General features: G+C 35.2%; 6 protein-coding genes and 2 long non-coding RNA genes across 10 annotated transcripts in view; 6 read left to right on the forward strand and 2 right to left on the reverse strand.

Moving 5' to 3' along the window:
• Positions 1 to 9,012: 9,012 nt before the first annotated feature.
• On the forward strand, positions 9,013 to 13,828 carry LOC130049886 (scavenger receptor class F member 2-like). The gene is made up of 9 exons (XM_056148098.1): positions 9,013 to 9,291; positions 9,438 to 9,496; positions 9,615 to 9,740; positions 9,873 to 9,912; positions 10,108 to 10,166; positions 11,706 to 11,840; positions 12,185 to 12,293; positions 12,402 to 12,460; positions 12,593 to 13,828. Exons 1-9 carry the CDS (start codon positions 9,194 to 9,196, stop codon positions 12,658 to 12,660), a joined length of 753 nt encoding a protein of 250 aa, XP_056004073.1. The 5' UTR covers positions 9,013 to 9,193; the 3' UTR covers positions 12,661 to 13,828.
• A 9,741-nt stretch (positions 13,829 to 23,569) lies between these two features.
• Positions 23,570 to 72,731, forward strand: LOC125657571 (scavenger receptor class F member 2-like). Of its 3 annotated transcripts, none has more exons than XM_056148106.1 (9): positions 23,570 to 23,693; positions 23,840 to 23,898; positions 24,017 to 24,142; positions 24,271 to 24,310; positions 24,506 to 24,564; positions 26,066 to 26,200; positions 71,782 to 71,881; positions 71,988 to 72,046; positions 72,198 to 72,731. In XM_056148106.1, exons 1-9 carry the CDS (start codon positions 23,596 to 23,598, stop codon positions 72,491 to 72,493), a joined length of 972 nt encoding a protein of 323 aa, XP_056004081.1. In that variant the 5' UTR covers positions 23,570 to 23,595; the 3' UTR covers positions 72,494 to 72,731. The 3 variants fall into 3 exon arrangements, with proteins under 3 accessions (XP_056004081.1, XP_056004084.1, XP_056004074.1); XM_056148109.1 differs by lacking the exons at positions 71,782 to 71,881; positions 71,988 to 72,046; positions 72,198 to 72,731 and adding exons at positions 49,069 to 49,177; positions 49,286 to 49,344; positions 49,473 to 50,709; XM_056148099.1 differs by lacking the exons at positions 23,570 to 23,693; positions 23,840 to 23,898; positions 24,017 to 24,142; ... (1 more) ...; positions 24,506 to 24,564; positions 26,066 to 26,200 and adding exons at positions 67,999 to 69,231; positions 69,375 to 69,433; positions 69,534 to 69,662; ... (1 more) ...; positions 70,217 to 70,275; positions 71,431 to 71,565.
• Positions 39,701 to 41,381, forward strand: LOC125674115 (uncharacterized). The gene is made up of 2 exons (XR_008798247.1): positions 39,701 to 39,859; positions 40,779 to 41,381. It is a non-coding gene; the product is annotated as an uncharacterized LOC125674115 (long non-coding RNA).
• LOC130049896 (uncharacterized) lies at positions 40,473 to 43,267 on the reverse strand. Its single transcript, XR_008798250.1, has 2 exons — positions 42,925 to 43,267; positions 40,473 to 41,204 (listed from the first exon to the last, which is right to left on the reverse strand). It is a non-coding gene; the product is annotated as an uncharacterized LOC130049896 (long non-coding RNA).
• Positions 72,732 to 79,033: 6,302 nt separating the features above from the next.
• LOC125657516 (multiple epidermal growth factor-like domains protein 10) lies at positions 79,034 to 86,041 on the forward strand. The gene is made up of 9 exons (XM_048888124.2): positions 79,034 to 80,774; positions 80,920 to 80,978; positions 81,091 to 81,216; positions 81,300 to 81,339; positions 81,451 to 81,509; positions 82,859 to 82,993; positions 83,614 to 83,725; positions 83,819 to 83,874; positions 84,066 to 86,041. Exons 1-9 carry the CDS (start codon positions 80,674 to 80,676, stop codon positions 84,371 to 84,373), a joined length of 996 nt encoding a protein of 331 aa, XP_048744081.2. The 5' UTR covers positions 79,034 to 80,673; the 3' UTR covers positions 84,374 to 86,041.
• A 6,546-nt stretch (positions 86,042 to 92,587) lies between these two features.
• Positions 92,588 to 127,572, forward strand: LOC125658977 (platelet endothelial aggregation receptor 1-like). The gene is made up of 11 exons (XM_056143018.1): positions 92,588 to 92,612; positions 92,918 to 93,043; positions 93,491 to 93,616; positions 94,581 to 94,715; positions 97,194 to 97,328; positions 114,472 to 114,508; positions 114,627 to 114,685; positions 119,359 to 119,493; positions 125,757 to 125,868; positions 126,148 to 126,203; positions 126,293 to 127,572. The coding sequence occupies exons 1-11, from the start codon at positions 92,588 to 92,590 to the stop codon at positions 126,799 to 126,801; spliced, it is 1,455 nt and encodes a 484-aa protein (XP_055998993.1). The 3' UTR covers positions 126,802 to 127,572.
• Positions 127,573 to 134,844: 7,272 nt separating this feature from the next.
• Positions 134,845 to 137,241, reverse strand: LOC125657537 (uncharacterized). Its single transcript, XM_048888180.2, has 3 exons — positions 136,839 to 137,241; positions 136,050 to 136,119; positions 134,845 to 135,515 (listed from the first exon to the last, which is right to left on the reverse strand). Exons 1-3 carry the CDS (start codon positions 137,069 to 137,071, stop codon positions 134,973 to 134,975), a joined length of 846 nt encoding a protein of 281 aa, XP_048744137.2. The 5' UTR covers positions 137,072 to 137,241; the 3' UTR covers positions 134,845 to 134,972.
• A 3,222-nt stretch (positions 137,242 to 140,463) lies between these two features.
• The window catches only part of LOC125657391 (nucleolar protein 9-like), a 21,069-nt gene continuing 17,353 nt past the window's right edge, over positions 140,464 to 144,179 (forward strand). Inside the window, exons 1-2 of the mRNA XM_048887999.2 lie at positions 140,464 to 140,728; positions 143,319 to 143,711. Coding sequence (XP_048743956.1) covers positions 140,587 to 140,728; positions 143,319 to 143,711 — 535 coding nt within the window. The 5' untranslated portion in view covers positions 140,464 to 140,586. The remainder of the gene's footprint in view (positions 140,729 to 143,318; positions 143,712 to 144,179) is intronic.

The raw sequence follows: 144,179 nt of genomic DNA on the forward strand, positions 1-144,179 counted from the left end.
TCCAAATCAAACCTCCTCCCCTTAATGTACTACATGGTTTGGAGGAGAAAGCATGAGCAAGAACATAGACATAATGAACTCTGATAAGCCACATACATGTAGGAGAAGTGTTCACATGCTATTTTACATCCTCCACCCTCTTTAAGATCCACTATAACTTTTAGGAAAATAATTGGATCCTCCTGTCCCAACAATATGCACATCAACAAATGGCAATGAAGCATTGTTCAAAGTCCCAAATCTATTAGATAAGCCACATAGGAGAAGTGTTCACAAGTTATTTTACATCCTCCACCCCTTTTTGATCCACTGTAACTGTTTGGAAAATAATTGGATCCTCCTGTCCCACCAATATGGCAATGAAGCATTGTACAAAGTTCCAAATCTATCAGATAAACCATATAGGAGATGTGTTCACATGCTATTTTATATCCTCCACCCCTCTTTAAGATCCACTATAACTTTTAGGAAAATAATTGGATCCTCCTGTCTCAACAATATGCACATCAACAAATGGCAATGAAGCATTGTACAAAGTTTCAAATCTATCCGATAAGCCATACAGGAGGAGAAGCATTCACAAGATTTTGTAACAGACGGACAGACAGAAATACATGTATATCTCCTCCTGAAAAAGGGGAGACATAATAATTTCAGTTATATATACTGAACATAAATATCAGTTAAAATCAGAATCTGAGAAGAGACCTGTATCACCCTCATCATGACTGCTTGAGTGTGATGAAAATGTAGGATGCTCACTTTCATAATATGGATGTATTCCTTGTTTACAGTTTTCACAATCTTTCACTTGACATTTTTTTGCACACACATCACAAAACATATGCAAGTCTCTGTTAAGCTATGGCTTACTCTTGTAACAAGACAAAATGATTTCACGACGACAACTGGTTTCATTTTCAATGTACAATTTCATGTCACTGTCTATTAGTTTTACATCTCACTTTGTATAAATTAACATGAACACTGAATAACCACCATCTTTACCTGCCCTACCATACTGCTGTACAAATGAATCCATATCTGTGGGGCATCCATAATTTATTGTATATTGAACACCCTTAAAATTTACACCTATGCCAGCTGCACTAGTACCAATAAGAATTCTAATTATTCCTTTTTCATTTCCCATGTCATCTGTTACTAACTGCTTAACATCATCTGGAGTCTTTGAGTGATACATTTCAATATGATCAAGCAATTCAACATTTTCTTTGAACTTAATTCTGAATATTTTATACAATTTGCTGCAAGTACTAATAGCAGGACAAAAAATTAAATATTGTTCACAATGCTGTTGGTTTTTTTTTTCTTTCAGTAGTAACATTAAAAAATAAAATAAAAAGTATCTTCCACTGGGACGGTGTATTTGATACGCTGTAAAAATAACTCAATATTCTCCCTGTCTGGGTTTTGAACAATTTCTAAAGAGGCTGTCATACAAAATGTTTTTTGCAACTCCCTCTGCAGCCATATTTGCGTAACAGTCAACAAAATGATGGGGCAATCTACCAAGCTACGGACTTCACCCAACTTTTCATACCAATGACGGAATGGTTCAGCTCCATTTGTTGAGTTGCCCCTTAAAGGAAAGACATATATTCAAAGATTCACTTGGGAATTAAACTGCCTATGTAATGGACATCAATTAATGTAATATTTATGTCCCCTTCAAAGAAGAGGGGCATATTGCTTTGCACCTGTTGGAAGGTATGTCGGTCAGTCGGTAGACCAGATGTTTGCTCAATATCTTGAGAACCATTCACTTCATTCATCGCAGTGATATTTGATATGAGGGTTGGTTTCGAGTAGAAGAGAACACCTATTGATTTTCAGGTCAAAAGGTCAAGGGTCAATCTACTCTGAACTTAGAAAGACACTGTCTGCTCATTATCTTGAGAACCCTTTGCTTGATTGACATCAAACTTGGTACATGTACATCTTCAGGAGAAGATGACCCCTATTGATTATCAGGTCAAGGGTCAAACTGAACATAGGAATATACTGTCTGCTCAATATCTTGAAAATTCTTTGCTTGACAGACAACAAACTTGGTACATCTTATGAAGTAGATGACCCTAATGATTTTTGAGTCACCTGGTCAAAGGTCAAGGGTTAAACTGGACATAGGAATGTACTGTCTGCTCAATATCTTGAGAACCCTGCTTGACAGACATCAAACTAAGTACACTAGTACATTTTAAGGAGTAGATGGCCCCTATTGATTTTGAAGTCACCTGGTCAAAGGTCAAGGGTTAAACTTGACATAGTAATATATTGTTTCCTATATTTTAAGAATCATTTGCTTGATACCGCCACGGTGGTCGAGAGGTTAGAACGTTCGCCCCACATGCGGGAGGCCGGGGTTCGAATTTCGGCCGTGACAGACCGAAGTCGTTAAAACAGGTAGTGACAGTCCCATCGCCAAACGCTCGGCATCAGGTGTGAATGTCACTGGTCCTCAGAGATGACCTTAAAAACGGATTCCCCGTGTCACAGTAGGTGTGGCACGCTAAAGAACCCTCACTGCTCAATGGCCCTAAGTGCCGAGCATAGGCCTAAATTTGAAACCCTTCACCGGTCTTGGTGACGTCTCCGTATGAATGAAAAATTCTCGAGTGAGATGTTAAGCAAGATACAATCAATCAATCAATCATTTGCTTGATTGACACTAAATTTGGTACACTGGTACATTTTAAGGAGTAGATGACCCCTATTGATTTTTGAGTCACCTGGTCAAAGGTCAAGGGTTAAACTGGACATAGGGAATATACTGTTTGCTCAATACCTTGAGAACCCTGCTTGACAGACATCAAACTTAGTACACTGGTACATTTTAAGGAGTAGATGACCCCTATTGATTTTGAAGTCACCTGGTCAAAGGTCAAGGGTTAAACTTGACATAGTAATATATTGTCTCCTATATATTAAAAATCATTTGCTTAATTTACACCGAACTTGGTACTCTGGTACATTTTAAGGAGTAGATGACCTCTATTGATTGTTAGGTCATATGGTCAATCCACTCTGGACATAGGAAGATATTGTCTGCTCAATATTTTGAAATTTGTCAGGCACTACTATCATTTAAATGATGCATGTTTATGTCCCATACATGTTTTAAAGTCATTTCTTGTTTATATTTTAAATTCTGTGTATATATATATATATATATACAGTATGTATATATATATATATATATACATGTTTCCCTAACATTGGAAATAAGGGGCTTTTTTCATTGGAATATCGCAATAAGGAATGGTAAAGCGACCAATCGCATATAGAAGCCGAGACACACCTTCCAGCGAAAATATCGGCGTTGTGTCCCACGGGATGTAAACGTAGAGCGACCGACAGTGGGTTTCCGACGATGGGCATTTAGAAGCGATCACGGGTTTTTCGGATTTGACATTAAAAACGGAGGTGATCCCGTGTCGCGGCAGGTGTAGCACGTTAATGAACCTTGAATAGGACGTAAAACAAATAGCCGCGACAAACCAACTTTGAAAATTTCCACCCATCATATATTTTTCGGATCTCTTTTCTGCCAGACTTGCAAATATACATATATGATATTCAGCTGATTTGTTGTGTGCAGTTGCATATTGTAGAATTACAAATCAAGTTTGCTTCCACTTTCTGCAGATTGATGGGCTGTGGATTTCTGATAAGCAGATAAGGGATGAGTTGGGGATTCTAATTGACAATAACTTTCCACTTTCCACTTATTGTGTTTTTGTTTTTGGTTATCATTTTCGTTCCACAGCTCTAAAATATGAAACATCAAGATGTACATACCACGAAAAGTTACGAAGTCCATCATATTTGACTTTTTGAAACAAGATTGTATATGATCCACAGATTCAAACTTTGAACTTTGACAGAATAAAATGATTGCCATCGTTTCCGCGTTTCCTCCGGAATTGTACATCGTACTTTTGAACTTTTGTTAAGGATGTATGCTACACTAGGGAACTTTGATATGGATGAAAAGTGAAGGATATGTACAACGATATTTTGAAATCAAAATTGTCAAATTTACTTTATATAGTCAATAAATGCAGTTTTAGTAGAAAGCAATCTGAAAAAGAGTTTGAAACCTCTGCTGGACTGGAACCTGCGATCTACAGCACAGGCACCTGAAGTGTGGATAGTTTGTAAAGATCTTGTGTACATACATACGCCCCTCCCCCCGAATGAAATTATTTTATACAGAACCAAAAATGTATCCAAAAATATGTTATTTCCCCACCGATCACCTTCATAAGTCGTTCTGAATAGTCAGTTTGTATCTTAGTAAGCTTTAGAGATGACCACTTGTGAGATACTAATTTATGTATACATGTAATTTCATTCCGGGGGAGGGGGGGGGGGTACTTAAACAAGATCTACACAAGCTATTCACACTTCGGGTGCCTGTGATTTACAGCTCAGTAGTCGAAGTGTTTTATTTTTCTCTCTCTTATTAATTGTCGACGTGTTAATCTACTGAGCTACTCAGCTTGGCGCTGCTATTTTAATTGAATATTTATATATTTTCATCTGTTTTAAAGGGAAGTCGACCATTTTGACGATGTAGAGTACCTCCTTAAGGAGTACTCAACAATCGTCATAATAGTTGACTTTATTTTAAAACATGGATAAAAATACAAATACCAGCAATATTTGTCTATTCATTAAAAAAATATCGCCTAACTGAGTAGCACAGTACGTTAGCACGTGGACTCCTGAACTGTAGATCGTGGGTTGGAGTCCAGAAGGGGTTTTAAATTTTTTTCAGATTGCTTTCAACTAAAACTGCATTTTTTGACTAAATAAAGTAAATTTGAAAGTTTTCAATTTCAAAATATTGTTGTACATTTCTTCCACTTTTCATCCATATATCAAATTTCTCTGGTGTAGTATACCTCCTTTTAAAAGCGAGATTCTATCGTTCCAGTAACAGCGCGTGATCGAGCAGGCAAGTTTTACTCATTGCATTGGTTAGCCCTATGGTGTAATCAAAGTGAGTTTGGATGGCCACGCGAGGTCATTCTTTCAAAATGATTAGTCACTGAAAACAAAGGTAAAACTTGTTTCATTGAAATCTGAGAAACCTAGCCTCACAAATTTGCAGACACGATTAAGCGATTGGTTGTACATATTGTTTGACGTCTCACTGGAGAAGCGAAGTGACACGCTGTTATTGGACGATAGTACATGTACTTACTTTATATTTTAAACATAAAAATTCTATGACCAAAAGTAATGGTTACTTTCCCGAAACATCTTCGATTTCTGTGTAAAACCATAAAACATGCGAGGGAATAATCATGAGACCTTGGACCTACAGGGATGAGCTCCTTGACCTTGCTGGATGTCAGCCAATCGGAAAACACGGCATTATTCAATCACTTGATAAAAATTATCAATTGATATTTTAAGGAAGTTTTCAATATAACTCGACCTTTAATGTATACAATGAGGAAGTAAATTACCTATAAACAGGATATACTTAAATTTCAATCACTACAAATACTACATACAGACGTGAAATTGTAATATACTAACATTTTGAACAGCTGTCCTTTCGTTAAACTACATTTGATGCGTATCTGCCCTTCTCTTAATTCTGTATTCTTTACAGGACTTATGAGATTGATCACTGTTCGTAATCTTCATTCGTGCACGTGAAATACATGTTGCCGTGTTATTCTCGATTATCTTGCGTTACTTTTATTTTTCATATGATTCATAAAATACAGTATACTAAAATTTGTATTGCGCCCTAATCGATTTAAAAATAATATTTCACATTAAAAGGTAAAAAAGAAATGTCCTGCATTATTTAGTAGCATTGATAATCATTTGACGATCTGATTTCCTCAAATATAATAATTGTTAAAGTTTCAACTTTTAGTATGTAAAAATAGTAAACTACTACACTTTTGTCATGATGCCATTCCAATTCAAGCATCGCTCACACAGTATACCCGAATTATGGTTGTGTAATCTGTTTGTCAGAATTAGAAGTACTAGTTTACGAATGATTGATACATTTAAAGTTTTTGTGACAGACTGGAGTAATGATAATTTTGCCTTCATAATGTGTGTTCCACCGCAAGGAACAGCTATAGTCAAGATATGATTCCCAATATGAAATAAGTACTTTAGTACATGAAAAGGGTGACCAATTATAACTCTAAAGATGGATTCTCCTACCCCAAGACAAAAAGATTTAACCGCCCACCCCGTTCTCCTGGAGAAGGGCAATGCTAGTGCCCCCCTCCCACACACACACATTTCAGAAGAATACTGATCGTAACACAATCACTCTATGAAAGCAATGGTGAGTGGAATTGTGACTGATATTTATTTTAGAATTATTTGAGTGTTTACATGAAACCATTTTGTATCTTAACGATATGACAAATATGCGCTTCGGTATGACGTCATTATATGTTTGTTGTCAATAGATTACGAATTACTTTGATATAAAATGAAAAGTTATAACACTACCACAGGGTTTAAACATTGATCAAACTGGAGAAAATAACGGTATGTAAAACACCCAATGTTTATTAATCTTATCGCTGCCAGTAAGAAATGACTATTAAACACACGAAACCATCTCAGTCTTTGTTGTTGTTTTTTTTTTTTTGGGGGGGGGGTCTTTTTACACTTTACAAAGATTTACTGGAGTTTTCTTTGAATTTTCTTCATAACAGACAATTCACAATTTCTGCATACCTTGTTTATTAGTATCGGGAGGAGGAGGATGTAGGAGGTAGGGTTGTGTAGGAAGCAGCATATTATCAGAATAGTGTAGGTTTAGGTGCATGTAGCTAGTAGTGTAGGCAACAGGGTATTGTAGGAAGCAACACATTATCAGAATAGTGTAGGTTTAGGTGCATGTAGCTAGTAGTGTAGGCAACAGCGTATTGTAGGAAGCAACACATTATCAGAATAGTGTAGGTTTAGGTGAATGTAAGTAGTAGTGTAGGAAGCAGCATAATATTAGAATAGTGTAGGTTTAGGTGCATGTAGCTAGTAGTTTAGGAAGCAGCATAGTATCAGAATAGTGTAGGTTTAGGTGCATGTAGCTAGTAGTGTAGGTAACAGGATATTGTAGGAAGCAGTACAGTGTAGGAAGGAGGATAATATTAAGATAGTGTAGATACCAGAATTGTGTCAGTAGCAGGATAGCATCAGGAAGCAGGATATAGTATGAAAACAGTGTAGATAGCGAGATAAACGTTAATGGTAAATTATCGACAATCAGGATGACTTTAGCTTCTCCATCATCAACTTCCTATATCAACGTAGAAATATTCCATTATCACCTGCATGTGGTGTTTATGTCTCTCAGGTGATTCAATACGCAAGAGCATGTTCTGCGTATTATCAATTTGTGAAACTGAAGCAGGATACCGACAAGTAAATTGGTATCACAGGGGATTCAACAGTCTTGTTTGAAATCAGCATTTCTAAATACTATAGTAGTTTTAATCTTATTTGTGAACACAACCTTACATTAGGTAGAATGATGTTTCATACCAACTGTTTGGCTGTTCTCTACCTACTTATTTTGATTACGGATTACTCCATTTATCTGATCAAGATAGAGGGCTCACAAGGGGTGTGACTGGTTAACAGGGAATGTTTACCCCTTCTAGGCACCTGATACCATTTGTTATTTTCAAGTGTCAGCCTTTCCCCTGCTCTCAATTCTGTATTATTTATTGGATTTTTCATATTAATCACGGTTCCATCTCTTAACCTTTTGCAGAGCTTTTGTATCTGTCAACTGAGTGTCGTGAGTCTCCAAGCCGAACCACAACTTTTCTCAGCTACCTTTACCCCTACCACACATCTATTCGACTAGTACATGTACCATCACGGATGAACGTAGTGGTAGTAAGTAATTTCCAGCCTCAAAGTCAGTTTAAATGCATTTCCTCATAACTCTTTAACAGAGGGTCATCGTCGTCTGTTTTCTTTGTAAAAAGTACACAACAATATGCTGACCAGTAAGCCGATTCGCTTTGTAATGGGGGGGGGGGGGCGGGGGGGGGGGGGGGGCTGGTTCAGGGGTGTATCCCACTGGTGTGTGTATCCTAAGACTTTTAACGTAGGTAAGGACTATTTCTTTCATACGCGCCCGGAATTAGAAGTCTTTAGTATATGACATTAAAGAGGAGATCCCGTGACACAGTCGGCGTTGGCACTCAGAACCCTGACTACCACCAACTTGAGGAAAACATATGCTATTGTACTTGCTGCTTGTGGCATTGATGTGAGTGGATAATTTTAGAATGGGATACAAACACCTATAAATAAATAGACAACTTGTCCCAATGTTGTACATCAGTGAATAATGTGGTGTAATGTCAATATTATGGCCTTGGATATTTGTGTATATCCATTGTCGTAGTGGTTTCTGCAATATTTACCAGGACTCAATTTTCTTCCTGCGAATGTTTATCTAAAGTAGTGATGAAATTCTTAGGTCTATTAGATTCTCCTTTAAAATATTTCCTCGTTAGAGGAATTCTCGTGAAAAGAGTCTGAAATTGTTTAGCCAGGGTCACTTTCCTGTAATATGCACATGTGTGATGTAAGTTTCAAACAAAGTAAATTAGATATGAAGCAAAATCAAGATTTCATTAATTTTCAAGAAGTTTGGAATGAGGCACAACTTCTGACTAATTTACTGCCATTTTTTTATCCTTAAAATGATATATGACACAACTTATTCATTGAGTCAAGAGTTATGAAAATGGTATAGAAGATCAAAAATAATTTTGCATTTGAATGTAGCATATTAATTAACGTGTCGAATTGTAACCCAAAACAAAATTTAAGACCGTTTCATGAAAAGTGAAGATAATAAACAGTGATCAATCTCATAACGCAAAAAACGGACCCCTTGGTATACCAGAGGTGCGATCGGGTGCCTAGGAGGAGTAAGAATCCCCTGTCGATTTTTAAATTCAATTGTGTAGAAAGGTATTTCACACTTTTATAGTAAACTTTGTTTGAATATTCGATTTACATGAAATTACCCCGGTATGCCATAATATCATACAGGAAGTGTACTTTCATCTTTGTGATAGTACGAAGTTTACATCTTTCTATATGTTATATCGTACGCAAAGGGAATTTTAAACAAGTTACTTGACATTGGAGGATGATTCCAAAACACGTCATATTTTTATTGCTATATTCTTTACAAATGGCATATCCTCTTGTTGACACGAAGGACAGTGGAGAATGTGTTCGAAAACAGTAAGCTATATTCCTTCGTAATTTCTTCATAAACATTATTCTCAGTGCCCAGTATTTTGTATTGATAATCAGAGCATGATAACTGTAGTTTCCTTTGGTACGGAAACATCAGCTAATTTAATGAAAGTTACATTGAAACATTTCAGAAACACCACTAATTGCTGTGCGAACTATGCTTATAATGCATCAGTGAAGGATTGCGTCGGTTAGTTTATTTTCTTATCTCCAAAATATGCTGCACGAGTTTAGAAAATCAAATACCAATCCTTGAACATTTGTTCAGAAATTCCAGATGATCCAAATGTGTAACTCTTGTTTTGCAGAATGTGTAGGAAGCTTTGGTCATAATTGTTCAGAGGAGTGCCCAGGTGGATTTTACGGAAGATCATGTAACAGTAAATGCAGATGTTCTAATGACACTTGTAATAAAATATCGGGATGCTTGGAACGTAAGCCTCTCTCTCTCTCCCTCGCTCGCTCTCTCTCTCTCTCCCCCCCTCTCTCTCCGTGTCTTTCTCTTTCAGTATTCAATACAATTTACTGAAAATAATTCCACGTACCCTACTTAACATACTTTGTAGACAGACCGAGTGAGAAGGATGGAATCTGCTATGACAAAGAGTAAGTTTTGAATAGAAACAATTGTGCTTGCCCTATTCTCAATTTTGTATTTTGCAGGATTCATGAGGTTGATCACTTTTCGCTTCCTTTATGTTTGAATTATTGCCGTGACCTACACTCAAGGAAATGCTTAGAACACACGATTAACATAAACCTGCTATCACTGTGTGACTAACGATATTATTCTGTTTGCAGGAATGATACTTACTGTTGTGCAAACTACATGTACCTAAAGAATGAGCATAGATGTAAAGGTCAGTATAAAATAAAAAGACAGTGAACACTATCTAACGATTCCTTTTATCCTATACTTTGTCCAGTTAACAGCGGTGATGATGAAATCTTTTGTATTAATGAAGCATAAGCTATGGCCGAATTTGATATAGCGCTGGTTGTTTATATATATATATATATATATATATATATATATATATATATATAAAGCACAAACAAACAATTATAACACCCAACCTTACGTTTACCCCTAGGATCTAAACGATACATGTGAAAATCAATTAATTAATATATAAAGCACTAAATAATCACAACTAGGTACTGAAAATTTTCGCCCCAGCCCGGGGTCGAACCAGCGACGTACGGCACCCACCGCCTAGCAAGAGGGAAGTCGTTGTGGCCGAGTGGACTTACGCACTGGTTTGACAATCTAGGGAAGTCGTTGTGGCCGAGTGGACTTACGCACTGGTTTGACAATCTTGCTAGGCGGTGGGTGCCGTACGTCGCTGGTCTGGGGCGAAAATTTTCAGTACCTAGTTGTGATTATTTAGTGCTTTATATATATATATATATATATATATATATATATATATATATATATTGATCTGAATTCTACATATTTTTACAAATTAAATAAAACCTTTTTATATTGTTTTCCTTTTAAAATACTATTGAAAGACATTTTCAGGGACATGGCATTAATTGGCTCATTTTCTTTTCTATGGCTTATTTTCAATCTCAAATTGGCATGAATAATTCAAAATATCAATTTTGAAGAAAAATCAATTATCTACAGCCTTTAGTTTCGATATTATATTTAAATATGCTGAGGGTGCTAAAGTTGAATTTTAAAACTTCAGGTAGGACAACGAAATTTTCACATGGAAATACATGTATATATAAAATGAATATCAAATTCATAGATAAAGGAATTAGAAACCTGACTGTATTCTCTAGAAATTCCACGAACCATGTTATTTTTACAGAACATGAATTCTTAACAAATTTGTTGGTCTGTGAATTTCGCGAAATTAGTTGTCGTAGGAATAAAATCGGCTATATAATGTCTTCTAGTGCATCACAAAATTGATTCTCAAAATTCAAGTATACAAAATTAATCCATACATGTAGCATTTTGATCTAATTTCACAACAAAACCATCTTTGCAAATACATGTATATATATCAAAGTGATGTATCATGTGTTGAAATTATGTAATTGATTTCGTTTGCCGTGCGATAGTTTCAGGTACATGTGTATCCCTCCATCAGTCTGTTTCTCCGTCATTCAGTGCATCCCACTCCATCGAATACATGAACATCTTTGAAAGTTATTGGTTGAAGTTAAATGATGGATACATTTTTACCCCGCTTTCACTTTACTTTGTATCATTTTTTTTCTTATTGGACACTGGGCACACCTGTCTGCCGGGAGTGGAATAAGCCTGAAAGTAACCCTACTCTAATTTCTTTTTTGTAAAAATTGTATATATTGTGTAGCAATACTTTCACTAGACATGATAACGCGACAGTTGTTAGACTTGAAATATGTCTTATCAGAGTGTGTGGGAAGGTTTGGCATCAACTGCAGTCACAAATGTCTAGAAGGATACTACGGAAAACAATGCAGTGAGAAATGCACGTGCAATGCCAGTCAGTGTGACGAGATACTGGGTTGTCTGGAACCTTCCTCAGGTATTGTGACTTTCATCATCAACATTATCTTCAAAGTATATATGTCTAGTTTGCTTCTAAAAAAAAGGGGGGGGGGGGGGGTAAGCAAGTAGAAGAACATTTGCAAAATAGTGCAAGTCGAAATACCCCCCATTTACTCCCCCATATGACAATAGACATTTTCACCTTACATTTATAATTTGTGATAAAGCTCATATCATGTAAGTCTAAGGATACGTCATGCAGCCATTATCGAGAATGAAAACACTTTAGTACAGTACAAAAGCACGGGTAAAAGTAACATTTATGTCTATCAAGTTAAAATGTTGAGAAAGGCAATTTATATCAATCTCATTAAACTTCAGAATTCGGTAGAGACGGACAGTCAGTGTCGTTATCCACTAAAATCGTCCTACCTGCTTCATTAGCCGCTGGAACTCTGTTACTTTGCATTACTATAGGATGTCTGTGCAGGTACGTGGGTATCAAAGTAATAACATGTAAAAGGTCAACCTCTTCATTTGACGTATGTCCTAAATTGATGACACATGAAAATAATCAAAATACTATTCCATTAATCAGGTTTTTAAAGAAGAAGCACACTGCCGAAATTCAAACCAACCACGCTAACACAACAAATAGTAAACTATCTCTCTCTCTCTCTCTCTCTCTCTCTCTCGTTATATAAAAGTTTTAGGATTTAAAGTAATACTCACACTACAACTTCAGACAAGATAAGTTGATAAATGCCAATAATATTCTACTTTTTTAAGTGGGACAAGATGAAGATTCTGCTTGTATCTATGCTGCTGTGAATCGTCCAAAGAAAAAAAAGGGTTAATGGCATGTCACAACATGATACTACGTACGGCAACGCATCGATTTTAAAAGAATCACAACACGAAGGCACTGACGTAAGAATTGATATGTCCGTATCTCAAGAAAAACACATGGTGGAAGATTTGGATACGGAATACAGCATGTGTTTAGAGGTTGGGGAAATGTACGATGATACAGTTTGTATGACTCTCTCACAATCTGTTGAAAGAATACATTCATCTGAAATCGAGAGTTTTTCGATTTAAGTGATTTCCCAAGAGAAAGAGGAAGACAGGAGCTGTACATTTCCAAAAATCATTCGGAGAGACTGAGAGTCGAAATTCGCAACGTCTTGATGATAAGCGTCATTTTTGTTGTCAGAAAAAAATTAAATTACTTCAAAATTGAATGATTTAAAGACAAATTTTCAGGTGAAATAATGAGAAATGTGCAACATACACATTAGTTGATACTACATGTAGCACTTAGAAATATCCCATCATTATCACAAACATTTTACACAATAGATCTATTTTAAACATGCTGTATTAAAGATCAATCTGATGAAAACAAAATGCATTCTTTCAGACACTTTACCAGGAACATCTGATACTGTGGAAGACGTAAATGTATCAAAAGTAAAAGTGAAATGTTTAAGAATAGAGTTAGGAAATGATAGAATAGATCACTGTTTGTTATCTTCACATTTTCATGCCACTATTCTATAAGGAAGTCTTTTAAATTATCCAAATATGACGGAAATATTGACGACTCTGGTGCCTTTTATTTCGTGATCACTAAAGTATATCTGATCTGTAAATGAATGAAATGTGTATTTTCTATAAATGAACAAAGACAAGATATTGCAAGTTCCATTATTACAGAGAAAACTACGGAGTTTCAAGCACTCAGTAATGCGTACTGGAAATAAATTTATGTATGTAAAATAAAATTAATGGAAGACAAAAAATGAGCCGAATTTAATCACAAACGTTAGATACTATTTCATCTATCATTTTTCTGTAATTAAATGGAATGCACAAAGTCAGATAAGCAAACCTTGTTAAATTTGTTTTATTATTATTCTGTCAAGAAAAATACCATGAAATTGTGCAACGTTTTTGTTTTACTTCAAAAATGTATTGTTGAACTGATGAGATTGATGACAATAAAAATTCTCTCTTACATGATGACAAATCTTCCGTGATATCAAGCTTCAAATATTATAAAAATACAGCGTAAGACCGTTGTTAAATTTATTTCAAAACCCGACTTTATGGTTATGAATTGTCAATACTTTTGGACAAAACTCACTGAAGGGTGAGACAGTCCTCTAGGAGATTCATCCAAGGGGTACAGGAGATAGATTATAGATGTGAAAAGTATGCCTTTGGTTGAACGCGAGTGGTACATATGTAGTTTGTCAGATTGCGTCTCCATGACCACCACCGTTACTATTGAAATCACAGTATTATTAGTATTCTTTTAAGTATATTTATGCTTTTTATCACATTTACCCCCCTTTATCCAGTGGATATCACTCGTACGATATTCCGTTTGTATTCCACATTATGTATTCCTACACCGAGTGACGTAATGTGCATAGGAACTGGATCAGGGTGGCAAAATTCCCAATAAATCAATTTTAAAAATTGATGGAAGTTGCACAGGTGTCGTTAAAGTTTTCAAAATTTAAAAAAAATAAATTCATATGTGAAGTAATTTGCTAAGATCGAGGGAACAGACCTGACATTTTCAGTAATTGAAATAGTTTTTCTTCAAATTCAAAATGAGATTTTTCCTAATGAACGTCTCCATCCGACCCCTTTTCAGAACTGAATGACGTACTATATAACTCCTTTTGAGTGTTAGAAAACTCGATATTTCACATATTTTACATCCCGCCTCTGATATACCCAGGGGCCCGTGATTGCCCAACTCTATTTTGTATTGCTTATCAGAGTTATGAGATTGATCACTGTTCGTTAACTTCACCTTTCATTAGGAAGCGAACACTTATCACATATTTAACCTTTATTCAGTGGATATCAACTTTCCAACTCCATGCAGCACATTGCACAGAAAACGATTCCCTCACCTATACAGATTACGAAACACAAGAACATCCAACAATGAATGCTTCATGACCCTCCATGTCACAGGAAATATAAAAACTCTCTGAATGGCAATGTACATGGACAATTCATCGAAAACATTCACACATGCAACTGTAACAAATCAAAAAGAACGTGAGTTCATTTTCATGAATAATCACACAATTTCAATGTAAAACGTACTTAAATGTAATTGCTTTCTCATTGACAATGATCTTTTGTGAATCAAACATAGTGACAGTCAATGTTCATTTTTTTTATTCATATTTCCAACGAACTATTTGTAGCGGTGTAATGTTACCATTACGAATGTAGTTAAGGTTAAGGTAAACAAAACGGAATTTTTCAAATGCAAATTCAATAGGTTTAGTTTGTTAGGATAAAATATGTGATAAAAAGTATCTCCCATAGTTCTATCCCGAACTTTGGCTGGAAAACACAACAAAGTGGATAATAATCACACCCAACCACAAACCATGATATCTATATATCTATCTATCCAAATATAGAGCTTACTTTAGGTGTAACCGATCAACTTGAGATGATTACTCTTTCTAAACACCTGACCCCTTTTCCAGTGTGTGTAGGGTTCCGTGTTTATTTTATTTTTAATTTTGTATTCTTTATAGGAATTATGAGATTCACCATTATTCGTTATTTTTTCTTAATCCCTTGAGCATTTCCTAAGAACACTACTGGACAAAGCAATTTTAAACAACTGCTTAAAGGAAACAACGCATGTTTCCAAACTTTTTCATTTGCTCAGGAAAATTTATTCTTTTCATGCCTAAAACTACTTTAAATGTGTTTTAATGAAATAGTTTGCGTAGTTTTTAGTTTGAAAGCGATGAAATTCAAATCTTGGGATATGCATATTTACTTTTGCTATTTTACGCGTCATTGTGTGTGACATCGGGATTAAAAACATCTATTGGCCATTTCATAAACAGATTAGATTTAATCGACAAAAAACCCAATATTATCACGTTAACTGCTTGTAAATAACATTGTATTAAGGTGTTTTGTGTCGTTCAATGGTGTACTAGTTGTCTGTAGAAAGTAGTATTTTTCAATTTTTTGAAGGAAGATATGAGAAAAAAGACGTGGATAAGTTTTTGTTGGAGCAAGAACTTTACCTTAAACAACAACAACAACAAAAAACAAAACAAAACAACAAAAAACCAGGCACCTTTGCTCGTGCACTTTTTCAAAATCGGTTTCGACAGATCCAGACGCGTGCTCCCACTTCCCACTTCATAACGACGTGCTGATCACAATTCAATAATAATAATATCGCTTTATTAAAATAGAATATTGTAATTTCTTCTTTAAAGTTGATTATTTTTATTGATTTGTATTTTGTCCTTTCCGAAATTCACCCGTGAGAGTAGTTATAGGCCTAGTTGTCAACAATGTAACGTATGATAATTTGCCTATTCTAAAAGTAAATAATAACTGCACGGTTTATTTTAGAAAAAAGCGCCAATTACAGATGTATAAAAGAATACCATTACCAAACAGTTTGTAGACGGCAACCCATATAAACATTATTTACTTGCAATATTGCCGATTTCAAACTCACTTTCATCGCGATATTTGGGTATTTACATCGCTATTTGTATGCAAGGGTGGCTAAAACATTTAAGATCCAGGAAATATGTCAACATCGATTTAATTGCTGTCCATGGTGCATAAATTAGGCCCCTAAAAGCTGAATTTTTAAAAAATATCTCACACTACTTTCACAATCAGTTGATTGAAGAAGGGCGCATGGGACGTCATTATACCATGTGACTACCTGTCTAATTAACGAGACTTTTTTTAATCGGGGCTTAGATGTGAATCCGTATTGTGACTAATTATCGCAATATTTTGGTGAACTAACTATTAGAACTAATTACTATAAGCATAAGAAAGACAGAATGCATATAATTTTGTATACTTTGAAAACATACGATGTGTCCTAAAGGGATTGAGATTAAACTTATTAAAGGATGATACTATACCATTTGTAGATGTGCAGAACAAATCTCATTTCGTCAAAACATGTATGCATGTGCATGCACGTGCATTAGCCTAACTCATTTGTTTTACAATTAAATCATTGGAGACGTATATCGTAAATGAAAGGTGAAGATAACGAACATTGATTAATCTCTTAAATCCTATAAACAATACAAAATAGATAGTTGGGCAAACACGGACCCCTGGACACACCAGAGGTGGGATCAGGTGCCTAGGAAGAGTAAGCATCCCCTGTCGACCGGTCACATCAACCTTGATCCCTATATCGAAGAAGGGCGCATTAGACGTCATTATACCACGTCACCACATACATTGTATCTAATTAACGAGACTTTTTTAAATCAGGGCTTAGATTTAAATCTGTATTGTGACTAATTATCGCAATATTTCGATGAACTAACCATTAGAACTAATTACTATAAGCATAAGAAATACAAAATGCATATAATTTTGTATACTTTGAAAACATACGATGTGTCCTTTAAGGAATCAGATCGGAAATAGCATTCGATACAGAATAACAGTTTAGATAGAAAAATACCAATACTTACGCCGCAAGTATATATTACATATCGTAACTATAATTTGAATGTTCAAATGTGCCAAACTACATGCGCATGCACGTGTGCTTCATACTGATTGGATAATACTCAAACGTCTATAAATATCATACAAATGGTGGAAATGGGATGATTTTCACAGCATAGATGATATAATCAAAATGTCAGATGGGGTACACGTCATACACAATCTAAGGTTCATCGTGGGATCCAAAGACGGAAAAATATTTAACAATTCGTTCAGTTCTAACTTCCAATTTATCTATAGAATTACACGTTGTTGCTGCTGTGAATGCTGTATTGGACAGATCAGAAATAGCATTCGATACAGAATGACAGTTCAGAAACGAAAATACCAAATGCACTCCCGTGAACGGAAACAGAAGACTGCGAACAACATTTAATAAATTTCAGAATATTTCCATTCCACAGTTTTTTTGATTAAAAACAACCTAAATCAGGTTATTTGTAGTATATAAAACAGTAAGAACAAGTATTTTTAAAAAGGCAACAATGGCTAATAATTATTTTTTCAACATTTCTTCTAAAAGCATCCCGTAGGGAACCAGGTTAAAATAAGTCCTCAGTACCCCTTGCTTGTCGTAAGATGCGACTAAATGGGACGGTCCTTCGGATGAGACCGCAAAAATGTAGGCCCCGTATCATAGCAGGTGTGGCACGATAAAAGTCCCTCCCTTCTTAAAGGCCGTAAGCGCCGAGCATAGGCCTAAATTTTGCAGCCCTTCACCGGCAATGGTGACGTTTCCATATGAGTGAAATATTCAATCAATCAATCTAAAAGCAGGTAGAGAGTGCGATAATGTTGTAATCATTGAAAGATTATTCCATATATGTACGCCTGAATATTGAAAAGAGTTTATAAAAAGGATTGTTTGATGTTGTGGTAAACTAATATTATAATTTAAATCTGAACGCAGGGGATATGAATCATTTCCCCTATCTTTGGTCGTCACGAAAATATTTTAAACAGCTAACTGTGAAGGAGAAACTTCAAACGTACTGTGCTACAACATGTGCCAGACGTGGTATAAATCAAATGTGGATTCTAACAAACATCTAAAGAACCTTTAGCAAATTTGAAATCACTAAACTCTTCTCAAATCACACCATCAAAACGTATGGCTTTTCAACACCTTACACAATCATTCCTTACGATAAAGTAAAGAATAGACTTTTTGACATAATAGACAGTTGCTTTTTCAACAAAAATAGAAAAAGGAAATATTCATTTCTGGGTATCAGTCATTAAAAATACTTTAAAAAACCACTCTGATTCTACGCACAAGTACTCTGAAGTTGATGTTAAAAGATGCTGGAGTTCCTCATTGACAATATCTTCGACATCCTCACAAGTCAAGGGTTATTGATTCGTTACATCACACTAACCCTTGACACCAGTCGTTATATAAAAGATGGGCTCATTAGACCATTACGCAATCCACTATGAATAAAACATCTAATGAAATCACTGTATCTTGTTATCGTGTACATCGATACAAATGACGCGATATCCTACTGCTCTATTGATACACACGCACAATTGTAATATTTACACCACTGATTACGTTTATTGATAGTTGATCAAGTTTGGAAACTTATTTGCTTAAGACAATATTGCTTAAACGATTGAAATAGCCATAACTGTAGGTACATGTATCAATACACGTGTTTTTATTTGAATCTCTAAAACGAATCAATAACACTTGACGTGTGAAGATGTATCTTCGAAATCTTTGGTTGTTGGAATCGTGGTCCTGTGTTAGCTGGTTTTTTTTTTTATTCTTATGAGGAAGAATTTATTCAAACACTTCTACATGAGAGGAAAAGCTCTTTAGCTGTGGCCTTCAACTCGACATTTAGATATATCAATAACGTTCAACTCGACATTTAGATATATCAATAACGTTCAACTCGACATTTAGATATATCAATAACGTTCAACTCGACATTTAGATATATCAATAACGTTTATTGGCAATAATCATTTTCATTCATGTGTCGACTTAATATATCCCTGTGAACTCGAAATATGAGGCACTATAGAATATTTTACATTGGCGTTCTACTAAAATATTTTATTAGAATAGATGCATTACAATTGGTACCATATAAGTATTGCATGTTAAAGACAAACTAACAACTTAATTCTATGACAAACTGGATGATTTCACCTTCTCCATTGTCAACTTCCGATATTCATGTAGCAAAATTCCAATATCACTCGCATATGATGTTTATATATCTCAACTGATTCGATAGACGGGAGCTTGTTCTGTGTATGATCAATTTTAAAATATTGAGGTACGCTATTGACAAACAAGTTGATATTACAGGCGTTTCAACCATCAGCTTCAAAGTCAGCATTTTACAAATTCTATGGTCATTATAATTATCTAACTTGAGAATACAATCTGTCATTGGTTTAAATGCTGTCTGACGTGTGTAAGAGCAATTGTTAGGGCATTCTTTGCATACGAATTTTGACTACGGATTACTCCGTTTACTTGATCAAAATATAGGACTCATGGCGAGTGTAACCGGTCAACAGGGGATGCTTACTTCTCCTAGGCACCTGATCCTACTACTGTCAAACTAGACAGCTAAAGCTGAAGATAATTTAAAGTGAACAATCTTATAACCCCTATAAGGAATACAAAATAAAGAGTTGGACAAACACGAACACCTGGACACACCAAAGGTGGGATTAGGTTCCTAGGAGGAGTGAACATCCCCTGTCGACCGGTCACACCCACCGTGATACCTATAACTTGATCAGGTAAATGGAGTAAGAGAATGGCCTAACAATTGGTATATGAAACACATCAGGCAGCATATGATCCAACGACAGGTTGTATTAGCAAACTACATCGTTATACCGACCATAGAATTTGCGAAATGCTAACTTTAAACTTTTGAAACTCCTGTAACATTAACATGCAAGGTGAAGATAACGAACAGTGATCAATCTCATAACTGCTATAAGCAATACAAAATAGATAGTTGGGCAAACACGGACCCCTGGATATACCAGAGGTGGGATCAGGTGCATAGGAGGAGTAAGCACCCCCTGTTGACCGGTCACACCCGCCGTGAGTCCTATATCTCCTTAAGCGAGATTCTATCGTTCTAGTAACAGCGCGTGATAGAGCAGGCAAGTTTTACTCATTGCACGCGAGGTCATTCTTTCAAAATGATTAGTCACTGAAAACAAAGGTAAAACTTGTTTCATTGAAATCTGAGAAACCTAGCCCCACAAATTTGCAGACACGATTAAGCGATTGATTGTACATATTGTTTGACATCTCACTGGAGAAATTTTCTCTCAAAAACGAAGTGACACGCTGTTATTGGACGATAGTACATGTACCTACTTTATATTTTAAACATAAAAATTCTATGACCAAAAGTAATGGTTACTTTCCCGAAACATCTTCGATTTCTGTGTAAAACCATAAAACATGCGAGGGAATAATCATGTGACCTTGGACCTACAGGGATGAGCTCCTTGACCTTGCTGGATGTCAGCCAATCAGAAAACACGGCATTATTCAATCACTTGATAAAAATTATCAATTGATATCTTAAGGAAGTTTTCAATCTACCTCGACCTTTAATGTATACAATGAGGAAGTAAATTACTTATAAACAGGATATACTTAAATTTCAATCACTACAAATACCACATACAGACGTGAAATTGTAATATACTAACATTTTGAACAGCTGTCCTTTCGTTAAACTACATTTGATGCGTATCTGCCCTTCACTTAATTCTGTATTCTTTACAGGACTTATGAGATTGATCACTATTCGTAATCTTCATTCGTGCACGTGAAATACATGCTGCCGTGTTATTTTCGATTATCTTGCGTTACTTTTAGTTTTCATATGATTCATAAACTACAGTATACTAAAATTTGTATTCCGCCCTAATCAATTTAAAAATAATATTTCACATTAAAAGGTAAAAAAGAAATGTCCTGCATTAAAGTAGCATTGATAATCATTTGACGATCTGATTTCCTCAAATATAATAATTGTTGAAGTTTCAACTTTTAGTATGTAAAAATAGTAAACTACTACATTTTTTCATGATGCCATTCCAATTCAAGCATCGCTCACACAATATACCCGAATTATGGCTGTGTAAACTGTTTGTCAGAATTAGAAGTACTAGTTTACGAATGATTGATACATTTAAAGTTTTTGTGACAGACTGGAGTAATGATAATTTTGCTTTCATAATGTGTGCTCCACTGCAAGGAACAGCTATAGTCAAGATATGATTCCCAATATGAAATAAGTACTTTAGTACCTGAAAAAGGTGACCAATTCTAACTCCAAAGATGGATTCTCCTACCCCAAGACAAAAAGATTTAACCGCCCACCCCGTTCTCCTGGGGAAGGGCAATGCTAATGCCCCCCCCCCCTCCCCTACACACACATTTCAGAAGAATACTGATCGTAACATAATCACTCTATGAAAGCAATGATGAGTGGAATTGTGACTGATATTTATTTTAGAATTATTTGAGTGTTTACATGAAACCATTTTGTATCTTAACGATATGACAAATATGCGCTTCGGTATGACGTCATTATATGTTTGTTACCAATAGATTACGAATTACTTTGATATAAAATAAAAAGTTATAACACTGCCACAGGGTTTAAACATTGATCAAACTGGAGAAAATAGCGGTATGTAAAACACCCAATGTTTATTAATCCTACCGCTGGCAGTAAGAAATGACTCTTAAACACACGAAACCATCTCAGTCTTTGTTTTGTTTACTTTTGTTTGTTTTTTTTTTTCTTTTTACACTTTACAAAGATTTACTGGAGTTTTCTTTGAATTTTCTTCATAACAGACAATTCACAATTTCTGCATACGTTATTTATTAGTATCGTATCAGCTTCCTTTACCCCTACCACACATCTATTCGACTAGTACATGTACCATCACGGATGAACGTAGTGGTAGTAAGTAATTTCCAGCCTCAAAGTCAGTTTAAACGCATTTTCTCATAACTCTTTAACACAGGGTCATCGTCGTCTGTTTTCTTTCTAAAAAGTACACAACAATATGCTGACCAGTAAGCCGATTCGCTTTGTAATGGGGGGGGGGGGGGCTGGTTCAGGGGTGGATCCCACTGGCGTGTGTATCTAAGACTTTTAAGGTAGGTAAGGACTATTTCTTTCATACGCGCCCGGAATTAGAAGTCTTTAGTATATGACATTAAAGAGGAGATCCCGTGACACAGTCGGCGTTGGCACTCAGAACCCTCACTACCACCAACTTGAGGAAAACATATGCTATTGTACTTGCTGCTAGTGGCATTGATGTGAGTGGATAATTCTAGAATGGGATACAAACACCTATAAATAAATAGACAACTTGTCCCAATGTTGTACATCAGTGAATAATGTGGTGTAATGTCAATATTATGGCCTTGGATATTTGTGTATATCCATTGTCGTAGTGGTTTCTGCAATATTTACCAGGACTCAATTTTCTTCCTGAGAATGTTTATCTAAAGTAGTGATGAAATTCTTAGGTCTATTAGATTCTCCTTTAAAATATTTCCTCGTTAGAGGAATTCTCGTGAAAAGAGTCTGAAATTGTTTAGCCAGGGTCACTTTCCTGTAATATGCACATGTGTGATGTAAGTTTCAAACAAAGTAAATTATATATGAAGCAAAATCAAGATTTCATTAATTTTCAAGAAGTTTGGAATGAGGCACAACTTCTGACTAATTTACTGCCATTTTTTATCCTTAAAATGATATATGACACAACTTATTCATTGAGTCAAGAGTTATGAAAATGGTATAGAAGATCAAAAATAATTTTGCATTTGAATGTAGCATATTAATTAAAGTGTCGAATTGTAACCCAAAACAAAATTTAAGACCGTTTCATGAAAAGTGAAGATAATAAACAGTGATCAATCTCATAACGCAAAAAACGGACCCCTTGGTATACTAGAGGTGCGATCGGGTGCCAAGGAGGAGTAAGAATCCCCTGTCGATTTTTAAATTCAATTGTGTAGAAAGGTATTTCACACTTTTATAGTAAACTTTGTTTGAATATTCGATTTACATGAAATTACCCCGGTATGCCATAATATCATACAGGAAGTGTACTTTCATCTTGTGATAGTACGAAGTTTACATCTTTCTATATGTTATATCGTACGCAAAGGGAATTTTAAACAAGTTACTTGACATTGGAGGATGATTCCAAAACACGTCATATTTTTATTGCTATATTCTTTACAAATGGCATATCCTCTTGTTGACACGAAGGACAGTGGAGAATGTGTTCGAAAACAGTAAGCTATATTCCTTCGTAATTTCTTCATAAACATTATTCTCAGTGCCCAGTATTTTGTATTGATAATCAGAGCATGATAACTGTAGTTTCCTTTGGTACGGAAACATCAGCTAATTTAATGAAAGTTACATTGAAACATTTCAGAAACACCACTAATTGCTGTGCGAACTATGCTTATAATGCATCAGTGAAGGATTGCGTCGGTTAGTTTATTTTCTTATCTCCAAAATATGCTGCACGAGTTTAGAAAATCAAATACCAATCCTTGAACATTTGTTCAGAAATTCCAGATGATCCAAATGTGTAACTCTTGTTTTACAGAATGTGTAGGAAGCTTTGGTCATAATTGTTCAGAGGAGTGCCCAGGTGGATTTTACGGAAGATCATGTAGCAGTAAATGCAGATGTTCTAATGACACTTGTAATAAAATATCCGGATGCTGGGAACGTAAGCCTCTCTCTCTCCCTCGCTCTCTCTCTCTCTCCCCCCCTCTCTCTCTCCGTGTCTTTCTCTTTCAGTATTCAATACAATTTACTGAAAATAATTCCACGTACCCTACTTAACATACTTTGTAGACAGACCGAGTGAGAAGGATGGAATCTGCTATGACAAAGAGTAAGTTTTGAATAGAAACAATTGTGCTTGCCCTCTTCTCAATTTTGTATTTTGCAGGATTCATGAGGTTGATCACTTTTCGCTTCCTTTATGTTTGAATTATTGCCGTGACCTACACACAAGGAAATGCTTAGAACACACGATTAACATAAACCTGCTATCACTGTGTGACTAACGATATTATTCTGTTTGCAGGAATGATACTTACTGTTGTGCAAACTACATGTACCTAAAGAATGAGCATAGATGTAAAGGTCAGTATAAAATAAAAAGACAGTGAACACTATCTAACGATTCCTTTTATCCTATACTTTGTCCAGTTAACAGCGGTGATGATGAAATCTTTTGTATTAATGAAGCATAAGCTATGGCCGAATTTGATATAGCGCTGGTTGTTTATATATATATATATAAAGCACAAACAAACAATTATAACACCCAACCTTACGTTTACCCCTAGGATCTAAACGATACATGTGAAAATCAATTAATTAATATATAAAGCACTAAATAATCACAACTAGGTACTGAAAATTTTCGCCCCAGCCCGGGGTCGAACCAGCGACGTACGGCACCTACCGCCTAGCAAGATTGTCAAACCAGTGTGTAAGTCCACTCGGCTTACACACTTACGCACTGGTTTGACAATCTAGGGAAGTCGTTGTGGCCGAGTGGACTTACGCACTGGTTTGACAATCTTGCTAGGCGGTGGGTGCCGTACGTCGCTGGTCTGGGGCGAAAATTTTCAGTACCTAGTTGTGATTATTTAGTGCTTTATATATATATATATATATTGATCTGAATTCTACATATTTTTACAAATTAAATAAAACCTTTTTATATTGTTTTCCTTTTAAAATACTATTGAAAGACATTTTGAGGGACATGGCATTAATTGGCTCATTTTCTTTTCTATGGCTTATTTTCAATCTCAAATTGGCATGAATAATTCAAAATATCAATTTTGAAGAAAAATCAATTATCTACAGCCTTTAGTTTCGATATTATATTTAAATATGCTGAGGGTGCTAAAGTTGAATTTTAAAACTTCAGGTAGGACAACGAAATTTTCACATGGAAATACATGTATATATAAAATGAATATCAAATTCATAGATAAAGGAATTAGAAACCTGACTGTATTCTCTAGAAATTCCACGAACCATGTTATTTTTACAGAACATGAATTCTTAACAAATTTGTTGGTCTGTGAATTTCGCGAAATTAGTTGTCGTAGGAATAAAATCGGCTATATAATGTCTTCTAGTGCATCACAAAATTGATTCTCAAAATTCAAGTATACAAAATTAATCCATACATGTAGCATTTTGATCTAATTTCACAACAAAACCATCTTTGCAAATACATGTATATATATCAAAGTGATGTATCATGTGTTGAAATTATGTAATTGATTTCGTTTGCCGTGCGATAGTTTCAGGTACATGTGTATCCCTCCATCAGTCTGTTTCTCCGTCATTCAGTGCATCCCACTCCATCGAATACATGAACATCTTTGAAAGTTATTGGTTGAAGTTAAATGATGGATACATTTTTACCCCGCTTTCACTTTACTTTGTATCATTTTTTTCTTTCTTATTGGACACTGGGCACACCTGTCTGGCGGGAGTGGAATAAGCCTGAAAGTAACCCTACTCTAATTTCTTTTTTGTAAAAATTGTATATATTGTGTAGCAATACTTTCACTAGACATGATAACGCGACAGTTGTTAGACTTGAAATATGTCTTATCAGAGTGTGTGGGAAGGTTTGGCATCAACTGCAGTCAAAAATGTCCAGAAGGATACTACGGGAAACAATGCCACGAGGAATGCACATGCAATGCCAGTCAGTGTGACGAGATACTGGGTTGTTTGGGACCTTCCTCAGGTATTGTGACTTTCATCATCAACATTATCTTCAAAGTATATATGTCTAGTTTGCTTCTAAAAAAAAAGGGGGGGGGGGGTAAGCAAGTAGAAGAACATTTGCAAAATAGTGCAAGTCGAAATTCCCCCCATTTACTCCCTCATATGACAATAGACATTTTCACCTTACATTTATAATTTGTGATAAAGCTCATATCATGTAAGTCTAAGGATACGTCATGCAGCCATTATCGAGAATGAAAACACTTTAGTACAGTACAAAAGCACGGGTAAAAGTAACATTTATGTCTATCAAGTTAAAATGTTGAGAAAAGCAATTTATATCAATCTCATTAAACCTCAGAATCCGGTAGTCTACATGGACAGTCAGTGTCGTTATCCACTAAAATCGTCCTACCTGCTTCATTAGCCGCTGGAACTCTGTTGCTGTGCATTACTATAGGATGTCTGTGCAGGTACGTAGGTATCAAAGTAATAGCATGTAAAAGGTCAACCTCTTCATTTGACGTATGTCCTAAATTGATGACACATGAAAATAATCAAAATACTATTCCATTAATCAGGTTTTTAAAGAAGAAGCACACTGCCGAAATTCAAACCAACCACGCTAACACAACAAATAGTAAACTTAATCTCTCTCTCTCTCTCTCTCTCTCTCGTTACATAAAAGTTTTAGTATTTAAAGTAATACTCACACTACAACTTCAGACAAGATAAGTTGATAAATGCCAATAATATTCTACTCTTTTTAAGAGGGACAAGATGAAGATTCTGCTTGTATCTATGCTGCTGTGAATCGTCCAAAGAAGAAAAGGGTTATTAGCATGTCACAACATGATACTACGTACGGCAACGCATTGATTTTAAAAGAATCACAACACGAAGGCACTGACGTAAGAATTGATATGTCCGTATCTCAAGAAAAACACATGGGGGAAGATTTGGATACGGAATACAGCATGTGTTTAGAGGTTGAGGAAATGTACGATGATACAGTTTGTATGACTCTCTCACAATCTGTTGAAAGAATACATTCATCTGAAATCGAGAGTTTTTCGATTTAAGTGATTTCCCAAGAGAAAGGGGAAGGCAGGAGTTGTACATTTCCAAAAATCATTCGGAGAGACTGAGAGGCGAATTTCGCAACGTCTTGATAATAAACGTCAGTTTTGGTTGTCAGAAAAAAATTAAATTACTTCAAAATTGAATGATTTAAAGACAAATTTTCAGGTGAAATAATGAGAAATGTGTAACATACACATTAGTTGATACTACATGTAGCACTTAGAAATATCCCATCATTATCACAAACATTTTACACAATAGATCTATTTTAAACATGCTGTATTAAAGATCAATCTGATGAAAACAAAATGCATTCTTTCAGACACTTTACCAGGAACATCTGATACTGTGGAAGACGTAAATGTATCAAAAGTAAAAGTGAAATGTTTAAGAATAGAGTTAGGAAATGATAGAATAGATCACTGTTTGTTATCTTCACATTTTCATGCCACTATTCTATAAGGAAGTCTTTTAAATTATCCAAATATGACGGAAATATTGACGACTCTGGTGCCTTTTATTTCGAGATCACTAAAGTATACAGTACACGACACGAGTTTTATGTAGGGGTGGGACGATGCACCGATGCATCGCGATATTTTTTCTGACGATCTACGTATCGATACACCCACTGATATAACGATACTTCCATTTAATCCAAAAAAATCCGAACAGAAGAATTCAGTTATTTTACACTCGAAAGTGAAAGTAAAAGTACGATATGATTGTCAAAAATGGCGGCGAAGCAGGACTTCGTCAAATTAGTAATACCAACTGGCGCTAGATCTGCGGTTTGGGATTCATTCGGGCTACCCGTTTATGAGAAAAATGGGGTTCGAACCACAGATAAATCAAAGGTAATCTGTAAAGTTTGTGATATTCAACTGAAATACAATGGGAATACGACGAACATGATGAAGCATCTTAGCAGACATCACCCGTCTGCTATGTTGTCTCCAACATGCGGCGGAACAAAGTCAACCAACATAAAAAAAGAGAATGACACTGATTTGCCACGAGCATCATCATCGGGACAATTACTTTTGACAGACCTGAAGAAACACACAAAATATTCCTCGGATTCGACCCGGGCTAAGGCATTAAACAGAAAAGTTGGGGTGTTTATTGCCAAGGATTTGAGGCCCCTGTCAATTGTCGACAATAAGCATTTCCGAGAGTTTGTCACGGAATTAGACCCAAGGTATTCTTTACCTACCAGAAAGCACTTTTCTGATAAAATAATTCCTCAGCTGTATTGTGAATTTGTTTTTCACTTATTAAATTTGAAAGTTTGAAACTCTTTTTACAGTCTTTTACTAACATGAAAAGTATCGCGATATATATCGTATCGTGTCTATGGTATCGTGATACGTATCGGATCGGCTTTATGCTGTATCGTCCCACCCCTAGTTTTATGCGTGTTCCACGCAACGCGGTGGAACAAATTTGCCCCAAACACGGTGGACCTTTAAAATTGTCGGCACCTTTGAAGTCCTATTTCTTCCGTGTATGTCACCGCCCATCTCCGTGGATGTCACCTGTACCTCTGTCGATGCCACCGTGTACCTCCGTGTGATAAAACAAAGAAATAATTTCCGAAATGATTCACCCAAAAAACCTTTTCTCTTGGCCAGAGCATGCATGCCCCCCCCCCCCCCCCCCCCTACCCCTTTCATTATTTAGAAATTAGCTATAAATCATTCAATTCTTGTAATTGTTTAATGATACGTTGGTATTTTGGGTACATATCCGTATGTAGACTTCCCTGCAGACGTTCACACCTTTTTATGAAACGCCCAAATTCTCGACATCCTGTATATAAACACCTGTGTTATTCCCACCACTCGTCCGTACATTGTTTCACGGCACGTGCAGCACAATTTCACCAAATAAAAGAAGGGTCATGAACAACGACAATCACATGCCAGTAATTTCAATTTGATAAATAGCAGCTCAAAGAAATGTGTACCACCAGCAGTGGTTTATTTTTAACTTGAGGTTTTCATTGTAATTAGGAATAGTTGATTAAGGTCTGCTATATACATGTTTACATTGGAGATGAATTTCATTATGTACTCAACTGTGATGCAATGTGAGCAAAGAATAAAATTTTTATCACCTAAGCAAGAAAAAAATTAAAAATATCTTTACTTTTAAACAAACCTTTAGAAAACTCCGTACTTTCATTAAGAAAATAATAAAATAAAATGTGCTCCCCTACCTAGAATGCCCATACTTCACATTAATAATAACACGTGTTTTTTTCCTAACTTAATAAATACTTCATTACACGCATGCATTATTTACTAAATGTATATATAACAACTTTTTGTCTTTATATTTTTGTATACCATTGCATAATGGTGATGAGATCCAATAAATTGAATTGAGTACATGTAGTCTTGAAATATCACAAAGTATACAGTTGACAACGATTGAAATAAAAATGCAGATGTTTTCTCGTTTATTCAGTGACTCACAAACTTGCGCGTCTTCTGAATGAAAGTTGTAAAACAAAAGTACTAGGTTTTGGTCAGTTTATAACATCATACGGGGGTGACATTCATCTCATCTCCGCTAGTAATGGGTTTTGGGTCATCTGTGCCTTCGTGGACGAAAACTCTTGGCTAGCGAAGATTGGGGGGGGGGATGCATTAACATGTATTATGAAGGTGAAATCGAAGAATTATATAGTAAATCCAATGATGTTGTAGTATATATATAGCATGTATTTATTTTATTTTTGACTGAGAGGGAGATAGACAGCTAAGCATGTAACATCGTTTTAGAAGGGGGGGGGGGGACTCATTCATTAGTCCTAACCCGGACTAGCCGAAAAATTTAACATGTAAAGAAATAAAAAAATATATATATATCAGAATGAAAGTGGATGGATAATTAATCAAAAAGAAATTGTACTTTCAAGATTTATACTGAACGTATTAAACTTCCCGTATCTGCATACATTCATGAATATTATAATCAATGATTACCAATGCTCTCTCTCTCTCTCTCTCTCTCTCTCTCTCTCTCTGTGTGTGTGTGTGTGTGTGTGTGTGTGTGTTGCTTTCATTATCTAATGCATCTAAATTTTAAAATGATTTCATATAGCAATTAAAGATTTTAATAATCGATAGCGTATATGGTTAAGTCATTTCTGTTTATATTGATATTAGTCTTTTTTTCATGAACTAGTTGCATTTGACACCGAGAATTACAAACACGTAGAATCGGAGATGGTGTAATTTGAAAACTTGAAAGTTAAGGATTTAGCCTTGTAACTTTTTGTTCTGTGACTTTCCGTGCTACATTCGTAACGATCTACCCACTGCACGATTTAAGAAATTGAAGTCGGAAGGGGGAATTGAGACAGTTTCAGACTACTACACACACACACACACCCTTAAGGTTTTCGTAATCGGATAATTTAAGCACCATTTGTTGTTATCTTATTGCCTGTCAATAATTTTACACAACTTAACCGGCAACATACCCCTTCTAATACATTGAAAAATATAAATAATGTTAGCACGGGGCTCTATAAAGTTCAATCTTTAGTTTGGTCATACTTCGTCATTCGATAACTTATCTACAATAAAAAAAATGTTTGTCGGTTTAGCGGTACTATGATGTATGACTATAACAATGACCTGTGTATAACTTGTACATTCCATGCAAATTCGAAGGGGTTTTCGCCTCAGTAGAACAATGGGGGTCAGCTAATCCGTGTATTTGAAATCAACAGAAGTGCTTGGCTTCTTGTGGAAAGTGTGAAATATATTGGGTCGGCGCAAGATACCCGTGATCTTACACTAGATCTGATATCTCGCCGATCCAATATATTTCACACTTTTCATAAGAAGTCAAAACCCAAACTAGCTAACCGTAATTTAGTTATACTGTGACAAAGACCCTAGGAATTTGCATGGTATATACTTATTATACAAAAATCATTACATTATCCAGACACTCTCGATGAAATTTTTTTTAAGAAAACCTCTATCAATTTGAAAATACATTGAACATAAGTCTCCGTCAAATGTAATTAACTCGGGATTTTAAAAATAAATAATTCGATGGTTTGTATTTTTGCTTCTATTAATTAAGTAATAAATTAATTCCAATTTGTTAATCATCGACAATGCTCTAATTTCTATATTGGATCAAGTTATATTTGTCAAGATGCATATTAACACAATATGATGAAAGTAATTATGTTAAACAGCGCATTTGTCAGAGAGAGAGAGAGAGAGAGAGAGAGAGCGCGCACATCGGTAATTATTAAATATCCCTATTACATGTTGTACATGTATGCTTTTCATTTACTGAATATACTAATTCGCATTCAAAACAGGAATTGCCTGCAAGTACGCATTATTTAAACACAGAATTTAAGAATATTTTAATGAAGAACAAAAGACTAAAAGAAAAAATGTCAAAACCAGGTTTTCTCAAAAACATAATATATAGTGTTTGGTATCGTTGGAATTGGCTCATAACGCTGAAAAACAATATAAGTATCAGGAGGGAAAATATTGACATTTTTCCTCTTCTTAAAATTTCACCCTTATCATGAGTATTTGGCCTGCGGCACATTTTCACATCTCCCGCAAGGCGCCCGTGGCCAGAACAAAGCTCTTAGCAGCTGTGTGTATTCGCAAATAACACACACCGTGGAACACGGAGGACACGGTGTATCTCCGTGGATTTTCTACCGTGGTCTTTCCACGGTGGGGTGTATAAAACTCGTGTCGTGTACTGTATCTGATCTGTAAATGAATGAAATGTGTATTTTCTATAAATGAACAAAGACAAGATATTGCAAGTTCCATTATTACAGAGAAAACTACGGAGTTTCAAGCACTCAGTAATGCGTACTGGAAATAAATTTATGTATGTAAAATAAAATTAATGGAAGACAAAAAATGAGCCGAATTTAATCACAAACGTTAGATACTATTTCATCTATCATTTTTCTGTAATTAAATGGAATGCACAAAGTCAGATAAGCAAACCTTGTTAAATTTGTTTTATTATTATTCTGTCAAGAAAAATACCATGAAATTGTGCAACGTTTTTGTTTTACTTCAAAAATGTATTGTTGAACTGATGAGATTGATGACAATAAAAATTCTCTCTTACATGATGACAACTCTTCCGTGATATCAAGCTTCAAATATTATAAAAATACAGCGTAAGACCGTTGTTAAATTTATTTCAAAACCCGACTTTATGGTTACGAATTGTCAATACTTTTGGACAAAACTCACTGAAGGGTGAGACAGTCCTCTAGGAGATTCATCCAAGGGGTACAGGAGATAGATTATAGATGTGAAAAGTATGCCTTCGGTTGAACGCGAGTGGTACATATGTAGTTTGTCAGATTGCGTCTCCATGACCACCACCGTTACTATTGAAATCACAGTATTATTAGTATTCTTTTAAGTATATTTATGCTTTTTATCACATTTACCCCCCTTTATCCAGTGGATATCACTCGTACGATATTCCGTTTGTATTCCACATTATGTATTCCTACACCGAGTGACGTAATGTGCATAGGAACTGGATCAGGGTGGCAAAATTCCCAATAAATCAATTTTAAAAATTGATGGAAGTTGCACAGGTGTCGTTAAATTTTTCAAAATTTAAAAAAAATAAATTCATATGTGAAGTAATTTGCTAAGATCGAGGGAACAGACCTGACATTTTCAGTAATTGAAATAGTTTTTCTTCAAATTCAAAATGAGATTTTTCCTAATGAACGTCTCCATCCGACCCCTTTTCAAAACTGAATGACGTACTATATAACTCCTTTTGAGTGTTAGAAAACTCGATATTTCACATATTTTACATCCCGCCTCTGATATACCCAGGGGCCCGTGATTGCCCAACTCTATTTTGTATTGCTTATCAGAGTTATGAGATTGATCACTGTTCGTTAACTTCACCTTTCATTAGGAAGCGAACACTTATCACATATTTAACCTTTATTCAGTGGATATCAACTTTCCAACTCCATGCAGCACATTGCACAGAAAACGATTCCCTCACCTATACAGATGTACGAAACACAAGAACATCCAACAATGAATGCTTCATGACCCTCCATGTCACAGGAAATATAAAAACTCTCTGAATGGCAATGTACATGGACAATTCATCGAAAACATTCACACATGCAACTGTAACAAATCAAAAAGAACGCGAGTTCATTTTCATGAATAATCACACAATTTCAATGTAAAACGTACTTAAATGTAATTGCTTTCTCATTGACAATGATCTTTTGTGAATCAAACATAGTGACAGTCAATGTTCATTTTTTTTATTCATATTTCCAACGAACTATTTGTAGCGGTGTAATGTTACCATTACGAATGTAGTTAAGGTTAAGGTAAACAAAACGGAATTTTTCAAATGTAAATTCAATAGGTTTAGTTTGTTAGGATAAAATATGTGATAAAAAGTATCTCCCATAGTTCTATCCCGAACTTTGGCCTTGGCGAGGAGATGGAAAACACAACAAAGTGATAATAATCACACCCAACCACAAACCATGATATCTATCTATCTATCCAAATATAGAGCTTACTTTAGGTGTAACCGATCAACTTGAGATGCTTACTCTTTCTAAACAGCTGACCCCTTTTCCAGTGTGTGTAGGGTTCCGTGTTTATTTTATTTTTAATTTTGTATTCTTTATAGGAATTATGAGATTCACCATTATTCGTTATTTTTTCTTAATCCCTTGAGCATTTCCTAAGAACACTACTGGACAAAGCAATTTTAAACAACTGCTTAAAGGAAACAACGCATGTTTCCAAACTTTTTCATTTGCTCAGGAAAATTTATTCTTTTCATGCCTAAAACTACTTTAAATGTGTTTTAATGAAATAGTTTGCGTAGTTTTTAGTTTGAAAGCGATGAAATTCAAATCTTGGGATATGCATATTTACTTTTGCTATTTTACGCGTCATTGTGTGTGACATCGGGATTAAAAACATCTATTGGCCATTTCATAAACAGATTAGATTTAATCGACAAAAAACCCAATATTATCACGTTAACTGCTTGTAAATAGCATTGTATTAAGGTGTTTTGTGTCGTTCAATGGTGTACTAGTTGTCTGTAGAAAGTAGTATTTTTCAATTTTTTGAAGGAAGATATGAGAAAAAAGACGTGGATAAGTTTTTGTTGGAGCAAGAACTTTACCTTAAACAACAACAACAACAAAAAACAAAACAAAACAACAAAAAACCAGGCACCTTTGCTCGTGCACTTTTTCAAAATCGGTTTGGACAGATCCAGACGCGTGCTCCCACTTCCCACTTCATAACGACGTGCTGATCACAATTCAATAATAATAATATCGCTTTATTAAAATAGAATATTGTAATTTCTTCTTTAAAGTTGATTATTTTTATTGATTTGTATTTTGTCCTTTCCGAAATTCACCCGTGAGAGTAGTTATAGGCCTAGTTGTCAACAATGTAACGTATGATAATTTGCCTATTCCAAAAGTAAATAATAACTGCACGGTTTATTTTAGAAAAAAGCGCCAATTACAGATGTATAAAAGAATACCATTACCAAACAGTTTGTAGACGGCAACCCATATAAACATTATTTACTTGCAATATTGCCGATTTCAAACTCACTTTCATCGCGATATTTGGGTATTTACATCGCTATTTGTATGCAAGGGTGGCTAAAACATTTAAGATCCAGGAAATATGTCAACATCGATTTAATTGCTGTCCATGGTGCATAAATTAGGCCCCTAAAAGCTGAATTTTTAAAAAATATCTCACACTACTTTCACAATCAGTTGATTGAAGAAGGGCGCATGGGACGTCATTATACCATGTGACTACCTGTCTAATTAACGAGACTTTTTTTAATCGGGGCTTAGATGTGAATCCGTATTGTGACTAATTATCGCAATATTTTGGTGAACTAACTATTAGAACTAATTACTATAAGCATAAGAAAGACAGAATGCATATAATTTTGTATACTTTGAAAACATACGATGTGTCCTAAAGGGATTGAGATTAAACTTATTAAAGGATGATAATATACCATTTGTAGATGTGCAGAACAAATCTCATTTCGTCTAAACATGTATGCATGTGCATGCACGTGCATTAGGCTAACTCATTTGTTTTACAATTAAATCATTGGAGACGTATATCGTAAATGAAAGGTGAAGATAACGAACATTGATTAATCTCTTAAATCCTATAAACAATACAAAATAGATAGTTGGGCAAACACGGACCCCTGGACACACCAGAGGTGGGATCAGGTGCCTAGGAAGAGTAAGCATCCCCTGTCGACCGGTCACATCGACCTTGATCCCTATATCGAAGAAGGGCGCATTAGACGTCATTATACCACGTCACCACATACATTGTATCTAATTAACGAGACTTTTTTAAATCAGGGCTTAGATTTAAATCTGTATTGTGACTAATTATCGCAATATTTCGATGAACTAACCATTAGAACTAATTACTATAAGCATAAGAAATACAAAATGCATATAATTTTGTATACTTTGAAAACATACGATGTGTCCTTTAAGGAATCAGATCGGAAATAGCATTCGATACAGAATAACAGTTTAGATAGAAAAATACCAATACTTACGCCGCAAGTATATATTACATATCGTAACTATAATTTGAATGTTCAAATGTGCCAAACTACATGCGCATGCACGTGTGCTTCATACTGATTGGATAATACTCAAACGTCTATAAATATCATACAAATGGTGGAAATGGGATGATTTTCACAGCATAGATGATATAATCAAAATGTCAGATGGGGTACACGTCATACACAATCTAAGGTTCATCGTGGGATCCAAAGACGGAAAAATATTTAACAATTCGTTCAGTTCTAACTTCCAATTTATCTATAGAATTACACGTTGTTGCTGCTGTGAATGCTGTATTGGACAGATCAGAAATAGCATTCGATACAGAATGACAGTTCAGAAACGAAAATACCAAATGCACTCCCGTGAACGGAAACAGAAGACTGCGAACAACATTTAATAAATTTCAGAATATTTCCATTCCACAGTTTTTTTGATTAAAAACAACCTAAATCAGGTTATTTGTAGTATATAAAACAGTAAGAACAAGTATTTTTAAAAAGGCAACAATGGCTAATAATTATTTTTTCCACATTTCTTCTAAAAGCATCCCGTAGGGAACCGGGTTAAAATAAGTCCTCAGTACCCCTTGCTGCGACTAAATGGGACGGTCCTTCGGATGAGACCGCAAAAATGTAGGCCCCGTATCATAGCAGGTGTGGCACGATAAAAGTCCCTCCCTTCTTAAAGGCCGTAAGCGCCGAGCATAGGCCTAAATTTTGCAGCCCTTCACCGGCAATGGTGACGTTTCCATATGAGTGAAATATTCAATCAATCAATCAATCTAAAAGCAGGTAGAGAGTGCGATAATGTTGTAATCATTGAAAGATTATTCCATATATGTACGCCTGAATATTGAAAAGAGTTTATAAAAAGGATTGTTTGATGTTGTGGTAAACTAATATTATAATTTAAATCTGAACGCAGAGGATATGAATCATTTCCCCTATCTTTGGTCGTCACGAAAATATTTTAAACAGCTAACTGTGAAGGAGAAACTTCAAACGTACTGTGCTACAACATGTGCCAGACGTGGTATAAATCAAATGTGGATTCTAACAAACATCTAAAGAACCTTTAGCAAATTTGAAATCACTAAACTCTTCTCAAATCACACCATCAAAACGTATGGCTTTTCAACACCTTACACAATCATTCCTTACGATAAAGTAAAGAATAGACTTTTTGACATAATAGACAGTTGCTTTTTCAACAAAAATAGAAAAAGGAAATATTCATTTCTGGGTATCAGTCATTAAAAATACTTTAAAAAACCACTCTGATTCTACGCACAAGTACTCTGAAGTTGATGTTAAAAGATGCTGGAGTTCCTCATTGACAATATCTTCGACATCCTCACAAGTCAAGGGTTATTGATTCGTTACATCACACTAACCCTTGACACCAGTCGTTATATAAAAGATGGGCTCATTAGACCATTACGCAATCCACTATGAATAAAACATCCAATGAAATCACTGTATCTTGTTATCGTGTACATCGATACAAATGACGCGATATCCTACTGCTCTATTGATACACACGCACAATTGTAATATTTACACCACTGATTACGTTTATTGATAGTAGATCAAGTTTGGAAACTTTTTTGCTTAAGACAATATTGCTTAAACGATTGAAATAGCCATAACTGTAGGTACATGTATCAATACACGTGTTTTTATTTGAATCTCTAAAACGAATCAATAACACTTGACGTGTGAAGATGTATCTTCGAAATCTTTGGTTGTTGGAATCGTGGTCCTGTGTTAGCTGGGTTTTTTTTATTCTTATGAGGAAGAATTTATTCAAACACTTCTACATGGGAGGAAAAGCTCTTTAGCTGTGGCCTTCAACTCGACATTTAGATATATCAATAACGTTCAACTCGACATTTAGATATATCAATAACGTTTATTGGCAATAATCATTTTCATTCATGTGTCGACTTAATATATCCCTGTGAACTCGAAATATGAGGCACTATAGAATATTTTACATTGGCGTTCTACTAAAATATTTTATTAGAATAGATGCATTACAATTGGTACCATATAAGTATTGCATGTTAAAGACAAACTAACAACTTAATTCTATGACAAACTGGATGATTTCACCTTCTCCATTGTCAACTTCCGATATTCATGTAGCAAAATTCCAATATCACTCGCATATGATGTTTATATATCTCAACTGATTCGATAGACGGGAGCTTGTTCTGTGTATGATCAATTTTAAAATATTGAGGTACGCTATTGACAAACAAGTTGATATTACAGGCGTTTCAACCATCAGCTTCAAAGTCAGCATTTTACAAATTCTATGGTCATTATAATTATCTAACTTGAGAATACAATCTGTCATTGGTTTAAATGCTGTCTGACGTGTGTAAGAGCAATTGTTAGGGCATTCTTTGCATACGAATTTTGACTACGGATTACTCCGTTTACTTGATCAAAATATATGACTCATGGCGAGTGTAACCGGTCAACAGGGGATGCTTACTTCTCCTAGGCACCTGATCCTACTACTATCAAACTAGACAGCTAAAGCTGAAGATAGTTTAAAGTGAACAATCTTATAACCCCTATAAGGAATACAAAATAAAGAGTTGGACAAACACGAACACCTGGACACACCAAAGGTGGGATTAGGTTCCTAGGAGGAGTGAACATCCCCTGTCGACCGGTCACACCCACCGTGATACCTATAACTTGATCAGGTAAATGGAGTAAGAGAATGGCCTAACAATTGGTATATGAAACACATCAGGCAGCATATGATCCAACGACAGGTTGTATTAGCAAACTACATCGTTATACCGACCATAGAATTTGCGAAATGCTAACTTTAAACTTTTGAAACTCCTGTAACATTAACATGCAAGGTGAAGATAACGAACAGTGATCAATCTCATAACTGCTATAAGCAATACAAAATAGATAGTTGGGCAAACACGGACCCCTGGATATACCAGAGGTGGGATCAGGTGCATAGGAGGAGTAAGCACCCCCTGTTGACCGGTCACACCCGCCGTGAGTCCTATATCTCCTTAAGCGAGATTCAATCGTTCTAGTAACAGCGCGTGATAGAGCAGGCAAGTTTTACTCATTGCACGCGAGGTCATTCTTTCAAAATGATTAGTCACTGAAAACAAAGGTAAAACTTGTTTCATTGAAATCTGAGAAACCTAGCCCCACAAAGAACATGACCCACGAACCATGAAAAATGGCCTAGCCTGGGATATTGATAATTTCCGTATATAATAATCTTCTGGATATAGGCTTTCTAGAAATGTTTTTCTTTTTTTCATATATTCTATACTTTTTTGTTAATATGACGTTGAATATTGTGGTATTTAATGTTAAAAAATTAACATTTCGGGATACACGTCACAACAATAAAGCTGCAATGACCATGTACAATGTACATGAACCTATAAATCTCTGAATATATCAAGTTATATGCACTCAAATAGCTAGAATGGCTAATTCAATGATCATAATAAGCAATTTTGACCAAATATGGGAAATAGAAATAAGAAATATTTTGGAAATGATGTTCAAAGCCGTGATTGTTCAACTTTACTTTTAAATTATTTTTACTTGAATTTTGAAATACTGAAATAAGAAGAATAAATATAGTATGTAGTCTATTTACATGGTGAAAGAAGTGAATCATTGGAACAATTCTGTTTCATATCATATTCCATGGTTTTGGGGTTTTGTTTTGTTTTTTGGTTGTTGTTTTTTTTTTTTTTTTTTTTTTTGGTATTAAAACGACCGAGTATCGATATCAATGGTAACGAAATAAGTTGACACCGTGTCTCGTCAAAACATGTTCAATTCGAATTTACTCGGAATTACACGGTCAACGAGCATTTGCTGTGAAACCTGATTAAAGGAAAATTACTGTAGACACCTAATAGTAAGTATCAAATGATCTTTTTTGTTACATGTACATGTAGATTTCATAGCGTGAATAATAACAACACAACACCGATATAGGGGATCAGAGTCAGTATATTATTGACTCTGAAAATACGATTTGAGAAATGATACTGTATAAATTTTACTGTATTTATCTTGATCAATAATTGCATATTCCTATACGTATTAATCATGTAAAGATACTGAGGTCTTTTAACCAACAATTTTAAATGCTTGTGGCAGTGCAATACATTATTGACTGACAGAATGTAATTCATGAGCTGTGATCTAAAAATCTTCCAGGCATTAATATAGATTTGAATAGAATTACATCTAGATACATATTTGAAATGGAATATATCCTAAGGCACTGTAGTTTTAAATTGTTTGGATTATATTGCATTTACATGTAATGTATACATGCTTGTAAATGCCACAGAATGAGAAATAATCTAAATTGGCCTATTTTCATAATGTTCCCAAAATAGAAGTATCATGTAGATCTATACAGGAAATAACATTTACAAATCATGTTTGTTGTTTGTTATTTGCCAGTTAAGTATCATAATGATAATACTAGTAGTTCATAATAAGTAATTATTATGCTAAAATCAAATACCCTTTTTATTGTCAACAAATACATCACTGGTAGAAAGGTTATAAAGCTTTTATCTAGCACAAGTTTCCATATTCTACAGGTTTACATATGTCAGCAAGTCCTCAAAAGCAGCTTTAGGGGTTCCCAGGAGATTCTGATGCTCACTGTTAGACTTTCACTGTTGTCAAAATCCAACCTTATTTTCTCTTTTCTCAAAACTTCAGCTCTCAAAAACTTGTTTGATTAATTATGTCACTCCTGTTTTGTTGAACATGGTGTTGTCAGCAATAGGTTCAAGTTCTTCTATGTCTTGTTTTAGGTGATTTGTACAGAAGCGAATGATGGCCTCTTTTGAAATTAAGATTTCATGCCTTACTCCTACTGGGACTACAACTAACTTTGGACCTGGTCACTCGCAGATACAGCACGAAGTGTGCCCTCTTGATGTACATGGGGATGGGAGTGATACAGAAGGGGGACTAATTGGAAGAACTGCTACTGCTGGTGGTGGTGCTGGACTGTCTTGAATCTGTTGCCTAACCGACTTGATATTCTTCTGTTTAATATGGGAGCAACACACACACTCTGGCATATATTGCACAGAAAATCATGATCAGATGGTGCCCTCCCTATCAGAGTGGTGATCACTGTCCTATATTTCTTTGAAATCCTGGATCTGTGTTTTGGTTTTACTCTCCATGACAGTTGAAACAGAGAAAGAATTAAGGACCACTCCTTGGCATATCTGAAATATTTATGTCATATACATGTAATTAAAATATACAATTTGGGTTGGATGAAAATCTTATCTTCATGTTAAAACCCATTAGCCTAGGTTATTTTTCCTAAAATCTAATTATAAATCAATTAACTTGTTAATTAATGCTTGGTGAATCAATTAATAAATTGTATTCAAAAACTTGGAATTATTTTTTCCCCACTAATAAACTGAAAATGTGTATCTTCAAATGTTTTGTTGATTAATGTCAGTGTGAAATATAGAGGGAGTATGGGGTTTACAACAATGTATATTACATGGTTAATTTATTTCTATTATGTAGTCCATGTAAATTTCTGTGGAAACGAGGAAGTTATTTATATTCGGTCTTTCCTATCTTGGGGTAGGAAAGACCGAATATAAATAACCCCCTCGTTTCCACGGAAATTAAGTCCATGAGAGCCTGAAATCTCCCAACCTTCCAAAGTCCTTTTTTAAGGAAAAAGTAAACCATTTTCCTAATCCAAAAAGAAAACTGGTGCAAAAACCATGCACATCTCCATACATGAAATAATATAAATAATAGAAAAATTATCAGTAGTATTGTAATACATTTTCGGGGGGGGGGGGGGGTGGGGGTTTGCCGTTTCACCTTTATAGATTGGGGTTTTTTTTCCTAACATTTAAAACATATCTTTTCAATATCAATTTTGTCTATAGCACAAAATAAAAATTCTAAAATCAATGAAAGCGTTTGATTTTCGTGTGTATATATAAAACAAAACGAAAGGAAAAAAAAAACTAGGATCCTCCACTAGTAAACTATGTTTTCCATTTAGAGTTATTGCCCTTCAATTGAAAAAAAGTAAATATAATTAAATGAATACTTTACATTTCAACACAAGTTATGTCAAATATTATTTAACAAGATATATTTTGATATGTATTTAAATTGACCTACTTCATTAAAAACAAACTTTCTGTGTGTTTTTGTAGGTTTCTTTCCACTTATATACAAGGGACTTATGAATTTACGAACTTAAATAGTTGAAGTTGAAAACAAAACAATAACTGTTTTCTCTCCGTTCGATGTATGAAAATTGTACGTTCAAATTCTCAAGTACAAATGTAAAATAGATAGAGCTCACAGCCGTGTTTGACATTGCCGTAATATTCGGACATTTGTTAATGTAACACGTTGCTACAACTTTACAGTTACGATTGACAGACTTCATATTTTATAAGAAACTTTGAACTGTAGCCTATAGTAATTAAACGTACAAAATTTGTAAAAATTGTGAGAACCAATGGACAAATTCATACGATAGATCATACTGTCTGAATATATATCGCACATCTCCATGCGTAATACATGTGTACAAGCTGGGCCTGTGTAATTGAAATCTATCGTTAAAATGATAATGTCCTACGGCACCGATTGTGGTGAGGGCTTGTCCCGAGACACAGTTAGATTATTCTAACTAGGGTATTTCGTATGGCCGTATAATTTTGTACTGTACGTTTGATTCGAACATTCATTCTGTTTCGAACAATATCATTTTTAAAGTAACAAAAGGTAGGGAAATCGGTACTTTTAAAGCCATCGGAACGGACTTCGGAATCAAACATACATGATAGGTGTAACACCGCCCCCTGTACCTTTTTACCATAGGCCATGACTCTCATATTTACTCGTTTAGATATTGATTTTTTATTTAAAAAAATATATAACAACATAAAAACTCACCTCTTTGCTGTTTCTTTTTGAGTCGTATCAACTGCGTTAGATGTATGTATTGACTTCCTTGGAATCTGACGTTTCCAGACGACACTTTTGTTATTATTATTTTTTTCGACATGGCCGCATTGCTTACGAGTTAATTTTTTTGATGGAAATTGTTAATCTAACTTTGCATTTTAATTTTAGTTTACAAAATTGAGTCGTGAGTAATGCGGCCCATGTGAATTTATAGACTGAAGTTGGCAAATTTATGCGATTTTCCCGGAAAACGTGAAACTGCGGTAGGTTTGGGCATTTACTTGAGTGCTTTAAACATCCGGTGTGAGGAAACGATTGCGCAATACAACTTGACTCATGTTATGGATAAAAGATATAATCTTAGATTTATTCTAAAGTGTTCTTTAATTTTTCCAAATTTGGTAGGCTAAAAATGGCATATTGTGGGTCATGTTCTTTGCAGACACGATTAAGCGATTGATTGTACATATTGTTTGACATCTCACTGGAGAAATTTTCTCTCAAAAACGAAGTGACACGCTGTTATTGGACGATAGTACATGTACCTACTTTATATTTTAAACATAAAAATTCTATGACCAAAAGTAATGGTTACTTTCCCGAAACATCTTCGATTTCTGTGTAAAACCATAAAACATGCGAGGGAATAATCATGTGACCTTGGACCTACAGGGATGAGCTCCTTGACCTTTGCTGGATGTCAGCCAATCAGAAAACACGGCATTATTCAATCACTTGATAAAAATTATCAATTGATATCTTAAGGAAGTTTTCAATCTACCTCGACCTTTAATGTATACAATGAGGAAGTAAATTACTTATAAAGAGGATATACTTAAATTTCAATCACTACAAATACCACATACAGACGTGAAATTGTAATATACTAACATTTTGAACAGCTGTCCTTTCGTTAAACTACATTTGATGCGTATCTGCCCTTCACTTAATTCTGTATTCTTTACAGGACTTATGAGATTGATCACTGTTCGTAATCTTCATTCGTGCACGTGAAATACATGCTGCCGTGTTATTTTCGATTATCTTGCGTTACTTTTAGTTTTCATATGATTCATAAACTACAGTATACTAAAATTTGTATTGCGCCCTAATCAATTTAAAAATAATATTTCACATTAAAAGGTAAAAAAGAAATGTCCTGCATTAAAGTAGCATTGATAATCATTTGACGATCTGATTTCCTCAAATATAATAATTGTTGAAGTTTCAACTTTTAGTATGTAAAAATAGTAAACTACTACATTTTTTCACGATGCCATTCCAATTCAAGCATCGCTCACACAATATACCCGAATTATGGCTGTGTAAACTGTTTGTCAGAATTAGAAGTACTAGTTTACGAATGATTGATACATTTAAAGTTTTTGTGACAGACTGGAGTAATGATAATTTTGCTTTCATAATGTGTGCTCCACTGCAAGGAACAGCTATAGTCAAGATATGATTCCCAATATGAAATAAGTACTTTAGTACCTGAAAAAGGTGACCAATTCTAACTCCAAAGATGGATTCTCCTACCAAAATCATTTTAAGACAAAAAGATTTAACCGCCCACCCCGTTCTCCTGGGGAAGGACAATGCTAATGCCCCCCCCCCCCTCCCCTACACACACATTTCAGAAGAATACTGATCGTAACATAATCACTCTATGAAAGCAATGATGAGTGGAATTGTGACTGATATTTATTTTAGAATTATTTGAGTGTTTACATGAAACCATTTTGTATCTTAACGATATGACAAAATATGCGCTTCGGTATGACGTCATTATATGTTTGTTATCAATAGATTACGAATTACTTTGATATAAAATAAAAAGTTATAACACTGCCACAGGGTTTAAACATTGATCAAACTGGAGAAAATAGCGGTATGTAAAACACCCAATGTTTATTAATCCTACCGCTGGCAGTAAGAAATGACTCTTAAACACACGAAACCATCTCAGTCTTTGTTTTGTTTACTTTTGTTTTTTTTGTTGTTTTTTTTCTTTTTACACTTTACAAAGATTTACTGGAGTTTTCTTTGAATTTTCTTCATAACAGACAATTCACAATTTCTGCATACGTTATTTATTAGTATCGTATCAACTTCCTTTACCCCTACCACACATCTATTCGACTAGTACATGTACCATCACGGATGAACGTAGTGGTAGTAAGTAATTTCCAGCCTCAAAGTCAGTTTAAACGCATTTTCTCATAACTCTTTAACAGAGGGTCATCGTCGTCTGTTTTCTTTCTAAAAAGTACACAACAATATGCTGACCAGTAAGCCGATTCGCTTTGTAATGGGGGGGGGGGGGGGCTGGTTCAGGGGTGGATCCCACTGGCGTGTGTATCTAAGACTTTTAAGGTAGGTAAGGACTATTTCTTTCATACGCGCCCGGAATTAGAAGTCTTTAGTATATGACATTAAAGAGGAGATCCCGTGACACAGTCGGCGTTGGCACTCAGAACTCTCACTACCACCAACTTGAGGAAAACATATGCTATTGTACTTGCTGCTAGTGGCATTGATGTGAGTGGATAATTCTAGAATGGGATACAAACACCTATAAATAAATAGACAACTTGTCCCAATGTTGTACATCAGTGAATAATGTGGTGTAATGTCAATATTATGGCCTTGGATATTTGTGTATATCCATTGTCGTAGTGGTTTCTGCAATATTTACCAGGACTCAATTTTCTTCCTGAGAATGTTTATCTAAAGTAGTGATGAAATTCTTAGGTCTATTAGATTCTCCTTTAAAATATTTCCTCGTTAGAGGAATTCTCGTGAAAAGAGTCTGAAATTGTTTAGCCAGGGTCACTTTCCTGTAATATGCACATGTGTGATGTAAGTTTCAAACAAAGTAAATTATATATGAAGCAAAATCAAGATTTCATTAATTTTCAAGAAGTTTGGAATGAGGCAAAACTTCTGACTAATTTACTGCCATTTTTTATCCTTAAAATGATATATGACACAACTTATTCATTGAGTCAAGAGTTATGAAAATGGTATAGAAGATCAAAAATAATTTTGCATTTGAATGTAGCATATTAATTAAAGTGTCGAATTGTAACCCAAAACAAAATTTAAGACCGTTTCATGAAAAGTGAAGATAATAAACAGTGATCAATCTCATAACGCAAAAAACGGACCCCTTGGTATACTAGAGGTGCGATCGGGTGCCAAGGAGGAGTAAGAATCCCCTGTCGATTTTTAAATTCAATTGTGTAGAAAGGTATTTCACACTTTTATAGTAAACTTTGTTTGAATATTCGATTTACATGAAATTACCCCGGTATGCCATAATATCATACAGGAAGTGTACTTTCATCTTTGTGATAATACGAAGTTCACATCTTTCTATATGTTATATCGTACGAAAAGGGAATTTTAAACAATTTACTTGACATTGGAGGATGATTCCAAAACACGCCAGATTTTTATTGCTATATTCTTTACAAATGGTATATCCTCTTGTTGACACGAAGGACAGTGGAGAATGTGTTCGAAAACAGTAAGCTATATTCCTTCGTAATTTCTTCATAAACATTATTCTCAGTGTCCAGTATTTTGTATTGATAATCAGAGCATGATAACTGTAGTTTCCTTTGGTACGGAAACATCAGCTAATTTAATGAAAGTTACATTGAAACATTTCAGAAACACCACTAATTGCTGCACAAACTACGCTTATGATGCATCAGTGAAGGGTTGCGTCGGTTAGTTTATTTTCTTATTTCCAAAATATGCTGCACGAGTTTAGAAAAGCAAATATCAATCCTTGAACATTTGTTCAGAAATTCCAGATGATTCAAATGTGTAACTCTTGTTTTGTAGAATGTGTAGGAAGCTTTGGTCATAATTGTTCAGAGGAGTGCCTAGGTGGATTTTACGGAAGATCATGTAAAAGTAAATGCAGATGTTCTAATGACACTTGTAATAAAATATCGGGATGCTTGAAACGTAAGTCTCTCTCTCTCTCTCTCTCGCTCGCTCGCTCACTCTCTCTCTCTCTCTCTCTCTCTCTCTCTCTCTCTCTCTCTGTGTGTGTGTGTGTGTGTGTGTGTGTGTGTGTGTGTGTGTGTGTGTGTGTATTTCTCTTTCAGTATTCAATACAATTTACTGAAAATAATTCCACGTACCCTACTTAACATACTTTGTAGACAGACCGGGTGAGAAGGATGGAATCTGCCATGACAAAGAGTAAGTTTTAAATAGAAACAATTGTGCTTGCCCTATTCTCAATTTTGTATTTTGCAGGATTCATGAGGTTGATCACTTTTCGCTTCCTTTATGTTTTGAATTATTGATGTGACCTACACACAAGGAAATGCTTAGAACACACAATTAACATAAACCTGCTATCACTGTGTGACTAACGATATTATTCTGTTTGCAGGAATGATACTTACTGTTGTGCAAACTACATGTACCTAAAACAAGAACATAGATGTCAAGGTCAGTATAAAATAAAAAGACAGTGAACACTATCTAACGATTCCTTTTATCCTAGTAGTCGTCCCTTATTTTGGAGGAAATCAGAGCATAATTGATAAATTATACTTTGTCCAGTTAACAGCGGTGATGATGAAATCTTTTATATTAATGAAGCATAAGCTATTGCCGAATTTGATATAGTGCTGGTTGGTTTTGTTTGTTTTTTTTAAAATATTGATCTGAATTCTACATATTTTTACAAATTAAATGAAACCTTTTTATATTGTTTTCCTTTTGAAATACTATTGAAAGACATTTTCAGGGACATGGCATTAATTGGCTTATTTTCTTTTCTATGGCTTATTTTCAATCTCAAATTGGCATGAATAATTCAAAATATTAATTTTGAAGAAAAATCAATTATCTACAGCCTTTAGTTTCGATATTATATTTAGATATACTGAGGGTGCTAAAGTTGAATTTTAAAACTTCAGGTAGGACAACGAAATTTTCACATGGAAATACATGTATATATAAAATGAATATCAAATTCATGGATAAAGGAATTAGAAACCTGACTCTTTCTAGAAATTTCTAGAAATACCTTGAACCTTGTTATTTTTACAGAACATGAATTCTTAACAAATTTGTTGGTCTGTGAATTTCGCGAAATTAGTTGTCGTAGGAATAAAATCGGCTATATAATGTCTTCTAGTGCATCACAAAATTGATTCTCAAAATTCAAATATACAAAATTAATCCATACATGTAGCATTTTGATCTAATTTCACAACAAAACCATCTTTGCAAATACATGTATATATATCAAAGTGATGTATCATGTGTTGAAATTATGTAATTGATTTCGTTTGCCGTGCGATAGTTTCAGGTACATGTGTATCCCTCCATCAGTCTGTTTCTCCGTCATTCAGTGCATCCCACTCCATCGAATACATGAACATCTTTCAAAGTTATTGGTTGAAGTTAAATGATGGATACATTTTTACCCCGCTTTCACTTTACTTTGTATCATTTTTTTTTCTTATTGGACACTGGGCACACCTGTCTGGCGGGAGTGGAATAAGCCTGAAAGTAACCCTACTCTAATTTCTTTTTTGTAAAAATTGTATATATTGTGTAGCAATACTTTCACTAGACATGATAACGCGACAGTTGTTAGACTTGAAATATGTCTTATCAGAGTGTGTGGGAAGGTTTGGCATCAACTGCAGTCACAAATGTCTAGAAGGATACTACGGAAAACAATGCATCGAGAAATGCACGTGCAATGCCAGTCAGTGTGACGAGATACTGGGTTGTCTGGAACCTTCCTCAGGTATTGTGACTTTCATCATCAACATTATCTTCAAAGTATATATGTCTAGTTTGCTTCCTAAAAAAAAGGGGGGGGGGGTAAGCAAGTAGAAGAACATTTGCAAAACAGTGCAAGTCGAAATACCCCCCATTTACTCCCCCATATGACAATAGACATTTTCACCTTACATTTATAATTTGTGATAAAGCTCATATCATGTAAGTCTAAGGATACGTCATGCAGCCATTATCGAGAATGAAAACACTTTAGTACAGTACAAAAGCACGGGTAAAAGTAACATTTATGTCTATCAAGTTAAAATGTTGAGAAAGGCAATTTATATCAATCTCATTAAACTTCAGAATTCGGTAGAGACGGACAGTCAGTGTCGTTATCCACTAAAATCGTCCTACCTGCTTCATTAGCCGCTGGAACTCTGTTACTTTGCATTACTATAGGATGTCTGTGCAGGTACGTAGTTACCAAAGTAATACCATGTAAAAGGACAATCTCGTCATTTGACGCATGTCCTTAATTGATGACAAATGAAAATAATCAAAATACTATTCCATTAATCAGGTTTTCAAAGAAGAAGCACACTGCCGAAATTCAAACCAACCACGCTAACACAACAAATAGTAAACTTAATCTCTCTCTCTCTCTCTCTCTCTGTTATATAAAAGTTTTAGTTTTTAAAGTAATACCCACACTACAACTTTAGACAAGATAAGTTGATAAATGTTAATAATATTCTACTTTTTTGAAGTGGGACAAGATGGGGTTTCTGATTGTATCTAGATGCTGCTGTGAATCGTCCAAAGAAGAAAAGGGTTAATGGCATGTCACAACATGATACTACGTACGGCAACGCATTGGTTTTAAAAGAATCACAACACGAAGGCACTGACGTAAGAATTGATATGTCCGTATCTCAAGAAAAACACATGGTGGAAGATTTGGATACGGAATACAGCATGTGTTTAGAGGTTGAGGAAATGTACGATGATACAGTTTGTATGACTCTCTCACAATCTGTTGAAAGAATACATTCATCTGAAATCGAGAGTTTTTCGATTTAAGTGATTTCCCAAGAGAAAGAGGAAGACAGGAGCTGTACATTTCCAAAAATCATTCGGAGAGACTGAGAGTCGAATTTCGCAACGTCTTGATGATAAGCGTCATTTTTGTTGTCAGAAAAAAATTAAATTACTTCAAAATTGAATGATTTAAAGACAAATTTTCAGGTGAAATAATGAGAAATGTGTAACATACACATTAGTTGATACTACATGTAGCACTTAGAAATATCCCATCATTATCACAAACATTTTACACAATAGATCTATTTTAAACATGCTGTATTAAAGATCAATCTGATGAAAACAAAATGCATTCTTTCAGACACTTTACCAGGAACATCTGATACTGTGGAAGACGTATATGTATCAAAAGTAAAAGTGAAATGTTTAAGAATAGAGTTAGGAAATGATAGAATAGATCACTGTTTGTTATCTTCACATTTTCATGCCACTATTCTATAAGGAAGTCTTTTAAATTATCCAAATATGACGGAAATATTGACGACTCTGGTGCCTTTTATTTCGTGATCACTAAAGTATATCTGATCTGTAAATGAATGAAATGTGTATTTTCTATAAATGAACAAAGACAAGATATTGCAAGTTCCATTATTACAGAGAAAACTACGGAGTTTCAAGCACTCAGTAATGCGTACTGGAAATAAATTTATGTATGTAAAATAAAATTAATGGAAGACAAAAAATGAGCCGAATTTAATCACAGACGTTAGATACTATTTCATCTATCATTTTTCTGTAATTAAATGGAATGCACAAAGTCAGATAAGCAAACCTTGTTAAATTTGTTTTATTATTATTCTGTCAAGAAAAATACCATGAAATTGTGCAACGTTTTTGTTTTACTTCAAAAATGTATTGTTGAACTGATGAGATTGATGACAATAAAAATTCTCTCTTACATGATGACAAATCTTCCGTGATATCAAGCTTCAAATATTATAAAAATACAGCGTAAGACCGTTGTTAAATTTATTTCAAAACCCGACTTTATGGTTACGAATTGTCAATACTTTTGGACAAAACTCACTGAAGGGTGAGACAGTCCTCTAGGAGATTCATCCAAGGGGTACAGGAGATAGATTATAGATGTGAAAAGTATGCCTTTGGTTGAACGCGAGTGGTACATATGTAGTTTGTCAGATTGCGTCTCCATGACCACCACCGTTACTATTGAAATCACAGTATTATTAGTATTCTTTTAAGTATATTTATGCTTTTTATCACATTTACCCCCCTTTATCCAGTGGATATCACTCGTACGATATTCCGTTTGTATTCCACATTATGTATTCCTACACCGAGTGACGTAATGTGCATAGGAACTGGATCAGGGTTGCAAAATTCCCAATAAATCAATTTTAAAAATTGACGGAAGTTGCACAGGTGTCGTTAAATTCTTCAAAATTAAAAAAAAAATTCATATGTGAAGTAATTTGCTAAGATCGAGGGAACAGACCTGACATTTTCAGTAATTGAAATAGTTTTTCTTGAAATTCAAAATGAGATTTTTTCCTAATGAACGTCTCCATCCGACCCCTTGTCAGAACTGAATGACGTACTGTATAAATCTTTTTGAGTTTTAGAAAACTCGATATTTCACATATTTTACATCCCGCCTCTGATATACCCAAGGGTCCGTGATTGCCCAACTCTCTATTTTGTATTGCTTATCAGAGTTATGAGATTGATCACTGTTCGTTAACTTCACCTTTTATTAGGAAGCGAACACTTATCACATATTTAACCTTTATTCAGTGGATATCAACTTTCCAACTCCATGCACCAAATTGCACAGAAAACGATTCCCTCACCTATACAGATGTACGAAACACAAGAACATCCAACAATGAAAGCTTCATGACCCTCCATGTCACAGGAAATATAAAAACTCTCTGAATGGCGATGTACATGGACAATTCATCGAAAACATTCACACATGCGACTGTAACAAATCAAAAAGAACGTGAGTTCATTTTCATGAATAATCACACAATTTCAATGTAAAACGTACTTAAATATAATTGCTTTCTCATTGACAATAATCTTTTATGAATCAAACATAGTGACAGTCAATGTTCATTTTTTATTCATATTTTCAACGAACTATTTGTAGCGGTGTAATGTTACCATTACGAATGTAGTTAAGGTTAAGGTAAACAAAAGGGAATTTTTCAAATGCAAATTCAATAGGTCTAGTTTGTTAGGATAAAATATGATAAAAAGTATCTCCCATAGTTCTATCCCGAACTTGGCCTTGGGGAGGGGATAGAAAACACAACAAAGTGGATAATAATCACACCCAACCACAAACCATGATATCTATCTATCTATCCAAATATAGAGCTTACTTTAGGTGTAACCGATCAACTTGAGATGCTTACTCTTTCTAAACACCTGACCCCTTTTCCAGTGTGTGTAGGGTTCCGTGTTTATTTTATTTTTAATTTTGTATTCTTTATAGGAATTATGAGATTCACCATTATTCGTTATTTTTTCTTAATCCCTTGAGCATTTCCTAAGAACACTACTGGACAAAGCAATTTTAAACAACTGCTTAAAGGAAACAACGCATGTTTCCAAACTTTTTCATTTGCTCAGGAAAATTTATTCTTTTCATGCCTAAAACTACTTTAAATGTGTTTTAATGAAATAGTTTGCGTAGTTTTTAGTTTGAAAGCGATGAAATTCAAATCTTGGGATATGCATATTTACTTTTGCTATTTTACGCGTCATTGTGTGTGACATCGGGATTAAAAACATCTATTGGCCATTTCATAAACAGATTAGATTTAATCGACAAAAAACCCAATATTATCACGTTAACTGCTTGTAAATAACATTGTATTAAGGTGTTTTGTGTCGTTCAATGGTGTACTAGTTGTCTGTAGAAAGTAGTATTTTTCAATTTTTTGAAGGAAGATATGAGAAAAAAGACGTGGATAAGTTTTTGTTGGAGCAAGAACTTTACCTTAAACAACAACAAAAAACAAAACAAAACAACAAAAAACCAGGCACCTTTGCTCGTGCACTTTTTCAAAATCGGTTTGGACAGATCCAGACGCGTGCTCCCACTTCCCACTTCATAACGACGTGCTGATCACAATTCAATAATGATAATATCGCTTTATTAAAATAGAATATTGTAATTTCTTCTTTAAAGTTGATTATTTTTATTGATTTGTATTTTGTCCTTTCCGAAATTCACCCGTGAGAGTAGTTATAGGCCTAGTTGTCAACAATGTAACGTATGATAATTTGCCTATTCCAAAAGTAAATAATAACTGCACGGTTTATTTTAGAAAAAAGCGCCAATTACAGATGTATAAAAGAATACCATTACCAAACAGTTTGTAGACGGCAACCCATATAAACATTATTTACTTGCAATATTGCCGATTTCAAACTCACTTTCATCGCGATATTTGGGTATTTACATCGCTATTTGTATGCAAGGGTGGCTAAAACATTTAAGATCCAGGAAATATGTCAACATCGATTTAATTGCTGTCCATGGTGCATAAATTAGGCCCCTAAAAGCTGAATTTTTAAAAAATATCTCACACTACTTTCACAATCAGTTGATTGAAGAAGGGCGCATGGGACGTCATTATACCATGTGACTACCTGTCTAATTAACGAGACTTTTTTAAATCGGGGCTTAGATGTGAATCCGTATTGTGACTAATTATCGCAATATTTTGGTGAACTAACTATTAGAACTAATTACTATAAGCATAAGAAAGACAGAATGCATATAATTTTGTATACTTTGAAAACATACGATGTGTCCTAAAGGGATTGAGATTAAACTTATTAAAGGATGATAATATACCATTTGTAGATGTGCAGAACAAATCTCATTTCGTCTAAACATGTATGCATGTGCATGCACGTGCATTAGGCTAACTCATTTTTTTTACAATTAAATCATTGGAGACGTATATCGTAAATGAAAGGTGAAGATAACGAACATTGATTAATCTCTTAAATCCTATAAACAATACAAAATAGATAGTTGGGCAAACACGGACCCCTGGACACACCAGAGGTGGGATCAGGTGCCTAGGAAGAGTAAGCATCCCCTGTCGACCGGTCACATCGACCTTGATCCCTATATCGAAGAAGGGCGCATTAGACGTCATTATACCACGTCACCACATACATTGTATCTAATTAACGAGACTTTTTTAAATCAGGGCTTAGATTTAAATCTGTATTGTGACTAATTATCGCAATATTTCGATGAACTAACCATTAGAACTAATTACTATAAGCATAAGAAATACAAAATGCATATAATTTTGTATACTTTGAAAACATACGATGTGTCCTTTAAGGAATCAGATCGGAAATAGCATTCGATACAGAATAACAGTTTAGATAGAAAAATACCAATACTTACGCCGCAAGTATATATTACATATCGTAACTATAATTTGAATGTTCAAATGTGCCAAACTACATGCGCATGCACGTGTGCTTCATACTGATTGGATAATACTCAAACGTCTATAAATATCATACAAATGGTGGAAATGGGATGATTTTCACAGCATAGATGATATAATCAAAATGTCAGATGGGGTACACGTCATACACAATCTTAGGTTCATCGTGGGATCCAAAGACGGAAAAATATTTAACAATTTGTTCAGTTCTAACTTCCAATTTATCTATAGAATTACACGTTGTTGCTGCTGTGAATGCTGTATTGGACAGATCAGAAATAGCATTCGATACAGAATGACAGTTCAGAAACGAAAATACCAAATGCACTCCCGTGAACGGAAACAGAAGACTGCGAACAACATTTAATAAATTTCAGAATATTTCCATTCCACAGTTTTTTTGATTAAAAACAACCTAAATCAGGTTATTTGTAGTATATAAAACAGTAAGAACAAGTATTTTTAAAAAGGCAACAATGGCTAATAATTATTTTTTCCACATTTCTTCTAAAAGCATCCCGTAGGGAACCGGGTTAAAATAAGTCCTCAGTACCCCTTGCTTGTCGTAAGATGCGACTAAATGGGACGGTCCTTCGGATGAGACCGCAAAAATTTAGGCCCCGTATCATAGCAGGTGTGGCACGATAAAAGTCCCTCCCTTCTTAAAGGCCGTAAGCGCCGAGCATAGGCCTAAATTTTGCAGCCCTTCACCGGCAATGGTGACGTTTCCATATGAGTGAAATATTCAATCAATCAATCAATCAATCTAAAAGCAGGTAGAGAGTGCGATAATGTTGTAATCATTGAAAGATTATTCCATATATGTACGCCTGAATATTGAAAAGAGTTTATAAAAAGGATTGTTTGATGTTGTGGTAAACTAATATTATAATTTAAATCTGAACGCAGGGGATATGAATCATTTCCCCTATCTTTGGTCGTCACGAAACTATTTTAAACAGCTAACTGTGAAGGAGAAACTTCAAACGTACTGTGCTACAACATGTGCCAGACGTGGTATAAATCAAATGTGGATTCTAACAAACATCTAAAGAACCTTTAGCAAATTTGAAATCACTAAACTCTTCTCAAATCACACCATCAAAACGTATGGCTTTTCAACACCTTACACAATCATTCCTTACGATAAAGTAAAGAATAGACTTTTTGACATAATAGACAGTTGCTTTTTCAACAAAAATAGAAAAAGGAAATATTCATTTCTAGGTATCAGTCATTAAAAATACTTTAAAAAACCACTCTGATTCTACGCACAAGTACTCTGAAGTTGATGTTAAAAGATGCTGGAGTTCCTCATTGACAATATCTTCGACATCCTCACAAGTCAAGGGTTATTGATTCGTTACATCACACTAACCCTTGACACCAGTCGTTATATAAAAGATGGGCTCATTAGACCATTACGCAATCCACTATGAATAAAACATCCAATGAAATCACTGTATCTTGTTATCGTGTACATCGATACAAATGACGCGATATCCTACTGCTCTATTGATACACACGCACAATTGTAATATTTACACCACTGATTACGTTTATTGATAGTAGATCAAGTTTGGAAACTTTTTTGCTTAAGACAATATTGCTTAAACGATTGAAATAGCCATAACTGTAGGTACATGTATCAATACACGTGTTTTTATTTGAATCTCTAAAACGAATCAATAACACTTGACGTGTGAAGATGTATCTTCGAAATCTTTGGTTGTTGGAATCGTGGTCCTGTGTTAGCTGTTTTTTTTTTTTATTCTTATGAGGAAGAATTTATTCAAACACTTCTACATGAGAGGAAAAGCTCTTTAGCTGTGGCCTTCAACTCGACATTTAGATATATCAATAACGTTCAACTCGACATTTAGATATATCAATAACGTTCAACTCGACATTTAGATATATCAATAACGTTCAACTCGACATTTAGATATATCAATAACGTTTAGCTGTGGCCTTCAACTCGACATTTAGATATATCAATAACGTTCAACTCGACATTTAGATATATCAATAACGTTCAACTCGACTTTTAGATATATCAATAACGTTCAACTCGACATTTAGATATATCAATAACGTTCAACTCGACATTTAGATATATCAATAATGTTTAGCTGTGGCCTTCAACTCGACATTTAGATATATCAATAACGTTTAGCTGTGGCCTTCAACTCGACATTTAGATATATCAATAACGTTCAACTCGACATTTAGATATATCAATAACGTTCAACTCGACATTTAGATATATCAATAACGTTCAACTCGACATTTAGATATATCAATAACGTTCAACTCGACATTTAGATATATCAATAACGTTCAACTCGACATTTAGATGTATCAATAACGTTCAACTCGACATTTAGATATATCAATAACGTTTATTGGCAATAATCATTTTCATTCATGTGTCGACTTAATATATCCCTGTGAACTCGAAATATGAGGCACTATAGAATATTTTACATTGGCGTTCTACTAAAATATTTTATTAGAATAGATGCATTACAATTGGTACCATATAAGTATTGTATGTTAAAGACAAACTAACAACTTAATTCTATGACAAACTGGATGATTTCACCTTCTCCATTGTCAACTTCCGATATTCATGTAGCAAAATTCCAATATCACTCGCATATGATGTTTATATATCTCAACTGATTCGATAGACGGGAGCTTGTTCTGTGTATGATCAATTTTAAAATCTTGAGGTACGCTATTGACAAACAAGTTGATTTTGCAGGCGTTTCAACCATCTGCTTTAAAGTCAGCATTTTACAAATTCTATGGTCATTATAATTATCTAGCTTGCCAATACAATCTGTCATTGGTTTAAATGCTGTCTGACGTGTGTAAGAGCAATTGTTAAGGCATTCTTTGCATACGAATTTTGACTATGGATTACTCCGTTTACTTGATCAAAATATAGGACTCATGGCGAGTGTAACCGGTCAACAGGGGATGCTTACTTCTCCTAGGCACCTGATCCCACTACTGTCAAACTAGACAGCTATCAGATGCATCTAAAGCTGAAGATAATTTAAAGTGAACAATCTTATAACCCCTATAAGGAATACAAAATAAAGAGTTGGGCAAACACGAACACCTGGACACACCAAAGGTGGGATTAGGTTCCTAGGAGGAGTGAACATCCCCTGTCGACCGGTCACACCCACCATGATACCTATATCTTGATCAGGTAAATGGAGTAAGAGAATGGCCTAATAATTGGTATATGAAACACATCAGACAGCATTTGATCCAACGACAGGTTGTATTAGCAAACTAGATCGTTATAACGACCATATATTTTGCGAAATGCTAACTTTAAACTTTTGAAACTCCTGTAACATTAACATGCAAAATGAAGTTAACGAACAGTGATCAATCTCATAACTCGTATAAGCAATACAAAATAGATAGTTGGGCAAACACGGACCCCTGGACACACCAGAGGTGGGATCAGGTGCATAGGAGGAGTAAGCATCCCCTGTTGACTGGTCACACCCACCGTGAGCCCTATATCCTCATCAGGTAAACGGAGTTATCCGCAGTCAAAATCAGTGTTCTCATAATTCTCAATAGCCTGTTTCAAAGTAAAAATTGAGCATTGATTCAACAACAATATCTCTGCAAACATATCAATGTTAGAAGAACCTACATATAAATGAATGTTATTTATGTACAATAAAAGATAGGAGTGGCCTAAATAGATAGATGGGGGTAATAGATAAAATCTCAAAAGAAAATGCACCAATTATTGCACTTTTGGTATAATTGTCATTTAAATGATACTGATTGCAGTTAATTGGGGGTAAATCAAAGTCATATTATCAAAATTTCTCAATTAGTATATAATGATGGACTGAATCAAATATCTTACTGGAATCTACGAACGGTTTGCCTATTTGATTTCCATAATCTATTGAATGCAACCAGATGTAGATAAGTTTGGTAAGTGTTGTTTGAGAGAATGGGATTCTCTAAACCTCCAGACTCATCAGGGGATGCTTACTCCTCCTAGGCACCTCATCCCACCTCTGGTGTGTCCAGGGGTCCGTGTTTGCCCAACTATCTACATGTATTTTGTATTGCTTGTAGGAGTTATGAGATTGATCACTGTTCGTTATCTTCACCTTGCACTCTGAGTTCATACTGAGACCAAAGGCTCTAACGAATTCACGTACTTGATTAGCTATATACTTTTCCATAATTTTCGAGAAAATTTGTAAATTAGATACAATCTATCATATAATCTATCATTGGGTCAAATGCTATCTGACGAGTTTCATACCGATTTTTAGGCCATTCGTTGCACATTGATTTGACTATGAATTACTCCGTTTGCCTGACAAAGATATACATGTAAGGCTCACGATGGATGTGACCGGTCGACAGGCGTTGATTTCTCCTCCTAGGCACCTGATCCCACCTTTGGTATATCCAGGGATCCATGTTTGCCGAACATTTTATTGTATATTCCTTATTGAAGCTATGAGATCGATCACTGGTTTTTTTATCTTCTATCTTCACCTTTCATTGGTCGGTACCTATTTGGATCACTGTTGCTTTTATCGCCCATTCTATATACAGTGTATAGGAGTGACTTTAATTATTTTGTTTCAGATGTGAAGGAAAGATGTCATTAGTGATACTAGGGATCTTGATAAAATTTCAAGTGATCAAGAGTTTAAGAAAGTGGAAGGTCGAGTAAAATCCGGAAATGAGAGATTCGACCATTATGGTTTAGATTTTACAACAACCGGAGTACATATTTTTAACATCCTGGCATTGTTTTGACAAGTTTTCAAGTACATGTAAATGACTTGATGTCAACAATACACAACTTTATCTTGTATAGATAAAGAGATACTTTAAGGTTTATGTATTTATTTGTTCTTTTCTTATGATTAGTTAAACGTATATCTTTAGAAGACAAATTCATGGTACATATTAAACAAAGTTTAGCAATTACTAACTGAACGGAGCACATTTAGCACAATTTCAGTCACTTTACGCAAAGCACACACTCTAATTAATAACGATGTGTCCGCGGTACATTTCTAAATCATATTAGGAAATTACAGTCTACTTGTAAAGTCCAAACAAGTTCTCAATGTGGCTATGGTCTAATGATACAACGAAAAACAATGTGCAATTAAACAATTAACTATCCATGACCCAAAAGAAACACAGGCGACATGAACACCTGTTGAACACAGCGGAGATAGCTTCAGGCATTCACCGTTATCCAGCTAAGGTCCAACCCGAATTATCCGCTTGACTGAAGATATGTGTTCGCTACCACCACTTCGAGAGATCGAATTTGAAAAACAATGAAATATTTTTTATGGGACCCAAATTTCACTTCAAGAGATCGAGCGTTCGAGAGGTCAAGAGTAAGTTTGCTTAGTAATAAAGAACACAAAATCGGGACCGTCATTTCACTTCGAGAGATCAAGAAGTTTAAGAGATCGAAGTTGGAGCCATCGAGAGTCACCTGTGTTACCAAAATGGACTACGGGTGTAGATAGTACATTCACAGGCATTTTTAAGAGACGGGGAGCTATGATAGCTACACCTCCTGATTTATTAATATTAAGAGTGCTTGGCATTATAAAGACTTCGTCCTGGCTAATAGGAAGTAAATTGAGCGCATTTTCTCACTAAGGTTGGACTTTATTAATAATTAGATATACCGGTAGTACAAAATATTCTGTCTAGGTTCAAGATAAAGGTATGTTACCGGGCATATCATAGAATAATTGAGGGTTAATTTTCATGCATTGCCAAACTTTTACGGTGTCGTTCGGTTGTAATTTCGGGATATGGTTTTCTGACTTTGAAATATGATAATTATAGTGTATATTCTGTTGTTATTTGAAATTTATGAGTTATAGCTCTTTTGAAACCCACGAAATTTTTACGATTCCACGGTAGATGCAATGCCTAAAAGGCAGCATGGAAGGCGAAGACAACGAACAGTTATCAATCTTATAAATCCTATAAGCAATACAAAATAGAGGGTTGGACAAACACGGACCCCTGGATATACGAGAGATGGGATCAGGTGCTTCGGAGGAGTAAGCATCCCCTGTCGACCGGTCACACCCGCCGTGAGTCCTATATCTGCCATATACCCATAGCATACAATACACATAGCAAAGTCACTATGTATCTCATAATTCAGGCTCTTTCTAAAATTTGTATCTTGTAGAAAATGATTTTCGTGAAAGTGTTTACTTCTTTTGACAATCAAATGTTTTCAGTGCAAAGTATCAAAAGATTAAAACAGCACATTAATCTAACAATGTATAAATATATTAAAATGTTTTTCATTTATACATGTATCTCGTATTATGTGATAAACTTGAAATCATTTCGTAAACAGGAAGCGTACTTTCATCTTTGTGATATTACACACTTGAATACTTGAACTGTAGAACATTATTTGAAAGGAAATGTCACATATATTATTGAAAGTAGACATTAATGGCAAACTGACAACTCAAATGTTAACAAATGGAATGATTTCAACTTCACCATCGTCAACTTCCCATATTTATGTAACAATATACCATTATCACCTGCATATGGTGTTTATACCTCTCAATGGATTCGATACGCAAGAGCTTGTTCTACGAATGGTCAATTTTTAAATCCAGACAAGATACTGACAAGCAGGTTGATGGTACAGGGGTTTCAACAGTCTCGATTGAAGTCAGCATTTCGCAAATTCTATGGTCGTTATCACGATCTAGTTCGTCAATACAACCTATCATTAGGTCAAATGCTGTCTGACGTGTTTCATACCGATTGCTAGGCCGTTCTTGGGACACTGATTTTGACTGCGGATAACTCCGTTTACCTGATCAGGATATAGGGCTCATGGCAGGTGTGACCGGTCAACAGGGGATGCTTATTCCTCCTAAGCACCTGATCCCACCTCTGGTGTGTCCAGGGACTCTTTATTTTGTATTGCTTGTAGGAGTTATGAGATTGATCACTGTTCATTATCTTCACCTTTCACAAATATTGTGCCAATTTGAGATATTTTTGCATGATATATTTATCGATTACTTCGGTTTCTTACGTTTAGTCGTTTATTATTTTTTTAGAGTAAATCTATCGATTTTTTAGTTCTTCTGAGCCAAAGGCTCAAAGAGCTAATGCTATGGCCATTTGTGCGGTGTGCGTAAACTTTTTAGAAAAAGGGCTATAACTCAAGAACCCCTTGGCCAATTTTTTTCAAATTTGTTACAGGGTATCATTGGCCCAAGGGCTTTCATACATACTAAATAGAGGGATGTGACCCTTTAACAAGGGGAGATAATCAGGAAAATACAAACAAAAGTAGTGGTTGCTAAAAAATCTTCTCAAGAACCACAGGGCAGATTATCACCAAACTTACACATAAGGATGAGGATATGTTGTAGATTAAAAATTGTTCAAGGCATTACCCTAGGGCAAAGGGCGTGGTCTCAAGGTCACTTCAAAGTTGACCTAAATTAAAAAAAATTTTAAATTCCTTAAATCTTAGATATTTTAGTCATTATAAGGACTAGGATCATCAAATTTTGACAGTTGATGCATCTTAGGACCTTGTGTCAAGTTGTCTCAAAAGTAGGTCATGGTGACCTACTTTTTGAATTTTGCAGGTATTTATTTTAAAATTAATTTTGATGCATATCTTGGACACTTTGAAGCCTATGATCATCAAAACTTGTCAGTTGGTGGATCATGGGACCTTGAAATGCGTCAACTGAAAAATAGGTCACCGTGACCTACTTTCTGAATTTTATGGCTTATCATTTATAGATATATTTTAAGTTGTTATTTCAAATACCGAGAGGTTTAGAATCATCAAATCTTGTAAGTTGATGCATCTTGAGGCCTTGAAACATATTTATAAAAAAAGTAGGTCACAGTGACCTACTTTTTGAATTTTGCAGATATTCAAATTTCACATTTTCAATTTTAGATGCATATTTTGGGCACTGTAAAACCTAGGATTATCAAACTTTGTCAGTTGATGCGTCTTCAGTCTTCGGTTTGTGTCGACCAAAAAGTAGGTCACCGTGACCTACTTTTGGTATTTGACAGCTAAATTACTATATTTCAGACACTATTTGACCTACAATCATCAAACTTTGTCAGTTGATGCATCTTGAGTCTTCGGAGTGTATCGACCAAAAAGTAGGTCACTGTGACCTACTTTTGGCATTTGACAGTTATATTTATATATTTCAGTCACTAATTGACCTACAATCATCAAACTTTGACAGTTGATGCATCTTGAGTCTACGGAGTGTGTCGACCAAAAAGTAGGTCACCTTGACCTACTTTTGGAATTTGACGGCTATATTTATATATTTCAGATACTATTTGACCTACAGTCATCAAACTTTGTCAGTTGATGGGTCTTGCATGTTCGAAGGGTTTCGACCAAAAAGTAGGTCAACTTGACCTGCTTTTGGAATTGGACACCTATATTTATATATTTCAGATACTATTTGACCTACAGTCATCAAACTTTGTCAGTTGATGCGTCTTGCATGTTCAAAGGGTGTTGACCAAAAAGTAGGTCACCTTGACCTACTTTTGGAATTGGACGGCTATATTTATATAATTCAGATACTATTTGACCTACAGTCATCAAACTTTGTCAGTTGTTGGGTCTTGCATGTTTGAAGGGTGTTGACGAAAAAGTAGGTCACCTTGACCTACTTTTGGAATTTGACAGCTATATTTATATATTTCAGAAACTATTTGACCTACAGTCATCAAACTTTGTCAGTTGATGGGTCTTGCATGTTCGGAGTTCGCTGACCAAAAAGTAGGTCACCATGACCTACGATTGGAATTTGACAGCTATATTTCAATATTCAGATACTAATTGGCTTAAAATCATCAAACTTTGTCAGTTGATATTTCTTGGGTTCTCAAAATGTGTAAACCAAAAAGTAGGTCACATTGACCTACTTTTTTTGAATTCTTAGGATTTAACTAAAGATTTAGAATACTAAGAGGCTAAGAATAGAAATGGTGGGGTTGTACAATTTATCAGAAGAGCGATTCTAGGCCCTTGGGCCTCTTGTTTTGCATTGTTATGCTTACCTGGATACTGGGTTGTTTTAAATATATATGTAGCAGTAGAACAGGTATAACGTGTTTGGTTAGTTTGGCCAGGTATAGATATTCCAGGTGTTGGCCGAACGATAGAGTGATCTCGAAAGGTGTTGCCCGTGTGGTTATTTTCCCCATCCTGTGTGATCTTGGGAGGTGATACTAGTGTGATTATAGTTTTGCCCCAGTGGTTTACTTATTTTAAGACGCTACAACTCAGTACATGTATATCATTATCTTTTCTTTCTTTTTTTTCATTTTTACGAAATTTGTATTACGATTTGTATTAAGTACTTATGTTTTTAAATTACATATACATTGAGTATAAGTCAAATATTTATAAAGTTATTTTTATAGTTAGTCAGACATACCATATTTGTGATGCACCATTAAATATTTTTGCGTTCATGCATTTGTCTTCAATAGATTGTATAGCTTAGTTTACTATAGCATGTTGTACAATATCTTAGATAGGTGACTGTGAGATAGTACTTTTAGAATATTGTAGACGACCATGAGCACGTTATATATGGGCTGGGAAAAACAAGGTGGATTGACTCGGGAGTCGGGATACGTGGATAGAAACTCGTGCAACATCTTTGACATTTTCCTGGCGTTTCAAGTAAATATATCGTCGACTCGAATCCTTTCTTTCAATTTTATTGTACATTACTGTAAATAGTTATTATCTTATATGGCTGTGTGGCACTTGATTGGCAAAATTAATCCATTAACTACAATTATTGATTAATTGTGACATGGAAAATGTAAATACTTTATGTCTTTTATTGGAACAGATTTCAAAACATCATGAGAAAATTGATGCTGTATTTCTTTCCCATAGGCACGAATTGTGCTCATTTGTTACCTGGCCTGTTTTTACATTCTTATGAAACAGAAGTTATTCAACACCTTCTACTCAAGAAGAAAAACTTCCGTGGGCTTTAGATACATGTATATCGATGACGCTCTATCTATTGACAATAATCATTTTCATTTATATGTTGATTCGATATATCCCTATGAAGTCGAGATAAAAGACAGCACAGAGTCCTCCCCATCTGCTTCGCACTTAGATATTTTATTGAAAATGGATATTAACGGCAAACTAACAACTCAACTTTATGATAAACGGGATGATTTCAGCTTCTCCATCGTCAACTTTCCATATTTATGTAGCAATATTCCTTTGTCACCTGCAGTACAATCTATCATTGGGTCAAATGCTGTCTGACATGTTTCATACCGATTGTTAAGCCGTTCTTGGCACACTGATTTTGACTGCGGATAACTCCGTTTACCTGATCAGGATATAGGGCTCACGGCGGGTGTGACCGGTCAACAGGGGATGCTTACTCCTCCTAGGCACCAGATCCCACCTCTGATGTGTCCAGGGGTCCGTATTTGCCCAACTATCTATTCTGTATAGCTTATAGGAGTTATGACATTGATCACTGTTCGTTATCTTCACCTCGCATGTGGTGTTTATATTCTTAACTCATTTGATATGCAAGAGCTTGTTCTGCGTATGATCAGTTTTTAAATTGAGGTAGGTTACATACAAACAAAACGATGTTGCAGGGGTTTCAACAGTATCATTTAAAGTCAGCATTTTGCTAATTCTATAGCCGTTAAAATGATCTACATATGTAGTTTGCCAGTACAATGTATCACTGTCTGACATTTTTCATACCAATTACATGTATTAGGCCGTTCGTGGCGCACTGATTCTTTTTCATTTTACTACGGATTACTCCCTATACCTGATCAAGACCGAGCTCATGTCGCTATATCTTGATAAGTATCAAGATATAGCGTAATGATCCCTGTCTTGATCAGGTAAACGGAGTAATCCGTAGTCGTAGTTGTATAAGGAAGCATCGGCAAATGTAAATCTCAGAGAATGAAAACGTATTACACTACCACGGGGTTTAAACATTGATCAAACTGGAAAAATAACGGTAAAACACTCAACGTATATCGGAAGTGCTGCTACAATCCTTTCCTTGACGGTACGAAATGATTATTAAACATCTAAACACGAAACCATCTCAGCCAAGAATATTTGATTCAATAATTAATTTATTGCATATGATATAACAGATGCTGTGTTATCCTTTATATACTTCGCACATATTTCCCAAATTCTATGATCGTTGTAATGATCTAGTTTGCCAGCCAGGGTTCATGCCAGACTGGTTTATCAGAAGGTTCTGGTAATGTGTTGCGTGATCATTTCGCAGTAATCTTCAACGCATGTGCCTTCAAGCCTGCTCCTTTGAGGAAAACGGTTACTTACAGAAAACTCAGATCCATCAATGTGGAGTCTTTCAGGAAGGACATTGAATCGTGAAAAGTTTTGAAGGACTCTAAAATATGTGGACATTGAAAAACTAGTTGCTACATACAACAGTGAACTTTCATTGCTTGTTGAAAAGCATGCTCCACAACGTACAAAGACAATTATAATTAGACCTACCTGCCCCTGGTACACTGAAGAACTTCATGAGGCACACATCTGAGGCGTAAATTGGAACGCAAATGGCACAGGACAAGATTCACAATCGATCATAACATTTAAAGAAATCAGTGTGGTAATGTGAACAAATTGCTCAGACAGGCTAGACTAAATTACTACACAGAAAAACTATCATCTATTCAAAGTGACAAAGTATTTGTTGGAAGGTCCCAGTGAGGTTGTACTATCTTCTGTCAAAGCATCATGTGAGCTTGCCCAAAACTTCAGTGCCTTTTTCATAAATAAAATAGAATGTATAAGAGATAACATAAATTCAAAGTCTCAGCCTGAAATATGTACGGACAATCTCAAGGCAGAAGTAGACACGACCATGACTCTCCTGGAGGAATTCACTTCTGTTACAGAGGAGGAGGTAAAGAGAATAATCAAGCATTCACCTAATCAATCGTGTGAGCTATACCCAATACCAACATGGCTTTTAAAATCTTGTTTGCAAGAACTTCTACCAATTCTGACAAACATTATAAACCTATCCCTTAAATTTGCAAGTGTACCAGCAACATTAAAAAAAAACCCACATATACGACCTCTTCTTAAAAAAAAAACAAATCTTGAAGCAAATATTCTTAAGAACTATAGGCCTGTGTCCAATTTGCCTTTTGATTCAAAGGTTTTGAAAAAGGTAGTGAACTCCCGTATTGAAGACCATTTGACATTGAATAACCTTCATGAAGAACACCAGTCAGCATATAGGTAGTTCCATTCCACGGAATCTGCACTACTGAAGGTACAGACTTATATACTACAATCTTTAGACCAAAATGATGTCACTATACTTCTGATGCTGGATCTTTCCGCTGCATTTGACACTATCAAACACACTACCCTATTGCACCGACTTGAACATCTGTTCGGAATAACAGGCAAATCACTAGGCTGGATATCATCTTACCTCAGTGACCGTCACCAAATGGTCTGCATAGATGGTGCCAAGTCAAGGCCAATATGCCGCGAGGATCAGTGCTGGGTCCCAAATTCTATACAATGTACACAAAACCAATTGGTTCCATCTGTAGATATCATGAACTTGATCACCATTTTTACGCTGATGACTCTCAGCTTTATCTGTCTTTTAAGCCTACGGGCATAGCTACACAGGCAGAGACATTACATCGTATTGAACGTTGTCTATACGACATCGTGTTTTGAATGCGTGGCAATATGTTGAAACTCACCATGTATAAGACCGAGGTCATTATGTTTGCATCTGGTCGTAATGCAAATCTCATTAGAAACATTCCAGTGACAGTAGTCGACTCGCAAATTAATCCTTCAACCTGCGTTCAAAATCTTGTTGTCATGTTTGACTCCAAGATGGATATGGAGAAACAAGTGAACTCTGTCAGCAGATCTTGTTATGCACAGATGCGGCAAATAGGCCACATCAGAAAATATTTAACAACAGAAGCAACTAAATCTCTTGAGAACTCCCGAGTTACATCAAAGTTAGATTACTGTAACGCTCTCCTGGTTGGTGTTCCAAAGACAGTCCTGAGCAAGCTCCAACATATTCAGAACACTGACGCACGTCTCATATCCAAGACCTCTCGTTACAACCATATCACTCCAATATTAAGAGAACTACACTGGTTACCTGTGCAGTATAGGACACAATATAAGATACTTACTTATACTTGCAAAGTCTTACATGATGAGTGCCCAATTTATATCAAACGATTACTAGAGGTATATAAGCCTTCCCGAAATCTTAGGTCTATAAACCTACGATCACTATAGTTGTTCCAAAACGTCGAAACGTTACGTACGGGGATCGGTGTTTCAGAACAATAGCTCCAAAACGGTGGAATGCCCTTCCAGACCATGTAAGGGACTGTAGAACACTGTGCGTTCAAGAAGTCACTGTAAACACATTTTTTCCATCAAGTTTTCCAGGACTAGTTTCTATCATTCCGTCATTCGTGTTTGCTGTTTCAGTGCATTAAGATTATTTTGTCTGTTTTGACTGTGTGTTTTAGTTTTCGAGTACGATTTTGTGATGTTTTATCTTTTTAAAAATTCTCTGTTTTAATGTATTATAACTGAGAAATTATATGCTGTGGGTGCGTGTGTGTATTTCATTATTATCATTATTTCAATACGCCCAGAAACTGATGTTTATTCTTATCTAGCATATTTATGGTATCTTGTGTTTTCATGTTTTATATGTACAATCAGGATTGGTACAGCTACGGACTGTTTACATGTGATAACGCCTTTTATATCATTGCTTTTTAATGTTTTATTTATTTTCTATGTATTATGTGTATAACATTCTGTTGTAAGGTATATGCATTGTAAAGCACCTTTGAGCGTACATAGTGTATGAAAAGGGTGCTATATAAGTATGGTATTATTATTATTATTGAGTCAAATGCTCTCTGTCGTTGTTAGGCCGATCTTGGCACACATATTTTGACTACGGACTGCTCCGTTTACCTGATCACGATATAGGGCTCACGACGGGTGTGACGGGTCGACAGGTGATGCTTACTCCCCCTAGGCATCTGATCCCACCTCTGATATATCCAAGCGTCCGTGTTTGTCCAACTCTCTATTTTGTATTACTTGTAAGAATTATAATATTGATCAATGCTCGATAGTTTCACCTTTCATATAGAACATTGTGCTTTGCTGCTGTCTCGATTCATGATATACGTATGTTACGGTAAATATTGCCAATAATTTACAGTTTTGTTGGGATGTATTTTTCGTGCACATGCTTTCTGGACACAGACATGTTATGCATATTGTGTTGAAATTTGTGAGATTTTGATGTTCTCGAAACTTAATTAATCTCGCACGAAACATATTCATTCTACAGTAGGTAATTGGGAAATCAACATACTCAATAAAAGTTATAGATCAATAGAATTCCCAATGCATAGTCAACATACATTTTCTTAATGGTACCAATGCTTCCTATTGTAGAAAATCGTTTTTTAATGGAATTATACACGTATTTCTTTACGTTTTTAAATCTAATTTTGTGGAAAGGTAGCTTTATATTTTTTATACTTCTATAGTCAAATTTGTCTGAATTTGTGATTAATGTGAAATTATGTCCTATACAGGAAACGTACTTTCATCTTTGTGATATTACAAAGTTCATATCTTTTTTATGTAACATTATACGCAGTGGGGAATTTAAACACAAGTTTCTTGATACTGGAACATGATTCCAAAACACCTAAGAAGATTGTTGTCCAAAAGTCTGCTGTTGCTGTATGTTTTACAAACAGTATATGCTCTTGCTGACATGAACGAAAATGGAAAATGTGTTGGAGAAAAGTAAGCTATATTCCTTCCTTATATCTTCAGAAGCATTATTCCCCATGTTCAGTATTTTGTATTAATAATCATATGATAATTGCAATTTCCTTCATTATGGAAACAATAGCTAATTGTATAAAAGTTGTTTTGAACCATTTCAGAAATACCACTAATTGCTGTGAGAACTACGCTTATAATGCGTCGGTAGAGGAATGTGTCGGTTAGTTCTAAATGTGTTGCAAGAGTTTAGAAAAGCAAAAATCAATCATCCAGTCTTTTCGAAAATTACAGAGGCGTCCAATGTAATTCCTGTTTTGTAGAATGTGTTGGGAGGTTTGGCTATAACTGTTCACAGGAGTGCCTGGATGGATTTTACGGAAGATCATGTAACAGTAAATGCAACTGTTCTAATCAAACTTGCAATAAAATATCGGGATGTTTAAAGAAAAGTATGTCTCTCTCTGTATCTCTCTCTGTGTGTGTTTCTCTCTCAGTATTCAATCCCATTTCACGTATCATGCTTAACGTGCATTTCAGGCAAACTGAGCGAGAAGGCTGGAATCTGCTATGACAAAGAGTAAGTTTCATATAGAAACAATTGTGTTTACCCTATTCTTGATCTTGTATTTTATAGAATGTTTGAGATTTATCACCATTCGTTGCCTTTAGTTTTTTAACCACTGCCATGGATTTATTGTACAATGTTTAACGTCCCTCTCGAGCATTTTAAACTCATATGGAGACTTCATCATTGCCAGTGAAGGCCTGTAAAATTTAGGACTATGCTCGGCGTTTACGGTCTTAAAGCAGGGATGGTTCTTTAACATGCCATACCTCTTGAGAATGGAACCCCAGTTTTTGCGGTCTCATCCGAAGGACCTCTATTTAGTCGCCTCTTACAGCAAGCATGGGATACTGAGGACCTATTCTACCCCGAATCCCCACGAGATAATTAACGTATACTGATACAGCTGTGTCACTAACTAACGTATTCTGTTTGCAGGAATGATACTTACTGTTGTACAAACTACATGTACCTAAAACAAGAACATAGATGTCAAGGTCAGTATGTAATGAAAACACAATAAACACCATCTATCGATTCTTATTATCCTGAAATTCGTCTCATTTCAAATGTTAGTGAGGACGTCAACGCGTAATTGATAAATAATGCTTTGTCCTGTTTGAGGTTTACGGCGGTGATGATGAAATTATTTGTGTTAATGAAGTATTAAGAGGCCGAATTTGATAGAGTGTTTGTGGTGGGTTTTTTAAATTTGTTTTGAGCATTGATCTGAATTTTATATATTTCTACAAATAAAATGAAACATTTTTTAGTCTTTTTCTTTAAATAAGTTTATTTTCAATCTCAAATAGACAAGATTATTTCAAAATATTAAATTTCAAGAACAAATTATCTACAGTTTTTAGTTTCAAGATCATATATATTATGCTTAGATTACTAAAGACCAACCAGGACAACGAATTTTCACAGGGAGAGATATAAAATGAATATCAAATAACAGTAAGCCATTGAAGGTATTCACCGATCAAGGAATTAGAAACCATCTGACTGTATGCTCTATAAAGATGATGAATCTGATCATTTTTACAGTTGATGTTTTTTAACATTTTTCCTGGAACATCTAGATATGTATATGAAATTCTCGAAATTATATTTCAGAGGAATAAAATGTTCTATATTGTCTTTTAATGATAAACCTGGTTCTCAAAATCTAAGTACACAAAAATTAATCTATACCAAAATGCATCGCTTCAAATATATATAGATTTCTATCTATCAAAGTGACATATTAGCTGTTGAAATTATGTAATCTATTTCGTTTGCTATGCGATAGTTCCATGAAATGTTATGTTCTACATTATTTAGGTGAATGTTGTAAATAATAAACCTAATGTTTTTTTCTTTAGAATCAGAGAAGTGCATAATGTAATTTACAAATAAAGGTATATAGGGTTCCATAAAGGGACGAGAAGTATCCCCTCCGTCTGTCTGCATCCCACTTTGCTTATTGAATACATGTATAACTTTGAGACTCATTGTTTGAAATTTAATAATCGAAATATTTTTACCCCATTTCACTTTACTTTATAGTAACATAAGGTTTTTTGTAAAAATGACATACATTGTTTAAGCAATACTTTCAGGAGACACGATAACGCTACAATTTTATGATTTGAAATATGTCTTATCAGATTGTGTGGGAAGGTTTGGCGTCAACTGCAGTAAGAAATGTCCAGAAGGATACTATGGAAAACAATGTAATGAGAAATGTACATGCAATGTCAGTCAGTGTGACGAGATACTGGGTTATCTGGGACCTTCCTCAGGTATTGTGACTTTCATTATTAACATTACCTTCAAGGAACATATGTCTAGTTTGCTTCCTCTGGGGTAAATATGTAATAAAAGTAGGATAAAATGGTGGCTTTATCGAGAATGGCAGCAATAAAAGGCTTTATTACAATACAAAACACTGAGAATGTTCTATCTATATAGTTAAAATGTCGAGAAAGTAATTTTATATCATTCTCATAAATCCTCAGAATTTGGTAGAGACGGACAGTCAATTCTTCAAATCGTCCTACCTGCTTCATTAGCCACTGGAACTCTGTTGCTTTGCATTACTGTAGGATTTCTGCACAGGTATGTAGCTACCAAAGTATCAACATGTAAAAGATCAATCTCTTCATTTGACTTATGTAATTACTTGATGACATGAAAATGACCAGAGTACTATTCTATCAAACAGGTTTTCAAAGAAGAAACACACTGCCGAAATTCAAATCTACCACGCTACCACAACAAATGGCAAATTTGAATCTCTCTCTCTCTCTCTCTCTCTCTCTCTCTCTCTCTCGTTACATTCATGTTGAAGTAAATAAAGAAATACACACAGTACAACTTCAGACAAGAGAAGTTGAGACATGTTCTCAATATTCTTTTATTCATTTTTTAAAAGTGGAACAAGAAGAATATTCTGCCTGTAATTATGCAGCTTCCAGAGAAAAAAGGGTTACTGTTATGCTCCAGCACGATACTCCATATCAGAACGCATTTGCAAAACAATCAGAACACGAAGACATTGATGTAAGAATGGATATGTCCATCTATCAAGAAACACACATAGCAGAAGACTTTGATACGGAATACAGCATGTCTTCAGAGTTTGAGGACCTGTACGATAACACGGCTTGTATGGCTTCCTCAGACGTACCATCTGTTGAAAGAATGCACTCATCCAAAATCGAGTGTTGATCAATTCACGTACGGTGAAAATTTCCTATGGGAAATAGGAATGGAGAAGTTGTGCGTTTCCAGAATCATTCAGAGAGACTGATAGACGAATACATTAACGTCTTCAAAATTAACCTCGGTTCTGTCATGGCATTTTTGCATTTTTTCGTAGCATAACTTTTATCAGAAAGAATTGAAATTACTTTCACTTTGATGAATTAGATATAAATACTTACGTGAAATAAAATATATACAACATGAAGATTATATGACACTAACACTTAGAAATATTCCATCATTATTACAAGCATTTTACGCTATTGATCTATTTTATAAACATGGTGGATCAAAGATCTTTATGATTAAAACAAAACGTATTCTTTAATGCACTTTGTCAGGTAAACGTGATATCAATATACGAAGTAGAATGTTATAAAATTGGTTGAAAGTCTATCACGACGTAGATACCTTATTTAAGTCGAGCAAGAAAATAAAATGGACAATTTTCGGTAAACATTCTGTAAGGAACACTTTAACAATTCTAAATTTATATATACATGTTTTGTCCAGCTAACAAAATGCCTCAAAACCAAAGTTCAAAATGTAATCCATTTATTGTGTATAATCAGCCAAGGGACTGGGACAGACATCATTGTGAGACATTCTGTGAAAGCTACCACAAAATACAGAAAAATATGTAATTCATATCACTTTTCAATAAACGAATACAGATGTACATGTAAACATTGTGTCAAATCAGGCAACACATTCAAAAATGTAATTTAAAGCCCTAACATTGTATATTATACATAGTATCAATTACTGAACAGTAGATAATCAGTTTTGTCTTGTTCATAATGCACAAATAATTTCTTAAATTCAAAATTATCTCATTCAAGACAATTTAAAGATTCATAACATTGCAAAATTTAAAATAGTATTGACTCGAAAATGACATGAACAACATTTACAAAATTACTGATAGCTTCCACAATTCAACCTTTGCATAGTGAAATAAACATTACAGTATATCATTCCGACAATTTTCAAGAATAAAACTTACATGGTTCCCGCTGTCTATGAAAATAGAATTCTGTTAACAATCTCGTGCAAATGATACCGGAAATAAAAATACATACATAGAAAACAAAACCCTACATAATCAGGTATGAAAATTCCGGATTGACATGGCGTAAAGACACTAGAATACATATAGCCATAAAACTAAAATTACTAGACGAAAACTATACAAGAGTTCAATAAACTAATTTTCAACTTCATTAGGAATAAAAGAGAAAGAAAATGGAAAAATGATGCAATAGCGGAGATAACTAGAAAAGGAATATGTTTAGTTGATATAGAACCAAAATTACAAGCTTTAAAACAGCCTGAATACGAAGACTGCTACTACGTAAATTATTAAGTTATTAATGATTTTGTGAATGACTATTTTAAAGCTTTAAATATAAATACCAATATTTGCTATATTACCTCAAACATAGCTGTTGAAAGATTTAATATTTTTTCATTATATGGCACGGCAGATGTGACCGGTCGCTAAATGTTTGCTCCTCCTTGGCACTCTCTGGTATATCAGGAATCCATAAGATAGCCATCAATGATCAATTTCATGAATCCTTCAAAGGATACAAAATCAAAAGGAGGACAAACATCGACCCATCTAAGCACCAGAAGTGGGATCAGGTACCGAGGAGGATTAACCGGGTACACCCGCCGTGATCCCATGTAAGCACCAGAAGTGGGATCAGGTACCGAGGAGGATTAACCGGGTACACCCGACGTGATCCCATGTAAACACCAGAAGTGAGATCAGGTACCGAGGAGGATTAACCGGGTACATCCACCGTGATCCCATGGTCAGTTAAACGGAGTAATCCATATTCAAAATCAGTATGAAAAGAAGAACCTTATAGCTGGTATGAAACACATCAAAATTGGTACCGTATACGTTTTACATAAGAGATTATTCAACTTCATGAAAGGTTGTATCTGCAATTATATCATTATAACGAATTCAGAATTTGCAAAAGGCTGACTTTAAATGAGACTACTAAAACCAATAAGACATCAAATTATTTGTCAGTAGCCTCTTTTGATTCAAACACGTTATCATACGCAGAACATGCTCTCGCTCATCGAATCAGGGAAAGACATAAACGCCATATACAGGTGATAATGAATATGGCTACATAAATTTATATGAGACTTTCACAGTGAAGTTAAAGACATCCCGATTGTTACAGTTTTAGTTTACATTGAACCCCGTTCTTCAATACACATGTATAATATCCAAATATAAATCAGATATTGAGGACTCTTTGATGTTTTTTAGTTCAATCAAGGTAACTAAGTTATATGGAGTCTAGATATGAATAAAAATTAGTATCGTTTATAGATAATCAAAGGCAAACTATTTCTATTCCAAATAAAAAGTAAAACAAATTACGAGTTCTCATTATTGCAGACCACACTACCGAGTTAAATGGCTCACTGCAGGTGCGGTCGATTACTCCTCCTTAACACCTGATCCCATCTCTGATGTGTCTATGAGTCCGTGTCTGTCATACTCTTAATTTTGTGTTCTTTATAGGAATTATGAAATTCATCAGTATTCTTTATCTTCACTTATTCTCTTAATCTCTTAAACACTTTCTGAGAACACTCAACGACAAAGGCAGAAATATGTGAAAATATTTCAAAAAAGGTACGATTTAGAAACTCAGGGCCAAAACAACGTAAACTGTGTTACACGTTGAAACACTGTTTAGGAAGACAAATTTTATCATCCCAGCTACAAACTCAATCAAACTCCTAAGGCTATTATTTTCTTAGTTTAGTTTAAATCAAAATCTGTTCTTTTTCAATATTGATTGATTGATTGAATATTGTTTAACGAGAAGTTTTCACTCATATGTAGACGTCACCATTGCCGGCGGAGGGCTGCAAAATTTAGGCCTATGCTCGGTGCTTACGATCTTTCAGCAGGGAGGGATTTTTATCGTGCCAAACCTGCTGTGACACCTGGCCTCAGTTTTTGCGGTCTCATCCGAAGGACCGCCCCATTTAGTCTCATCATACGATAAGCAAGGTATAATGAGGATCGATTATAACCCGGTTCCCCACCAGATTCTTTTTTAACAAACATTAAATGTGGATTCTAAAACAATCTAAAGACCTTTTAGTAAATTTGAATTCGCAAAACTTCTCAAATCAACAACTTTAACACGTATGACTTTTCAACACTTTACACGACCATTCCCCACAATAAATTATATAACTGTGAAATATTTTTCCGTCTTTGAATCCTACGATCAACCTTCTGCTATGTATGACGTGTACCCTGTTTGCATTTGAAGAGTTACTGCTTCGTCATTTTCCTCAAAAATGTAGCTCAGGTTACTTCTAGCTTTGAAATAGATGACAGGTGAAGATAACGAACAGTGATCAATCTATAATAACTCCTATAAAGAATGCAAAATAAAGCATTGACCAAACAAGGGCCCCTCATACCAGGTAGGATCAGATGCAAGGTCAAGATAACGAACAGTGATCAATCTCATAACTCCTATAAGCAATACAAAATTAATAGTTGGGCAAACACAGACCCCTGGACACACCAGAGGTGGGGTCAGGTGCCTAGGACGAGTAAGCATCCCCTGCCGACCGGTCACACCCACCTCGAGCCCAACGTCCCGATCAGGCAAACGGAGTTATCCGCAGTCAAAATCAGTGTGTCAAGAACGGCTTAACAATCGGTATGAAACACGTCAGACAGCATTTCACCCAAAGATAGGTTGTATTGACGAACTAGATCGTGATAACGACCATAGAATTTGCGAAATGCTGACTTCAATCGAGACTGTTGAAACCCGTGTACCATCAATTTAATTGCAGTAGCTTACCTCGATTTAGAAACGGATTATACGCAGAGCAAACTCTTGCATATTGAATCAGTTGAGGTATATAAACACCATATGCAGGTGATAATGGAATATTACTACATAAATATGGGATGTTGACGATGGAGAAGCTGAAATCATCCCGTTTGTCATACAATTGAGTTGTCAGTTTGCCGGTAATGTCTACTTTCAATAAAATATCTAAGTATGAAGCAGAAGTGGACGACTCTGTGGTGTCCTTTATTTGGAGCTCACAAGGATATATCAAATCGACATATGAATGAAAGTTATTATTGTTAATAGACAAAACGTCATCGATATATCGAAATGTCGAATTGATGGCCACACCGAGAGATTTTTTCTTCTCACGTAGAAGTTTTTTAATAAAGTCTGCCTCTTATGAATATAAAAACAGGTCAGCTAGCAAAGGAGCACAATTCGTGCCCATGGGAATTCCAACAGACTGTTGGAAGACCTGATCACCAAAGACCACGAAGATATTGTCAATGAGGAACTCTAGCATATTTTTTATTTCAACTTCAGAGTACTTGTGCGTGGAATCAGAGTGGTGTTTAACAAAGTAAGTTTTTGAATGACTGATCACTAGATATGAATATTTCCGTTTTCCATTTTTATTGAAGAAGCAACTGTCTATGATATCAAAAAGTCTAGTCTTTAATTTATCGTGAGGAATATTCGTGTATAGTTTTGAAAAGTCATAGGTTTTAATGTTACTGATTTGGGAAAAATTCTGCGATTTCAAGTTTACTAAAAGTTCTTTAGAATTTTTTAGAATCCACATTTGATTGACACTACTTCTGGCATGTGTAGTCGCACAGTAAGTTTGAAGTTTCTCCTTCACAGCTGTTAATATTTTCGTGAGGAGCAAGGATAGGGGCTTATTTGAGCACTTCTGGACCCAGCAATGTATCTTTGTTTGTAAGGGGTTTTATGTAGTTTAGGAATCCATTATAGGTACGGTAGCTCATATTCATTCCACCCATTGATTGGGATATTAGATGTGTCTAAAACTGAAGCATGGTTTTGAAGAATTTCATTTTTGGAAAGGGCAGTTAAAGTATAAGTATGATTACCAAAAGTGGAATTAATGGATTATGGAAATAATTGACGATGGAGAAGCTGAAATCATACCGTTTGTCATCAAGTTGATTTGTTAATTTGTCGTTAATATTTATTTTCAGTGGAGTATCTAAGTACGAAGTAGATGTGGAGGAATGTGGCGTCTTTTATCTCGAGTTCACAATGTATACGAATCGACACATGAATGAAAATGATTATTGTTAATAGATAAAAGGCGAAGATAAAGATGTCAAGAAGGAGTAAGCATTCCCTGTCAACCAGTCACACCCGTTGTAAGCCCTATATCTTGATCATGTAAACGTAGTAATCATTAGTCCAAATCAGTGTACCAACAACAGCCAAGCAATTGGTATGAAACACGTCAGTCAGCATTTGACCCAATGATAGGTTGTATTAGCAAACTAGATCATTATAACGACCATAGAATTTGCGAAATGCTGACTTTAAACAAACCCCTGTGTCATCAATATGTTTGTCAATAGATTGCCTCTATTTAAAACTGATCATACGCAGGAAATTGATTGATTTATTGATGTTTTCCGCCACACTCAACATTTTGTCAGTTATCTGGTGGTGCCCACTTTTTATTGGTGGAAAGGAGAACCCAATTACAACGTACCTGGGAAGAGACCACCGACCTTCCGAAAGTAAACTTGGAAACTTTTTCACTTGCCGGGACGACCGGGATTCGAACCCCACGCCGATAGGGGTGAGAGGCCGTGTGATTTTGAGCGCGAGGCCCTAGCCACTCGGCCACGGAGGCCCTCCATACGCGAGAAAAGGTCAGCATATGCAGGTGATAATGGAATATTGTTGAATAGATATCGGAAGCTGACGATGGAGAAGCTGAAATCATACCGTTTGTCATCAAGTTGATTTGTTAATTTGTCGTTAATATTTATTTTCAGTGGAGTATCTAAGTACGAAGCAGATGTGGAGGAATGTGATGTTTTGTATCTCGAGTTCACGTGATATATCGAATCGACATATGAATGAAAATGATTATTGTTAATAGATAAAAGGCGAAGATAACGAACGGAGATCAATCTCATAACTCCTATAAGGAATACAAAAGTAAAGAGTTTGATAAATACAGACCCTTGGACACACCAGAGGTGGGATCAGTTAGCTAAGAGGAGTAAGCATCCCCTTTCGAGCGGTTACACCTGTCGTGAACTATATGTCTTCATCAGATAAACGAAGTAATACGTAATCAAAACCAGTGTGCCAAAAGCAGTCTAACAATCGGTATGCAACACGTCAAACAGCATTTGACCCAATGATAGGTTATATAGGCTAACTTAGATCATTATAACGAACATATAATTTCCTAAATGCTGACTTCAAACGAGACTGTTGAAACAACTGTAACAACTTGTTTGTCAGTAGTTTTTAGTATCGAATTAGTTGAGAGATATTAATACCATATGCAGTTGATAATGGAATATAAAACGTCGTCTATATATCTAAATGCCGAGTTGAAGGCCACAGCAAGAAACCTTTTTTTCTCATGTAGAAGGGTTGAAATAAACTCCGCTTCATGAGAATATAAAAACAGGTCAGCCAACAAAGTAGTACAATTCATGTACATAGGTATTCCAACAGACTGTTTGAAGACTTGATCTCCAAATAATACGAAGACATAGTCAATGAAAAACTCCGGAATGTTTTTATTTCAACTTCAGTGTACTTGTGCGTGGAATCAGAGTGGTGCTTCACAGTATTTTTTGGATGCCTGATCACTAGATACAAATATTTACTTTTTTCAATTTTGTTGACGAAGCAACTGTCCATGATGTTAAATAGTCTAGTCTTTAATTTATCATGAGGAATGGTCGCGTAACATCTAAGACTTCTTCAACTTTTTTCATTTTATGTTTGTCAGAAATTTTTGCCTAAGTTAAAGGATAGCTAACGCTGGAGTACCTGTAAAGTGCGAAACGATATCGAATCGAAACGAAACAAAACAGACTGTATAAGCGAATTATTTTACTTATAATAATTAAAAATAGTAGATCAGGCCCCTGTGAAAGTTACCACGTATAAATGAAATTCACCTCCCTTTTGATGTAGGCTATCGGATTGAATACTACAAAGTTTTAAAAGTTGGAAAGGGGGAGAGTGAGTAAGTACATATCCGAAATTGATTAAATTATATAAACCGTGTGCAATTAGTTTCGGATCTAGAAATTTGAGAAAGGAGGTCTGGGGAAACACATGAAACGAGGGATGGGGTCGCTGACGTTGGATTCACCTTTGGATATGTCTTCCCATTCTTTTTGTAATGTCTGCTTTCCTTGTTCATGAGTCTTTGGAGTTTACAAATAGCTGACCTCTTCCTGATATTATTGCACAAAATATTTTCCGTTTTCCGTTCCGTGTTCAATTCCCCATGTTAGCAACAACCTTTTCAGATCTGAAGGAAGAAAATTTTAAGAGAGAAGGACCTATGAAATCTACACCTGCTGATTTATTAAGTGTCCTTGCCAAGAATTCATCCTGGATAATAGGAAGAAAACTAAGGATATTTTCCTCACCAATTCTGGACTTTGCTGATGATTACATATGGTGCAAATATTCTGTATCTGTTCATGAGATAAGTATGCTACAACACATATTGTAGAGTAATTGAAGGTTAATTTTCGCGCATTGCCAAAATTTTACGCTGTTGCTTGGATGCAATTTCGATGTATGGTCATTGAAATATAATATATTGTATATTTCGTTGTTGTTGAAAATTCAAGATATATACTCTTGAAACCCCCGAAAAATGACCCCCACGAAATATAAGGACACCACAGTAGGTGTAATGACTGAACGGCAGCACACAATGCATGTAACAAAGTCAGTTTACTTCCTTTGAACGTCAAACGTTTTCATTCCTAAGTATATCAAAACAGCACATGAACCTAACATCCTATCAATATATTCCAATGTTTTTCATTGATATGTGTATCTCTCTAAATATGCGATAAACCTGAGATCATGCAAAGTGAAGACAACGAACAGTGATCAATCTCATAACTCCTACAAGCAATACAAAATAGATAGTTGGGCAAACATGGACCCCTGGACTCATTTCATAAACAGGAAGCGTACTTTCATCTGTGTAATATTACACAGTTGAACTGTATAATATTATATCAGAGGGAACGTAAACACAAGCTGTGATATTGGAACATGATTCCAAAACACACCAACAGAATATCGGTGCTGTATTTCTTACAAACACTATATTTATTCGCTGACATGAAGGACAATGACATGTGTGTTCAAGAAAAGTAAGCTATTTTTTATGAATATCAATCTAAATCTTTAATGTATATTTATCAATATCATTTCATGAAAATCACAAACTTCTTTTTATATTTCTTTTAATACTGAAATATCAGCTTATTCAATGAAAGTTATACCGAAACATTTCAGGAATACCACTATATGCTGTCCGAATTACCGTTATAATGTGTCTGTGAAGAAATGTGTGGGTTAGTGATTTTTTTTTCATTTGAAAACATATCGTTAGAGGTAGATAAAAATATATGTCAATAAGATTTTAACTTCTTCAAATGTAGGCGATGTCTTACTTTTGCAATGTAGAATGTGTTGGAAGGTTTGGCTATAACTGTTCAGAGCAGTGCCCGGATGGATTGTACGGAAGATCATGTAACAGCAAATGTAACTGTCCTATTGAGGCCTGTAACAAAATATCTGGGTGTTTAACAAGTAAGTATGAAATGTAAGTGTCTCTCTCTTTAATTAATGTTATTGCCAATTGCATTGTAAAACTTGTTTAATGTACGTTGTAGGTAGTCTGGACGTAAAAAATGGAATCTGCTATGACAAACAGTAAGTTTTCAATGTTGATTTGATCATTGTTAGTTACCTTACTGCCTTGAACTACACACCCCGGGAGTGGCTTAGAGTATCGAATTAACATACATAACATTCCGTTTTCAGGAATGGTGCCTACTGTTGTGTAAACTACGAATACCTGAAAAACAAACATAAATGTCAAGGTAAACTACACTAAAAACATTCAATTGAAATAAAATGAATGTTTTGTCTTATTTCCTAATATTCACATCCTTATTTGCAATTTTAGTGATTGATTGATTGATGTTTTCCGCCACACTCAACAATTTTTCAGTTAACTGGTGGCGCCCAGTTTTTATTTGTGGAAGATAGAATCCAGATACAATGTACCTGGGAAGAGACCACCGACCTTCCGAAAGTAAATTGGGAAATTTTCTCACCGGCGCGAGCAGGATTCGAACCCGCGCCGACAGAGATGAGAGGCCGTATGATTTTGAGCGCGATGCTCTAACCACTCGACCACGGAGGCTATTGAAGAATCGCGATAGATTTTCAAGAATTAATTTTTAAAGAAAAAGACGTTGTAATAAATATAATTGAAACATGCTAATCCATCCAGTCTGGCGTAGTTAATCGAATTATTAGACCATAAGTTGTACATGTTGACTGTCACAATGATGTACATGTTGACTGTCACAATGATGTACTTGTTGACTGTCACAATGATGTACATGTTGACTGTCACAATGATGTACATGTTGACTGTCACAATGCTGAAATCTTTTTGTGTAATTCTGCATTTAAATCGAGGCAGTTTCGTTAAACGTCAGTATTTTGCCAGTTCTATAGTCGTTATAACGATCTAGTTTGCCAATACGACCTATCTTTGGGTCAACTGCTGTTTGACGTTTTACTTTCTCATTGTTTGGCCGTTTGTGCCACACTAATTTTGAATGTGGATAACTCCGTTTACCTTATCAAAATATAGAGCTCACAGTGGGTGTGACAGGCCGCCAGGAGATGCTTACTCCTCCTGGGCACCTGATCCCACCTCTGGTATATTCAAGGGTACGTGTGTGCCCAACTTTCTATTTTGTATTGCTTATAGGAGTTATGAGATTGATCACTGTTCATTATTTTCACTTTTCATGATGAATCTGATTATTTTAGTGTTTGTGTGATTCTGAATTTAAATGATGAATTTATTTCATTTACCTGGTGATCGTTTTGATGTGACCAACATATCTACTGTTTTCTTCTTTAATTTCAGAGAAGTGCATAATGTACTTCACATAGAGGGTATTTAGAGTTCCATATCTGAAGCACGGAATGGGACTAAAAGTATCCTCTCTGTATATTTGTCCATTATTTGGTTCGTCCAGTTTCGTTCACCAAATGCATGTCAAACGTTAAGCAATTAATTCAAGTTTGATAATTGACACACTTTTACCTTGTATCATATTTTTTTCTGCATTACTTTAGCACTACTCTCAGAAGAGACAATAGTGATACATTGTACAGTTAAAGATTTAAAGTACTGTATTTCTTACAGAGTGCGTGGGACGGTTTGGCGTCAATTGCAGTCAAAAATGTCCAGAAGGATACTATGGCAAACAATGCAATGAGAAATGCACATGCAATGCCAGTCAGTGTCACGAGATACTGGGTTGTCTGACAGTTCCTTCAGGTATTATGGCTTTCGTTATTAACATCATTTTTACCATTGCTTGTTTGGCTGTATATTGTTTAACGTGCCTCGGGAATATTGTACTCATATGGGGACGTCATCATTACCGGTGAAGGGCTGCAATATTTAGGCCTATGCTCAGCGCTTACAGCCTTTGAGCAGGGAGTGATCTTTATTGTGCCACAGCTGCTATGACACGGGGCCTCGGGTTTCTGCGGTCTCATAAGAAGGAATGTCCCATTTAATTGCCTCTTACGATATGCAAGGGGTACGGAGGACTTATTCTAACCCGTATTCCCACGGGAGACATCTTTAAGGAATAAATGACTAGTTTCTTAATATTGGAGATATATAAGTAATGGGGAAAACGGAAAATGTGCACATCCGGCCAACATGAAATCCCCTAATTACATCCACTGCTTTACATTACCATAAAGTAAACAAATTAAGCATTTATTCATCTGTTTTATGATAAAAACACTTATCATATATGTTGATTTAAAGATGAATTGTGCGTCACAGTACCTTTAGTGACAAATGAAAACAACAAAAACCCAAAATGTGTCTTTATTACAAAAACATTGGTAAATGTAAATGCTATCAATCTCATTAATTTTCAGAATTCAAAAGGAACCAACAGTCAGTATCAGCGTATATTCTTCAATTTGTTGTACCTGCTTCAACTGCTACTGGGGCTCTGTTGCTGTGCGTGCTTTTAGGATTTCGGTACAGGTATGTAGTTATTATATCATTAGCATGTAAAATATCAATATATTTACCTTGTAAATTTCCTTATGCAATTATAGATGATGTTTTATTACACAGGTCCAAGAAGAAACGCAATACTGAAATCCAAACCTCTGTCACTGCCACAATAAACAGTAAACTCTAACTCTCTCTCTCTCTCTCTCTCTCTCTCTCTCTCTCTCTCTCTCTCTCTCTCTCTCTCTCTTTCTTTCTTTCTTTCTTTCTTTCTCTCTCTCGTTACTTATTACTTAAAAGTAATGCCCACAATACAACTTCAGACACAAAAACCTGTTACATGCTATTTATAATGAACTGTCTTTTTAAGTGGAGCGAGAAGAATGTTCTGCCTCTACCTCTGTTGCTGTGAAACGTCCAAAGAAGAAAAGGATGAACTCGATCCTTCAGCATAGTACTACATATGACAATAAAATGTTCTTGGAAAAAACAAACCATGAAAATACTGACCTAAGATGCAGCAATTCCAGATATAAAGGCAGAAATGGAATGGGAGACTTGGATGCGGTATACAGCATGTGTGCCGGGTATGAGAATATTTACGATGATACAGTTTGTCTGGCTTCTTCATTAGCACAATCTATTGAAAGGATACCTTCCTCGGAAATCGAGTATTGATCAATATAAAGACAATGAAATATCTCACGAGAAAGACAACAGTGTGTGTGTTATTCGGACAGACTAAGAGATTACTTTTATAACATTTAAGAATTCATTAATGTAATCTTGTTATGTAGATTTTTTTGAAATCAAATTGTAGATTACATTGATTCACTTGGATGAAAGGTGAAGATAACGAACAGTGATCAATATCATAACTCCTTCAAGCAATACAAAATAGATAAATATCTTAAAATCAACGTCCTTATATCATGTAATTCTTATGATACATTAAAATAATTTTACATTTTTCTTAAATATAAAGAGAATGAATCTTGTAGAACATATAAATACATCGCCATACAAAAATATATATTCATTTTTATATATTATCAATATTCATTATCATGCATATGCTAATTCGAGTCCCGTGGGGATTCGGGTTGGAATATGTCCTCAGTACCTCTTGCTTGTCGTAAGAGACGACTAAATGTGGCCGTCCTTCGGATGAGACCACAAAAACCGAGGTCCCGTGTCACAGCAGGTGTGGCACGATAAAGATCCCTCCCTACTCAAAGGCCATTAGCGCCGAGCATAGGCCGAAAATTTTGCAGCCTTTCACCGGTAGTGGTGACGTCTCCCTATTGTGAGGTTTTTGTATTTTTATACATGTATGTACTTACCCATGAAGTATTTTCTTACTTTTGTTGAAGCGAGCACACAATGTAATGTACATAGATTTAAACTATTAAAGACAGCTCTGTAGATTATAACCTATAGAATGTATCTAGCATTATATTCACGAGATATTTCTAGTGATATATTGAGCATATTCATAATAATGCGTTTTTGTGTGTACATATCAACATCATGCAGTTTGAAGGATCGTATATTAGAATTAACGTGTGCCCATTATAGAAATTACTGCAAGTTAACGAATATACGCTCGCTTCTACGGTAATTCCATATTACACGTATTATTACAAATGAATTACCTTGCTTTATTCATGTATACCATTGTGAAATAGTGTATTGGGCTGCAGATCTCATTTTTTGCGTCATGTGTATCTCTACTTTCTCTTTTGCTTGACGTTGTACCGCGCACGTTACATATGTCATTTCCGGTGGCGTTTCACCTATCTTTTTATGGATCCACCAACGAAATATTCTTGCTCCAGTAAATGTTGGCGTTAATACCAGAACTATTGCTTTGGAGGTAATTAATTAATTACTTAGATTAGATTGAATTAGACTAGTGTTATTTTCCAGTTTATTAATAGTTCAATATTAATTCTAGTTATATATGAACTATTTTCCAGTCACAATTTTGGTTGGATTTCCAACGGAATCCGTTCCCGTTGGAACGAAATCGTTGAACGAGGGTATAAAAGAGGGAGTGCGCGTCCCCACGGGGACTCCCAACTTTTTCTACTTTATTAGATAGATGTAGGTATTATTTTAAGTTAGAAATGATTAGGTTTTAGTAAGAGGGGGATGAAGTAAATTTTATTACTATTTTATGTGACTTTCAGTGAGTTGTAATATTTATTGATAGGGATACAGTATATTATTTCTACTAGGATTATAGACGACTGCAGCCTTGCGCTATATTTTTTAGATTGTGTTCAGTGCCATAATTTATTAACTCTATTTGTTATTTCGTTGAATAAACCTTGTAAACTTTAATTCATCTCTGTATTACTTGCTAGTGAATTATTTGGAGTCCATCGCGAACGATCATCCGACATATTCTGATATACTCAACATTAAACAATTGTTTCTGTTGAGTCTGTTAAATTATATTTACAACAACAGTAATCGCATAAAATAAATCCACGGTCCAGTGATCGAACCACTAGACCGTTACACTATAAAGGAAATAAAATCAATCATATGCTAATTCGATATATCCCAGTGATACACCACAGAGTCTTCCTCATTTGTTTCAGATCTGGTTGCTTTACTATACAAATAGAATAATGACAGACGAACAACCCAACCCATTACGAAAGGAATGGCACCAGCTTCTCCATCGTCAACTTCCCATATCTATGAGGCAGAATTCAATTATGAAACCGGCATATCTTTCCTATCGTATGATAAATTTGAAAATTGAGACAGACTGTTGTCAAATAATCTCCTTTGAAGTAACCTTTTACGGAACCTGACGCAAGGTCTAATGTTGTTTGACTTGCTTCATACATATTGTTTGATCGTTCTATACATACTGAATTTGACTACGAATTACTCTGCTTACCTAATCAAGACAGAACGCCAACGAGGGTTATGAAGGATTGCTGAATAAATGGGATGTTGGCTATGGAAAAGCTGAAGTTACCCTGTTTGTCATCAAATTAACTTGTTAGTTCGCCGTTAAACTCCATGATCAATAAAACAACCAAAACTGAAACAAGTGTAAATGACTCCTTGGTGACTTCTATTGAGTGCATTGGGATATATCGAATCTACAAATAAATGGAAATGAATAAATAAAAAACGTTGTTGATCTGTCTAAATATCAAGTTAAACTGCCACAGCAGGATAACGAAGTGATTAATCTGATATTTCTTATAAAGAATACCAAATTAAGACTATGAGAAACATGGACCTAAACATACCAGAGGTCAGATCAGGTGCCTAGGAGGAGTAAGCATCCCCTGTCGATTGTTCACAACCGCAGTGACCCCATATCTTGATAAAGCTAAAGGAGTGATCCGTAGTCAAAATCTTTGTGAAAAAAACAGCCTAACAATTGGTTTGGTACACATGAGACAGCATGTGTTCCAATGGCGGGTTGTATTTGTGAATTAGACCGTAATAACGACCATAGAATTTGCGAATTTCCGACTTTAAACGAGACTATTAAAAACTCTGTGACATCAACGTCTTTGTCAGTAGCTTGCCCCGAGTTAAAAACTGATCATACATAGAGCATGTTCTTGCGTATTTCTTCCCGTGTAAACGTTTTTGAGTAAATTCTGCATTGTTGGAAACACTGACCTCCAAGGACTACGTTGATTTTGTCAATGAGAAATACTATGTTTTCAATTTTAACTAGTAATTTTGGATGACTGATAGCAAGATATGAATATTTTATTGAAGTTGCTCCTGCCTATGATATTAAAAAGCCTAGTCATTAATTTATCAAGAGGAATGGTGATGTAAAGTGTTGTAACGTCGTATGTTACTTTTGATTATGAAGAAAAATTGTGACCTCATATAAACAATATGTTGGAATTCCTATTAGCACAAATTGTGTTTCCTCATTAAATGAATTTTTTTGTATTCCATCGCCGTAGACTATTTCACAAACTTCTACATGTAAAACTTATACGGTACCAATTTTGATGCACCAGATGCGCATTTCGACAAATAATATCTCTTCAGTGATGCTCAACCGAAATGTTTGAAATCCAAAATAACAATGAAGTTTTAGAGCTATCATAGCCAAAAACAGCGTGCCAAAATTAGTGGAGTCAAATTCGTCTAAGGATAAGAGCTATGCATGAGGGAGATGATCCTTAATTTTGAAATGAATTTCTAAATTTTATAACAGCAATCAAATATACATCCGTATTTTCAAGCTAGTAACGAAGTACTTAGCTACTGGGCTGTAGAGATGTACATGAGAGATGAAATATCTTGTTGTGACCTACAACTCGACATTTACATACATTGACGACGTTTTAGCCTTCAACAACATTCATTCTCATTCATGAACAAGTGTTTGCCCTATTCGTAATTTTATATTCTTTATAGGATTCATGAGAATGATCACTGTTCCTTATCTTCACTTTTCACGAAAAAGATGGTTTATTTCAACTTGTTTTGTAAGCCCAATCCGATCGTCAAAAAATGTCAACTTTTATTCGCTATGCGAAGACATTTTATATGAAAAAGAAGAATGGATCAGTAAAGGAATAAAAGTTAAAAGCAAAGTGGAAATCATGAATATTTCCATCGTCATGAACACAACGAGATTCTTCTTACCGAAGACAAGTACAGTTTCTTATATAACAGGGATGAAATATAAATCAATCTAAAAATAAGACAGACTGAGAAATTTAGGGAAAAGCAGTAGAAAGACAATAATTATATTCATTAATCAAAAACCTTTCTATGTATTCTCAGTAGTTTGAATGTATGTCACGGTCATGCCTTGGCTTGCATTTCAAAACCATTGAAAAAGTTCCAAAACAATTGACATCATAACATTTATAACATGTTTCCACTCACAAGTACGAAATATATCACCGAACATTTTTCGGACAAATTAACTTGATTAACTTTTACATCTCGAGTCAACCACAACAGTTACGCACCATGTTTGCCTTTTACACTGGCAAATGCAAGGTATGTTAAAGTCAAAATCTGGCAGAACGAACTCAGAGTCGATTTAAGAGAATGAATAGAAGATAATCAGACTAAAATATCTACCAAATATGGAATTTTAGTTCAAAACATCGTGCGAAAAGATGTATTTCATGGGGGATGCGCAAGAGAAAAAATGTAGAGATGATTGCTTGGTTTTAACGCCGTTCAGGCAGATTACGCTGACATCGACATTCGCCAGTATTGGAAATCCCCGAAATATACAGAAACCGATTCTAACAAGTAAAGTATTTCGCTCAGATCACAGAAAAATGAAAAATTAAAGAAAAATATTACCGAAATAGAGAAGTTTGCCTGACCTCGAAAACGTGTTTTTGTTGTTGTTGTTGTTGTTATTGTTGTTTTTGTGATCATGAAAACCAATTCGGTATGTTATAGTGTGATTTCGTTACTTTCAAAATCGGTGAATATAAATTTCTGATTATATCTCAGAAACAAAGAATATGCATTTAGCGAAATGAAAAAAGTATTTGTTTCAGGTATGACGTCTTGCAACTTTTAGTTGTTGAATGTTTTCTTACAATTTTTTACTTACTGGTTTCAACAGTCTCGTTTAAAGTCAGCATTTTGCAAATTCTATGGTCGTTATAACGATCTAGTTTGCCAACACAACCTACCATTGAGTCAAGTGCTGTCTGACATGTTTCTTACCGATTGTTAGACCGTTCTTGGCAAACTAATTTTAACTACGGATAATTCCGTTTACCTGATCAAGATATAGGGCTCACAGCGGGTGCGACCGGTCGACAGGGGATGCTTAATCCTCCTCGAAACCTGATCCCATCTCTCGTATCTCCAGGGTTCCGTGTTTGCCCAACTCTCTATTTCATATTGTTTGTAGGAGTTATGAGATTGATCACTGTTCGTTATCATCACCATTTATTTCAAACGATGATTTTCTTAATGATACCAAAATACACTCTACTCTAAATCATGTCAATGCACGTGGCATTGTCGGCGTCAATTTCTTGTTTCCAAATGGTTGTATAAATGTGAGAGATAAACGATAGGCTATACTACTGTTCTTACCAGTAGACCATCATTAACCAGGTTACCCCCAACAATAACAAAAAGCCCGAGACCCAAAATGCAGGTAGAACCACATTGTGCAAATGATGAACTTGCAAAAATTAAGAACAGCAAAAGGAAAGGGAATTTGTGATGAAAAAGAAGAAAGCCCCTCTAAATTCTTTTCTGTATTTTGTTATCAATACGCTTCTTTCTTTTTTTTATTTTTTACAAAAGGCTAGCTGTAACATACATTTGGAATTTATTGCCGACAGTAACAAAACAATGTACATGTACTCGAAAACGATCTGTAAACATCATTGTTTTATTTGTTGTATAAAAATACGGAGGAAGAAGAGAATCGGGTCAACATTCTCAATACATCCACCTCTATCATTTAACTTGTGTCAATTGTTATGCTCAACCTTCACAATGTCCACATGGATCAGCATTATCATATTATCATATCATACCTTTGGTATATCCAGGGGTTCGTGTTTTCCCCAACTCTTAATGCTGTATTCCTCGTAGGAGTTACATGTATGCGATTGGTCAGGGTTTTTTTTTCATTATGTAAGCATTCATTCCTAACATTTGCTAAATCTTGAGTGAGATGAGGAATAACTGTTCTTAAAAAGCAGAATACAAATCAGATTTGGCTAATTGAAATACTAAACCTTAAATCATATCTTTTGTCCAAAATTTTCAAAACTGAAAATCATTGCACGAAATATTTCGGGTGTTATGCAAGCCAATGAAAAGGTAAGATCACTTTTGACGTGATAAAACAATGTTTCTGATGATTACAGAGGTAAAATCAACGGTAGAGATAAATAAGGCTATACCGTGTTTAACAATGAAATGAAAAAGCAAGCCCTGTGTATGCTGCAAGCAGGCGGTTGTCAAACTTGAGGTAGAAAGACGTACCATTATGAATTTGTTGCGATGGTATCGTCAGACAGGATCAATAAGTGATCACCTTAGACATGAATGACCATTTGTGACAACGCCACATGAACACGCGCACACACGGAAACATCACTTCCGGGATAGGTGTACGACTGCTGCGACTACGACGAGGCTGTTGATTTGACGTCATGGTAGGTCCATTCGTTCTAGAACCGTATCAAGATTATCAAAATGGCATGGAATATGCTACATAAGACCTTACAAATGGTTACAATTTAAGCAGCATCACCGATGTTACATAGTGCAGAGGTTGAATCAACATAGGTCTTGTTCTTCGACGAGTCCAGATTTAGCATTAGTAATGCGGTACAGCTGGAGTTTATCGTCACATGCTTGACCTTTATGGAGAAAAGTTGTCCTTGGCGTGACAGGAGGTAACGTAATCTTCTGTGGTGCGATTAACACAAATTTTCGCTTATAATTAAGAGTTTTGAATGGAACCTTACTTGCCAGAGAATATGCAGACTATATTCTGCAGTCTGTATTAGTACCAATAATGCAGTAGTATATGTAATGCAATGAACCAATTTTGTCAGCAGTACAGTGTGCGTGCACATGGTAAATTTGACCCAGATTTTCAATTATACGAACGATATCAACGTTCTTCATTAGCCCGCTATTTTCCAAATATAACCCCGATGTAACATTTGTGAGACGAGCAAGGGAAACATGTACAAGCTGTCATTTTCATCGTCAGAATCTGCAAGAACTTCGAAACGTATTGTTGAAAGAATGGCAGAACATTTCCTAAAGGACTATGTCTATTCAGTATATGTCGTTATCAACAATAACAATGGTCTTTCCCGATATTAGTGACCAAAATCACATTTTTGACGCACCCCTCTTGAATTCTCTTTCACATGTAGTTCATCAAAAAATAACAATGACTTTGGTGATATGGTCTTCCAATGGGCAACAATTGTGTTCCTTTGTTAGCTGACCTGATTTTATCTTCTAATATATATACTATAATATAAAAATAACCAGATATTATTCAAATGCCCCTATATGAGAAGAAAAAATAACTTGCTTTGGCCTTCAACTCGACATTTAGATACCGTATAAGTGGAATTTTTAGCGAGTCACATATTTAGCGATTTTTCAATAAAAATGGTTCCATATATTTAGCGAGATTTAATTTTAACGACTTTTTAATTCCAGGAAAGATAACTATTACCTTCGATATGGAATAAATTGTTAGCGAAATTCAATTTTAGCGATCTCATCACTTTTGCTAATAATGCCAAAATTAAATTCTCGCTAAAATTCTGCTTATACGGTATATCGACGATGCTTTATCTAGTAACATTAAACATTTTCATTCACACGTCGATTCGATATATCCCTATAAGTTATAAATTCTCGAGCGGGACTTAAACATAATACAACCAATCAACCATATCAGTGGGATTTTTAGCAAGACACAGATTTAGCGATTTTTTTTCCATTAAAACTGGTATGGGTATATGTATTTAGCGAGAGCTAATTTTAGCGACTTTATGATTCCAAGAAAGATAAATCTCACCTCTAATATGGAATAAATTGTTAGTGATATTCAATTTTCGCGATCTCAGTACCCTTGCTAAAAATTCTATAATATACATGTTTATCACTAATGTTTAACTGTTTTCACACTTCCTAAGTATGCATCATGAAAGGCGAGTTGTTGAAGAGGAAGTTACAAAGTAGTATGCTTCAATATTTGAGATGTTACAAAGTTCACACTTTCAGTAAATATATTTCGATGTCAATTTCCTAATGAAAACATAATCTCATATTTGACAATGCTTTCAAGACATGTGGAAATATTTGTATTGCTTATATATATATTAGAAAACGTCAACCTCTGTTTCGGCATTCAAGATGATGGTATTTGTGAACAGGATCAGTAAGTCAATGTAATTCGTGATTTCTTTATCAAGACACTTTCAAACATTTTCTGGTAGATCTGTATTTGTACTTTTCTGCTACAATTTAAATATATTATTCTTATAGAAATAACACAAGGTGCTGTTCGAACTATATTTATAATGACACCATCAAACATTGTGTCGGTAGGTGAATTTTTTTATTGAACAAGTAGTATAACACTTTACGCAAATGAAAGTATAATTGCTTTTTCATAAAATTTTGAGTCTAATTCCTATTTAAATGAGGAATTGCAGAGGTGTTATTTCTATCCCTGTTTTGTAGAATGTGTTGGAAGGTTTGGCTATAACTGTTCACAGGAGTGCCCGGAAGGATTTTACGGAGGATCATGTAACAGTAAATGTAACTGTTCTGATGAGACCTGTAATAAAATATCGGGATGTTTAAGCAGTAAGTCTCTCTCTTTCTATTTCGCAACACATTATTAAACACATACCTATGATATCATCATGTTAATGCATACCATATTGTGAAACTTGTTTAACGTACGTTGTAGGCAGACTGGGTATGGAGGATGGAATCTGCTATGATAGAGAGTAAGTTTTCAACGTTGATTTGATCACACACATCGTTATATTACTACCGTAAACTAAGCATCCTGGGAGCGGCTTAGAGTATCTGATTAAAATATATGATATTCTGTTTGCAGGATTGGTGCCTACTGTTGTTCAAACTACATATACGTAAAAAATGAGCATAAGTGCCAGGGTAAACAACGCTAAATATTCAATTAAAATTTGATATAATAACTTTTCCATTTCCAAAAATGTTACAAGACTTCGATAAAAAAGCAAATATCAAGAATTTTTGAAAAAAAAGAGCATGTTACTCTTGTAGAATGTGTTGGGAGGTTTGGGTATAACTGTTCACAGGAGTGCCCGGAAGGATTTTACGGAGGATCATGTAACAGTAAATGTAACTGTTCTGATGAGACCTGTAATAAAATATCAGGATGTTTAAGAAGTAATTCTCTCTTTTTCCTTTCCCCCTATACCTATTCACATTTATCTTATGCATCCCTACAATATCATCCCTAATCGTATTAATTACATTGAAGATAATGAGAAAGAAAATGGAGTGTGTTACGACGAAGAGTAAGTTACATTTTCAGATGTAGAAATATAGAGGTGAAAAGTAGTGTGATAAAAACATTATATTTGACAGACAGTGCTAATAACACGATGTTTGAGAGGTCTTCCCTTCTGTTTGTAGAAATGGTATCCACTGCTGTTCAAACTACATGTACCAGAGGAACGAACACAAGTGTCAGGGTAATAATCATATAATTCTAATACGAAATGTTCATTACTTAATATGAAAATCCCAAACAGTTCATCTAAATGACATATTCCAGATATATTAAGCATCGTCACTATGATTCCCTCGCGAATCTTGAGTATATTTCATCCAATCTAAAGGAATACGCGGGAGGTAACTTGCTTGTTGATGATATTTGATGTTTTTGCGCTCAAAGTGTGATCCCTTTATGGTATTTTAAACACTCTCTACATTGAGTAGATGAAAGCGACAATAGTAAAGACAGTACTTGCTGATCCCTTATTCATCAGCGATAATTGAACGGCGTGGTTTTAAGCTGTATGGTCTGATGTTCATATATTTTGTACAGAATTACTTTAAAGCTGATAAGCTAGTTATCAAATTTATTATCGTACCCTTAATTAAATGCTTGAAAACATTTGTAGGTAAAAGAACACAGTGAGAATATTATTTAAAAAGTAAATATAGTGGGAACCAATATTTACATGACGACAAAAATTGTCGAACTTCTTACCATACACCCTAAAAATGGAAAGTAGTCTTGATATTCACACGAGAAGTTAGATTATTTACATGAGCGAATTCAATAACGGAGACAAGTGTTCATAGTGTGGATTTTTTAAATAATTAAATCCATCTTTTATTCCAGAATGTGTGGGGAGTTTTGGCATCAACTGCAGTCAAGACTGTCCGAAGGGATACTATGGAAAACAATGCAGTGAGAAATGTACATGCAATGCCAGTCAGTGTGACGATACACTGGGTTGTCTGGCAGCTCCTCCGGGTATTGTAGTATTTGTCACGTTTGATTCACGTTTGTCTTACGTCAGCAGACAATTAGATACACATCATATTTGTACAAAACTTTACTCTGTTCCATTGAGAGTTTACATACGTTATTTGAAGAAGTTACAGCTAGTCTATACTTGGATTTTTCAACACCTAAATACAGACTGAACTCTGTTATTATGAATTTTGCCTATCACATGCTCTTTAAACCAGCACGGGTTTATTTCATGTTCAGGTCTACATCCTGTGCTTCCTACAGCTATACTTCTACCATTGCATACAAACCTTTCAATTATAAAGAAACTTTGCAGTGCCTAGATATAGACCATCTTCTACGTAATCCACCAACGTGTTCTTGTTCTTCATCATCTTTTATTAAATATAGTCCAGCTGGACATGTCATTACTGGTGATGTTGATATAGTTGAAAATGAGGACCTCAAATAACTTATTCTAAAAGGTCCTAAATACAGAGAACCTCGGTCTTTTAATTGGCGAAAGAACTTCATCTTTAGTATGAATTCTGTCGAAGATTATACGCGACGATGGGCTAAATAAGAAAATGAAGAACTTAATACATTGTCAGAGTGGCTTAAACTCATAAGAGGAATATTAAAATCCCGCATTAGACATATCAAAACAAAATTACGTACCATCTATCCTTCTGTGTTTAGTAAACCAGAAGTGAAAAAGAATTAGATAGGTGACATGAGAAATATGTTTTGGTTTCAGCTGACAAAGCTTGTAACAACATTGTCTTTGTTTGTAAGGCTCATTATTACAACTGTATTTTAAACGAACTTTGCATTAATTCCACTTTGGTAATCGTACTTATACTCCAACTGCCCTTTCAAAAATGAAATTCTTCAAAACCATGCTTCAGTTTTAGACACATTTAATATCCCAATTAATGGGTCGAATGAATATGAGTTACCGTACCTATACTGGATTCCTAAATTACATAAAAACCCTTACAAACAAAGATACATTGCTAGATCCAGTAAGTGTTCTACCAAGCCCCTATCTTTGTTCCTCACGAAAATATTAATAGTTGTGAAGGAGAAACTTCAAACTTACTGTGCGACTGCCAGAAGTGGTGTCAATTAAATGTGGATTCTACAAAAATTCTAAAGAACTTTTAGTAAACTTGAAATCGCAAAACTTTTCCCAAATAAATAACATAAAAACCTATGACTTTTCAATACTATAAACGACCATTCCTCACGATAAATTAAAGACTAGACTTTTTAACATCATAGACATTTGATTCTTCAACAAAAATGGAAAAAGGAAATACAGTATTCATATCTAGTGATCAGTCATCTAAAAACTTATTTTGTTAAACACCACTCTGATTCCACGCACAAGTCAAATACTGTCTGACGTGTTTCATACCGATTATTAAGCCGTTCTTGGCACACTGATTTTGACTGCGGATAACTCCGTTTATCTGAACAGGATATATGGCTCACGGCTGGTGTGACCGGTCGACAGGGGATGCTTACTCCTCCTAGGCACCTGATCCCACCTCTGGTGTGTCCAGGGGTCCGTGTTTGTCCAACTATCTATTTTGTATTGCTTATAGGAGTTATGTGATTGATCACTGTTCGTTATCTTCACCATTCACAAGTACTCTGAAGTTCAAATATGTTAGAGATCCTCATTGACAATATCTTCGTGGTCTTTGGTGATCAGGTCTTCCAACAGTCTGTTTGAATTCCCATGGGCACGAATTGCGCTCCTTTGTTAGCGGACCTGTTTTTATAGTCATATGAAGCAGAATTTATTCAGAAACTTCTACGTGAGAAGAAAATATCTCCTGTTGTGGCCTTCAATTCGACATTTAGATACATCGACGAGTATACTAGGAGTTTAGATTATTGACAATAATAACTTCATTCATATGTCTATTCGATATATCACTGTGAGCTCGAAATAAAAGACACCACAAAATTGTCCACTGCTGTTTCATACACGTACTTAGATATTTTATTGAAAATATATATTAACGGTAAACTAACGGGATGATTTCAGTTTCTCCATCGTCAACTTCCCATGTTCATATAGCAATATTCGTTATAACGATCTAGTTTGCCAATACATCCTATCATTGGGTCATATGCTGTCTGACGTATCTCATACCGATTGTTAAACCGTTCTTGGCACACTGATTTTGACTACGGATAACTCCGTTTACCTGATCAAGATATGTATTCTTCACGGCGGGTGTGACCGGTAGACAGGGGATGCTTACTCCTTCTATGCACCTGATTCTACCTCTGATGTATCCAGGGGTTCGTGTTTGTCCAGCTATATATTTTGTATTGCTTATAGGAGTTATGAGATTGATCACTGTTCGTTATCTTCACCTTGCATACTAGGAGTTCAGATTATTGACATTAACGAATTCCATAACAGAAACGTTGTTCATATTTTGTTTTTAAAAAAACCCATAGAAGTCCATCTTATTTTAGAATGTGTGGGAATGTTTGACATTAACTGTACTCAAAAATGTCCGACGGGATACTATGGAAAACGATGCAATGAGACATGCACATGCAATGCCAATCAGTGTGACGAGATACTGGGTTGTCTGGCAGATCCTTTGGGTATTGTAGTGATTTGATGTTTATTGTTAGTATTATCAGATATGTAATAAGTCTAAATCTTCTTCGAAAAGATTTAAAATTAAATGCTACTAACTAAAGGGTACTAACAAATTAGATGATGTTACAGTGTTTCGCTTAAAGTCAGTATTTTGCGAATTGTATACCCGTTTTCATGATCTTATTTGCAAATACAAAACGTCGTTAGGTTAAATACTATCTGAGGTATTGTAATGCTAATTGATAGGCCGTTCTCTACATACCGATTTTAACTACGGATTATTCTGTTCACTTGATTAAGATGAATTAATAAAACTGGATGTGACCGGTCAATGGATGTTGTTTTATCCTTCTAGGCAGCTGATACCACCTCGTATGGCCATGGATCCGAGATTGTTCCTCTGTTAATTTTGAATTATTTACAGGATATATGAGATTAATCGTTGTTCATTATCTACACTTGTTCATGTAAACATGCATTTCTCGTGAATTATCAGAAGTATCGAATGTGACAAGCACTCAATTTTAGAAGCAGTTCTTCGGTATGCTTTACCAGCGTCATTGGTTTTTGTGGAATAATTTTACAGGTTATGATTCTAGTATTCATCTGCAGGTATGTATATATATATGTGTGTGTGTGTGTGTGTGTGTGTGTGTGTGTGTGTGTGTGTGTGTGTGTTTAATAGTTTAATTTGTTTGACAATACTCATCGTCAGAAACCCACGGTTGATTACGCTTCTTTCCTCTCTTCATCATGCGTGGGTCCATTTATTCCTACTCGCTTGTTATCATGAATAATTGATGAGGAAATTTGATTGGGCGCTCACAGTACACCCTGAGCGAACTTGTCCAATCAACAAGACGCTTTCAGCCCAATTTCGGAATACAATTGTTCTGATAGCAAAGTTAAGTTAATGTACGGAAGCCCATTAGTGCAAACCAAAACTAAATAAAAAGCAAAATTATTATATTAAATACGAAATTATTAAATAAAAAACAAAACTATTAAATAAAAAACGAAATTATTATATAAAAAACGAAATTATTATATAAAAAACGAAAATATTAAATAAAAAACTAAATTAATAAATAAAAACGAAAATGTGAAATGTCAAGTGTAATAAAAATAAATTTGAAAATAAAGTTTATAATTCATTAAAACCCGTTTTGAAAAGTTTATTGATGTGTTTATTTTTTTTTATCCAAATAAATGCGCAAAAAAACCTTTTCCAAAATCGTTGTTTATAGAAACGAATGATGGAATTATCGCCCTTTCTTATGACGTCATCTGAGACAGTTGTAGTTGTTTACGCCTGTATATCATCGTTTTAATTTCCGTGAGAAATTGCCAGTTTTAGCAACACCGTGGATATTGACGGTGAAATACCGTATATATACACTTGAGATTAGGGATTCAACCCTTTATGTTTGTACCTGCACCCATTTCGAAACCATCCGATAGTAATATGTCTATGTTCGACAAATATCTCATAGGAATCTCAGTTAGAAATTATTTACCGGGCCAGTCCATAGAAAATTGGGAATGATATTGGAAAAAATGTTCTATCAAAAGATAACCTTTGTATTTTACACAATCTAGGCTTATCAAAATCAGACTTCATAGATACTCGCCGTATATTCTATTGTAGCGATTGTGAGCGTATTTAACTAGATTGACTCTCACGTTTGTATTTTTTAATGGAATTTACTGGTATGAGATTGATCAGATTCAGATTATGATGTGTTTAGCTAGATATATATTCAATTGAAAAATGACTTTTTGAAAAAAGAACAACAAAAGACAAAAGAAAAAAACTTATTGTGCACAACGTTATGTGTAACCCCCCCCCCCCTTTTTTTTTTTAAGAAAAACATCTACATGTCGATACAATATCATAAAATGTAAATTAGGCCTATTAGTAAATGTAATTTCTTCGCAACACACGTCAAATGCGAAATTGAAATATTACGGCACAAAGTTAACGAATTGTAGCATTTTGAGGTGTGAAATTTTGCCTTAATGATTCATGATATGTAGCACTTAAAAAAGCATATTAGGAAAAGGAAAACCTTGTACTTGTTTTCATAATGAACTTGAAAAAAGCTTTGGAAATTGGACTGAACTCGCAATAAATAAGGTTTTATCAAAATAGCTTTTTTAAATTGAATTCATTTCCATTTTGACTATATTTTAAAATATATATAGTGAAGAAATGAAATGGTGAGTCCCTTATAAATATAATATGCGTACGACAATATTCGAAAGATATTTCATTTAATAAAAGAAATAAAATCAATTTGAACTAGGTAATGGGTGACATTAATTTTTATGTGCAATCGCAAACCCATTGAATACAATGTCGCATTAAAGCATTCAGTGGTGGGTGTAGAGAGGGGTGGATTGCATCCCCCCTTTTTGGGTTGAACTTTTTATAATTAAAATACATCCCTCCACTTATTTTGTAGGATGCCCAGTTAATCATCAATTTGCACTTTGTTTGGCGTCAAACAGGATGATGCGTCGGGGTTGATTGATGGAAACCTGATCCTCGTTAAGTAAAGTGTCACTCACTGATCCTCGTGGCTTGTCACAAATCTCAGTGTCTCTTTTCAGTTTCAGTGTCCAAATTCTTCGAAATTTAGGGCCTTTTGGGAAAAGAAACATACTTAATCCCTGTCCCGATTTCACATTGCAGTTCAAAGCAGCGCATTGTACCATAGTATAGGACTTTTCTATGTAAACACTACAAAACCCTATCAATGCAATCGAAAGTTGTCTCAGATGACGTCATAACTACGAGCGATAACTCACGTCACAACACATTTATCGATCGCTCGGGTAAAAGTTTGATAGCGCCGTGTAATTTACGCTAAGTCATTTTTATCAAAATTGCCATGGAAATTAATCCATAAGTGTACGACAGACATTTTTCTGTATAAAACTCAAGTTTTAGGAAAATCACCGTACTTGACCTTAAAATAAAAAACGAAATTAATATATAAAAAACCAAAATTAAATAAAAAACGAAATTATTAAATAAAAAACGAAAACTAAATAAAAAACGAAATTATTAAATAAAAAACGAAATTAAGAACAGTTTTTGAGAATATAATGTGTGTGTCAGTAGAGCTTAACAAGCTCCTAATTCTTTGATTTACTGCGGTTTCATCATCGCCAATGGAGATTTACAGAAATCTAATGACATTACAAAGCAGCCAACTTATCCATTCACTACACGTTTATCTACTATTTTCGCTGAAAGGTCCCAGACCTCGTGTATCGGATTACAGGATTTCTCTAAAATTACTTCAACACTAGCCCCCATAAATCTAGTAAGACTATATATGGCTCCCATCAGACACGTACCTCAACAATCACTTGACTCTACACTAATTAAGTGTTTCGGCGATGTGAAAATTGAGCTAATTGATTGGATTGATCGATAGATTGAATTTTCGCTGCATGCAGATCCGCCTCATAAGAAGTCTATTTGCACTTCAAATTTATCATGCAGTTTGATTATTCTGAAATGAGGGTGTGAGCATATCCCTTAAATTTTTATTGCGTTGGTATGAACCACACGATAGGTACAATGTAGAACAGAGAAAACGTCTTAGTCAATAAAAACAGTACAAGTGGTACTTGATTACTACGATCGAGCCACCTCTGTTATCGGCTGTAAATAAAAGCAAAAAACCGGGTATACCCCTTGTTATTATCACCAAATACAACCCATAAAGCAAAAGCTTTTAAATTACTGGCACATACTCCAGAGAGACAAAGACGTTTTCGTATTTTATTTAATATTTCCGTATTTTATATAATAATTTTGTTTTGGTTTGCACTAATGGGCTTCCGTATTAATGCTACCTATAACAAACGAGTTCCGTTACTATAACGATTACTTTGATTGGACGGTATTTTTAAAATATTTATTCATGAGAACGAACGAGTAGGAATGAATGGATCCACGAGTGATGGAGAGAGGAACGAAGCGTAATCAACCGTAGGTTTCCGACGATGAACAATTCTGTGAAACACTATGCTCCGGGCACTATCACGCTCAATTGTGGAAAATTAGGCCTTGATATAGGACCTTGAGTTGTTCGGTCACGATATTCCTCTATCTAAAACATTTAAAAAGTGAAAAAGTGATATTTTTCACTTAAGGGTGGTTTTTGCTTGACGGTAATCATATATGTGTATGCCTTTGATTTTTTGCAGCTTTTGTGTAGTTAACACGTTATTATCACGTTAAAGGATTTAGAAAAGAAGCAAAAGAGACTGAAATCCATACCAAATCCAACAACTCCATCAGTCTAGAAAGCAAAATTAAAGTAAGAAATTCAATTACTCGATCCTTTTGTAATAGATGATTACCCGTCTGTTTGTGTCTCTTTTCTGCTGCTTTAATCTTGGTCATATACATGTAGTTAGAATTAAAAAGAAGGGATTTACACTTAATGATCTGAGAGGTCAGGGTCACTGTGATTGCTAAATATAATGGTCATTCATAAAAACTGAGGTCAACTTTACCTTATCTGCATGTCGTCACACTCGTCGGCGTTATATTTCACAAACACCTGATGTTCCTATTGCTTCCTAGATTATTCTGTTATACAAATACACATGAAAATATACCCACCAGAGCCAAATATCCCGTGATACGTCAACGTAATCTCTCTCTCTCTCTCTCTCTCTCTCTCTCTCTCTCTCTCTCTCTCTGATCATCAGAGTACATTTCTATACATGATGATTTTCATATCTTACCTACACTTAAATGTTTTTACAGTGCAACATGTTGAAAATGACACTGCCTGTGTTTATGCCGTTGTAACACGTCCAAAGAAAAAAGCGCCGCTTAATGGTGTACTACAGAAAAGTGCTAATTATGGAAACACAACATTTAAGAGAAGAAAAAATACGAAAGGGAAAAGCCATTCGAATTCGTCCAGATGTTCAGGAAAACAAATTTTACATGATTTTGACTCCCCATGCAAATGTTCAGAGCCAGAGAAAGTTTACCATGACACCACTTGTACTAAGTGCAAGGTGAAGATAACGAACAGTGATCAATCTCATAACTCCTACAAGCAATACAAAATAGATAGTTGGGCAAACACGGACCCCTGGACACACCAGAGGTGGGATCAGGTGCCTAGGAGGAGTAAGCATCCCCTGTTGACCGGTCACACCCGCCGTGAGCCCCATATCCTGATCAGGTAAACGGAGTTATCCGCAGTCAAATCAGTGTGCCAAAAACGGCTTAACAATCGGTATGAAACACGTCAGACAGCATTTGACCCAATGCGAGGTTGTATTGACGAAGTAGATCGTTATAACGACCATAGAATTTGCGAAATACTGACTTCAATCGAGACTGTTGAAATCCCTGTACCATCAACTTGTTTGTCAGTAGCTTACCTCGATTTAAAAACTGACTATACCCAGAACAAGCTCTTGCATATTGAATCAGTTGAGATATATAAACACCATATGCAGGTGATAATGAAATCATGTTCAGAGCTTGAAGAAACAGTTTGTACATGTATTACGTCATCACTCAACGAATATTCTAAAATGTTTCTTTTGAATTGGAGAGTCAATCTGCCTGAAGCTGTCATTTTCCAAATACAAACAATGCAGAAAAGAAAAGATATATCAAGGACACCAAACTTTCATCAGAGAAACTAATAGCCAGTTTTATTATACTCTTGAACAATATACCGCTTAATTTATGGAACTGGGAGAAAAGAGGAGAATCCATCTTATGATCAAAATTCAACAGCAATCATTGCAGACAAAATACTTCAACTCTTTAATCATTTGAAGAATAAAATTTGTTTGGTTAGTTGATTGAATCAAAAATGACAATGTGAGGGAACAAAAGGAGAACTAATTATATTGAAAATATCGAGGGACAGTTGAGTGTCTTGTGAACAATGTGCATATGAATCTTGATGATATAGAAATTCTATTTTAATGGCTGGAAATTCCGATCAAAATGAAAGTAGAATGTAAATATCAAAAAATAATTTTTGAAAATACATGAGGGTATGAACTCCGACGCTTCATGCCAGCATATTTTTCATGAAACGCGTTAGAAAGCTTGAACAATGCACTCATCAACAACAACAACACAAAACTTTTAATTTGTGCAATGCTCGAGCCTTTTGACATGGAATAGTGTTCTTAGTCTGATGTTTTCGTGGTGTTTGTTTTTTCAATTCTGTGAATAAAGAAAAAAATTGAATAACGAATGTATCTTACTGATAAACACATGAAGGGGATGAAGGGAAGTGAACGGATTGATGGCAAGACGTGTACAGAGAGCGCTGAAATTTTTACTGACATAAAATTGAAGTCAAAATCTGGTAAAACGAACTCAGAGTCGATTAAGACAAATGATCGAAGTTGAGCAAACTCCTGCCAAAAACATGGATCTGATTGAGGATGCGCCAGACAGAACAATGTAGAGACGAAATGGCGTCTCGGTTTTAACACCTTCAGACAGATTAAGCTGCTGTCGATATTCATCAGTACTGGGGACACCCGAATTATACAGAAACTGTAACTACCATAAAAGGTGTGAAAAGGTGAAGATGACGAAGAGTGATCAATCTCATTACTCTTATAAAGAATACAAAACTAGAAAACTGACACGGTCAGCAAGGGCCCCGCTAACGGTTATTAGTGGAAAGTGACATCTGTATTTGATATAGCAATGTTTGGGGCTGGTATATATGTTAGAATTTATGATATTCAAAGATACATTGGAATGCAAATTTGTGAAAAGGGAATTATGAAGCATATTTATGAGAGACTGTTGCAAATTTAAATTACTTCTGTTTGACACTCATCCACTCAAATACAACAAAGTGCAACTAAATATCATTGTAATTGGGGATTAAAAATGAATAAATGGGACAAAAAGTGTTATATACTAACCAAAAAGGATTATGAATTTGACATTTTGATGTCTAGGAAAAAGAAATTCTGGCATCGGGGGTCCTAGCGTTTTCAAACACATTTGATAGAAGTGTTCTACATTTAAAAAATAAAAATCTATAGGTGAGACAGTTTCCATTATTCCTAGCCGAGACATACTATGTATGCTCTAAAAAGATCCATAAGAAAATATCAAAATACTCACGTAGAAAATGTGGACCTTACCGCCAATAATACAAAACAAAACAAAACACGCCATATCCAGATTTTCACCGACGAAAGTTCAGTAACAGTAATGAATAAGGTACACTCATTTTGTATATATTTTGCAACTTTCTTTATTAAAAGGAACAGTTCTCTAAGGTGTAACGTGCAATTAGTACATAATTCAATAAAGCAGTTCGACTTTGCAACCGGATATATAAGAAATTCAATTTCGTATTCCGATCCTGATCGAGAGTTGTTGATGAGGAATGACGTGTTAATTCAATATACATGTAACATCAAGCATTTTTATATCACATTAAAAACACCCAAGCTATACACATACAAAATGTTGTAAATTTTCCATATCAATACAATGCATATCATAGTTCAAATTGAATTATCTACCTTAGACAGTGGTACATGTACATAGATACGTTTGTTTGTGATTGTTTTGCTGTTTTCCGCCACACTCAATAATTTTTCAGTTATCTGGTAGTGCCCAGTTTTAAATGGTGGAAGAGAGAACCCAGATACAATGTACCTGGGAAAAGACCACCGACCTTCCGAAAGTAATCTGGGAAACTTTCTCACTTACTGGATTCGAACCCACACCGACCAGAGGAGAGAGGTCGTGTGATTTTGAGCGCGATGTCCTAACCACTCGGCCACGGATTGATTAATTGATTGAGTGAGTGATTGATTGATGTTTTCCACCACACTCAACAATTTTTCAGTTATCTAGTGGCACACAGTTTTTATTGATGGAAGAGAGAACCCAGATACAATGTACCTGGGAAGAGACCACCGACCTTCCGAAAGTAAACTGGGAAACTTTCTCACTTACCGGCGCGAGTAGGATTCGAACCCGCGCCGACAGAGCTGAGAGGCTGTGTGATTTTGAGCGCGATGCTCTAACCACTAGGCCACGGAGGCCCCTCGTAAATAGATACTGTCATAATGAGAAAGACAGACGAACAGACAGATAAAGTGACATGATACCAAAATATATAGGTGTCTTCCTCTTTTTGTAAATTATTTTTGTACAATGAAAACTGATTGAGTTATCTTGTCACAAAGAAAGTGTTCATTATAACAAAGATGATGACATACATACAAACAGAGAGACAAAGTGACATGACCCCAAAATATGTACTCACTAGGAGTTTTCCTCTTTTTGTAAATTATTTCTTAACAAAATTTTAAAACTGTAGGATAAAAACAGTTTGAGTTATCGTGTCACAAAGAAAGTGTTGACGGACAGACGGACGGACGGACAATGAGATTACTATAGGGCTTCCCGCATTCCATACGGGGTCCTAATTATAAGCAGGGCAAACACGGTCCCCTGAGGTAGGATCAGGTGCCTAAGAGGAGTAATCATCCACTCTCGATCGGTAATAACCAACGTAGGCACTATCTCTTGATCAGGAAAACGGGATAATCCATAGTCAAAATCAGTGTGTCAAGAACAGCGTTTGGTATAAAACACGTCAGTCAGCATCTGTACCAATGACAGGTTGCATTGGAAAATTTGGAATCTTTGTAACTTCCATAGAATTTGTGGAATGCTGACTTTAAACGAGACTGTTGAAACTCCTGTGACATCAACTAATTTGTCAGGAGCCTGCTTCGAATTGAAAACTGATCATACGCAGGAAAGGCTCCTGCGTATCGAATCAGTTGAGAGATATAAACACCATATGCAGGTGATAGTGGAATATTGCTACATGAATATGGGAAGTTAACGATGGAGAAGCTGAAGTAATCATATTTGTCAGTTGAGAGATATAAACACCATATGCAGGTGATAGTGGAATATTGTTACATGAATATGGGAAGTTAACGATGGAGAAGCTGAAGTAATCATATTTGTCATAAAGTTGAGTTCTTAGTTTCCGTTAAAATCTATCTTCAATAATATAAAAGTATAAAGCAGATGTGGAATGCTCTGCGGTGTCTTCTATTTCGGTTTCACTGTTAGTTTTTAAGAACCCTAACTGCCAAACGGTATGTAGACGATATTACGTTTTCAGCAGTAGAGTGCGCAAACAAGGTAGATTTGACATCAACGTTCTTCATTGGCCCGCTTTATATGTTCCAAACATAAACAAGATGTAACATCTGTGGGAAAAGCTAGGGAAACGTGTGCGCAGCCCCATCCTCATCGTCAGAATCCGCAAGAACTTGGAAACGTAAATTTGGAAGAGTGGCAGAACATTTCCCAAAGGTCCATTCTGTCAGTTATAATGATACGTCGCCTACATGTCGTTATCAACACTAACGATGGGATTTTCCGATATTAGTGACAAATATCACATTTTTTTACGCAAATATCTAGAATTATATTACACATATAGCCCTATGACGTTTTAAATCCATGGATTGATTGATTGAATATTGCTTAACGTCATGCTCGAGAATTTTTCATTCATTAGGAGACGTAACCATTGCCGGTGAAGGGCTGCAAAATCTAGGCCTATGCTTGGCGCTTACGGCCTTTTAGCAGGGAGTTATCTTTATAGTGCCACACCTGCTGTGACACGGGGCCTCGGTTTTTGCGGTCTCATCCGAAGGACCGCCCCATTTAGTCAGTCTAAATAAATGTCACTAAAGACTTTCATCACACACACCCAAACACACACACACACGCATATATATATATATATATATATATGTGTGTGTGTGTGTGTGTGTGTGTGTGTGTGTGTGTGTGTGTGTGTGTGTGTGTGTGAATGAAGCATGGAAATAGCAATGAACTCTTAAATGATCATAACTGCTTTAATATACTAGCGGGAAAAAAAAGAAACTGCATTATTTGATATATGAAAAAATAATTTAAAATATTGCAATGAACAAATTTTATTTTTGTAATAATGTTAACAAATGTATTCGTTACAACATTTCATAATTCATTAATGTTAACGTCGAATAACGTCATTGTCAACAAACTCGAAAGACACTGGTATTCGAACTTGAATTAACAAAGTTAATAATGGGAGTGACCACCATTTGCATTCACGCATGCTTTAAAACAGCGCCTTATTGATGCCACTAAAGTGTTCAGAAATACTTGAGGGATGTTGTTCCAGATGTTGGTTAAAGCCTAGCCTAAATCAGCCAATGTCACTGGCTGATTTGGTAAACGGCGTAGACGTCGTTCCATTTCATCCCAGACGTGCTCGATCGGAGATAAATCGAGGGAAACAGCTGGCCAAGGCAAGACATCGACATTCTGTTGAACAAAAAAGTCCCTGACTACACGTGCAACATGTGGCCTTCAGTTGTCTTGCTGCAGAGTGATATGATTTGGCTGTCTCTGTATGAAGAGGATCACATGACGCTGAATAATTTCGTCTCGATAGCGTTCGCCGGTGAGATTTCCATTGACAATTTGTAGAGGGGTTCTTCCACGTGCTGTTATTCCACCCCACACCATAATGCTACCTCCACCGAATTGTCGACGTTTCACAACACAAGCGTCCAGGTACCGTTCCCCAACGCGACCATACACTCTAATACGGCCGTGCTATCCAAATGAAATCTGGATTCATCAGTGAACAGAATATTGGCCCAGTCCTGTATTCTGAATCGCAGATGTCGTCTGCATCACGCTAGTCTAGCGATACGATGACGTTGACGCAGTATTGGGCACACCGCTGGATGTTTTGGTCTGATGTTGTGCTCACGCAGACGATTACGCACAGTTCTTGGACTGATTAGTCGAAGTCCAGGAATGCTACGAGCAGTCAAACTTGCTGTCTGGAAACGATTTCTCAGGTGCACAAGTCTAATGTGGTTGTCCTGTCGACGCAACGTCACATGAGGACGCCCAGAACGTGGTCGATCCCGAGTGTTACCAGATTGTTGGAAACGTCTCCATAATGACTGGATGGTGTTCCGATGAACTCCAAAGTGCCTTGCTACGATATTTTGTGCCATTCCAGCTTGGAGCGTCCCCAACAGCACGATTACTTTGGTTTCCGCTGAGTCCTGGCATGACAGAAAAGTAAATTTGTCAAAACTAAAGTGCTTTCCTTAACGAATGGTGTGCAACGAAACCTTTTACACTTCTTACACCAAACAGTATTGGCCAGTAAAAGTCGTGCGTACGAACACTTCAATAAACAACATGTGTTCACTAATCATGAAAAATGTCCGTGCATCTGAGTCGGGTACTATCCAAAATTGTTAAAAAAAATATCACCTTTATCGATTGTTTAGATTTCATAAATATAAACAATAAATACAAAAAACTTCTACTAAATTTTATGATGTTCAGTTTCGTTTTTCCGCTAGTATATAAAACACGAAAAATTTCACTTTATTTGATACGCACTTCCACCCCTACCCGGGGTTGAACTTACGACCTGCGGAACCAACTCTCCTAGCATCATGTAACCAGCGCGTTAGACCGCTCGACCGTCTAGGCAAGTCAATAAAATTACTTTCATTGACAATGGAATTCTCGCAACGCTGTCACACGCTGCACAAATGCAATGTGTATCTTGTGTGATATATACACATTTTTTGAAGTAATGAATTAACAAATTCACAATAATTATCCACTCCTTTTTGTCCCCATAGCTGTTCCTGTTGTTTGAAGAAAGTATTTGTTATCAAAAAAGAAATGATTATTTTCCAAAATTATTTTTGTTCCTTCCAGGATAAATTCCTTTGAAAATATTGATTGCAATACACCTTGATGTTTATCAATCCAAAAGGAAATGGCTTCTATACCCAAGTTGTGTGGAATATTTGTATACAAACTTGTGACATCAAAACTCACCAATTTTGTATTTTCTTCAACGCTTTTAGGAATGTGGTTTAAGAAATCCATGTCGTCCCGAATATAACTCGGAACTAATTTGCAGATGGGTTTAAGTATGATATCTAGGAAATTACTAAGTGTTTGTGTTGGACAAGAAGGGCCAGCTACGATTGGGCGTAGTTTAAGGTCTGGTGGGCGCGGTATTTTGATCTATGGTTCACATGATTTCTGTATTCCGTTTTGAATTTGCTCAGACTTGTGGATTTTTGGTAGTCCATAAAAATTACTTGTTTTTACCTCAAAATTGAGTGAGAATGCTGCTTCTTTTTCCGTTAAATTGTCGGAGAATTTTGATATATATTTCCTTATCCTAGACATAGTTGTATTATCTTCATTCGAAGGTAGTTTTCGATAGAAGTTTATATCATCTAATTGTTCTAGGACCATTTCCTTGTAGTGGTCTTTTTCCACAATAACAATTGTTCCGCATTTGTCAGCCTCCTTTATAATAATGGTATCATCACTAGTGAGATTTTTAATGCTGTTCTCTCATTTGTTGAAATGTTTTCTCGCACATGGAAATCAATATGCTTGTTGTATGCTGAATTTTTAAACAATTTATATAATCATCTAGGTGTTTGTTTCTGTTTGGATTTGGCCTAAAATTACTTTTGTTTCTGACTAGGGATTCATCACTGTTGTCTGAATTTTGAAAATATTCTCCGAGTCTGAGCTTTCGACAACATTCCTCAGTGTCTTTGATAACATCTACGTCGTTCCTTTTAGGTGTAGGAGTGAATTTAAGACCCCTTTTTAGTAGCTCTATTTCATGTGTAGAGAAATCTCTTTGAGATAAATTAATAATTTTGGGGTCGACCTTTGACGCTTTTTCTAGAGGTGTTTGAAGCGGAATGTCTTAATGCGGCGCTTGCGAAACTGGCCTTTCCACAAAAAAGAACCACTTCCTCCTTGGTTTAGGTTTATATTTTGGTGAATCAAATAGTTGTTTATCTGGTCTAGTTGATTGTTGTTCCGAGGTGTTCTCCATTGTTGACCGTCAGTGTTGTTGATGTGTGTTTATCTTCCATAATTTCTCCGGGTGTTGCTAATTTTGCTATGCTTATTTTGCCTAATTTCATTGTGATATGCTTGGTTTTGTTTTGTCGCCCCCACTTACGCAACTTTAGTTTTGGGCTTTCTTGAGGAGAAACTATTTACAGAATGCAAGTCAGTTTGTGGAGAAGAATTTGGCCTGTATATTGAGAATAACTGGAAACGCTATTTGGATGATTGCTTTATTTCTTGGACCAAATCTCTACAAGATCTACAACACTTCCACAACATGCTGAATCACCTACACAATAACATACGATTTACAATGGAAATTAACGAAAATGAATTACCATTTTTAGACATCCTGATTGTAAAGGAGGGGGTGAAAATCATAACAGATCTCTACTACAAGAATACAGATTCCCATCATTATTTGATGTTTAACTCATGCCATCCATCTCACACCATCTCACACCAAACGAAACATCCCTTTTAACATGGCCCGGGGAATTTGCACAATTGTAATAGATGAGGATCGCAGAAATACAAGATTATCTGAACTTAAGACATTTTTATGCAGACAGAAATACCCACCAAAATTAATTGAAACAGCTATACAAAAGGCTAAAGAAACTCCCATCACAGAATTGTGAACTACCAAACAACATGAAGAAACGAACAACAAAATTCCTTTCGTTCTTACACACAACCCGAGAAATCACAACATATTCAAAACAGCCAAGCAGTTATTCCCTATTCTTCAACAATCAGAAACATTAAATGACCTCATTCAGCCCACGGATATACTCCACAGCAGACGTCAACCACCAAATTTGAAACAGTCTCACTAAAGCCAAATTTACATCAAATCCCGAAAAACCAGCAGTCTTTAAATGCGAGGATTCACGATGCGGTACTTGTCAATTTATACAAACCGGCCACTCCATAACTTTCAAAAACGGAATGAACTTCAAAGTAATTTCAACTACGACGTGTAAATCTAAAAATCTACTTTATTGTATGACGTGCCCTACATGTGGAGAAAACTATATAGGACAAACAGGAACCAAATTGGCTAACCGTGTTCGTGTATATAAACAACAGATCAGAGATCCTACAATAAGAAACACGCCGTGTAGCGGACATTTTGATTCGTGCGGGGAAGGCAGTTTTTATAATTTCCCATTTTACTAAGTAAAAGAGGAAAATGAACAATTACGCAAAGCCAAGGAAAACTATTTCATAAAACTGTTTAAGCCGAAACTAAACCGTTAATAATTTTCCTTCATGTTATTTAACATGTACATTTTACATAGAATGTTTCCTTTAATGTACAGGAATTTAGAGGCGCTTAAAACTTATAGACGGAACTGTTTAAAATATATCTGTATTTTTAAAAGTGCCTAACATTAACATTGTAATATGTATACGGTGTGACCGTTAGACCGAGCGAAGCATGTACGTAATGGTCATTGGAGTGTCCCAAGTGGTAATCATAATTCCGTTAAGTACGGTATATTATGATTCATTTAAAAATATATATCTTGAATGAAATTTCCTTGCGCTAAACACCCAGTAACATCTCAATATTAAAGGAGTTTATATGGGGACAACAGTTTTACATGATCCGCCTATTCATTGAACGCGGGAAATAAAACGCAAGGCGACGTAAACTGTGCATTGTGACGTCACATTTAGCCTCGACTTTTTTTCTCTTTTTCAAAGCAAACAATTATAAACAACAATAATACATTCCGTATGCAATGAAAAAGGCCGTTAAAACTAAACAAAATTAACCAATAAATTCAAAATGGTAAAAAAGTAACCGTAATTTTATCGTATATTCTTATTCAAAGAAACTCATGAACTCGTTCTTCTATTTAGTCGTATTACGATTTTATATGTATTTATTTGCTAAAACCTGTACCAATGATAATTATACTATTCACTTTGAACAAACTGAGTGTTTAAATTACGAATTGCACGTTAGAGTCTTCTATTATTGGCATTCAAAATAAAACACGAATAACTGTTGAAGCAGGTAATGAAAAAATAAATGGCGGCGCCCATATGGATCACGAAAATTTCAGTGAACGTATATAGAGATTATCTCTTTTTCTTTTGCTGATTTTGACTTTTTTCTTTTACATACGTGTTACCTTTAGAGCCTTGCTTCGCGAACGGGCCTTCGGCCCGTCCGAGCTTCGCTCGGTATAATGTTTTGACTTCGCAATCATGACTGTATTATGTTTAACGTTGCCCACATAACGTCACGAGGATGACGTCATAATGGAACTTGTTTACATTGTTTAAAAATCTACTGACGAGCCCGCAGAGCGAAAGCGCTATAGATAAAAGTTTGAGCATTGGATTTTATTTTTTGACTATATATATATATATATATATATATATATAAAAGTATTTAACTATTTTTACACTTTGTATTATTCCCAAGTGTGTAACATAAAAAGGTGAGTATTGAAGAGGAAGTTACAACGCAGTATGCTTCAATATTTGAAATGTTACAAAGTTTAAGTACATTTTCAGTAAATATATTCCGTTACCAAATTTCAAAACATCTCATATTTGACAATGAAATCAAGGCATGCTGAAAGACTGGCATTATTCTTTTATATTTTAGAAAACGCCAGCCTCTGTTTCGGCATTCAAGACGATGGTATTTGTGTACAGGATCAGTAAGTCAAAGTATTTCGTGATTATTTTTATCAAGACGCTTAACATTTTCCGGTGTATATACGTATTTTTACTTTAACCAACAGACCTCCTATAATGGAAGTTTATTTATTTTACAGTAATAACTCAAGGTGCTGTTCGAACTACATTTACAATGACACAGTCAAACGTTGTGTCGGTAGGTGAATATTTTATTGAACAAGCAGTATAAAACCTCATGCAAATAGAAGTTTATAACTGTTTTTTATAAGACCTTCGAGTATAATCACTATCCCAAGTAGAAATCCCAGAGGTATCATTTTAACCGATATTTTGTAGAATGTGTTGGAAGGTTTGGGTATAACTGTTCACAGGAGTGCCCGGATGGATTTTACGGAGGATCATGTAACAGTAAATGCAACTGTTCTAACGAGACATGTAATAAAATATCGGGATGTTTCAAAAGTAAGTATCTCTCTCTATAGATAGATAGATAGATAAATAGATAGATAGATATATCCGAATTGTTTTTTAATGAGTGTCCAGTATAAGATATTAAAAGAAACAAAATAAACAATACACAAAGTTAAAATTTTAACGCAAGCATTTGCGGTAATACATGTATATATATATATATATATATATATATATATATATATATATATATTAAAAGAAATAGAATAAACAGTACACAAAGTTAAAAATTTAACGCAAGCGCTTTCATTTTATAATCCTCAGGCGTTACATTAATAACGTAAAATTATAGGATTATAAAATGAAAGCGCTTGCGTTAAATTTTTAACTTTGTGTACTGTTTATTCTATTTCTTTTAATATTTTATACCGGACACTGTGATTTTTTTTAAAAACACAATTTGGATATATATATATATATATATATATATATATATATATATATATATTAAAAGAAATAGAATAAACAGTACACAAAGTTAAAAATTTAACACAAGCGCTTTCATTTTATAATCCTCAGGCGTTACATTTTAAAATTTTAAAATGTAACGCCTGAGGATTATAAAATGAAAGCGCTTGCGTTAAATTTTTAACTTTGTGTACTGTTTATTCTATTTCTTTTAATATTTTATACCGGACACTGTGATTTTTTTAAAAACACAATTTGGATATATATATATATATATATATATATATATATATATATATATTGTCTCGTGCGGATCCGGGTTAGAATAAGTCCTCAGTACCCCTTCTTGTGGTGAAAAGCGATTAAATGGAGGGTCCTTCGGATCAGATTGCAAAACAATGAAACGAAGGTCCCGTGTCACAGCAGGTGTGGCACGATAAACATCCCTCCCTGCTCAAGGGCCGTACGCGCCGAGCAGAGGCCTAAATTTTGGAGCCCTTCACCGACACTGTTGACGTCTCCAAATCAGTGAAATATTCTCGAGCGGGATTTTAAACTATATACAATAAATCAATCATATCATATCATTGCTAATCGTATTAATTACTTTGAAGGTAGTGAGAAAGAAGATGGAGTGTGCTACGACAAAGAGTAAGTTACATTTTCACATGTAGAAATATAGAGGTGAAAAACAGTGTGATAAAAACATTATATTTGACAGACAGTGCTAATAACACGATGCTTGGTAGGTCTTCCCTTCTGTTTGTAGAAATGGTACCCACTGCTGTTCAAACTACATGTACCAGAGGAACGAACACAAGTGTCAGGGTAATAATCATATAATTCTAATACGAAATGTTCAATACTTAATATGAAAAACCCAAACAATTCATCTAAATGACATATTCCAGATATTTTAAACATCGTCACTATGATTCCCTCGCGAATCCTGAGTATATTTCATCCAATCTCAAGGAACACGCAGTAGTTAATTTGCTTGTTGTTTGACGTTTTTGCAGTCGATGTTAGATCCCTTTATGGTATTTTAGACCATCTCTACATTGAGTAGATCTAAGCGACAATAGTAAAGACAGTACTTGCTGATCCCTTATTCATCAGCGAGAATTGAACAGCATGGGTTTAAGCTGTATGGTCTGATGTTCATCTAATTTGCACAGAATTACTTTAAAGCAGATAAGCTAGTTATCAAAGGACAAGGGACGTTATTGGCTATATACCGCCGAGATTTTTTTCAACTTTCATACTATGCTTAATTATTCTTTTTATTTACAAACTAGGATGTTCTTCTAATCCCACTTACATGAAAATGACGTAATATTTTATTATGACGTCATGAATATACGCTAAAGATGAGCTGTTTAGCGGAATCTGTTGATTTGAAATAAATTATGAATAAACTTTAGCAAAAACAAATACTTTTGCATGCAACAACCAGATTTATATTTTGCATGTTTAATTATCCATTGATATTCTTCTTTCATTATCAATATGGTGTCGGTTGTTGGCTGCAAACAGTATGAATTTTAAAAAAGAATGAATGCAAAATCGGCTGTTTTCGATACGCAAAGTCAATATTTTGCATGTTATAGAACTGAAAAAGAATACTTTTGCATGCAACAACCAGATTTATATTTTGCATGTTTAATTATCCATTGATATTCTTCTTTCATTATCAATATGGTGTCGGTTGTTGGCTGCAAACAATATGAATTTTAAAACAGAATGAATGCGAAATCGGCTGTTTTCGATACGCAAAGTCAATATTTTACATGTTATAGAACTGAAAAAGAATACTTTTGCATGCAACAACCAGATTTATATTTTGCATGTTTAATTATCCATTGGTATTCTTCTTTCATTATCAATATGATGTCGGTTGTTGGCTGCAAACAATATGAATTTTAAAAAAAAGAAGGATGAATGCAGAAATCGGCTGTTTTCGATACGCAAAGACAATATTTTGCATGTTATAGAACTGGGGAAAAAAAACAACTTTTGCATGCATGCAACAACCAGATTTATATTTTGCATGTTTAATTATCTATTAATATTCTTCTTTAATTATCAATATGGTGTCGGTTGTTGGCTGCAAACAATATGAATTTTGAAAAAGAATGAATGCGGAAATCGGCCGTTTTCGCTACGCAAAGTCACTATTTTGCGTGTTATAGAACTGATGCAAACTGTTCCATCATTTAACCTCATAAACTTTTACTTACTTTGCGATTTAATGAATACATGTATGTCCAAGTCAAACAATTAATGCTTTCCCTAGTTTGCCATAAAAATCTGCACCTAATAAATGCAGATGATGTCTGTCTTTCGAGTCACGGAGGCGGGTCAAAAATCCACCGCATGATGAATGGAAATTATTCTACTTTCGTTTTTAAAGGTCACGGGAATATGTTTGGACGTCCTGTCTTTTCAAAGAAAGATTATTTAAGAATAAATTGAATTAAAAAAAAAAAAAAAAAAAAAAAAACCAAAGACATGCACAGACCTTTAATAACTCGAATTTATTTTCTTTTTACAAAAATCGGACCAAAATTCGTTCATTTTCTGCAAAAATGGGTACTGATACGTTATATCTCAAGAGCTAGATAGTTGGGATGTCTGTTACTTTTTTCGCTAAATTTTAATCTATCTTTAATACAAACATATCAAATATAATGCATAAAACTTATTGCTAATAATATATTGACGTGTTTGTGCGGTGGGTTTTTTTTTTTTTTTTTTACATCAATTTTAACGTACATGCATGTATGTATATATGATGCATGTTGAAATTAAATATTACTACATTAGTAATTAGATATTGATTCCAAAGGTTCTTAAAACGGTTTAAATTAAAAAATAAAATAACAGTAAATCATTATTTATACCTTCCAGCGAGATGTGGTTTCTTTAAAACGTCGAAAACCTGTGATCAATTTGAAACTTCGACCATTGTTGTGGCAGATTTTTTTCTATATCGCATATGATTGATTGAATATTGTTTAACACCTCTCTTGAGAATATTTCACTCATGGAGACCTCACCACTGCCGGTGAAGGGCTGCACAATTTAGGCCTATGCTCGGCGCTTATGGCCATTGAGCAGGGAGGGATCTTTATCGTGCCACACTTGCTGTGACACGGGACGTCAGTTTTTGCGGTCTCAGCCGAAGACCGCCCCATTTATATTAGTCGCCTCTCACGACAAGCAAGGGGTACTGAGGACTTACTCAAACCTGGATCCCCACGGGATCATATATATATATATATATATATATATATATATATATATATATATAATAAATGCACATTTACAGGTACACACATATATGTGTGTGTTGTAATGATTGTTACTAAAAGTTTATATTAGTATTGACGTACACCCCCTCCATGATTAGGAAAACTGGAGTATATAACCTTAAGGTGAAGTAGACACCTCTCTCTCTCTCTCTCTCTCTCTCTCTCTCTCTCTCTCTCACGTCAAGGTGTTCTGGATAGGCCTGGCCCGCACATTGAAATACGAAAATACATGCATGATATTTATTAAATTCATTTTTAAAAAAGGTGTGTTGTAGTTACATATACTGTCTTTTGGAAATAGACACGTAGCATCATTTATCGGGGGGGGGGGGGGGGTGATAAGTTGGTACTTAATTAGCAAATAAAAAAAACTTTCTGCCTGATCTTCGAATTCTTAAATCGTCGGGGAGTGTGTGTGTGTGTGTGTGTGGGGGGGGGGGGGTTATCCTTTGCTACATGGGTTCAATTCATAATTGTAAGCCTATTTTTTTCTCATTCAATACTACTATCAAGAATAGGGGGTGGGGGGGGGGGGTCACTCAATATACCACATTGTCTATACATGTACTCAAACAACTTCCCAGAGTCCGTTCTAGATTTAGACTGAATGTCGGTGTATACAATGACATGCCCACTGACTGATATAATTTTCATTTATCAAAGATGAACACTATATGGAGAGAGAGAGAGAGAGAGAGAGTTGGAACTACTCTTTGTTGACCATTTAGGGGAATGTCAGGGCCGTAAGTAGGGTTCTAAATCAGGGGAGGCAGGGGATTGGGGGCCGCCGATTGACTTTACGACTGAAAATGACACTTTTTAAATCCCAATTTATCATGTTTGTGTTTCATTTGTACTATGTAAAGAATCGTAATATGGTGTCAAAGACAAAGGTGCTTGTCTTCATTTTAAACATATATCCTATAATATAACATTTATATAATTTTATTTTCTTTTTTGCCAAAAAATCAGACGAGGCAGTTGCCTCGTCTGCCTCATCGGCAGTTACGGCCCTGAATGTAAAGATATAAACACGGACGCATTTTTGTGAGGTTTTTAAAAACATTTGCTACATGAAATATACCATCTGAAGTTACATGCATATTACTTGACGTGTTTTGTTGTACCCAAGAAAATGATATCCCATTCATGCAACATAAATTTGTATCGTTTAGTACATGTACATTTACCACACTTTATTCAATATATTTTGTAAATACCCACAGCAGGCAGACATATTTTATTCGTATGTACTGTAACATGTATATTGCATAGACATGTAAGCAGACCTGTTATATAGTCCTTGGTGTACATGACATAACAAGTAATTTTATCCGACTCAATCGACGTTTTTAATCGAATTGTTTATATTTATGACCAAAACAAAAACAAAAAAAACAAGAAAAAGAAAATTCAAGAGCCATTTTATTTTCCATATTTCATTTGAATAGGAGGACATTGAACAGCACCTTCGAAAATATGATTGCGTTCTACTCAACAATTTTTGACAAATACAGGCATTATTTTCCTCACTCTGATTAACACAAAATTCTTCCGCAAAATGTCTATGACCACGATAAAGTTACATGTAAATGAATAATGTATTTCCCATAGCATGCCAGTTTTCAATAGTCTTTGATCTCAATGAGTATTTTTATATAAAAAGTTAAAATTGTAACTTTTAGAAAAATATTCTAGAAGAATCAGGGGACTGTAAATCCTATAAGGTCAATGACGTCGTTCCGAAAAAGCGACCGTCGGAAGATAGCGTCAGAGTTAAAAATGCAATATTGTAAAGTTATTTTCTCAATATCAGCAACAAGTAAATGGTACATGTTATATATGAATGAAACGAGAAAATTATCACCTTTCTACCTGCAAAATATGATCGGATTTTGAAGAGCGGCCAATTTTGGCCAATAACGTTCCTTGTCCTTTATCATCGTTCCCTTAATTAAATGCTTAAAACATTTGCATGTAAAAAGTGAGAATATTATTTAAAAAGTAAATATAGTGGGAACCAATAATGACATGAGAACAAAAATTGTCGAACTTCTTACCATACACCCTAAAAATGGAAACTAGTATTGATATTCACACGAGGAGTTAGATTATTCACATGAGCGAATTCAATAACGGAGACAAGTGTTCATAGTGTGGATTTTTTAAATCCATCTTTCATTCCAGAATGTGTGGGGAGTTTTGGCATCAACTGCAGTCAAGACTGTCCGAAGGGATACTATGGAAAACAATGCAGTGAGAAATGTACATGCAATGTCAGTCAGTGTGACGATATACTGGGTTGTCTGGCAGCTCCTCCGGGTATTGTAGTATTTGTCTCGTTTGATTCACGTTTGCCTTACGTCAGCAGACAATTATGTCCACATCATATTCGTACAAAACTTTACTGTTCCATTGAGGGTTTTCCATATGTTATTTGAAGAAGTTACAGCTAGTCTATACTTGGATTTTTCAACACCTGAATACAGATTGAACTCTATTATTATGGATGTTGCCTATCACATGCTCTTTAAACCAGCACGGGTCCTGGATGATATTCCTTTCAAATCATGCCACAAGTTCCTTAAGCTCAAAACAAACAAGGGAATAGATAACATAAGCAACATTCTTCATCATAAAAGGGTCCAGTCGTGTATTCCAACTTATTTCGAGTTCAAGTCTACACCCTGTACTTCCTACAGCTATACTTTTACTATTGCATACAAACCTTTTAATTATAAAGAAACTTTGCAGTGCCTAGATATATACCATATTCTACGTAATCCACCAATGTGTTCTTGCTTTTCATCTTCTGTCAATTATAGGACAGCTGGACATGTCATTTCTAGTGATGTTGATATAGTTGAAAATGAGGACCACAAATCACTTCTAAAAGGTCCTAAATACAGCGAACCTCGGTCTTTTAATTAGCGATAGAACTTCATCTCTATTATGAATTCTTTCAAAGATTATACGCCATCATGGGCTTAGTAAGAAAATGAAGAACTTGATACATTGTCAGAATTGGTTACACGTATAAGAGGAATATTAAAATCCTGCATTAGACATATTAAAACAAAATTACGTACCATCTATTCCTCTGTGTTTAGTAAGCCAGAAGTGATAAAAGAATTAGATAGGTGACATGAGGAATATGTTTTGGTTCATGCTGACAAATCTTGTAACAACATTGTCTTTCTTCGTAAGGCTCATTATTACAACTGTATTTTAAACGCACTTGACATTAATTCCACCTTGGTAATCGTACTTATACTCCAACTGCCCTTTCAAAAATGAAATTCTTCAAAACCATGCTTCAGATTTAGACACATTTAATATCCCAGTCAATGGGTCAAATGAATATGAGTTACCGTACCTATACTAGATTCCTAAACTACATAAAACCCCTTACAAACAAAGATACATTGCTGGATCTAGTAAGTACTCTACCAAGCCCCTATCTTTTCTCCTCACGAAAATATTAACAGCTGTGAAGGAGAAACTTCAAACTTACTGTGCGACTACATATGACAGAAGTGGTGTTAATCAAATGTAGATTCTAAAAAAAATTCTAAAGAACTTTTAGTAAACTTGAAATCGCAAAACTTTTCCCAAATCAATAACGTCAAAACCAATGCCTTTTCAACACTATACACGACCATTTCTCACAATAAATTAAAGACTAGACTTTTTCACATCAAAGACAGTTGCTTCTTCAACAAAAATGGAAAAAGGAAATACAGCATTTCTATCTAGTGATCAGTCATCCAAAAACTTACTTTGTTAAATACCACTCTGATTCCACGCACAAGTACTCTGAAGTTGAAATAAAAACAATATGCTAGAGTTCCTCATTCACAATATCTTCGTGGTCTTTGATAATCTGGTCTTCCAACAGTGTGTTGGAATTCCCATGGGCACGAATTGTGCTCCTTTGTTAGCTGACCTGTTTCTATATTCATACGAAGCAGAATTAATTCAAAAACTTCTACGTGAGAAGAAAAAAAAATCTCTTGCTATGGCCTTCAATTCGACATTTAGATATATCGACGACGTTTTGTCTATTAACAATAACAACTTTCATTCATATGTCGATTCGATATGGTCCTGTGAGCTCGAAATAAAAGACACCACAAAGTCGTCCACATCTGCTTCATACTTCGATATTCTATTGAAAGTAGACATTAACGGCAAACTGACTACTCAACTGTATGACAAACGGGATGATTTCAGCTTCTCCATTGTAAATTTCCCATATTTATATAGCAATATTCCACCTACATATGGTGTTTATATCTCTCAACTGATTCGATACGCAAGAGCTTGTTCTGAGTATAGTTAGTTTTTAAATCAAGGTAAGCTACTGACAAACAAATTGATGGTACAGGGGCTTCAACAGTCTCGATTGAAGTCAGCATTTCGCAAATTATATGGTTGTTATAACGATGTAGTTCGTCAATACAACCTATCATTGGGTCATATTCCAAGCGAAATCTTGCGAGAGTTAACATTTACAATCATTCTCGTTCGAGTCGCCGACCAGCGCGGTACGCTGATCTACTGGACTTTGTGGAACAATGGTATAGATTTATTTTTTTTAAAAGTCTTCATATATGTGCACGTATTATTTTGTTATTTTAGAAATGGTGGTAATACTTAAGAAGGAACCTCCTTCTTTTAATTTTACGTTTTAAGGAGGCAGATATCGATGATTTTGACATTGATATTCCCGCACGACTTAAGGAGGAACATAGGCTGGACAGATATTCTTTGGATGAACTGGAGGGAGAGTTTTATGCATTATGTGGGGAAAAAGCGCTGGATTTCTACAATCTAGCTGGAAAACCAAGGGCCAAAGAGTCTGCTATGATTTTATTAAACATTGCGATCCATTTAGCAAATGAAGTGGGAGCACCAAGATCCACTCCATTGGCTCTGCATCAACCTAATCCGCAGGTTGTGAATACGGGTAGGGGGTTGACCCCCTCAGTTACTGCTTCTGCTAGCACTAGTGGTCAAGGCATAGGTAGCGATGCTGGAGGTGCTATAGATCTGACCAATCAAGATTCTCAGCAGAATCCATTGGAGGACAGGATGGCTGCAGTTGAGAAAGTATCCAGGACCTGAAGAAAAGTACAAGCAAAGGTTCACAGGTCGAGGAAGCTATTCGTCAAATAAGTGTTTTGGCAGGTCGGCCAAAATTGACATCCCCGGCTGTTATTATAGCAGCTGTTGAGTCTCTTGTGGACGTTGCAACTCGTACATCAGATAAAAATTTAGATTATTATTGCAAAGCCCTTCAGGCTTGCCGTAGGTTTGAATCAAGTCCAGATTTATGTAGTCTATGTTTACGACTTAAAGGGTCCCTAGAAGATAAAAAAAAAATCAGCTGCTATAGCAGAGTGGACAAAGCAACAAAAGTATGAAGACCCTAAAGAAAATAATCCTCAGGTTACTGGTAATTTAGATGAGGGTCTTAACTCTCAAGGTATCCCTCAGTTTCCGTTTTGGCCACAGATGTTGGCACCATCCCCTAATGGAAATAATTTTGCTCCAAATATGCAGTATTTCAGACCCTACCCATTTTTTGGAGGGCCTATGGGAAATACGGGATAGCCAAGGATGGGTGGTCAGTGTTTCTTTTGTAAAAAAATAAATAAATAAATAAAAGGGGTCATTTTGTTGCAAAATGCCCAAAGTTGATGGATAGCAAGGTCAAATGAATTTGAGATTTAGAATTTAAGTATTTTGTGCATTAGGTATTGCATTGTTGGTATTTGCAAGTTAGTCAACATAGAAGATACTATGTTAAAAAGATACTTTGTACATGATGTATAGTTCTACTTAGTGTTTTTTGTTACATTTTGTCCCATGTGTTGATAAACTGATAACTTTGGCTTCTCTTTCTTTGACCTATAGGGATCTAATCCTAAGTGGTATTTTTATCACGCAGGTCAAAGTTTGGGTTGCCTTTCACTCTGTGGTTTTCTTTACAGGGATCTGATCACAGTTTTTTTCCATTCCTGAATGGGAATTGAAGACCGGGTTTGATCCAACAGTAATAAAAGTTCAAAAAGGATCATTTACAATGGTTAACCACTGAGGGAAGGTAACCCAGACTTTGGCCTCCACTCTCTCTGCTGAAGAGGTTTTAAAGGGTTCTAGTAACCATGTTTTCAAACTTGAGGAATTAGCATTTCATAATCCAGATGATTTTCAATCGGGGGGAATACATAGGTTTATATCAGAATGGGAAAAAGTATGCCCAATGGAGGAGTCTTATGTATTAGATTGGCTTAGGGCATGGGTGGATGCAACCAGATATTTTACTCATTTTAAAGGGAATTTTAAAGGCAAGTCATACGATTCTGAAACTCCTCCACCTGCTATTTTTCAAAATGCTTTGATTTGTGAGAAATTTCAAGATTTTTTTATTAGTACTCTAGAAGCTAGAGTTAAAAATGGTTCACTTAAGATATGGGGGCAAGTAGGAAAAGGTATGATACCGACTGGTTATTGTAGGTCCCTGGGAATTCCAATGTTGCAGTATATTGACGATCGCTTTGTAGGGGAAGCAAATGTTAGCATCCAAGAATCGGGTGTTCAGAGGGCGAAGAGGGCAATTTATGCAGTATGTCAGATTTTTTCTCCATTAGGATATTATTTCAGCTTAGCCAAATGTAATTTGGAACCTGGCCAACAGTTAGAGTATTTGGGTAAGATTATTTCCCTTTCTTTGTCGGGATCATCATCTCAAGCTCAGATAATGAATCATATTGGATGATTTTCAAAATCTAGTTTAATACGTTATAATGAGTTGCCTAATATATTACAAACAAATTTTGTGTCTGATTTGATTGTGTCAACAGCTGGAGCTTGGTACAAATCTTCAAATTGTACAAAAAATCTACCAAATGCTTTTCAGGATAGAATGTAGTAATAGCATTTCTATTTTTGCATGTATCAATTTATATTTTCTAGTTTTCAAATTTTGTACGTGTTTTTTTTTTGAGAAGTTTGTTTGCAATGCATATAATCATATCATTTCATTAAGGTTTTGTTGTCATGATACTTGGGACAATATGTTGGATGATATATTGAAAATAATACATATATTGTATATATATATTGAAATGATACCTTGTTTTAGAAAGTGTTTTCTTTAACTTTTACGAAGCAATGCCACCATTTAATGCCATTGCATATATTAGTGTTGGGGATTTCACTTATTTCGTCTGAGGATTTAACAATGTGCGACTTTAAACTATCCTCCTACACCTAGGAACATGAATCAATTTCAGAGTGAGAATACACTATTGAGCGAATACTGTAGTCAATTATGGTCAAAAGTCATGATGGACTTCAGTGATTTCAGTATTGGGATTTGAGTATTGGGTTTGGTGTTACATGTGCTGTTTTATTGTGGGTAAGCATTGGAACATTGAATTTGTCTGCTGTTTTACCCAATACTTAACCTAGACAAATGTTAAGTGAGTGAGATATTGCTTGGAATATATTTATATTCCAAGCGAGATCTCGCGAGAGTTAACATTTACAATCATTCTCGTTCGAGTCGCCGATTAGGAGGTACCATCTGGTTAATAAGAATTGCCAATTTGTCTGTTTTGGTGGGCGATGTAAGAAAAAGGGAAAGAAAAAAGTTTGAGTCAGCAATTCCATTCATTCACATTTGTCTGCTGTTTTACCCAATACTTAACCTAGACAAATGTTAAGTGAGTGAGATATTGCTTGGTATATATTTAAATGCTGTCTGACGTGTTTCATACCGATTGTTAAGCCGTTTTTGGCACACTGATTTTGACTACGGATAACTCCGTTTACCTGATCAGGATATGGGGCTCACGGTGGGTGTGACCGGTGTGACCGGTCGACAGGGGATCCTTACTCCTCCTAGGCACCTGATCCCACCTCTGGTATCTCCAGGGGTCCGTGTTTGCCCAACTATCCATTTTGTATTCCTTATAGGAGTTATGAGATTGGTCAATGTTTTTATAAGGTATAAAGTACCTGATATGAATTTCGAAAATCATATGGTCCTTATAACTATATAATTTACAAATGCAACCTGTCGTTAGGTCCAATGCTGTCTGATGTTTTTCATACCTAGTGATATGCCGTTCTTTACATACTGATTTTGATTATGGGTTACTCCGTCTACCTGATCAAGATATGGGGCTCAAGGCGGGTTTGGCCGGTCAGTAGGGGGTGCTTACTCCTTCTAGACACCTAATTCAAAGTATGTGAGGAGGTCCGTATATCTTCTCTTAATTTTGTATTCTTTATAGGATGCAAAACTAATACGGTACCAATTTTGATGCACCAGATGCGCATTTCGACAAATAATGTCTCTTCAGTGATGCTCAACCGAAATGTTTGAAATCCAAAATAACAATGAAGTTTTAGAGCTATTATAGGGGAAAACAGTGTGCCAAAAAAGTGGAGTCAAATTCGTCCAAGGATAAGAGCTATGCGTGAAGGAAATAATCTTAAGTTTTGTAATAATTGATCACTGATCGTTAACTTGACTTGTTCATGTAAATACGTAATTCTGATTTTATTATCAGAAATCGAAAGTGACAAGCACCCAATCTTAGAACCAGTTCTACATAATGCTTTACCAACCTCACTGGTATGTGGAGTACTTTTAGTTGTCATGCTTCTAGTATTCATCTGCAGGTATGTTTATGTTAGATAGATAGATAGATATACAGCTCTTATAAATAGCTTAATTTGTTTAACAAGTTTGCAAATTAAACGTCTAAAATCCAAGATATTATCCTTATTATAATTATTTTATCCATCTATAAAGCGCAAAATTACATATAGTTTCTATGCGTTGAAACATGTTCATGAAACATTATGATCCGGGCATGTGGTCATGTTCCGTGGCGTTATGTTTCACATGTTGTTGCTGTTGTAACGTAGGTTGAAATACTTGTTTATTCTATCATAAAGGTACGCACGAAAATACATCCACCAGAGCCGATTATCCCGTAATACCACAACAAATAGTAAATGGAATCTTTCTCTAATTATATACTGATATTCAGAGTACAACTCTATACATAATGTTTTTTATATGTTGACTATGTTTTTACAGTGGATCATTTCGAGAATGACACTGCCTGTGTTTATGCCGCTGTAACACGTCCAAAGAAAAAAGTGTTGCTTAATGGTGTACTACAGAAAGATGCTACTTATGGAAACACAAGATTTAAGAGAAACGAAAATACGGAAAGGGAAAACAATTCGTCCAGATGTTCAGGAAAACAAATTTTACATGATGTTGACTCCCCATGCAAATGTTCAGAGCTGGAGGAAGTTTATGATGACACCGCTTGTAATACACATGCGTCATCATATTCAGAGCTGGAGAAAACCGCTTGTATTACGTCATCATGTTCAGAGCTTGAGGAAACAGTTTGTATTACGTCATCACCCAGGAAAGATGCTAAAAATGTTTCTTCTGAGCTGGAGAGTCAATCTGACTGCAGCTGTCATTTTCCAAATCAAAATAATGCAGAAGAAAGGATCTATCGAGGACACCAAACTTCCTTAAGAGAAACTAATAGCCAGTTTTATTATACTCTTGAAAAATGCACCGCGTAATTTATGGAACTGGGAGAAAAGAGGAGAATCCAACTTATCATTAAAATTCAATAACAATCATAGCAGACAAAATAATCCAACTCTTTAATCATTTGAAGAATAAGACTTGTTTGGTTAGTTGATTCAATCAAAAATGGCAATGTGGAAGAACAAAATGAGAACTAATAATATTGAAAATATCGAGGGACAGTTGAACTTGCAAATATTATCAGGGTAATTTGGCGCATGAAAAGTATGACTTTTGATATTCTTCACCCATATCTACCAGTTTAATATCCCTGAGGTTCTTCTGAACAATGTGATATGAATTTTGATAATATAACTAATACTTCTGTTCTAATGGCTGGAAATTCCGACAGAAAGGAAAGTAGGAAGTACGTATGAGAATTTCGTTTTTGAAAATACATGAGGGTATGAACTCTGACGCTTCACGCCCGCATATTTTCATGAAAGGAGGTAGTAAGCTTGAACAATGCACACTTTGCACAAATGCACACAACTCTTTTAATTTGTGCAAAACTCGAGCGTCTTAATATGGAATAGTGTTCCTACGGTAGTCTATTTTGACGTGGTGCTTATCTTGTTCAATCTCTGATTAAATTTGAATAAAGAATTTATCTTACTGATAAACACATGAAAGGGGTGAAGGGAAGTGAAAGGATTGATGGGAAGACGTGTACAGAGAGCGCTGAGACTTTTACTAACATAAAAGCAATGTTTGTGTCGTGTTGTTTACTGGTATCAAACTTAATAAAAGTTTATGTATTTAGAGTTTATGTATGCATTGATAATTCTGATATATTTACCGTTTACAATACATAAATGTATACGGTATCCACTGTACTTTGGAAAATAAATTGTTCAGGTATTCAATGTAAAACGAAAGGATAATGAACAATTTTGAAAGATTTAAATCAACATAAATTGTTATTGTGAAATAATGATGAAAGTGAAATAGATGAAATTCACATGACTAGTAAATGATTAGAAGCTGAATGTTTTACATTCAATACTGTTTTGAAGAGTTATTTGCCCTTTGTAAAAATAAGAGAAATCTAATTTTCTGAAAATGCGTGAGGTAAATGGTTAATTTTATTTCATATTTTCATAAAGAGAAAGTTTATTGAATTTTCTACCTAGAATATGTAAATTACAAATTACAACTATTTCATCTTCCCTTAGACTGCAAATGTTAAATTCTAGGTGAAATAAATCAAGAATTAAACAAAAGTTTGAACATTCCTATGGTAAATCATTTCTATTTGATGAACCCTTCAAAATGATACCATGATTACAAAAATCCCACCATACATTTACTAGATATGAAATATGGTCGTTATACATTGAATACCTTAATGGAAAAGGTCAAATTAATGTCATATATGAATGTTGGATGGACGCTCTTGGAATTCCCATGGGCACAAATGGTGCTCCTTTGTTAGCTTACATGTTTCTATATTCATATGAAGTAGACTTTATTCAAAAACTTCTACACGAGAAGAAAAAATCTCTGCGGCATTCAATTATCGACAACGTTTTGTCTATTAGCAATAACTTTAATTCATATGTCGATTCGATATATCCTTGTGAGCTCGAAACAAAAGACACCACAGGGTCGTCCACTTCTGATTCATACTTAGATATTTTATTGAAAGTAGACATTATTAACGGCAAACTGATAACTCAACTGTATGACAAACGGGATGATTTCAGCTTCTCTATCGTCAACTTCCCATATTTATGTAGCAATATTCCATTATCCCCTGTATATGGTGTTTATATCTCTCAACTGATTCGCTACGCAAGAGCTTGTTCTAAGTATAGTTAGTTTTTAAATCGAGGCAAGCTACTGACAGTACAGGGGCTTCAACAGTCTCGATTGAAGTCAGCATTTCGCAAATTCTATGGTCGATATAACGATCTACATGTAGTTCGTCAATACAACCAATCACTAGATCAAATGCTGTCTGCCGTGTGTCATAACGATTGTTAGGCCGTTCTTGGCACACTGATATTAACTCCGTTTACCTGATCAGGATATAAGGCTCACGGCGGGTGTGACCGGTCGACAGGGGATGCTTACTCCTCCTAGGCACCTGATCCCACTCCGAGTGTGTCCAGAGGTCCGTGTTTGCCAAACTATCTATTTTGTATTGCTTATAGGAGTTATGAGATTGATCACTGTTCGTTATCTTCGACTTTCATGAAGGAATTCGGACGTTACAATTTGTGAATGATAAAACCCCTTAGTGATAAAAATAGTATCATACAATTAAAACACGTGTTAAATCTATTCATTACACGACCAGCGGTCAATGCCTAACAATCGAACCAATTTTCCTTGATTATGTACAGTGTGGATGTGTAACTACATGTAAGTTTCAAAAGATGCAGGTAAGATTATGAAGTACTATGACTGATAGCACTAAATATATAGCAACTGAGAAAACCTGATAGTACGAAATATACAACTACTGATAGTACCAAATATACAAATACTGATAGTACCAAATATATAACTACTGATATCACCAAATATACAAATACTGATAGTACCAAATACACAAATACTGATAGAACCAAATATACAAATACTGATAGTACCAAATATACAACTAATGATAGTACCAAATATACAAATACTGTTAGTACCAAATATACAAATACTGATAGTACCAAATATACAACTAATGATAGTACCAAATATACAAATACTGATAGTAACAAATATACAAATACTGATAGTACCAAATATACAAATAGTGATAGTACCAAATATACAAATACTGATAGTATCAAATATACAAATACTGATACTACCAAATATACAACTAATGATAGTACCAAATATACAACTAATGATAACAGCAAATATACAAATACTGATAGTACCAAATATACAACTAATGATAGTACCAAATATACAATTACTGATAGTAACAAATATACAAATACTGATAGTACCAAATATACAAATAGTGATAGTACCAAATATACAAATACTGATAGTACCAATTATACAAATACTGATAGTACCAAATATACAACTAATGATAGTACCAAATATACAAATGCTGATAGTACCAAATATACAACTACTGATATCACCAAATATACAAATAGTGATAGTACCAAATATACAAATACTGATAGTACCAATTATACAAATACTGATAGTACCAAATATACAACTAATGATAGTACCAAATATACAAATGCTGATAGTACCAAATACACAACTACTGATATCACCAAATATACAACTACTGATATCAACAAATATACAAATACTGATAGAACCAAATATACAAGTACTGATAGTACCAAATATACAAATACTGATAGTAACACATATACAAATACTGATAGTACCAAATATACAAATAGTGATAGTACCAAATATACAAATACTGATAGTACCAAATATACAAATACTGATAGTACCAAATATACAACTAATGATAACACCAAATATACAACTACTGATAGTACCAAATATACAACTACTGTTAGTACCAAATATATTGCTACTGATAGTAACACATATACAACTAATGATGGTTCCGAATATACAACTACTGATAGTAACACATATACAACTAATGATGGTTCCGAATATACAACTAATGATAGTTCCAAATATATAACTACTGAGAGTATCAAGCATACAAATACTGATAGTGCCAAATATGCACCTACTATAAAGAATTACACCAGTCACGAGAGTTCTATGATTGAGCATAATGCCGTGAATTCACAAGCCCCACTCGTGCAATGGCCGCATCAAACCTAAGATGTAAAGATATGTAGTGATTGCTCCCTCGCTAAACACTCGGTATTTAGAAGGCGAAGATAACGAACAGTGATCAATCTCATAACTCTTATATGCAATACAAAATAGAGACGTTGGCAAACACGGGCCCCTGGATATACCAGAGGTGGGATCAGGTGCCTAGGGGAGTATAAACATCCCCTGTCGACCGGTCTCACCCGCGGTGAGCCCTATATCTTGATCAGGTAAACGGAGTTATCTGTAGTCAAAATCAGTGAGAGTGAGAATCACGGGTCTTTCGAATATGACCTTAAAACGGAAGTGGAGTGTCGCGACAGGCGTTGGGATGTTAAGGAACCCTCACTGCTACAGCCCTGAGCGCTAAGCATAGGTCTGTTTGTGGTACGTCACCTACAGCTAGCGATGTCTCAATATGAGTGAAAAATTCTAGATCTAAGAATGGACGTAAAAACAAACAAACGAACATACAAAAAGTTAGAACTTTACGAAAATTAAAACACGTTGTTTTTCAGATGGCTGAAAATAAGTGCATCCTCAAAGCTTTTGATTTCCCCTTCCTTATATTACATTCTACATTGATCTGCAGTTAAAATCAATGTTCAAACAAACTCAAAAACTCATTTTGAATCTTGAACTTCATACGTTACAAAGGTCGAGAAAGCTGGATGATTCTGAAGGTCACTAAACATTATTACACTCGGGAGAGGCACTGCATGATACATCTAACTTAAGGTATATGTGCCGTATTAAACAGTATTTTGTTCGATGTTAAAAAGCAGACTGTGTATTTTGTCGGTATGATAAGTTATGAAAAATGATATGATCTGACAATTTTGACAAATTATATACGGGTATTAAAGGAGTACTGGTCTACTCAATGTATATGTAAGAGGGAAGTGGTATTTATGAAGAAATGACGTTTACGGTTGATGTGCGCAAACACGCGAGAAAAATATTAGTAGTAACGTCATGGGAGACGAGGACGTCGTTTACAGTGTTTGTAGTTGTACTGAATGGTGGTTTCATGTTAAACATGAAATTCAATTCCCCGTCCCTTGTTTGAAGTGGTTCTCTCTATCCTGCTTTTCATCTGACTGTCTTTTATCGCTGAATGTGTCTCACCACAGCCTGCAGGTCGTCGCCATGTACATGTAATGCATGTATTTGTCCGCGTGCAACGTCACCTGATCATGAATATTTCGAAATGGGGCATTCGCTATCCGACTCGGAGAATACATGATTAATTTATAGGAAATTAGCTTGATTACTTTTTAATCCAATTGAATAAATTGTATAATCTTGGTAAAGTGGATAGCTTATACAGCTTGATATAAAACTTGTGCTTTTTTATTCCTACGAGAATATCCAAAGATTACGGTATACATGTATATACAATGTACATGCATCTTTAATATATATTGATGTGCCCTTCTTAACGTGCATATATAAAATATTTCCTGTTTTACTTCACTTAAAATTTTCATAAATTGATAATCTCAAAAAATTCATTTATGAATTATGATTATTTTTTTATTTTAACTTTACACTGAAACTGAAGATAAATTCACGATATTCCTCATTGTACACGTGTACTTGTAGGGGTTGTGTCACTGGTTTCCATAGTGACGAATGGAACTTCAGTCAGTACAGGGTGATCCAAAATGTCGGATACTATTTTGACCTTCAATATAATTGTCATCAGTCATCATACATGTACCCTTTTTATTTCTTACATTATTTAAAACTGCTATGAAAATGGTTTCAGATATTCTTGATCACCCTGTACAGTATAGATACTGCAGATAGTCTCTGTATAGACGTGATGTTAGGGCTCCACAGCAACTTTATTGTTTTATTTTAGTGGTCGAGTCTCGTGTTGTGCAGACTGTTTCCGTATCAACAACATTAATAAACGTGAGTATTGTCATTTAATTTGACCTGTCCCTTCTCCCCACACGTACTCACAGAGAGAGAGAGAGAGAGAGAGAGAGAGAATCATTTTATTATTCAGTCTGTATTGATTTGATGTGTTATATTTTGCTTTATGCAGTTTGCATAGGTTCCTTCGGTGTCAACGTCAAGAGGGAGGTGTGTACAGAGAGTTTTCATAGTTTGGAGTACAATTGTTCCGACATAAAAATTTGTATTATTACGTGTAAATTTGAATCCACTTAGCTTAAATCAACGACAATCATTGTGTAAGATAAGATATCGTATTTATGTCCACTTTAATGCTGAACTGTTCTGTTAGTTACATGTATGAGGTGTGCGTTTGAAAAATTGATGTCACATCACATATTAACATTATACAGTTGTTTGACCACAGTTATTCAATCAGTGTTTACATTATATCTGTAGTTCTGTGTATCTTTAAATCAACTTCCATCAGAACAACATAAATGGTGATACTGATCTTAAATTGTTTCATCTAAACATTAGAATAACGACAAACTGTTGGACGCGTCATTCGGAATGTCACCATTTTAACTTTTCTTAGTCTTGAATTATTTTTTCAAAAAATTAGGGATTTGTTTTGATGCTTTGAAAAATAAATGAAGTTATTAATTTATTACTGTCGCCTGTGTTTTACAAAAACCAAACACCTTGTAAACAGAGAAGGGGATATGTTCATTAAGCTTTTTGAGGACAGACAATTGCGGTCATATTGGAAACCATTTGTTTTTCTAATTAAAGAATAAAAGAAAAGGAACTGTATAAGACGGAAATACTTTTTTTTTTAAAAATCAAAATATTTCAGAAAATCAACATCTATCAAATATTCAGGAATCATGCTGGGGGTGGTCCTGGTGTTCAACAGGTGCCCGATGAAAATGGTGATAACGAGTCGGCCCTCTATTGTCGCCTCTCCTTACCTTCCAAGGTCATGATTTGAATATATTGGAATCTGTACTACCTGATAATGCTTGCATATTAATATGACTAATGATGGAGGTGCTGGCCTAGAGACGGCCATCTACCTGTAGATCACCATGTTAAACTTTGATACCCTATTGAAGCTCCATTGTACAACATGATTTGAACAAATTTGAATCTGTAATACCTGTGAATGCTTGTATATCAAAATATAAAACTTGGTTCCTCAGTTGTTAATCCACCATACCCCAGTGGCTATCATTTGAAAAACTTGAATCTATACTATATAAGGATGCATGCAAATCAATGTGACCCCTGCTGTCCTAGTGAAGATCGAATATATCTCTTGTGGTAATGTAAAACGCAACTTCTGCATGTTTGCTGAAAACGCTATGTTGTACTATTCTATACTTGAAGGAAATTTAATTAAACATTTTATTGTTAAACGTTTACCTAAAAGGGGATAAACGTAGATAATTTAATGAAAATTTGAAATGAATATCTGTGAAAATACAGGCAGTGTATACGGATTTATTTGAATGAAAGGTGAAGATAACGAGCAGTGATCAATCTCATAACTCCTATAAGCAAATAGATAGTTGGGCAAACACGGACCCCTGGAAACACCCGAGGTGGGATCAGGTGCCTAGGAGTAGTAAGCATCCCCTGTCGACCGGTCACACCCGTCGTGAGACCTATATCCTGATCAGGTAAACGGAGTTATCCGTAGTCAAAATCAGTTTGCCAAGAACAGTCTAACAATCGGTATGAAATACGTCAGACAGTATTTGACCCAATGATAGGTTGTATTGACGAACTAGATCGTTATAACGACCATATAATTTGCGAAATATTTACTTCAAACGAGACTTTTGAAACCCGTATACCATCAACTTGTTTGTCAGTAGCTTGCCTCGATTAATAAATTAACTATACGCAGAACAAGTTCTTGTGTATTGAATCTATCCTTGTTTTAGATGATACCAAACATCTAAGGTATATAGTGTAATCCCGTACGAACATTGAAACGACTCTAGTTGATCAGGATTGGCTGAAACAATGCTTTAAACCTAGTGTCAATTGTCACAAAACAAACAAATACATTTTGTTAAGAATCATTAAAGTCATTAAAAATACTTATTACATGTATAAAAGACATGTTTCATTTTTTTAATATACATATACTAAGTAATTTAACATATTAATCCCACACAAAAGCATATCCCCTTAAACTTCCATATCCTTTTACTGACTACCTCCTGGCGGCCGGTAATGAACGAGACAAGAGGAATACGATAATGGTTATCATAGTGATTATAACCTGCAGGTTCATATAACAACACTGCTTTATAGAATTTGAGTACCATTCACACTTCTCAAGATAATGAAAATTTTTAATAAAAACATTTCTTAGAAGATATCTAATACAGATACCAGTAATTAGGTCATGATATTTCATACAGCAGTAATTTGTCAGATTTGGACTCCGGACTTGAAATCACTCTCAGACTGAAGTTTTGTCGCACGGCCTTTTAGGTTTGGCCATCGTGGCTTCACCACAGAGAAGCGCATAGTGATTGTCCGACTCTGACTGTATATGACTGTAAGCAGGGTCGTCCGATTTTGGACGGTGGATCGAACGGTTCCCATGGTTTAATGTGTTGTAAATACCCAAATCATTATCGTCACTCTCCCTTACTGCATACAAGTGATGTGATTGACCACACCCTTGTTCTGTAGTGACGTCAGCATAGTCTTCACCGATCTTTTTCACACAACTGCTTCCACTAAAAATATTTTGGTATTGATTCGCATCGTCATCTAAAACACCTCCTTCTTGCTTTGTAATTATATTCTCATAGGTCTCTTGTGTGTTATTATTACTTTGTTGGTTAAGTTCAGCCTTGTCCTGTTCCAAACACATAAGATGCTTCCAATCAATTGTTCGGATGTAGTCGTACGTATATTTCTTGGACTCGGAAACCGCCAGTCGTTCACAATCGGGTATAACATCCGGGACAAATCCGACGTTTGCATACACACCTTCCTAAAAATGTAAAGTAATATTTGTTTACCTATATTGAAAGTCAGTGTATTCTGATATTTTGGGAAATTGTTTCTAATAGCATAGCGTTCCCCTCCCTGTGTTTCTACCCATCTGAGTTTACCGGTAAGCATATTTTAAAAAGGATATCAACTTTGACCCAGGATCAAAGCACCGCAGGGCATACTGATGTAGGCTTGTCTGATTGTCAGTCTGTTACGTAATACATAAAATGAAGATATAAAGAAAATATTGTGGTTGGGTGCAGAAGCCTGGATTTCTCCAAATAAACTTAAGTCAAAACTTGGACTTAAGTCTGAGATTTTACTCAGATTTTGACAGCTCAAATAGAAGAAAACTCTAACTTAAGTTTGAGATTTTTTTCGAGAAATCCAAGCCAGATCATCTCGAGGTCGAAGGTCAAACTTTTTCATTACGTTTTATTTAAGTGATAATTCAATTCTCTTCCATTTTGTTTCGTTCGAGGGTATCGGTGTTTTACAAACACATCTTGGTTTAGAGTACGGATACACTTACCGTGTGGTTCCCAGTGAAGCTGTTGAGTTGGTTTTCTGTCACTCGGACTTTATCCTTAATCTCAATTGCCCTAAATCATCAAACGATACGTAGTTCAATTGATTATTTTAAATTAAGCATTATCTGATGATGATACCGCAATGTAAGATTCAAAGGTCTGTAAATCAATTCTGTTACACATTAGTGATAGTAATTAACTCATGCAATACAACTTAGTATGACCATATGTGTTCTTTCCATAAATATCAGACTTTATACTCAATAAAACGTCTAAAGCAAACACACATTTATAAAGCAAACAGGGCGCACAACAAAAGACAACCGAATGCAGTTGCCAAGTGGTGAGGGCGTTTGCTTTGAAACTGTGTTTCCCGGGTTCGATTCTCAATTCGGTGCCGTGTCAAGCTTAAGACACAGGTAGTATCTGTTCTCTCGCCCGGCATTAGAAGTGAAAGTCACGTGTCTTTCGGATATGACGTACATATATGTAAGAAATGGAGGTCCTGTGTCAAGGTAAGCGTTGGCACGATAAAGAATTCCACTACTGCAGCCTTGAGTATATACCATGCATAGATTAGAATTGTGGCACGTCACTTCAAGATGTGAATGAAACGTAAATCAACCAAAAAAAAAAAAAACGTACACACGAAAAGAAAAAAAAAAAAAAACGAAAGAAAAGCAAAATACACGTACTTTCATCTACTAGAGTGCGACTTCTTGTGCTTTATCAACCAGCCTACACATCGTACTTTAACTACATTAAAAGTTTCAAAACCTGGCATAAATTACCTTTGTCTTTTTCTACTTTTCCGCACACAGAGTAAAATCATCACAATGACTACCACTGCTGAAACCAGGACTGAGGCAGAGGCGATGACCCAGGGCCACCAACTGATGAAAGTGTCCAGGTCTGGATTTGAAACGGTAGCGGACCCGCCAGTGGGTATAGCGGGGTCCAGTGGGGTTGTCATCGAGAGGAGAGGAGAGGCACTCTGGACGTCTGTCATTTTAGATATCCTCATCGCGAAAACGTCACAGAATTATTTCATATATGGATACTTGTCTTCATATGACACCAATAGCTTAATTACAGATTTATGTGATAACCAAGTTAGTCATTTTAATCCTATATATACGTCCCTCCCTAATCAATGTGTACGTGGTTGTGTGTCACGGAAAATTAAACATGGATACAATGTCTTGTCTGTTTATAATGTTAAGAGTTCAGAATATAGGGCCTTTATAGGATCTCCTTCATTAACTCTAAGTACTTCTTTATTTACTTATTTTGAATACAGGAAGTAAATATCAATATAAGAAACTAGTTCATTTGACGCACTGTGATATTTGCTAAAACGCAGATCAGCAAGGGCTAACAAATTGGGTTTGTCATAAGAATAAGGTCCTTGAATGACAAGAAACGTTATGAATACATGTATGAGTTGAAAATGTAAAGCACAATCAATTTTACATTAATTTGCTGAAATAAAAATCGCAAGAAAAAAGACCAAACAAGCTGAAATTTAAAAACTAGTTGTGCCTGGTTACTTGTTTGTTTTACGTCCAGGCTTCGAAAATTGTTCACTCACTGAGACATCACCAGTAGGTGAAGTACCACGATTTATCAACACACCTGCCGTGACGCAGGATATAAGACTAAAGCAATGTATGTACTCCGATCGCACTTTTAGAAATATCAAAATACGCTAAATATCAAAAAAGTACACATACAGAACTATTTGGCTGGACTTTTCACAATTCTTGGGACTTGTGGTTTGTAACATTTGGCCTGTGATTATGCACTTCAACTTTGTTCTGGACTTTCCAAAGGGTTTTAACTGAATAAAGTAATAGATTAAGAAAGATTTGGGTATAATGTCTGGACTGGAAATAGATAGTCGCTATCGTTGAATTTTAGACAGTTCATGTGAAAATCATATGGTTTCTGATTTTCTAAAGGAAAAAAACAGTAAAAAGAGGTAAATTCAGTTCAATTTCCATATTTTTTTCCCACTTATTTTCTTTTCGTAAGATGCTGAGCAAATTGTGATGCATTAATCATTCAGAAAATATCAAGAAACCATGAACGCAAAATTTCTAACCTCAAAACACTACAATTTCTTGAAATTTATGCCATAAAATTCAACGTATTTAATATCACTGCAATGCTTACATGTATACTTATTTGGAAAGTACATGTATGTAAAGAAACTACAAACAATTCTGCATTTTATTATATCATATCCATAAAAAAAAAAAAGAGCTACAAATAACGATGCAATTTTTTTTCTTTTAAAAAGGCATTTTTCTTTTAAATATACATGTACAGTGTATAGTGAAAAATGATATGATGAGTATAACTTATTCCAGGTATACTGTGGTCCGGGTGATACAAACTACAGTTCATCATTCACAAAATGAGAACACTGGCCCATCTCAATTCATTGCAACAGGAAGATAGAAAATGCAAAGATATAAACCCAGGCATCCTGAATCTCTAGTCAGGTGCTCTATTAACTAAGCTTTCTGGCCAACGGCGATCGAATCCGTTTAACCGCCTCATTCCTCCTTCTTTAAATGTCTTCAAAACATTGAAGACGTCGAACCAGAATTTTTATCCCCTGACAGGCATTTTAACCGTCAGTTCCAAGGGCTGGTCACGGCACCAAAAACAAAAATAAAGTCTATACGGGATAGAGTCCCACTATATACTCCATCACATGTTCGTATTTGCTCTCAGGGGCTGGTCTACGGCACCAAATGTAACAGGAAGGGAGAAAATGCAATGACCAGGCCGGGATTCGAACCCGGGTCCCCTGAATATGTAGATAGTTTTTTTGCCAACTGAGCTGACAATCAAACCTGTCTTACCGCCATCTGAACCATAGGCTTTAGTGAGCTTTTCTAATCATCTGTCCGTTGTTTGTCGTCGTCGGCGTTGTGAACTTTTCACATATTGATCTTCTTCAGAACCATTTGGCCAATTTCAACCAAACTTGGCGCAAAGCATCCTTGGGTGAAGGGATTCAAATGAATTCAGATGAAGGGCCGTGCTCTTTTCAAATGGGGAGATAATTACAAAAATGCAAAACTAGTCAAGAACCACTGCACCAGAAAAGCTAAAAATTACATGAAAGCTTCCTGATATACTGGTAGTGGAAATTTAAGTTCGTTAAAATCAGGACCCCTGGGGGCAGGGTGGGTCCACAACAGGGGATCAAAATTTTACATGTAAATTAAGCTTGATCTGTGTTTTAAGTAAGTTAGATATATGCCAGGTATACTACCTCAACTTTTAAAGATTGATTGATTGAATATTGTTTAACGTCCCTCTCGGGAATACTTCACTCATATGGAGTAGTCACCATTACCGGTGAAGGGCTACAAAACTTAGGCCTGTGCTCGGCGCTTACGGCCTTTGAACGGGGGGGGGGGGGGGGGGGGTCTTTACTGTGACACGGGACCTCGGTTTTTGCAAGCAAGGAAGGGGTACTGAGGACCTATTCTAACCCGGATCCACATGGGACTCGAGCAAAATGATATACATGTATATTAATGTATATTGTGTATTAATAGAAGCTAAAAATGTATTTGAATATGAATTTGCTCTACGCGTGGGCTTTATATTTTCTGAAAGGAACCCCCTTCCCCTGAATTTACGAACCTTTTCATTGATTTTAGCATTTTTGGCAATTTTATGCCTACTTCACGCTCTTGTCATACAACACAAAGCAATTTTGGATCAAATTAGATGTAGTTTGGGTTTGCTTATATATTCCCTATTTGAATGCTAGATTTTGGGACTCCTACTGAAATCATCCGTTTTCTGAGGCAGATGACTGTAGAAACTGTACCTGCTTTTACACTTAGAGAGAATAACACTAGGGTTGGGCCACATTAGGGGACAAAGTTTTACATGCTGATATATAGGAAAGAAAAATTTTCTTCACCAGAACTACTGGACCACTAGAGTTTTATAATCTTTACTTTTGAGTATGAGTGCGATTTAGAGCACGGAGTTTGAGTTTGAGTCTATGAAAACGTGCTCAAAAAAGTTTTATAACCTCCACGCCACAAACATTTGACGTTTTCAATAGATATGATAAAGAAAACTGTCTTCCTGTAAAGAAATGCATTCATATCATTTGTTTACAGGAAGGCAATGCTATTGGTTGTTTTTTTTTTTTATTATTATATATTTTTAAAATAAAACGTCGAGTGCCTGTGCTCCAGCAGTCCAGGCCTAGAGCACTCAGTCTCGTACATGTATATACTATAGCATGTTCATATATATATATTTTTTAAAATATGTATATATAGTGTTGCTGTAATGAAGTAGAAAAATATGCGAGAAAATTCTTTCCCACGGTGCTTATATGCAGTTTTTTCGGAAATATTTTGTTTGCTCTCGCAATATTTTTAGTGCTTCTTTGACTTCCGGTCATGATTTCCAATACAGCATGTTCAATGATGTTGATCAACTCGATGTTTACCCGAACTTTACGTTTGTTCTGTGAACTTTTTTGAAAATACAAACATGAGTAAGAAAGACAAAAAGATTGTGAAATCCAAATCACACAGTAGACAGATCGATAAAAATGTAAATGAAGAAACTGTTAACTACTATTTGCGCATTGCTACAACTTTAGATGAGGGATTTCAGGGACAAGAAGATAAAGGTACTCAGGGTTTTATCCAGCATCTAGATGTTACTACCCATTTTATATTTAAGGGGAACTTTTGAGAAATCCAGTCATGAGCTTCCAGGGGATGGGGATGAGGGACATCCATGGAATATAATATCCACAGATTATAACAGCCATATAAATTGATTAATTACTCATTTTATCTATATTGTAAGTCTGACAATTATAGAAATTGACTTAGAATAATATGTTTTACGGCGTGACCGTGTTTGAGGGCGAAGCAAACAAATGTTGGCATTAGTATCAATATCCAAAACAGAACAAAAACAACCCGAAGTTAGCACGAGGACGGAGCTGTATCAAAGCATCCTAATTTTGGATAGTTGATCCGCCTATATATTGAACGCGGGAAATATAACGCAATTGATGTAAACAGTACATTGTTACGTCATATTCAGCGTCGTTATTTAGCAAATTTACAAACATAGCGTCTGAACCACAACAACAAACATGGCGTGAATGGTGGAGTGATTATATATGATTAAGAAAATAAGATTTACATGCTTTTACGAATTTTATGTAACATCTCAGAACGACGTGAACTAGGGTAAACGAGATTCAAAATGGAGAAATACATGTCCACGCGATAGTATTCGAATTGACGCCATTAGAACCAAAATTTTCAAGTTCCATAGGTATGGTTTAATTTTTCATTATTTTCCTATATTTTTCTTTTAAACATGTATATACGTGTTACCTATAGGGAGAGCTCCGCTCTCACGGCCCTTCGGGCCGTGAGAGGGCTTCGCCCTCTATAAAAAAAAAAGATTTTTGTTAAAAAATTCTTATACAATTTTGTGAAGTTTCTACAAATGAAGGGGATTTTTTTATCTGTGGAAGGGGAAATATCCATTTGTTGCCAAAGGGGAAAGGTACCTTTTACCGGTAGTAAAAACAACCTAGATAAATCCCTGGTACTGTATGCCATTTCGTTTTACCAAAGACTCTAATACTCTTGCTGAATCTCAACTCGATTTGAAGTGATACACAGAATATCTCCATATTACGTCTTACGGCTTTTTTAAAGGGCGAAGCAAAAAAGTATTGGCATTAAAATCTACATCCATAACTGGATGAAAAGTATCCCGAAGTTAGCACCAAATGTGTGAGGACAGAGCTCTAACGAAACATCCTAACTTTAGACATTTATCTGCCTAATCATTTAATGCGGGAAACATACCGCAATTGATGTAAACAGTGCATTTTGACATCATATTCATTGTCGATGTTTAACGAATTACAAACATGAGACATGGCATCAATCGAGGAGTGATTATATATATGATTAAGAATAATATATATACGGTGGTACCGTTGGACCAAGCAAAGCATGAAATGGTCATTGGCGTTCATCATTCGATTAATTATGGTAAATTAGAATTCACTTTAAAACAATTAATTTAAACATTTTATTATGTATATCATATTGATAGGATTGGGCAGCAGGCAGAGCCTATAATATATACGGTGTAACTGTTGGATTGAGTGAAGCATGAAATGGTCATTGGCATGTCCCAAGAGATAATCATAATTCTGTTAAGCACGGTAAATTATAATTCATTTAAAATATATATGTATTATTTATGAAATTCCCCTTGTGCTGAATGCCTAGTGACATCTAAATATTAAAGGGGGGATATATGAATATAATTACAGGCTCCATCTATTCCTTTACCGTGGGGAATATAGAGCCAGCCGACGTAAACAGTGCATTATGACGTCACACGTTTCTTTGTCTTTCAAATCAAACAATTACAAACAACAATACATCCCATTTGCAATATTCAAAAGACAGCTAAAACTAAACAAAAAGTTAACCAACAATTCATTGTGGTAAAAAGGTAAGCATAGATATATATCGTATATTTTTATTTCAGGAAACTCATGAACTCGTTCATCTATTTAGTTATATTACTATTTTTCTATTTGATGATTGGCTAAAAACTTTAACAACAATAATCATACCATGCATGTTAACAAACTGAGTGTTTGAATTACAAATTGCACGTCTGTTTTGTATTCAAGATCAAAACACGAATAACTGTAGAAGCAACTAATGAACAAAACAATATGGCGGCGCCCATATGGATCACAAAATTTTCAGTGAACATATGTAGAGAATATCTCTATTCCTTTGCTGATTTTCTCATTTTTTCTTTTACAAACATGTTACCTTTAGAGCCTTTGGCCTGTCCGATCTTCACTCGGTATAAACAATCTCCTGTCAGAGGTACAATGTCACTACATGCACGTATTGCATGATGGGATCTTGACCTTACATAATAAATTTGTCATTCATAGCTAGGCATAGTTAATTTTGTTTGCCTGTATGTTGCCTGTTTAATAAAAGTTTGTACAAACACAACTGACATTGTTTTTGTGAATTGCGATCAAAATTTAGAATTAAACTACATACATGTATGTATCCATTTATGGTGTCCACAGAGAGGATATATATGGGTTTATAGCTTAATGTCTGACATTATTCTGTGTTGAATAAAAAAATTATCAAACTAGCAGTGAACTTGGGTTTTTTTCAACAGACATTGTGTTCTTTTTCCAGAGTTATTTCTCCATAATGTGTTCATCCAGCTTGAAAAAGAGGACATTCATGTGTTCATGCACCCCGCACTTCAAAATGTGTTAGTGAAGTTAACCGAGCTGACCAGTATTGAACAAACCACCAAACTGCTTAAAGTTCTTAAGGAAAACACAGCAGAAATGTTGAATGATGGGAAGTCCAGAAAAGTGATGTGTAGTCTGCTTCTTCAAGTTGCTGAGTTTTCATGTGAAGGGGATCAAAGGAGTGAGGAGGATGAGGACCAGGTCGAGGCAATGAGGGACATCTTTCTGGAAATCTGTCAAAGTCTGAAAGGCGACATTGAGAACGTCCTGGTCGTGAAAACTGTTCTACAGGTGTTGAGTGGTCAGGTCAACATGTCGGCGAAAGACGTGGGTATGGAATATTATGTCTATTTGAAGTACATTGAACTTTTCCTGAAAATTCATTTTTGTTCAGTTCACCTAATGGCTTTACAGTAAAACTCTGATATAGCAAATTTCTGCGGACACTCTGTAAAAATTCACTATAAGCGTAATTCGCTATACGTTTATAGCGAATTCATAATTAAAATATAACGAATTCGTTATAAAACTGGTTTATTCTACATGTATATCAGTTGCATAAGAAAGCAGCAATCGATATAATTGAGTTTGTATTGTCTCTAAGAGAAATTAAGCTTAATATGTATTTTCGAGAAGAAATATTTTTGTACAAGATATATACACACTGATTTATATATGATAATTTATCTTTAGGGATTGTCAAGTCACGCAAGAACATGTCGAAAGAAAAATATCAACAAAATTATGTGCAATACATACAAACAGTCTATCGCAGTTGTCATTTACTTGTTGCTTTACA

Source organism: Ostrea edulis, chromosome 1 (assembly GCF_947568905.1).
Source record: "Ostrea edulis chromosome 1, xbOstEdul1.1, whole genome shotgun sequence".
In the NCBI taxonomy this organism is placed as follows: Eukaryota; Metazoa; Mollusca; class Bivalvia; order Ostreida; family Ostreidae; genus Ostrea; species Ostrea edulis.

Coding starts and splice junctions, on each gene's coding strand:
- LOC125658977 (XM_056143018.1), top strand. CDS start 92,588: ATGATGGTATTTGTGAACAGGATCA. Junction 97,329..114,471: donor TTGTCTGGCAGATCCTTTGG/GTATTGTAGTGA, acceptor ATTACTTTGAAG/GTAGTGAGAAAGAAGATGGA. Junction 114,686..119,358: donor GAACGAACACAAGTGTCAGG/GTAATAATCATA, acceptor CTTTCATTCCAG/AATGTGTGGGGAGTTTTGGC.
- LOC125657571 (XM_056148099.1), top strand. CDS start 69,116: ATGATTCCAAAACACCTAAGAAGATTGTTGTCCAAAAGTCTGCTGTTG. Junction 69,434..69,533: donor GTCGGTAGAGGAATGTGTCG/GTTAGTTCTAAA, acceptor CCTGTTTTGTAG/AATGTGTTGGGAGGTTTGGC. Junction 69,663..69,750: donor ATCGGGATGTTTAAAGAAAA/GTATGTCTCTCT, acceptor CGTGCATTTCAG/GCAAACTGAGCGAGAAGGCT.
- LOC125657537 (XM_048888180.2), bottom strand. CDS start 137,071: ATGAGGATATCTAAAATGACAGACGTCCAGAGTGCCTCTCCTCTCCTC. Junction 136,120..136,838: donor AAAAGTAGAAAAAGACAAAG/GTAATTTATGCC, acceptor TTGATGATTTAG/GGCAATTGAGATTAAGGATA. Junction 135,516..136,049: donor GCTTCACTGGGAACCACACG/GTAAGTGTATCC, acceptor TTACATTTTTAG/GAAGGTGTGTATGCAAACGT.
- LOC130049886 (XM_056148098.1), top strand. CDS start 9,194: ATGATTCCAAAACACGTCATATTTTTATTGCTATATTCTTTACAAATG. Junction 9,292..9,437: donor GGAGAATGTGTTCGAAAACA/GTAAGCTATATT, acceptor GAAACATTTCAG/AAACACCACTAATTGCTGTG. Junction 9,497..9,614: donor ATCAGTGAAGGATTGCGTCG/GTTAGTTTATTT, acceptor CTTGTTTTGCAG/AATGTGTAGGAAGCTTTGGT.
- LOC125657516 (XM_048888124.2), top strand. CDS start 80,674: ATGATTCCAAAACACACCAACAGAATATCGGTGCTGTATTTCTTACAA. Junction 81,340..81,450: donor GGAATCTGCTATGACAAACA/GTAAGTTTTCAA, acceptor TTCCGTTTTCAG/GAATGGTGCCTACTGTTGTG. Junction 83,875..84,065: donor TGTCACTGCCACAATAAACA/GTAAACTCTAAC, acceptor TGTCTTTTTAAG/TGGAGCGAGAAGAATGTTCT.